Raw genomic sequence first — 144,179 nt, 5'->3', positions numbered from 1 at the left:
TAATCAAGGTAATCTTGTCTTCAGCCCCGACCTTAATCAGCCCTGATTATACTCAGGATTTCATATTGTTTTCTTTCGCTTCCGAGCATACACTAGCAGCAGTTTTGATGCAAAAAAGAGAGGGTGTTGAAAGGCCAATTGCATTTTTCAGCCGGATCATTAGAGATGGGGCATTAAACTATAACATCATTGAGAAACAAGCGCTGGCCCTGATTAAAGCATTGAAAGATTTCCGGGTTTATATTCTTCATTCTCATGTCTTAGCTTATGTTCCTAGTGCAGCGGTAAAGGATGTCTTGGTACAAACAGAGCCGGAAGGTAGGAGAGGCAAGTGGATTGCTGCTCTCTTGGAGTATGATGTTGAAATCAAGCCAACCAAGCTGGTTAAAGGACAAGGACTTGCTAAACTAATGGCTGAAACAAACCTACATGCGCTTGACATCAACTTGATTGCAGCCTTGTCCGATGGTGAAGGAGAAAATTCAGCGGTTCAGGTATCAGACATTTTCATTAATTCTCCTTGGTATACTGATATAGTATATGTACTTCAGAATGTGTCCGCGCCTCCTGGAATGTCAAAGAACAAAGCAAGGACTTTGAAATTGAAGGCCGCTAAATTTTGCATCATGAAATCAGCATTGTATTGGAAAGATCCCGGAGGCATCCTACTGAATTGTTTGGTTGAAGAAGAAGCGAAAACAACGGTAGAAGACTTCCATAAAGGTGATTGTGGAGGTCATTTATTTTGGAAAACTACAGCCAACAAGATTTTGAGAGCTGGTTTCTATTGGCCATCCCTTTTTTCTGATGTATACAAAGCGGTGAAGAGCTGCCATGAGTGCCAAATATTTCAAGGGAAACAAAGATTGCAGCCATTGCCACTCAAGCCGGTGGAAATTAGTGCGCCTTTTCAGCAGTGGGGCCTTGATTTCATTGGTGAAATACACCCAGCTTCATCCGGGCAGCATAGATGGATTTTGACTGCTACCGACTACTTCACCAAGTGGATAGAAGCAGTTCCTACTCGACAGGCCACAGACTCGGTAATTATCTCCTTTCTTGAAACTAATATCTTGTCCCGTTTTGGCTGTCCATTCAAATTGATCACGGATAATGCAGCTGCTTTCAAGTCAAATAAGATGGTGGATTTTTGTTATAAGTACAATATCAGTTTGGGTCACTCCACCGCTTATCATCCGCAAGGTAATGGGCTGGCCGAATCATCAAATAAATCACTAGTAAACATTATCAAAAAGATGCTGGAGATCAACAAGAAAAGTTGGCACAAGAAGTTGGTCAATGCACTGTGGGCTGATCGGGTGAGCCAAAAGAGATCAATAGGAATGTCGCCATTTGAGATTGTTTACGGGGTTGATGCAGTTTTTCCTACATCACTTAGTGTACCAGTCGCAAAGTTAATCCAAGAAACGGGAGAAGACATGGATCCAATGCAACGGAGAATCAGTCAAATGGTCCACCTACAGCAGACAAGGGAAGAAGTCCTCCAAAACTCTTTGAAGCTGCAAGAACGTATCAAGAAGATTTATGATAAGAAGGCAAAATCAGAAAATTTTCAACTAGAAGATGTTGTTTTGAGATGGGATGCTCGAAACGAGGACAAAGGTAAACACGGTAAGTTTGATAATCTGTGGAAAGGTCCTTTTAAGATTGCTGCATATCGTGGTCCTAATGCTTTCCTTTTTAAGGAGTTGAATGGCGATGAATGTCCCGGTGGGTCGGTGAATGGCCGGCTTCTCAAGAGATATCATGTTTGAACAATGCTGCTCTAAATCATCTTCATTGTACATATCATTTTACTTTACTACAGCAAGCGTGAACTGATCTTTCATTCTTGGTTTGGGGCCCGAAGTGAAGGCTATAATTCCAAGCATGAAGATTGGTTGGTGTGGGATTTCAGTTTGTTTATTTTCTGCAAAAAGTCAGTTTGTTTGAGTCATAGTCCTTTCAAAGTTTTCAGTTTATAGTCAAGTCAAATAAAGTCTTTTTGAGTTGGTTATTTTTTCTATTAGTTGACTCCATTGCCCAATGAATAAAGCACTGGTCTGCTCTCCCAAGAGGTCTGAGGTTCTTGGCACCTCCAAGGAGCTACCATCCCCATTGGAGCCAATGTTAGTGTCGGTCTTGAGCCCTCCATCAGTGATCAATAACTCTTTGCATATGCATTTATAGGTGTCTCATCAGTGTCAGTTTTGCATCCCGCTAGGCATGCCATAACACTGAATGGAGGAGCTGGTCTTTGTCTTCTTGGCTTTGCTGGATCAGGTCATACAACAATATAATTGAGTCAGGCTTGTTCTTGTTTTTGTCTTAAAGTCCCATGGTCTTAGGTTTAGGGTTTTGAGTCAAAATCATTTCAAGGTTATGAGTCATGGTCAGTAAGTGCCCAGCAAGCCGGAAGGAGTTTTGTACATATGTTTCATTGTCATCTTCTTCAGCTACAGCTCATTTTATGCCTTGGATTTAAAAACACTGTTTTTAATTACAAGGTCATGTGGATTTTGAAAAAACAAAGAAATTTTCAAAAATTTGTAAAAGTGCCGGCAACAACCCTGGTTCCTTCGCTACAGTCCATCAGGCGGTCAACCTGCAAGAAGAACGGAGTTAAACGCATCAAAAAGCTCATTCCAGGACAAAAAGACTCTAAAATAGTGTTAAAGAGAATACAAAGGTTTAAACATTATAAAGTGGGTTTTTAAAGTCAATTTTTTTTTTAAATATGAGCCTATAAAAGCAAATTCCCTCTTGAAAGGTCTTCATTGTGCATTTGGAGCAAGAAATTACAAGCAAAAGGCGATTAGAGGGCGGAATTGGGCAAATTGCAGAAGTTTCAGTCTTTTGGAGGCTGCGCGACCAAACGGAGGGGCGCGACCAAAAAAAGGCCAACGCGCTGTGTTAAATTACACAGGCGCGACCAAACGGAGGGGTGAGACCAAACTGGCAGCTTGCGCGACCAAAAAGTCTGCCCGCCCTAAAAACTCTCCCAAACGCTCAAATTCACTCAAATTCACTCCAATTTTTAAAGGTATGCCTCCTCCACGTTTTGTGTAATGGTGTTGGGGTTGCAAAAGAAGATTATGGTCATGATTTTATGCAAGGAAATCCATAGAAAATAGGTTAAAATGACTTGATGTTTTTGCATGCTAATGTTAGGTAGTATGTTTGTTTTTCAAGGCAATTTTTTCCTTAGTCCCTCCATTCATTTTCCCAATATAAAATCACAGGTGTTAGGATGTCATTTTTATTAATCTCATTTGCAAAGAAAATACTCAAAACCTACCCCAAATTCCATGAAACCCTAACCCCTCCTGAACCCTATTCCAAACCCTGTTTCTACCATGTATCATGCTCTAACCCTAAGCACTACTACACACAGCAATTCATGTATAAAAACACAGCAAAATGAAAAAGAAACATTATAAAAAAAAAAAAAAAAACAAATAAAAAGTGATGACAAGGCATGCACTCAAAAAATTGTAAAAACAGTGAAATATTCCATTTTGCATAGCCTCAAAAAAAAAATAAAAAAAAAAATAAAGAAAATGTCATCTTGTTGTATGATGTCAAGGACTTGAAAGCTGAATAAAGTCATGACAAAATTCATTTAAATGTACAGCTGCATAGTTATCAAAAGAAGCAGTCTTGCTGTGTTAGGGTTTTGTATTAGCATGGTTTTCATCCCCTTTCTCAAAACTCTGTTTTTCCCTACCTATTTCCCTATGTAAACCCCAATTCAATTGCTTGTCCCTTCAGTTAAACTCCCTAGGCAATTGAATGTCCCTCCCTATGATCAAAGCACACAGTCAAACCCTAATTCCCCATGGTAAAAGCATGATGAAGCTGCCACTGTCCTAAATGAATTGCTGTTACAAAAATTAGTTGGCAGTGATTATTAAAAGGGTTTCACTGTCCCCCCAAACCTAATTCCTAATATCCTCTCTTTTCCCTAATTCCCAAGTTATCAATTCCCTCTCCCTTCCATTGTAACATGATCACAGCAATCCCCTTCCCTTCTTCTTACAATCTAATACCCAAAATCCCTGTTTCATATTAGCATCAAATGGTCATTTCAAAATGTGGAAAAAACAGAGTATGCTCATGAAAGATATTTGAAGACAAAATATAAAAGCAGCAGCCTGTTAAATGTTTATGATTGATGCTACCCTATTCCCTTATACTTTCATTCCCTCCATGATGAAAATCTATATTGTGCTTTCCCTTGGTGATCATAAAACATATTTCCCTAATACAGTATTCATTTGCAAATGATGAAAGATGGAATGACATGTTTAGCATTATGTGATGTTTTCCTTCAGAATTCCCTGCTTATATATATATTTTTTCCCTTTCCTATATGTAAATTCCCTCCCCTAACATATCCCTCATGATGTTTCCCCTTGAAAACAGCATACTTCACAGCATTTTGCAGGCAGGGCAGCGGTCATTTTGACTTATTTATTCCACCTTGCTCAATAACACCATGTCAACCACTGAGACTAATGAGCAAGGTGATGACCGATCATCATCTACTGAGATTGAGATACAGCAGAGGCCTCGTAGGGGAGGCAAGGGTGGTCACCACAGGAGGGAAGAGCCCACATCATTGACAGAGTTGCAGGCTTGCCCATTGGCAGTGTCTTGTTTTCAGCATATGGCTTGTTTTCAGTTTTGTGAGAGGCTGTCACACATCCAGCATCACAGAGACTTGGCCCGGTTGTTTGTCCTCCATCTCCATGACAGGCAGGTCACCCTTGCAGGGGTGAATTTTGTGTTTTCTCCAGAGGCTATCACAGATGCTACCGGGATACCCAATGTGGGTGAGGTGTGGCCGAAGCGCAAGTGGGTGGACCTGGTATACTATGAGCCATATGTTAGGCCTGCCCATGTGCATCACTTGACAAGGAACTTTCCTATCAAGTTCCTCCGAGCAGAGTATATAGACACCATGAGACTCATTATGCACTACTTCACATGCGAGGGGAGATTCTCACGAGTATTTTCTTGTCATATCCGCATGATGATGCACTTCACCAGAGTGAGGATGATGAACATTTCGGCATTCTTATTTCATGACATTCAGAGGATAGCCACTACCTTTCGGAGACAGACTCCAGTACAGCAGCTCCGGAGCCTATGCCATCATGGTCTTATTCAGTTAATAGTTTCCCATCAGCTGAGCCAGCAGGGCATCCCTTGGGCGGATTTCATCTCCCGAGATGTTTTCACACAGCCACATTCAGGGCCTGAGGCAGTTCATGAGGAGGGAGGGCCATCACATCAGCCCGAGACCAGCATCCCGAGACACATGGCTTCTTCTCCTCGGGTCACATATCAGAGAGGTCACAGGACCTTATTTGCAGCAGCCCGACGAGTACTTTCTCTACAGCTAGTGGAAGAGGTCTCGTCTTCATCATCAGAGCAGCGAGTGTTATCTCCACACCAGGTGGAAGGGGCCTCGCTTTCTTCATCGGCACAGGCAGTACGAGAGGGCAAGCAGCCCATGGTTGAGGATGAGGCAGTTGGCGAGGCACATGATGATTTCACTGGTCGTGATGCTCATTCTCCTTCCTCTTCAGATTTCTATGAGCTCAAGGAAGAGAACCTTGTGTTGCAGCGGAAGCTTGAGATGGCTCAGTGGACTATCACTTATTTAGAGCAGCGGACCAAACAGCTGGAGACCGAGAAGGAGTTGGATGAGTTATGGAGGATGCGATTTGACCGAGTCATCAATCGCAGGAGGCCTGGGGACCCACTGCCCATGGATAGAGAGTTATTGCTCATCCGAGCAAATTGGCGCTTGGAGGGACTGTTAGACAAGGCAAACCGTGACAACAAGCTGCTCCGGAACATGAAGACACACTACTGGGCAAGATTACATGTTTGCAAGGCGAGAATGAAAATTCTCCAAAGAGAGCTGTCAGAGGCCCGGAAGAAGAAGAAAAGGACAAATCCACTCCGCATCTTGGCTGAGGCATCCCTCACTCATCATGGTACTGATCAGCCTTGATCTAGCATCAAAATCTGAAAATTTTGAGAATTTTGGAGCATTTTGCAAATTTTTGGTAAAATTACAGGTTTTGCCCACGGTTTGGTCTCACCCCGGGTGAGACCATTTTGAAGGGCTGCTCAGAATTTTGAAAACTTGGCATTTTTGGAAAGGGCATGCAAAAAGAAAAATTACCAGTACTTGGGGGCAGCCTAATTTTGAGTTTTGAGCCTCCAAAAGCTCAAAATACACCTTAAAAATGACTTTCTGCCCACTTTTTGAGTTGCAGAAAGTGACCTTGGGAGAAATGGTTTTTGAGGGGTCAAATCAACACCAAATCTAGAAATTCCACTTGGGATGGAAAGTAGACAGGCCAAGCTTTCCAATGAGCCATCTTGCACCTGATTTGGATCAGTGGAACCCACTCAAAAGTAGCTGCAAAGGGGCGCGACCAGAACTTCCAGGGGCGCGACCAAAACCTCCAGATTTGCCAATTTTTGACTAGTTCGGCCAGAAAAGCACTATTTTCACTTTGGTTGACTATTTGAGCATGTAAATGATGGATTATTGTGTAAATTTCATGGCATTAGATACTTTTACTCTTCTTTACCACTTCTAGAAGCTTCTTTGATGTAAATAGTGAATATTTAATGCATAGATAAGCTTCCTAAGTTTTAGAGGTAAGTTGTTGAGCTGGCCTATTATCTAGTGACTGATTTAGAATTAGTTGCAACAGCTCCTAGGAAGCTGAGCTCGACCCCTAGAGGTGGGGAAAGAGGTTTGACCTTCTATATTATGCCTTCTCTTTCTCATTTTGATGGTTGGACTCTAGAGGGAGAAGTGCTATTGTATTTTTGACTTGTATTTTCTGCAATTTGAGGAAAAGGAAGGCCAGGGTTTTGCAGACTTCATTGTGGATTCTTGTGGATTATTATGTTGATGGTGTGTCTCCTACTGTTATTGTAAGTGTGTTTATGTGTTCCATTTCTTGATCTCTTGCTGCTATTTAAACAAAAGAAGTGATAAAGTTTGAATTCATGCATGCCATGCTCAGCTTTCAATTTTGTTTAAAATTTATGTTTTCCACTGTCTAGAGAGGATTCGAATTCATTGTTTGCCCTCTTTAGCCTCTTTTCTTTCTTCCCTGATCATCTCTTTCAGTTAAAGGCATCAGCATAGACTCCTACCTTGCCCCAAAGACCCACCTGCAAAAACTGAGCTCAATCCCCGCACCCTAAATTGCACTCCCTCCAATTGCCACCAAAAACCCAAAAAATCTTTAAATCAACCCCCCTTATCAATTTACTAGCCTAATATCTTTGATCCTAATTGGTCAGCTTATTATATTATAAGATCTATCAAATCTGACCCGAGAGAGCCTTCTCATACCTCGTAGGGCTAGCTACGAGGTGAAATGGTTTGATGTAGCCTTGAGAGTTTGTCTATCTCAGCCTAGGTGAATTCTAAGCGCTAACACAACCAAAGGCAAAGCTTACTGGATATCCTCTTATTTTGGGAAGGCCTTGGTTAGCCACTGCAGATGCTTACATAAGTTGCCATGCAGGAAACATGACCATCAAAAATGGTCCTATGTCCAAGTAGCTAGTCCTATACCCTCCTTCCCAGCCCTCATTAGAGCATGACTTACCACTTTGGTTGGAGGAAGGAGAAGAGGATGAGGTGTACTCGGCACCTTTGTGCACCCTAGATACCACTAGAAGAGACCCCCCAACCAAGAATGACTTGATTGAGACCTTGATCTAGAATCCACCTCCCAGTGCACTATCCTTAGAGAAATTGGTGGAGGATGCCCAAGCCAGCACCTTAGTAGACCTTTGTGCAACTAACCCTGTCACTCCTAGAGTCAAGAATGTGGAGTTCGGCCCTGAGAGAATGTTAAAGATCATCTCCTCCCTATCTCCTTCGCAGGAAAAGGAGCTGTGTAGTCTGTTGACCAGTCATCTAGATGCTTTTGCTTGGAGCTATAAGGAGATGAAAGGAGTCCATCCTTCGGTCTGTACCCATCACATTTACATCAAGGAGGATTGTAAACCGGTTAGGCAACCCCAGAGGAGAATGAATCCAGCCCTTAAGGACATTGTCAAGGAAGAATTGCAAAAACTATTGGATGCCGAATTCATTTACCCCATCTCAGATAGCGAATGGGTGTCCCCTCTGGTGTTGGTTCCCAAGAAAAATGGGAAGTGGAGATTCTGTGTGGACTACCGAGAACTGAACAAAGCTACCAAGAAAGACCATTTCCCTCTACCTTTCATAGATCAAGTGTTGGATGGATTGGCAGGAAAGAAGTTCTTCTCTTTCCTAGATGGGTTTAGCAGGTACAACCAAATCCAAATCAGCCCGGAAGACCAAGATAAGACCACCTTCACTTGTCCTTGGGGTACCTTTGCCTACCGAGTTCTTCCCTTTGGGCTATGCAATGCTCCTGCTACCTTCCAAAGAGCTGTCTTGAGCATCTTCTCAGAGCTGGTCCATGATGCGGTGGAAATCTATATGGATGACTTCACTCCTTATGGGTCCAACTTCCAGGAAGCATTGTCCAATCTGGGAAAAGTCCTAACCAAATGCATTGAGATGAACCTGTCCCTTAGTCCTGAAAAATGTGAATTCCTGATGACTGAAGGGACCGTGCTAGGCCACACCATTTCTTGCCAAGGGTTACAGGTGGATCCTAACAAAATTGCTCTCATCAAGAGGGTTCCACCTCCCCAAAAGGTAAGGGATGTTCGGAGTTTCTTAGGATTAGCGGGGTATTACAGGAGATTCATTAAGGACTTCAGCAAGCTAGCCTCGCCATTGTTTGGTTTGTTGGCAAAAGATGTGGAGTTTAAATGGACTGATGATTGTCATAGGGCTTTGAATGAATTAAAGGACAAGTTGGTGTCTGCCCCAATCTTGAGAGGTCCCAACTGGGCCCTACCTTTCCACATCCACACTGATGCCTCGAACAAAGCCATAGGGGCAGCCTTAGGACAAGTAGAACAAAAACTTTCATATGCCATTTACTTTGTCAGCAAAAACTTATCCAAAGCAGAACTGAATTACACTGTAACCGAGAAAGAATTCTTGGTGGTGGTCCATGCACTGAACAAGTTCCGACACTATATCACTGGCTATCAAACATTTGTACATACTGATCATGCTGCAATTAAATATTTAATGAATAAACCAGATGTGAATGCTCGTATTATTAGATGGTTACTTTTGTTGCAGCAGTTTGATTTGACCATTGTTGACAAACGAGGTAAAGAAAATGTTGTTGCTGACTTTTTATCTAGATTGGATTTGTCTGCAGATGAGGATGGAACAGTGGATGACCAGATGCCCGATGAACATCTATTTGCTATCTCAGTACTCTCTCCGTGGTTTGCTGATATAGCAAACTACCTTGTTTCAGCACAGTTCCCTCCGCACCTATCTTCAAGAGAGAAGAGCAGAATCATCAGAAAAAGTGCCTCATTTACTTGGATCGGGGGCAACCTGTTCAAGCTTGGCCCTGATCAGATCTTAAGGCATTGTGTAAGGGAGGAGGAAGTCTTTGATATCCTCCTCACCTGTCATGATGGGCCTTGTGGAGGACATTTTGCAGCAAAGAGGACTGCCTTCAAAATCCTGCAGGCAGGCTACTATTGGCCCACACTTCATCAAGATGTCAGAAGGTATATCAGCCAATGTGACTGATGCCAAAGAATGGGGAAACCGACTCAAAGGGATGACATGCCTCTCTAACCTCAAGTGACCCTTAAGCCATTTGAGAAGTGGGGTATGGACTTTGTGGGTCCCATTAACCCTCCTTCAAGGCAAAGGTCTTACATCATTGTGTGCACTGACTACCTGACAAAGTGGGCAGAAACTAAGGCAATCAAAGCAGCAACAGAAGAAAAGGTGGCCGAGTTCTTAAGAGAAAACATCTTCTACAAGTTTGGCTACCCAAGAGAGCTAGTCACCGATCAAGGAAGCCAGTTCACATCCAACTTAATTGAAGACCTACTAGCTCATCACAAAATCAAGCATAGGACTTCCACCCCCTATCATCCACAGGCAAATGGGCAAGTGGAAGTCACCAATAGAGCATTGGAAGGGATTTTGACTAAGGTGGTGAGCAGCAGTAGGAAAGATTGGGCAGATCGCCTGGTTGAGGCCACATGGGCTTACAACACCACCTGGAAGACCACCACCGGCTTCACACCTTATGAGCTGGTCTATGGGAAGAAAGCTTTGCTGTCTATTGAATTTGAATACAACACTTTGAGGATGGCAGCTCAGCTGGACCTAGATCTCAGCCATGCACAACGAGAAAGGTTATTGCAGCTAAATGGACTGGACGAGCACCAAATGCAGGCCCTCCTTCACTTAGAAGTGGTTCAACTTCAGGGAAAGGTGTGGCATGACCAACACTTCAATGACAAGAAATTCCAGCCAGGAGATTGGGCACTGTTGTATGACTCCAGACACAAAGATTTCAAGGGGAAGCTAAGAACCAGATGGCTGGGACCATATGCAGTGGAAAAATGTCATGACAATGGATCTGTTCTTATTCGGACCATTGATGAGGAGTCCATCCCCATGCTTGTCAATGGGCATCGACTGAAGATCTACAGGAAACCTCTCTCCAGACAAGAGTTCATCAAAACTATGGAGAAATCAGTGTTGGTCATAGAGAAGGGTTCTGCCTCTGCTTTGGGCATACCCTGAAAGGTCTAAATATATATATATATATATATATATATATATATAATAAATATCCTTGGGTGAAAACCTTTTTGAGGCTCCCAAGGCAGGTGGTAGGGGTGAAAACCTCATTGAGGCGCCCCTATTGTCTTTCAAAAAAAAAAAAAGGAATTTGAAAAAGATCCTTAAGTGAAAACCTCTCTGAGGCGCTTAAGGCAGATGGCAAGGGTGAAAACCTCATTGAGGCGCCCCTGCTATCTTTCAAAAAAAAAAGAAAAAACAGTAAGCAAAAGAGAGGGACAACAAGTTTATAATGTGGAAATGCATGCAGGTTGTAGGTGTTCTATGAAGGAGAGGAGGTCTCTCAACTCAAAGTCAAGGATCTTTATCATGCTGCCAGGAGACCTCACCAGCACCTCCTCTAAGAATACTCATCCTTTCCAAGGTATGGGCACGATTTCATTACAGCTTAAGTCTTCTACAGGAAGATGCAGACTTTCTACAGGAAGGTGCAGACTTTCTACAGGAAGGTGCAGACTTTCTACAGGAAGTTCTATATTTCTACAGGAAACTTCCTGTAGAAGTTCGGGACGGCCCAGAATTCATTACATGAGGAGATCTAACGACCAAGGTTCGGTATGGATGCATGCAAGCTACTATTTTCACCCTCACACACTGCTGTCACCTCCTTCTACCACCTCTGTCGACATGCAATGAAGGTACCTGCACAATCAAGGCAGATCATTGAGATTCAAGAGAAAGCAATTTTTTTTAATGAAAAAACGCTGAGATGTCGTGCCATACCCATCCCAGCTATCTAAGAGCCCTGTGAGCATGATCGTGGGGCCACCGTCTTCACCGTGCATCATGCACCCGAGGAGGAAAAAAACTGCTACAGGACATCCTGCAGGAGTCCGTAGCAGTTAAGCCAACTAGAGTGCACACCTTTCCACCGCCTGCAACATGCAAAGATCACGCGAACGCATGCAGCCGAATCATCAAATTCATCGTCAGCGGCCTGTGAAGAACCTCCGGACCTGTGCAATCACGCAGCAGTAAACAAATCGACTCATCATCGTCCAAAAGCCTGAAGAATCGTGTCGTGGCTGCACAGGTAAGTGCCTCGCCCTTTCTTCCGTCGAATTGCATGAATTTTACTTTGAAATGTTTGCGAAGTGTGAAGTGAATGGGTTGAGTGGTCGTATGGCCATTCGAATGGCCACGTCGACCAGTCAGTGGTCTAGTTGGATGTTTGAACGGTGGTCGTGGCAAAAAGGAATGGGTAGTGCACACGTGAGAGCCATCCAGTCGGGAAAAACGAGTTTTAACAGAAGTGACGGCGGTGGATCTGCGGGGAATGATGCGGCAGTAAGGGAACTCGCAGACGAATGATGGAGTGACGTCATCCAACGGTCCGACAGGGACAGCTCACCCCCGCGCCACGGATTCCGCCGAATTCAAATCTAATCGGCTAGATTGCCACCCCACGCATTTATCATTCACCGCTTGAAAGTCGAGTGATCATCCGGATCTCTCTGCAGCTCGACACTCAAAGTCTTTGGCCGTTCGAACGCCTGTTAAGCAGCACAGAGAGCGCAGACCCACTGCAGTATCCTCCGGAATTCGTGCGCTGCTTCTACAGGAAAGTTGTTTCTACAGGAAATTGGGTTCCTCACGTCAAAAGGTGGCAGAGTAACAAGGTAAGCCTGAACCTTCCATGCAATTGGTTTCGAGGGTGGCATAGTCGACGTCCTACAGTCTAGTCGTGACAAAATTGCAAGTATTGTCTGTATTTGCATGAATTGTCGTCCTACAGGATGTGAGTTATAATTAAGCTGTGTTAAGGTCATCGGGATATAAGTTTTTGTGAATTGTATGCGTGGCAGAGGCGTAATTCTACGCTCTGTCACAGTAGGCCAATTTTCTTCCGCACCCGCCACCTCTAGTTAACGCGGTAGTTTTTCACCATGCCGGGTGGGTTCATCAGAAGGGAACCAACCGACTCCACAAAGCTAAGGGAAAATCCTGAGGTGGTTGAGCTGTTCACGCAAGCACAATGGATGTCATTCTGCGATAAATTGCAGGGCTATGACGACGAGGTGGCAGAGGAGTTTTTGCAAGCTCTGAGGCCGAAATCCAAAACATTGGCCATCGTCAACTTCAGGGGTTTGAGTCTCAGACTCACCCCACAATTTATCAGCCGAGTTACTGAGCTCCCAATGGGATTACCATGGGATAAAGAAGAAAGAAAATTGGGCCAACAGGCTAAGAAAGAATTCTTTCCACCAGAGGAGGAATTCCCAGAAGATAAAAATGGGGTTCGTAGAACCAGCTTACTGCCATCGTGGAGTGAAGTTAGCCTGCAGATTATGAAGTACATCACCTGCGAAGGTCGGTTTAGCATAGTATATGGGTACCATTTTCGGTTACTCATGGAATTAAGGCATCAGATGGGCCTACCTGTAGAAAACAAACTCAGTCTCCCCTACTTTCTACTACAGTCTCTGATTGAGTGTGCCACCAAGTTGAAATAAGGCACACCAGACCAGGTAGCCCACCATGGACTCATCAAACTCCTCGTGGAGGATGCGCTCCACACATACAAGGTTCCTCTCTCATGGGAAGCCTTCAGGAATTTGACCAAGGATGGTGATATAAAGATGCTGACCGAAGAGCTCGGTTCATCTAGCAGTGAGGAGAAAGAGTCAGTGCCCGCAGGGAAGGAAGAAAAAGGCCAGAAGACCACGACCACGGAGCAGAAGAAAAAGCAAGAGAAGAAACAAGAGAAAACGGGTGCCAAAGAGAAGGATGACACACCCATGTTGACAGCCAGAGAGAGAAGATTGCAAAGCAGAGTGGACAAGGCTGAGAAGGTCCACATCTGCAAAAGTGCCTCGACAGCAACCGCAACCAAGTCAAAAAGTAAAACTCATGCAGCAAAACAAACCAAAGCGATGACACCTGTTTCTACAGGAAAACCAAAACTGGCTTCTACAGGAAGCCCGAAATCAACTGAAAAAGGATCTTCTACAGGAAGCCCGAAATTAACTAAAACAGGGTCTTCTACAGGAAGCCCTGAAAAAGCGAAACCCAAGGAGAAGAAAGCTGACATTCTTGCAAGGGAGGCAGCAGCTGTGCTGGCCGCCCTCAGCACACCTCCTAAGCCAAAGGAGAAGAGAAAAAGGGAGACCCCTCTATATTTTAAGGCTCGAAGAAGTGTGAGAATAAAGACGGGCAAGCCACAGCCTCCGTCCAGCAACCCAATCATTATCGAAGATGCCCCTACTTCACCCAAGGAGAGGTCCCCCTCGAGTATATCAGTCACCTATGAGAGGGGGAGCCCGAAGAAAACTACTTGGAAAGAAAGGTTAGACCAATTGACTAGAAAAGCTCGGCTACAGGATGCTGAGGATGCTCTACAGGAAACCTTAGCCAGGCTTAAAGAAACTGAGAGAATGGAAGGAGAAGCACCCTCATCACCACCGAGGGAGGGCGAAGTAGAGCCACCAAAAGAGGTGGAGAAAGAGCATATACCAGAGCCCAGCCCTCAGCCAAGTCTGAGTTCATATTACAACTTTTTAGAGGCTGGCAAAATTATACCTCAGAAATTTACTGTGCCACTGTTTTTTGCATTGGAGGAAGAAAGAGTCCGTACGCACACGTGGATGAAGATAGCCAAGTCAAAGGGTGTGGCGGACATAGGTCCCTTGCAGGAGCAGCTCAAGGAGGCCAGAAGTGAATTTTCCATGGCTAAACACGTGGCAAATTTCCAACGAGTGTTCCTACAGGAAGAAAACCAAAAGCTGATATTGCAGCTACAGGAGCTGAGGACAGGGACAGCTACATCCTCCAAGGACACCACAGCAGAATAGCAAGGCAAAAAGGAACTGAACACCGGTCTTGGAGAGCCAACCACACATCTACAGGAAGCAGAGCAGCAAGCACAAATTGAGGTGCAAGCTCTCAGACAACAACTGCAGCAGAAAGAGGCACAATTGGCCTGCATGGCCAGTTGGGCCATGGATGCTATCCAATGCAGACAGCCGGCCAAATCCTATGGCCTGTACTTGAAAGATCAATGGCTGCAATTTCAAATCAATACCTTGGCGCAAAGAGGTATCTCTCAGCTCCAAGACCCGCAGCAATTCATTGAAGTATGCAGCACCAGCTCATCAAAGGATAAGGCCAAATTAGCGGAGTTCTACCTCCATAATTTGGCCCTGCCTAATGTAGTTTCATGGGATCCCAATACAGCCTTGGGAGATATGCAATTAATGGCATTTGCCTCATGGCTAAACCATGAGGACAAAAGAGCAGCAGAAGCCAAATCGGTCATGAACCGAGAGCTGAATGAGCCATTGCTCATCAGACCAGAACCAGGGGATCCAGTTGCACTAATCTCGGCACACCAACATTTGTCCACTGACCCTCAAGCTTCATTGAGATATATGGATCAACAGGCCCAAGCCATAGCTCATTTTGAAGACATGGAGAGACTGTTAGGAGACAACGCTCTCCAAGCATGCACCCGCAGATGGAATACATTGGCCCACAGTCTGAAAATCCGAGAGTATCATACCCCAACTCGGATGAGGGAAGCTCTAGTACGGGTAGCCCTCTATAAGAAATCCATGCAAAACCTCCAGGCCAGCTGGATTGGCCTCAAACTAAGCCCACCACTGCTGCTAGGATTAATGGAGGGCAGCACGGAGAAGGATGATAATGAATAGTGGGAAGAGGTGAACAGAAAGGCCGGGTTTCATATCAGCAAGGAGGACACTACTACAGAGGCCTGGGATGTCAGGGTGGCAGTAAAGGCAATGAAGGATGAAGAGTTGGACTAGTTTCTCAAGGATGAGAAAATATTTTAGCTGGGGGGTGATGATGAGCCCCAAATTTTGGTAACATTTTGGGCTCATTTGGCCTACTTACCTTGCTCAACCCTTCATTTTTTATCACTTATGCATCATTTCTTAGTATATTCATGTTATTTGTAGGAAGGAGGGCAGACATTATTCCTAGGTGGCTAATACATGACTGTTTCAGGTTTTTTGACATTAAATGGAGCAAAACCACGCAAATGGAGGCAAGGAGATAGCCAAGGTGGCATTGCGGTTTTGTAGGAAGGTTGTCCACAGCCTTGAATGACCTTCCTCGTGATCTCCACCCCAACTCCGAGCTCCAACAGCTATCACCACTGAGCTAGAAGGCAGCCAATGGATTCTAAAGGAACAACAGTTTACTTTTAGTTGGGCAGCCAAGCCCCACTAATTGAGGAGGCCAGCTTGGCCCTCATAATGTATAAATATTGAGGTTGTAGCCTTCGATGGAAACTTTTGAACCTTTGTTGCAGATTTTGAATCACGAGCTATAGCTCTATTTTTCTCTTTGTAAGCCATCTTTGGCATGTTGTTAGACTTATGATTATGATCTTTTAATAAAAGGCAGGCAGATTTGAGTTCAATTCTGAGTTCTTAGAGGAGCTATAGCTCTCAGGTTTGGGCCCAACCTGAGAGCAATAGGCCTCCTTTCTTTGTATTGTTACTTGTCTTTCCTTTCAGCATTTCATTTCTTTTCCTTTACATGCACTTGGAAAACACAGTTTGCTAATTCGAATTTCTTGATGTGATTAAGTAGGTTAGTTTTATGGATAAAGTGCTTTCAGTAGTTTAGATTAGAGTAAGGATTGGAGTTAATCAGAGTTCGAAAAAAGGTTGAATGCACACTCACTTTCACCTCTGTTTGGGGACCGGAAGTGCAGACCGTGCCAACTACCAAAAACACTGTTTTATATGTTCATGCAAGCTTTAACGCAATAATTTCAGTTGTAGGAGTGTCCATGCACTTAGATTTTGTGGAGTAGCTCTTCGTCTCAGCACCATGCACGATTCTCCCTTAACTTGCATTGCTGTTCTTTGGTTTTTAATAAAACAGTGAGAGTAGATTGATGACATTTCAGTGATACTCAAGACAGAGGAGATTTGTTCCATTCACACTGCGCAGCACCACTTTATCATTTCCTTCTCCTTCTCAGCCATGCCTAAGCCATCTCCTTACCTCCCAGCTAGATCATTTGCCCACCAACTCTTCTATTATCCATGTTGTTTTATCCTTTCGGCCTTCCATTGCCTCTAACCTCCTCTAGATCAACCAGCTTTACACACCCCCTCTCCATCTCATCTCTCTGTCCATAAGCCATCACAAGCTCCCCTCTCATCCTACCTATCCACCCATATAGCTCTTTCACTCCTCCATCACCCAAAACTCCGATTGCAGAACATCCTGTAGAAGTTAGCAGAATTCCTGTAGAAATCCCGAGCTTCCTGTAGGATCCCCTGTAGACATCCTGTAGAAGCTTGCAAACACGGCTTCCAGGCATCTGAACGTTGTGAACTTCTGTGGAATGATGTTAGGGATCCCCTGGAACCTCCCAGAGTCCTCCTGACCTTTTCCAAGCCTTCCTCCCCTTGAACTACCCCTGCACGGTCAAGACCCAGTAAGAAGCACAGTCATAATAACTCCAACCACTTGAGCAAAAATACAAAAACATGTTCTCTTCAGATGAAAGTAGTTTAGACTCATGCATCTCATCTCACTAGAAGTAATGGCATCATTTTTAGAAGTTGCATTCCCACCATTGCATCGTAGGGATTAAGCTGGTCAAATTAGGGTTTACTAGGGTTTCCATGTTTTGTTGGATTTCAGTTCATTCTTGCAAAGTAGGTTAATTTCCTTTGAGATAGCTTTCGTTCATCACTTAAAAAGCTTCTTCTGATAACATATAGAAGTTGGCTTGAGCCCTAGCGGACTTGTGCCAGCTGACCAAGTGACAGCTGCGACAAGAGCTAGTACTTGTGCATACAGCACCGTCGCTTCCAAGTTTGTTACGAACTACCGGGTTGATAAAACTAGAGAAGGAAGCTCCAGGAGTTGTAGCATTATTGCTACAATACTGGAGCCCACCATCTTTTTGGCACCGTTGTCGGGGAAGCGTCAGAGTATTAGTAATTGTTGCTTTTCTTCTATTTTCCCACTCTCGCTTTCTGCCAAGTAGTTTATTTCATTTCCATTCTGCAAAAGTAGCATAGACATTTCCTGCTTTCATAGATTAACATTTCAATTCCGCAATTTCAATATTGCAAGCATAGATTAGCATTTCAATTCTGCAAGCGTAGACTAGCATTTCCATTCCTGCAATTTCATTTGAGCAAAGTAGATTAGTTCTTTCCTGCTTTCATTTCAATTCTGCATTTTCATTTCAGCAAGATAGTTAGTTGTAGATCAATCTGTTTCAGTTTTTGCAGGTACCAAAGAAAAAACAAAAGCAATCAAAAAAGTCTTTCCATTTCATGCCTCGTAGGAATCGAGATAAAACAGGCAAATTCTTACCCAACACCCCCACCACATCACTGAGTCACCCTTCTCTCTTCTTTGGTGACAGTGATCCAGAAGAACCTATAGGTGAACCTCCTGAGATATACGAAGATCCTATAGCAGAAGAAGAATTAGAGACCATCCCATCTGAAGCTATGGCTGACAATAGAGGAGAAGATGAGAGAATAGAAGGTGCCTTCCCCATCCAAGAAACCAATGGAGACATGAAAATGAAGAACATTAGCCCCTCCGCTTTACCTCACTTCCATGGACTGACTACTGAAGATCCTGATACCTTCCTGTTTGAGTTTGTTGTCCTTTGTCGAACCTATGACTATACTGAAGATGAGAAGAAGCTGAAACTCTTCCCTTCAACTCTTAAGGATGCAGCATTACGCTGGTTCATGGGCTTACCTGGGAACAGTATCACCACTTGGGCTCAGATGCAGCAAGCTTTCAATACCAAGTACCGAGACTACTATAGGTCCAAGGAAACTAAGGGAGAAATCTTTCAAATGACCATGGGAAATTATGAGTCCTTAGAGGATTATGAGGAAAGGTTCCAACTTAGCTATAAACGGGCCAGGTGCACACTTGACCCTGAATCCCTCAAGTTGATCCTGCTCCGAGGAGTCCCTGAAGACCTCTTAGATACCCTTCACATGTTAGCTGGAGGAGATATTTAACAACTGCCTTATGAGGACATAAGGATTGTGTTTAGAAACCACTCTAGGGCAGCCCGGAAACGAGGTAGAGGAAACCTCCTCTCAGCTGGTATTCCTTTCTCCAAACATGAGTTTGCAAATCAATTAGAAGATCTCAAGAGTGAGGTGAGACAGACCATTGCCATGCAACTTGACACATTCAGGATCCAGCAGAAGAAGGAAGAAGCTGAGAGGGCCTTGGCTATCTTCTGCCCTAGATGTACAAGGAGACACCCTAAGAACGAATGCCCATTGCATTCGGTTGAAGTGTGTTTCGTGTGTGAGGAGGACCATCCCACAAATCAATGTCCAACCTTACCTGGGCTTAAAGCCATGTACCAAGGGACAGAAGCCCCCACTGAACCTCTCTATTTCCTGAACCAAAGGAGGCCACAAGGACCTAGACCTTACCAGCAGGGGATGCAAGGGGCACCTCAAGCTTATTACAGCCCCAACCAATCTACTCCTATGCCTTCCTGGGGTCCCCCTACTCATCCTTCCTGGTCTGTGCCTCCTCCATGGTCTTATCCACCTCAGTACCCTACTCAACCCACTACTCATTCCTATCACTCACATGCCCAGCCACAGCCTCAGTGGAATGCACCTCAGTCGGGGTGGAGGCCCCAGTACAACACTCCTCCCGCCATTTTGCCTCCACCACCAGTTCAACCTCAACCATTACCTCCTGCTCCTCCAAGGCAACCTCAAATGCCTGCTCAACCGAACTCGAACCCCAACAATAGACAGGCCCAGCAGGTATACACTGGGGAAACATCATGCCCTACCTATGCTGTGGAGATCCAGGAGATCAATCTTCGATCTGGAAAGACTCTTCCGGATCACCAACCTCCTCCCCCAGAGGACGAGGAAGACAAACAGGAAAGTGAACCAAAGGCTATTCCACCCTTTCCTGAGAGACTAACAACCACCACACAACCCAACCCAGAGGAGGATGAGCTTCTGGGAGAGCTCAAGCAGTTGTGTGTGAAAATACCACTTCTCCAAGCCATCAAGGATGTGCCAATATACAACAAACTGGTTAAGGAGAAGTGTTTCAAACACCCAGGCAGACGAAAGAGAGATGCTTCAACCATCAGTGTCTTAGGACAATTGTCTGACCTTATGTTAGGACAAGTCATCTGCCCAAAGTATCTAGATCTTGGGAGTCCTGTAGTAGATGTCCACATCAATGGCACCATCATACCGCACACCTTGATTGATCTCGGGGCTGCCATTAATGTGATGACCAGGGATACCATGCTCAAGCTCAATCTTCAGGGTTCCCTGAGGAAGACCTTGACAGTCCTGCAACTAGCAGATCGCTCCACCGTGACTCCCGAAGGGATTGTGGAGGATGTCTTGGTCTCTGTCGACTCTTGGGAATACCCTGTAGATTTCTTGGTTCTGCAACCAAAGGAAAAGCTTACTGGATATCCTCTTATTTTGGGAAGGCCTTGGTTAGCCACTACAGATGCTTACATAAATTGTCGTGCAGGAAACATGACCATCAAAAATGGTCCTATGTCCAAGCAGCTAGTCCTATACCCTCCTGCCCAGCCCTCATTAGAGCATGACTTACCACTTTGGTTGGAGGAAGGAGAAGAGGATGAGGTGTACTCGGCACCTTTGTGCACCCTAGACACCACTAGAAGAGACCCCCCAACCGAGGATGACTTGATTGAGACCTTGATCCAGAATCCACCTCCCAGTGCACTATCCTTAGAGAAATTGGTGGAGGATGCCCAAGCCAGCACCTTAGTGGACCTTTGTGCAACTAACCCTGTCACTCCCAGAGTCAAGAATGTGGAGTTCGGCCCTGAGAGAACGTTAAAGATCAGCTCCTCCCTATCTCCTTCCCAGGAAAAGGAGCTGTGTAGTCTGTTGGCCAGTCATCTAGATGCTTTTGCTTGGAGCTATAAGGAGATGAAAGGAGTCCATCCTTCGGTCTGTACCCATCACATTTACATCAAGGAGGATTGTGAATCGGTTAGGCAACCCCAGAGGAGAATGAATCCAGCCCTTAAGGACATTGTCAAGGAAGAATTGCAAAAACTGTTGGATGCCGGATTCATTTACCCCATGTCAGATAGCGAATGGGTGTCCCCTCTGGTGTTGGTTCCCAAGAAAAATGGGAAGTGGAGAATCTGTGTGGACTACTGAGAACTGAACAAAGCTACCAAGAAAGACCATTTCCCTCTACCTTTCATAGATCAAGTGTTGGATGGATTGGCAAGAAAGAAGTTCTTCTCTTTCCTAGATGGGTTTAGCGGGTACAACCAAATCCAAATCAGCACGGAAGACCAAGATAAGACCACCTTCACTTGTCCTTGGGGTACCTTCGCCTACCGAGTTCTTCCCTTTGGGCTATGCAATGCTCCTGCTACCTTCCAAAGAGCTGTCTTGAGCATCTTCTCGGAGCTGGTCCATGATGCGGTGGAAATCTATATGGATGACTTCACTCCTTATGGGTCCAACTTCCAGGAAGCATTGTCCAATCTAGGAAAAGTCCTAACCAAATGAATTGAGATGAACCTGTCCCTTAGTCCTGAAAAATGTGAATTCCTGATGACTGAAGGGACCGTGCTAGGCCACACCATTTCTTGTCAAGGGTTACAGGTGGATCCTAACAAAATTGCTCTCATCAAGAGGGTTCCACCTCCCCAAAAGTTAAGGGATGTTCGGAGTTTCTTAGGATTAGCGGGGTATTACAGGAGATTCATTAAAGACTTCAGCAAGCTAGCCTCGCCATTGTTTGGTTTGTTGGCAAAAGATGTGGAGTTTAAATGGACTGACGATTGTCAGAGGGCTTTGAATGAATTAAAGGACAAGTTGGTGTCTGCCCCAATCTTGAGAGGTCCCAACTGGGCCCTACCTTTCCACATCCACACTGATGCCTCGAACAAAGCCATAGGGGCAGCCTTAGGACAAGTAGAACAAAAACTTCCGTATGCCATTTACTTTGTCAGCAAAAACTTATCCAAAGCAGAACTGAATTACACTGTAACCGAGAAAGAATTCTTGGTGGTGGTCCATGCACTGAACAAGTTCCGACACTATATCACTGGCTATCAAACATTTGTACATACTGATCATGCTGCAATTAAATATTTAATGAATAAACCAGATGTGAATGCTCGTATTATTAGATGGTTACTTTTGTTGCAGCAGTTTGATTTGACCATTGTTGACAAACGAGGTAAAGAAAATGTTGTTGCTGACTTTTTATCTAGATTGGATTTGTCTGCAGATGAGGATGGAACAGTGGATGACCAGATGCCTGATGAACATCTGTTTGCTATCTCAGTACTCTCTCCGTGGTTTGTTGATATAGCAAACTACCTTGTTTCAGCACAGTTCCCTCCGCACCTATCTTCAAGAGAGAAGAGCAGAATCATCAGAAAAAGTGCCTAATTTACTTGGATCGGGGGCAACCTGTTCAAGCTTGGCCCTGATCAGATCTTAAGGCGTTGTGTAAGGGAGGAGGAAGTCTTTGATATCCTCCTCACCTGTCATGATGGGCCTTGTGGAGGACATTTTGCAGCAAAGAGGACTGCCTTCAAAATCCTGCAGGCAGGCTACTATTGGCCCACACTTCATCAAGATGTCAGAAGATATATCAGCCAATGTGACCGATGCCAAAGAATGGGGAAACCGACTCAAAGGGATGAGATGCCTCTCCAACCTCAAGTGACTCTTGAGCCATTTGAGAAGTGGGGTATGGACTTTGTGGTTCCCATTAACCCTCCTTCGAGGCAAAGGTCTTACATCATTGTGTGCACTGACTACCTGACAAAGTGGGCAGAAACTAAGGCAATCAAAGCAGCAACAGAAGAAAAGGTGGCCGAGTTCTTAAGAGAAAACATATTCTACAAGTTTGGCTACCCAAGAGAGCTAGTCACCGATCAAGGAAGCCAGTTCACATCCAACTTAATTGAAGACCTACTAGCTCATCACAAAATCAAGCATAGGACTTCCACCCCCTATCATCCACAGGCAAATGGGCAAGTGGAAGTCACCAACAGAGCATTGGAAGGGATTTTGACTAAGGTGGTGAGCAGCAGTAGGAAAGATTGGGCAGATCGCCTGGTTGAGGCCACATGGGCTTACAACACCACCTGGAAGACCACCACCGGCTTCACACCTTATGAGCTGGTCTATGGGAAGAAAGCTTTGTTGTCTATTGAATTTGAATACAACACTTTGAGGATGGCAGCTCAGCTGGACCTAGATCTCAGCCATGCACAACAAGAAAGGTTATTGCAGCTGAATGGACTGGACGAGCACCGAATGCAGGCCCTCCTTCACTCAGAAGTGGTTCAACTTCAGAGAAAGGTGTGGCATGACCAACACCTCAATGACAAGCAATTCCAGCCAGGAGATTGGGCACTGTTGTATGACTCCAGGCACAAAGATTTCAATGGGAAGCTGAGAACCAGATGGCTGGGACCATATGCAGTGGAAAAATTTCATGACAATGGATCTGTTCTTATTCGGACCATTGATGAGGAGTCCATCCCCATGCTTGTCAATGGGCATCGACTGAAGATCTACAGGAAACCTCTCTCCAGACAAGAGTTCATCAAAACTATGGAGAAATCAGTGTTGGTCATAGAGAAGGGTTCTGCCTCTGCTTTGGGCATACCCTGAAAGGTCTAAAAAATATATCTATATATATATATATATATATATATATATATATATATAAAATAAAGATCCTTGGGTGAAAACCTTTCTGAAGCTCCCAAGGCAGGTGGTAGGGGTGAAAACCTCATTGAGGCGCCCCTATTGTCTTTCAAAAAAAAAAAAAGGAATTTGAAAAAGATCCTTAAGTGAAAACCTATTTGAGGCGCTTAAGGCAGATGGCAAGGGTGAAAACCTCATTGAGGCGCCCCTGCTATCTTTCAAAAAAAAAAGGAAAAAAAAAGAAAAAACAGTAAGCAAAAGAGAGGGACAGCAAGTTTATAATGTGGAAATGCATGCAGGTTGCAGGTGTTCTATGAAGGAGAGGAGGTCTCTCAACTCAAATTCAAGGATCCTTATCATGCTGCCAGGAGACCTCACCAGCACCTCCTCCAAGAATACTCATCTTTTCCAAGGTATGGGCACGATTTCATTACAGCTTAAGTCTTCTACAGGAAGATGCAGACTTTCTACAGGAAGGTGCAGACTTTCTACAGGAAGGTGCAGACTTTCTACAAGAAGTTCTATATTTCTACAGGAAACTTCCTGTAGAAGTTCGGGACGGCCCAGAATTCATTACATGAGGAGATCTAACGACCAAGGTTCGGTATGGATGCATGCAAGCTACTATTTTCACCCTCACACACTACTGTCACCTCCTTCTACCACCTCTGTTGACATGCAATGAAGGTACCTGCACAATCAAGGCAGATCATTGAGATTCAAGAGAAAGCAATTTTTTTTAATGAAAAAACGCTGAGATGCCGTGCCATACCCATCCCAGCTATCTAAGATCCCTGTGAGCATGATCGTGGGGCCACCGTCTTCACCATGCATCATGCACCCGAGGAGGAAAAAAACTGCTACAGGACATCCTGCAGGAGTCCCATAGCAGTTAAGCCAACTAGAGTGCACACCTTTCCACCGCCTGCAACATGCAAAGATCACGCGGGCGCATGCAGCCGAATCATCAAATTCATCGTCAGCAGCCTGTGAAGAAGAACCTCCGGACCTGTGCAATCACGCAGCAGCAAACAAATCGACTCATCATCGTCCAAAAGCCTGAAGAATCGTGTCGTGGCCGCACAGGTAAGTGCCTCGCCCTTTCTTCCGTCGAATTGCATGAATTTTACTTTGAAATGTTTGCGAAGTGTGAAGTGAATGGGTTGAGCGGTCATATGGCCATTCGAATGGCCACGTCGACCAGTCAGTGGTCTAGTCGGATGTTTGAACGGTGGTCGTGGCAAAAAGGAACAGGCAGTGCACACGTGAGAGCCATCCAGTCGGGAAAAACGAGTTTTAACAGAAGTGACGGCGGCGGATCTGTGGGGAATGATGCGGCAGTAAGGGAACTCGCAGACGAATGATGGAGTGACGTCGTCCAACGGTCCGACAGGGACAGCTCACCCCCGCGCCATGGATTCCGCCGAATTCAAATCTAATCGGCTAGATTGCCACCCCACGCATTTATCATTCACCGCTTGAAAGTCGAGTGATCATCCGGATCTCTCTGCAGCTCGACACTCCAAGTCTTTGGCCGTTCGAACGCCTGTTAAGTGGCACAGAGAGTGCAGACCCACTGCAGTATCCTCCGGAATTCGCGCGCTGCTTCTACAGGAAAGCTGTTTCTACAGGAAATTGGGTTCCTCACGTCAAAAGGTGGCGGAGTAACAAGGTAAGCCTGAACCTTCCATGCAATTGGTTTCAAGGGTGGCATAATCGACGTCCTACAGTCTGGTCGTGACAAAATTGCAAGTATTGTCTGCGGTTGCATGAATTGTCGTCCTACAGGATGTGAGTTATAATTAAGCTGTGTTAAGGTCGTCGGGATATAAGTTTTTGTGAATTGTATGCGTGGCAGAGGCGTAATTCTACGCTCTATCACAGTAGGCCAATTTTCTTCCGCACCCGCCACCTCCAGTTAACGCGGCAGTTTTTCACCATGCCGGGTGGGTTCATGAGAAGGGAACCAACCGACTCCACAAAGCTAAGGGAAAATCCTGAGGTGGTGGAGCTGTTCACGCAAGCACAATGGATGTCATTCAGCGATAAATTGCAGGGCTATGACGACGAGGTGGTAGAGGAGTTTTTGCAAGCTCTGAGGCCGAAATCCAAAACATTGGCCATCGTCAACTTCAGGGGTTTGAGTCTCAGACTCACCCCACAATTTATCAGCCGAGTTACTGAGCTCCCAATGGGATTACCATGGGATAAAGAAGAAAGAAAATTGGGCCAACAGGCTAAGAAAGAATTCTTTCCACCAGAGGAGGAATTCTCAGAAGATACCGTCGCTTCCAAGTTTGTTACGAACTACCGGGTTGATAAAACTAGAGAAGGAAGCTCCAGGAGTTGTAGCATTATTGCTACAATACTGGAGCCCACCAAACGGTACAGTTGATAAAGTTAAATGGAGAACCCTTCCTAGAAAAGTGAATGGAAGTCGTTTAAAGCCATACACAAGTGGCCCGACCATTTGACTAGTCGACATAAGCACAATCTTAGTGCTCCAGAAAGCCGAAAGAAGGCGCAGCACTATAAACTACTCTGCCCAGGAACTGCGCGATGTCAAGACTGCGCACAGTAGCGAAGTGTCATAGGGTCCATGACAGTGCGAGGACAAATGCGTTGCCACGCAAGTCAGCTAAAAAGTGACCACTAAAGTCACTATTTCCGATGCGATGCTTGGTTTGAGACCAAATGGAGTGGGCGACAGGCATTTAAGGCGAACTTTATGGGCTAGATTCTTGAAAATCTGCTGCCAATCTACCATGGCGCCCCAGCGACCATTTTCATCATTAGGCAGCTGCTCTGCTTGGTGCATGATGGGTGCTTCTGGCTAGAGGAGCCCATCCCATCACAGACCATTTGATTCACAGGATTACATGGCTCCATTGTACAAGGGAGGACCCAGTGAACATCTCAGAAGGAAAGAGTGATGATTTGGCCATCGTGGAGGCCATGAAAAAGAAGTTTAAGTTTGAAAAGAAGAAGCGAGGGTACACTATTTCCAGCATCAGCAACCCTATTTTCAAGGTCACAACACAGATATTAGCAAGAAAGGTGATGTGAAAGTGCCACGCAGATGAGGTGCCCACGCCAGTGGTTTCACTAGCAGCGCAATGCATAGAAGGGGTCCAGTTCAACTGGGAAAACTATCTATGCAATGAGTTCCTTGAGAAGTGTCACAAGGCACAGGAGTAGGGTAAAACATTCCATTATGCATGGCTCCTATTATCAATAGTATTGGTTGCATGGGAGTTGCCCAAAGATAGCCAGTTCCTGTCGATCACATAGGACCTTCCAGAGGCAACGAAGTACACTTCGCTGTGGGCAACCAGAAACACATAGAGGATAAGGGATAGCAAGATATTTTGGGTGCTCATTGAGATGAACATCAGGATGGGGATTAATCGCAAGCTGTGGTTATCGCCCATGGTCTACAATAGTCTGTAGAGCTTTGCAGAGTTCAAAGTAGACTTCCACCATGTCTTCATCAGGGCGCGGAAGGACCCCATGAATATGTGGCATGAGTTACCCTACTTGGCGACCGACGATGTCATCTTCGCGGTCCTTAAGTCTTGGCCGTCGAAGTGGCGCACTCCAACTGGCTCCGCAGTGGAAGCAGAGAAGTCTGCTGTGCAACGGAAGAAGGAAGAGACAAAACTATAGATGGCGCAGTTGGTTGAAAACACAGGAAGGAAGAAGTAGCGGTTAAGGCCGAGGTGGCGCATGACACTGCGAAGTTGGCTGAGGAGCAGCAGAAGACAGCAGAAGAAGAGCATGAAGGATAGAAGTCGCCTTCACTTGAGCCAAAGACTAATACAGAACAAGGTGGCGTGAACCCATAGACAACATCCACCCAGCTAAAACATTCATGCCCATGAGAGTAGGTAGGTTTGTGCAAGAAGACAAAGGCCTCAAAAACTTCGTTCGACCCAATCACCCTCACTGAGGGGGATCTACATGATATTGGTGAAACGGTGCAAGATGTCACCACGGAGGCCCTCCAGCAGTTTGAGGAGCAACACTAGATGATATTGGGGGCTCTCCAAATATAGATATAGGAGTTGCAGGTGCGCACTCTGTAGGTCGGCACATCGGTGGCCGAGGAAATGTTGCGCGCCAGGATAACCAACACAATAGTGCTGCCAGATGGAGCACTTGTTAGAAAATGAGGCCGACAGGCGTATGGTCAACAACTTGAAAGGGATCGGATTAAACATGGCTACGCTCCTTAGGGAGACACTCTATATTTTGCAAGATGGAGTCATTGCAAAACTATGCACCAGGGAGAGTTGCGCGCTACAGGTAATGAGTGAGCAACGCATCAACATTGAGCAGTTGAGCCTACAATGCAACGAGGAAATGGCACAGAGCAGACAAATAGTGCAGGTGGTGGAGGAATCCTGCTAGATGGTCCTAGAGTTGGTCATCCAAGCAAAGGAATCAGTGGAGGCGCATGTCCGAAAGTTAGCAACAGGGGTGTGCGATGCAAGAGCTGAAATGGCCAAGGTTCAACTAGAGTTAAACCTTCAGATAGCAGAACTATAGTTGAAGGCGCAACCTTCAACTTCGCCAGAGGTTAAGGAACAACACACCACCGCGATCACAACAGCAATGGTGGTGGTTAACAGTGCAGTGATAGACTGCATGAAGCTGTTCGAGCAGTCATTTGAGGTCCTCACCACCCTACAAGAGGACCCGGACATAGAGCACCTAGAGACAGAGGCGCGCAGAGGTACGACAAGGTCAAAGGGACCACACAGACGGTTTCCCTTACGCAGAGGCTTGCCAGGATGTAGTAGGCAAAGGTGCTCAAGGAGCAAGTGGATGTTTCTCGGCATAAAGAGGCAATTTTGAAAGCACGCCTACAGTCGTGGATCGATGAGGCTTATACCATTATAGCCTCCGTTGAAGCAAATCTCATGCAGCTGCAAGTAACACAGGAGAGGATTCAGGGCAGCAGTTCAACTACAGCGGTCACTAAACATCGCGTAGGGGAAGTCCAGCAAGAAGTCGCTCAGTGCGCTACCGAACTTGCAGCGATCCAATTAGAGTTGGGAGGTCTTCGCACAAAGATCTTTGCACCGACAGAGTGACTTGAGGGTGAGTCATGATGTTTGTGTTGGGGAAATGTTGGGCACGAGATCCCCCAAGGGAAGTTTTGGGCTTAGAGCCAAGATTTTTGTCAATTTTGTAATCCCAATGTAAAGAATCCACATTTTGTGGGCGTGGAGCACATAGTTTGTTAAAGAGTCATAGGGTTGTCTGCCCTTATTTTGATAATGTAATGTTAGTTGTGGAGGATCTACCCATGGTCTGCAAACCATGGGATTGTATAAATAGAGCGAAGATCTAAGTAGTTAGAAGAAGAACACAATAAAATTGAAGAAGATGAAAATATGATGTATTTGAGATAGATCTAAAGTATAAGTCTAGTTTTGGGTCATAGAGTAGGAAGAGGCTCTATAGCAGAGTGCGCAGAGGCTTAGTAGTCTGCAACTAAGTGCACAGACCCCTGCAGCTAAGTGCGAAGGGCAAGTCGAGTCTATAAACAGTTGGAAGTATTAATAAAGAGAAGTTTATACCATTTCTGTGTATTTATTTCTTGTTTATGCATCTATTATCTTAGGTATAAATTTCACTTCTAATTCTTATATGATGCGTGAATGTGTATAATTGTATTGAATAAGTGAATGCAAGTAGGAAGATCTATTTACGTGAAGATATTTAAGACATGTCACTAAGATAATTAAGATACTTAGCCTAGTTTGGGAAATAGCACAGTTTGCTGCTGTAGCAGTGTGAAAGGACTTAAGCCCCTGGTTAGGGCTACACGAAAGTCGCTTTTAACAAATTTCGAAGGTACTGAAGGGTAGAACAGTGCGTGAAGTGACCTACACGAAGGTAGATCTAGTTGGAATAAACTGATATCAGAGACATCTCAAGGGTGTGGAAACTTGGCTCCAACATCCCCCCCATATTGCTTCGGGTGAGACTTCAGACCGCGCTCCGTGGGCTGATGCCAAAAGGGCCAGTAGTGTAGTGATTTGTTTGCCTAAATAATTTCGAACCTGGGTCAGGCCCCCATAAGCCAACTCATATTATCTAAGCAATTTATATCTTCTTGGTCTATCATCATATGTTGTCTTATATAGAATCATTAAAGGCGTGTGCAAGGATTAAGAAGAGTATTATTCTTGTGGATCTATTGTTTTACCCTCAATACTCTCTTCGTTCCTTATACATGTTTTTTTACACTCAATTCTCTCTTCAACACCTATACATGCCTTTAATGATTCTATATAAGACAATAAAAGATGATAGAGACAAATTTCTTCTATTGAGAAAATTTTGCTTCCACGTATTACATGCTCTAAAGGTGCTCCTATCTACTAGAGAAAAATTGAAATATCTTGGAGATAGGTTGTACCTAGTCATAGGATATGTATTTGGAATTTCCAACAAATGATAGGGAATAACCCATTTCTATTCTACAAACCAATGATCTTTCAGAGCCCGAGCATGGAAAATTAGCGTTCTCTACATGACAATCATAATGGCCACAATCATCACATTTGTTGCTCTCATGTCCATATTCATAGTTGGAAAGGTCCAATGGAGATTCCTCATAATGGGCACAATTATCACATTTTTTTCTCTCATCTCCATGTTCATAGTTGGAAAGGCCCGATGGAGATTCCTCGGAGGGTGGAATGTAAATAATCCCCTACAATTTTATTATTAACATATTGCTTATGTTGAAATTTGTGGAAGATAATAAGATTCCCATGGATTATGGTATTGGAATAATTCTTTTGGTATGCATTAGTACTACTACATATAAGTAGTTGTAGGTTCCACTCTCTTCGCTGGTATGTAGCAAAATTTCCCTGATTAAAACCAAAATTTGTTAGGAAAAGCCTCATGGTCTATATTAACCTATTTTTCACTACAATATTCATCTAGTCATTCATAGTGTTTCTTTATCATTTGGAGTGTGGAATCTTCCTTCCATTTGGAGGTTAGAGTTCTTGATGAGTGTCTTCATTTAATTTTTCCTACCGGAGATAGAAAATTCCCATTGAATATGAGGTTTGAGTTAGCCAAGCATTACATCTAGGAATGAGAATCAACCTTGCAAAGGGTATTAGGAAACTCAAAAGCTTTCCAAATTTAATACTTGGATGTCAAAGTAAAAGTGGATAAACTTTTATTTTGAGAAAGTAATTATATTATTTTTTAGTTGAAAAGATTTTCTCGATTATCATAAACGTATTTGCATTATCCTTTCTCTGTGAAATAAATAATGATGAATCTCCTAAATTAGAGGTGAAAGAGGTCATGAAAATGTGAATTTGTATCTCTAAATATACACAAGGAATTTTCAGGTTCAACTCAAGATGAATGGTTGTTGGCTTGTTGGGGCCTAACCTAGGTTCAAAGATGATTTATCCAAACAAATCTCGGTACTACTAGCCCTTTCGGCAATAGTCCGCAGAGCGCGGACTGAGGTCTCACCCAAAGTAGTATGGGAGGGTGCTAGAACAAGGTTTCTACACCTTGGAGATGTCTGATGAGTTCAAGTGGTCCGCGGATCAACTCTACACGTAAGTTGCTTCATGCACTTTCCCGTACCTCGCAGCTTGAGATACTGACTTCGCGCAGCCCTACTCAAGGGTTGACCACTGCGCTTCTGCATTATTACCCAAGACTTTACTGTTATTCCAATGCTAGTTGATTATCTTAGCCTACTCGCATGCTTTAAGTTATACTTAACAATATAAACCATTCATACAGGCGCGCATAGTAAATAAATAATATATTCACAAATTATATGAAACATGCAATAACCCAAGAATAGATACACAGAATTATGATAAGTCTTCTCTTTATTAATTCCTTCCTTGATTATAGACTCGACTCCACCCTGCACACTCAGCTGCAGGGGTCCATGCACTCAACTACAGACTACTAGGCCTCTGTGCATTCAGCTGTAGAGCCTTTTCCTACTCTACGACCCAAAGACACACTTCACTTAGCCAATTAGACTCTTTCTTCTCTCTACTACTTCGCTATCTTTTACACTTAGAGCCTTGCTCTATTTATACAATCCCATTGTCCACGGACCATGGGTAGGCCGACATTACATTACAAAACTAGGGCGGACAACCCTATGACTCTATCATACTCTTCATGCCCGTAATTCGCAGAGCTTTACAACCCAATTCAATCAAAACTTGGGCTTTGAGCCCCAAAACATGCCTTGGGGGGATTCCATGCCAAGCAATGGTTTTCTTAACAGTTCGAGATGTTGAACGATTGGAGAATCTATAATTCATTGGAGCTATGAGATATGCATGTGGGGATTGTTATCCAATAGTTTTAATGAGGCTCACAATATGGGGTTTAGTATCATACATTTATGAGGGTTATGAGACATTACAAGTGTTAATGGTGCCCAATGATGTTGTAAAATTTAAATTACAACAAGGAAGCTATACCTTTAGAGGAATAGGTGACAACTTAATAGACTTCATTGCCTACAAGATTCTACAATGGTCAAAGATGTTGTTGAATACCTTATCCAACAGAACTTGAGGCAACTAAGAGTTACTAATTGAAGATAGAAGCTAGAATTCAATAGGAGACATTGGCTTGATGGTTTTTTGTTACTAAACAATATATATATATATATATATATATATATATATATATATATAGAGAGAGAGAGAGAGAGAGAGAGAGAGAGAGAGAGAGAGCCACCACTTGATGCATTACTTTAATAATAAGAAAAACTATTTTTCAAGTCTATTAATCTAGTTAATTAGAATGACCAATGATAAAGGGGTGACTATGCATAATAGTTAAAGTTCAAGTTGATTTTAAAATCTATGATTAAGTTTAGGGACAATAAGAGTTTATTTTAAAAATAGTTATAATATAGAAGTTAAGTAAATTTTTCCTCGCCCCCTATTAGTTAAGTAAAGTGATCCCTTGTCCCCTATCATTTTTTACATTTACAATGAAAAATATGAAGCATGCTATTTTAACTGGGATAGTTATCACTCTCCTTTTTTACGTGGTGTCCCTCTCTATTGATAACATTGTCCTTATGGTGAGGTGTCCCTATCATCTCAATAAGTGACTACAATTCTCAAAGATTCATGTTCTAGCACTAATATGTTTGTAAACATTGATAAGACAAAATTATTCATAATTAAATCCAAAAATATCACTTACATTAATTTTATGTATAAAAATAACAATTTAATTGTAACATAATTTGATCTTGAGAACAAATTTCAATCATCATATTTGTGTTCTAGAAAAAAATAAGTTCCTCCTTGAAATACTTGTTACTCTATTTATCCTATATGGATGTGGAATTTGGGGTTGTTATGTCCTTTAAGAATTTTGAAGAAAAATCCAACAAATTCAAAATCATTTTTTATTTTACAATCTTAAAATGAAAACCAATGCGATCTATCTAAATATTTTCTCACAAACTATTATTTTACCCATTATAGCTTATGATTAGGTACCTAGTGCAAAAAGGCTAGATAATCAAAATAAAGGACAAAAGGTTTCCTAGGATAGCTTCAAATTCCACTCAAAATTCACTTGATGTTAATTCTTTGCTCAAACATTGGAAAATGAAAAAGGATGTCAATTTGCATAATATTAAAATAATGTCACATTTAAAGAAAAAAAATGTTGAGTTTTGGGGAAATAGAAAATAAGAGAAAATTAAGGTACTTTAAAAAGGTGATTAACTAAGCGCTATAAAACCAAAAATATCTTTTATTTAAATAAGAATGAACATAGATAAGTTCCAGACATTGGAATCCTTAAACAACATGGAATGAAAAAAACAGATAATTTTTATTATACTAAAAAATAGAGGATAAAAATAAATTTTACATAAAATCTTCTATATATCACATTAAATCTCAATTCCAAAATATTTATTAACACCATGTCATAACATGCTAATTCATCAAAACTATGTGATAACCGATTATTATTCAAAAATATGAAAATTTAAAAAAAAAACTTCTCAATAATATTTTCCATATATAAGAAAATTCTGAAAACAAAATAATATTTTCCATATATAAAAAAAAAATTATTCTGAAAACAAAAAAATTGTATCAATAAAGTAATGATATTATTAGCATAACAATATTATTTTAATTTTTTAATTCAAAGTGAAAAACCCTATTCTAAACCTATAAATACTCTATTCTAAACCTATAAATAAGAAATTCAAAAAATGTGCATTGTTTCCCATATATTTCAATCAAAGACTGCCTTTTTGGGATGGTGCCTTGTACCTTACCACCTCAAACTGCTAAAACTGACTATTGTTTGGTTTGGGTTATTTGGTGAAGTTGTTTAGGGAACGGCTGCTTGAAATAAGATTGCAGACACGAAAAGGTACGCCAGTTATTGACTTTAAATGTATGCATTCTAGGCTAGGCATTTTATTATTATTATTTTGGCAGAGGATACGGTGCCTTCATCACATGTTTACATAAAACATAAATTCATATACGTTGTAAAGTTGATAAAACCATTCAAAGATAGAAATTTATATGAACTCTTCTTTAGCTCTTCCATGCCCACACCAAGTTGTGGTTGGTAGATTTCTAATTTGGAAAATTAATATGATATTGCACTTCCTTTCATATGAAAATGATTGGAAAATTAGATAGCGACCTAATTACATTCCTGCTTATATCACTATCAAAAGTTATCAGAGTTACATGTAACGTTATACCAGATGGTAAGAAAAATATAACTAAAGAAGATAATCATTCATTAATTAATATACGGAGTTGCATGGCTCAAGTCCACCCTGCATATATCCCGTGAAATCCACAACGTACCATATTAGCATCTGACATTTGACGGAGCATGAAGGCAAAACAAAACAAAAAATATTATGTGTCACAGTGACTTGTAACAACATGTAGAGTACCTGAAAAACAGAACAAGCCAGTAGTTTGTCTTTCCTGAAAGTGTATCCCGTGAAATCCACAACGTACCATATTAACATCTGACATTTGACAGAACATGAAGGCAAAACAAAAAAAAAAATATTGTGTCACAGTGACTTGTAACAACATGTAGAGTACCTGAAAAACAGAACAAGCCAGTGGTTTGTCTTTTCTCAAACACAATTTCAAGATAAATAACAGCTTTATCTGGCACATTAAGGACTATCCAAAATTCTCTATTCATTTTCTCATAACTTCGGTAAAACAAAAAGTCAAAGTCCCACTTGAACAAAAACAGAAGTTCGATTTAAAAGACATCTAAATCCATGGAGAAATTATACCCTGAAACTCTAATACCTTATAACTAGAACACACACCGGAATTTCTACAGAATATAACCTGTTTTATTGGCCTTAAAAAAATGTGAGTTAGGATAATCCTTATCCTAAATCCTTTTATTTGATATCCAAGGAAAATCAATATCAAACGTTTACTGCATAGACTGATGAATAATTTCCAATTGTCACGATCCAGATTTACTTCCAAAACCTTCGATAGATAATATTCAGACAATCAAAACATAAAATCCACTTATACAACTTAGCCATAAATGCAGATGAAGATAAAATGTACTCGGAAAAACTCTGTTTCAACTCCTTGACCATCATTCACTTCTTTTGAATACAAATTGCAAGACCAAACACCAGGCAAACAATAATGTATCGAGCTGTCCAGACTTAATAATGTATCTAGTTGTCCAGACTTATAATATATTGCAACCAGACTAGAATGCTAAATTTCTCAAAATCATAATGCAGAACTTAGAAGTATGCCAATGATGTGTCTGCAACAGTCAGAATATAGCAACTTGCAAGTACGCTGGTCTACTTTGGAATGTAGGAACTGTGAAGTATGCCAGTTTGCTAGACCATCATGTTGGTCTTAGGTTTGTCCCATACCACCCTCCATGAAATCAAATTCCTTTTCTTTTCCTTTTCAAAATAAAATTGATATGGTGGTTACAATCCTTGGGAGATATAGTTGAAATCTATAACAGTTTTCCAATATTGATCTTGAACCCTGTCCATGATTGGGATTCATGTAGCTAGGGACTGGTGGGAAGTTTTTCTCTATTCCATTAGAAGTTGAACTACACCGCACTAGTGTTTTTTCACACACATTAACGAAATTTTATATAACATGTCCCATTAAACCATATTTAACCAATGCTTCGTTCTGTCACCATGATTCAGTTTATCAAAGGCACTCATTTTTTCACAATTCTTCTATACAGTGCTAATGGTAACACTCTAAATGGGCTTTACGGTAGAATCCTTGACGAGGCCTATGCACAAAAATATGGGTGTAGAGCAGTGAAATAAGACTACTCCACTGCTCAGAAGTATCCCCAAAGTTGGACTCAGCTCACTAACCTTGCAAGATAAATCCACTGTCTAACCGAACTTGGTCGTCCTCGATGGTGACTATGGACAATAATATGGTGTCTAAAGCAGTGAATTCAGACTCCTTCACCGCTCAGGAGTAAGTCCAAGTTGGACCCAGCTCACCAACCTTCAAGATAAATCCACTGTCTGACCGAAACTTGGTCAACTTCAAGCGATGCCTGCGCGAACCTTTCTGCCTTAAGCAGACTTGGGAGTACTTCCCATGTCTGCATTAGAATAAGGAGTCCGCAGGTTGAACCTCATGAGGTGTATTCTGGGTGGTTTTTTAGCGAAAAAGTCGTGATATTTTTTCTCATTTTGACTCCTTTTCGCTGCATTTTTTCCTGTTTGGGGACAGTTTTGCATCTGCCATAGCATTTAGACTGTGCCAGTCGTTAAGGTTTTCGCAATATTGATTATCAAAAAACACATTCTAAATCTTAAAATATCAAAATATCTAAGAAAAACAGATTTGGCGAAAGAATACTATAGTTATGATAGAGCTGCTCCAATACCAGTCAAGATATAAGTACAAAGCCTGATAAATAAAATAACACCATGAAATTCACACAAGAAAAAATATTGGTTCAAGCTTGCTGAGGCTGAGGTTTGAGGCAACATGAGAAGAATAGCGAAACTCGTACATAGAAAACAAGTGGCCCTAAACTGTTTAGAAATGACTAAAAAACAATGGAAGCAAACGCAAAGAGATGCAATCATGAATACAACTGGGTGAAAAATGCTAAAATCAATGCTAAAAATATAAGAGATGGTAATAGTAAATGTAAGGAGATAAACATTCACACAATAAAAATGTATAATTGTTGCAGTAACTGTCATAGTTATTTTATCGGGAATCAATTAAATAGACTAATTTGACTTTCCAATTAGTGAGTGTGATAATTACTTCGACCTGCCATTTAAACACAACTTTAAGAATGAGGGCTCAAGTACAATTCTCTTAATTACTATTGAGAGCACCTAGAAACATAATACTAACTTTAATGTTTTTTAGATCACATTATATGGTTCAAAACCTAAACCAACAACTAATGATGTGTAATTTTAAAATAATACTAACCACTCACTAAAAATTTGGAAATTTACTAGTGTAACAATGACCAATGTTACTCCTATTTGAACTAGATGCCCATTTATTATTTTACAGCGGATCGCTAGAACCGCTTGATCCGTTTATTTATTGAGAAAATAGTCAGATTCCGAACATGAAGATGGGAATGTCGGTACAAAGTTGAAGCTCAAAAATTAAAATCATATGAAGGACAAAAGCATAACGTAGCTGCAGTATGAAGTTGTTTTTTTATCCTGCATTCAGAACCCAGAACCCTCAGAGCAACATCTGGCCGAGACAATTTGTTAGCCCTATCACATGTTTCCTCCATTATATTGTATTTGGTGGGCATTTGCTAAGAAGATTTTAGACTACAAAAGTCATCAATTTCTTCATGAATTTGATTTGTTGCTTTATACATAGCATTTTCCCCATATATATAGAGAGACGACTGGAACACACATCTCAGAAATCCTTCATGAATTCGTATGCCTTTCTCCAAAACTCCAGCATTAGCCCGCATAGAGAGCATGCAGGAAAAATGATCTTTTAGTCAATATCTACCAATCTCAGAAATTCTAAACCATAACCAAAGAAACAAAACCAACTCATCTGGCAATCGACCAACACGGTGCTTCTGGTATCCAGTATAAGAAGCAGATGAGTAATAGTTTTGATGTTGGATTGGAGTGCAACTCTTTCGATATTTATTGAGGCAACCTCAAAATACATAAATCCTGATTTTTCTGGCCTTAATTAAATAAATGTGTCAGTGCAACCCTACAGATTGTCCCAATTTAGCAGCTCCATTATATAATCAATGGTTGTCATTGCCTAAGATACTACACTAATGGAGCCTCCATAGATATTCACCAAAATGGAAACTGTTATATTGTACCTTCGCCTACAGGATTATTTGTATTTATGCACTATGCAGAATACTCGGGATCATGAACTGATGTAACCAAATATTTACAAACTCCAATGAACAAAATATTCACTTTACTCCAAAATGGAAACTGTTATATTATACCTTCACCTACAGGATTATTTGTATTTATGCACTATGCAGAATACTATCATGAACTGATGTAACCAAATATTTACAAACTCCAATGAACAAAATATTCACTTGTACTCTGCTATGACAGGAAGGTGGTGTCAAGCAGAGGTACGGATTTCCACATTACAGTTGTCGTTAAAGCAGAGAAGTTTCCTTCTGCGGTTCACCTGCGTCAGAGTCGACAGCATGTGTGCTAATGCCCATTTCCCCGTATAGATTGCAACACTCGATCGTGCCTCCTACTCCATCTTGAAACTTGAAAGGCCAAAATATAAATATAAACACAATCTCATAGATAGAGAAATAAATTAAGATGCCCATTTTGAGGCTAGGGAATACATTCCTATGTTCAGTTGAGCACTCCAGGTTTTATGATAATAGGAGTGGGTTTAATAGTTAAGAATATGTTTTTTTAAGAGGTTACAGGTTCAAAATCAGAAAGGTAAAGTATATATGCTTTCTTAAATTTAATAGTCAAAATAAAAAATCTCATAAACTAAGATAGTATCTAACTTGAACACGACCTTAAAATTAAATAATAAAAATGTAAATTCCAACCTCTAAATACATAAATGTAAATGAATTTATTCTAGTGAACATGATTGTATAATTTAGTTGCCAATTTTGAAGCTATTTAACCAGCAGGGTTGTGTTGAGTTCTTTACATAAAGATTTGAATAACAAAAATGTGTCAACGGGGTAAAATAAATTTTATTAAATTAATCAAGTTTATTATTATATAAGTATTTTAATAAATAATTATTTTTTTTAATTTAATTGAGGTATTTAATATTTATTTTACAATAAAATGTTTTGTATTAAAATAATAAATATATATATTTTAAAAAATAACTAATATAAAAATAATATATATAATAGATTTATGCTATAATTTAGTTGTTAAGAGATTGTAATTTTATATATTGGTTTATTTTCATATTTTTTTTTGAGATAAATCAAAATTAGGGGATGCGGGAGAGCCGAAGTGACTAGGGTTTTAGAAAATTGCAGGGACTGTCTCTAATGGAGGGCGGCAGAGGGGGGAGCTCGGCTCCCTCCTACAAAGATGTTGTTGCCAGTAGAGAAAAAACACTGACGGGGAACAGCAAAGGTTTTGCGAACGAAGGGAACAGGGATAATGAAAAGGAGACAGATGGGACCAATACCAAGGAAAACAACAGCACAAAGGACAAAGAGGAAGAAGACAAAAGTCAAGGTTCAAGAGACAAAAAAAAACAAAAAGGACCTTGTAAACCAAAAGCAGAAATCACTCCTAGAGTAATATTAAATGATCCTACTCTGCAGGCGCACAGGGAACACATGGGGACCTACGCCATTATCTGTAAATTCATGGGACTATGGCCCACTGAAAAAGCTTTACATACATGGATCAAGTATCACTGGAAACCCAAAGGAAGTATTGAGTTGCATCTTGGGTCAAATGGATTCTTCATAGTGGTATTGTTATGCTCTTAACCTGCAAAAGATACCCAAATACAAAATATGCGAAGAAAGATACCTAGAACATAGAAATGTGAGAGACAACAGCAAATATTTTATTATTCAGAAATCAATGTTCACTGGCCTCTTCGAGGGGGCAACCTCCAATAGAGCAGAGCTCGATACAAAAATAAGACACAATGCTCCTCGCAGGAAGTCTCTATCCTTTATATATGACTCATACATGCAATACCATGGATCAATACCATGGGTTTTATTAATACCATCTATCTAATACCATGGTCCATTTGCAACTAACTGCGGTCCCGTCATTAATTGCGGGTTAACCACTTACAATTATTAATATGGGCTTTATTGACTCTTTACTATGACTCGATCCCACTACATAAATAAGGGGGTTAGGGTGGAACCTTAACATGCCCTCCCCCTTAAGAATATCCTTGTCCTCAAGGCTGAAGCTGTGGAAACTGCTGAAGAATAATGGCTAGTTCCCAAGTTGCATCTTCCGGAGATGTGTCTTTCCACTTGATGAGAACTTCCCTAATCATGCGACCACGCAGATGCCTTTCTCGTGTGTCTAGGACCTATTCAGGTTGGAGCCAGATTGACCCTTCCTCGTCCAATTTAGGTAGACTGGTTTGAATTCTGCAATTGTTCCCAATCACTTTCTTGAGGCATGAGACATGGAAAATTGGATGGATTTTTGCAATAGGCGGCAAAGCCAGCTTGTAGGCTACTTCTCCAATGCGCTGAAGTACTTGATATGGTCCATAGAATTTTGGAGATAGTTTCTGACAACCCTTGTCTTTGAGTGATGTTTGCTTATATGGTTGCAGCCTCAAAAAGACCTGATCCCCTTCTTGAAATTGGCGCTCTGAGCGATGTTGGTCTACCTATTGCTTCATGCGGTTTTGAGCTTGATGAAGATTCTCTCTAAGATGGGCGAGCATGGTTGCACAGTTTTGTAGGAGTTGATCCACTGCTTGTACCTTTGAGCCCCCCTTGATATAAGAAGTAGGGGAAGGAGGGAGTTGACCATTTACTGCTTCGTAGGGAGTCATTTTAGTGGTGGCATGATAGTTGGTGTTATACCACGATTCAGTGAGAGGTAACCATTGTACCCAAAGATGTTGCTTTTCTGAAGTGAAACACCTAAGGTAGGTTTCCAGACATTTGCTGACGGCTTCCGTTTGACCATCCGTTTGTGGATTATAAGAAGTACTGAGTTTTAGATGGGTGCCTTGTAGCCTGAAGAGTTCCTGCCAAAAATTACTGGTGAAGATCGGGTCGCGATCAGACACAATAGAAGTGGGCATGCCATGTAATTTGAAGATCTGATCCATGAAAGATTGAGCGACCAAAGTCGGTGTAAACGGGTGGGGTAGGGTGCAGAAATGAGCATACTTCGAAAGTCTGTCCACAACCACCATGATGACTGACTTATTTCTTGACTTTGGAAGACCTGTAATGAAATCCATAGAAACCTCCGTCCATATTGCTGCCGGGATTGGCAACGGTTGTAATGTGCCTAGTGCTTTGACAGTCTCCCCTTTGTGGCATTGACAGAAATCGCATTCTGCTACAAAAGTGAGGATGTCCTTTTTCATGCTTGTCCAAAAAAATGATCTTCTGGTGCGAGCATACGTCTTCTGAAAGCCTGAATGTTCTACAATGGGGGATGAGTGCAATTCTGCCAAAATGCAACTTTTGAGGGTGGATGTTGGTGACATTATGACTCTGTCCCTGTAGCTAAGAATCTCATCCTGCCACGAGTAGCCCTTGGTGGAATTTGGATCCGCCTGCAATTGAGAAATGAGTTGGGAGAGCCCGAGATGTGAAAACCATTCCCTGCGAGCTTCTTCAATCCATTCTGGAATGGGAAGAGAAATTGCTAGCAGGGTACTTCCCTCCTCAAATTGGCGAGATAATGCATCTGCTACACTATTTTCTTGCCCTTTCTTGTAAATAATCTCATAATCATATCCCAGCATTTTGGCGAGCCATTTATTTTGTTGTGGGGAGGATAGGCGTTGCTCCAAAAAATATTTAAGACTATGATGGTCTGTGCGGATTTGGAAACGTCGCCCCAATAAGTAAGGTCGCCAAGTCTCTACTGCATGTAAAATGGCCATCATTTCCTTCTCATAGGTAGATTGGCCCAGATTCTTCCCACTTAGTTGTTGGCTTGTGAAGGCCAAAGGTCGCCCTTCCTGCATTAAGACCACCCCAATACCCATACCCAAAGCATCACATTCAATGACAAAAGATTTGGTGAAGTCAGGTAGTGCTAAGACTGGAGTGGAACACATGGCATTTTCGAGAGCTGTAAATGCCTGTTGTGCGTCCTCATTCCAGAAGAATGAATTTTTCTTCAGGGGTTGAGTGAGGGGCTTCACTATGCGACCATAATTGTGGACAAATTTGCGATAATAGCCTGTGAGACCCAAAAATCCTCTCAGGCTCTTCAAGGTCTTAGGTTGAGGCCAATCCTGCATTGCCTGGATCTTTTTGGGGTCCACCTTAACACCTTCACACCCCACAATGTGGCCCAAATACTCAACTTCTTCCATGCCAAATGAACACTTGGACATCTTGACAAAAAATTTATGCTTGTGAAGCAGTTGCAAGAGTAGATCTACATGCTGAAGATGTGCGACCCAAGTGCAACTATAGATGAGGATGTCATCGAAGAAGACAAGGACAAATTTCCTGAGATATGGTTTGAGGTGGTTCATAAGGCTCTGAAAAGTAGATGGGGCATTACAAAGACCGAATGGCATGACCAAGAACTCATAATGGCCTTCATGAGTTCGGAAAGCAGTCTTTGGAATGTCAACTTCCTTCATGCGAATTTGGTGGTAGCCTGAGCGAAGATCCAGCTTAGTGAAGAATTGAGCCCCATTGAGTTCATCCAGCAAATCGTCAACCACCGGGATGGGAAATTTATCTTTGACTGTCAACATATTGAGGGCCCTGAAGTCTGGACACATCCGCCACTCCCCATCTTTCTTGAGCACCATGACCACCGGTGATGAATAAGGACTAATGCTCGGACGAATGACACCTGCTTCCAAAAGTTCCTTAATTATTTTTTCTATTTCATTCTTTTGGGTGAACGAATATCTGTATGGGCGCACATTTGGGGGTTGGGCCCCTGGAACCAAGGTGATGCTATGATGATGTTCCCCTCTCGAGGGTGGAAGCTCATGAGGCTTGTCAAAGACTGGCAGATGGTTATTTAAAATCTGTTGCATCTCAGGATGAATCGGCAGAGACTTGGTTTCGACTGCCTGGATGGAATTAAATTGATCTATAACTCCATGATGGCCCTTTTTTAGCAATTTTTCCATCCTATGCGAACTGATGATAGAGGGAGCTCCCGCCTGGAGTCCACGGAGGGTATGTGTGGAGTTGTTCTGCTTAAAACTCATATATAACTCCTAGAAATCCATTGTGATTGGCCCAAGAGTGCAAAGCCATTCAGCACCGAGGACAATGTCGCACCCTCCCATGTGTATGGCAAACATGTGGGTCTTCAACTGATAATCCCCCATTTGAAGTTTGACATTTTCACAGCGACCTTCACATTTCATTGTGCCCCCATCCGCAATTTGGACTTGGAAGTTAGAAACTACTCATACAAAACAATGCACTGCTTCCGTGACTTTTTGATGGATGAAATTATGTGTACTTCCACTATCAATCAAGACTACTACTGGGTGATGTTTAATAAAACCTATGATTTTGAGAGTTTGAGGTGAAGAAATCCCTGCCAAAGCATGCAATGAAATAACTGGTTCGTCAGGGACATTGTCCTTTTGGTTGTCCTCTTCTAATGCCTCATGTTCCTCCAGTGGTGGTTCTTCCTCCGATGAGCTGTAATCAGTCGCATCAATTTGAAAAAAATTGGGCTCCTTGCATTTATGACCTGGGGAGTATTTTTCATCACAGTAGTAACATAATCCTTTCTTTCTTCTTTCGGTCATTTTTGCAGGTGACACCTTTTGAACCTTAAGTGTTTAAGTCGTGCTGTGAGCCTGTGGGGGGCGACCCTTAGCAGTGAAATTTGGGCGACTGTACTGGGCTGCTAACGCACGTTCCATGTTACGAGCTACCTTACAAGCCTTCGTCCATGTGGGAGGGTGGTGCAGTAAGACGTGGGATTTTATGGCTTCTTTAAGGCCACTGATAAAACATTCCATGTAGAACACATCCGAGAGACCCCTAGTGCAGAAGGCTAAGGCTTCAAAGGCTGTAATATATTCATCCACTGTGCCAGTCTGTCGAAGCTTAGTAAGATGACCCAAAAAAGAAGATTCCAGGTCAAAGAATTCTGTAAGAGATTTTTTGAAGGAGGTCCAAGTCATAAAAGGTCCATTGCAATGTTGATCCCATTCCCACCATTGCCACCTTTCATTGTCCAAGTACATTCTCCCCACCATAAGCTGAGTCTCATTATCTAAGATGTTATTCAGATTGAAATACTGCTCCATTTGTGCTATCCATGCTGTCGGGTGAGAACCATCAAATTTATGCATATCCAACTTGGGAGGTCGTGGACGGGATTGTTGGTGGGGGCCCCCGAGGTGAAGAGAGTGGCTAGACTCACCCTCACTATGTCTATTGCCAATATACGCCTCCTCATGGGCTTCCTCCTTGCCCTTCGGGATTATGCTTGGGATTATGCTAGTTAGTCGGTCAAGCTGAATTTGGAGGGATTGCAAGGATTCTTCAAGTTTGTCCATCCTCTCATTGGCCATAGCTTGAGCTCTAGTTTCTACCATGCACCGACCTGATGTTCTTGAAAATTGGGACCACCCAAAAAAAAAAAATTCACTAAGAATTGAATGGTACCACCGTGCTCAGCTCGTCGTCTTGATTCTGATGGGCTAGATCACCAATAAGTGCCCCGGGAGATCTCAGACTTTAGGAATACTGTAGTAGCCAAATCCTCAAAATGTCAATGCTACCAAAAGTCCTGTGAAAATCATGCCCTGGTATAGGAACCCCACACAACTACTCAGATCAGGTGGATATGAGAGATCTGAATGGCAGATTGGATAGCTCTGAGCGGCGGAACAAATTTCTACTGTGGATCTGATGGATCTAATAGATCGGAATGGCTGGTCTGATAACTCGGAACTGCGGGACTGATGTCTACTGCTGCTGCACCCCTTTGTGCGAGCGGATCTGGCAGAGATGATGTGTGATCCCCAGATAGAAAAGGGAATTATGGTCACGAGGAGTGTCAGGTGCTACAGATCGCAATATACATAAGGGTCTGACAGTAGTACTCGGCCCAATGTTTCAGGGCTCTAACTAAGGAGGATCAACCGTACCCTTAGTCGTACAACCCAACTACCCTATCGTACGGGTGAGTAATCTCTTCGAGTGCTATTCTCAGTGTACTGTAGCAGTAAGATGGTCGACGGTTTATCTATGGCGAGGTTGCAGATGAGCTAAGGGGCTTCCGATATACCCAGAAGGTACTTGGAAGACAGTCTGTACGCAGTTCTGTCTAATGCACTACTATTCGAAGGGGTACCCACAGGGGTTACAAGGGAGTCCAACAAGTGTGACCACCTCTTGTATTTCCTACGTGCATGCCTCCCAAATCCATAGGTTTATGCGCTCAACGACAGAACACGTCTCTAGCCAAAAAAAAAAATTGCTAAGAAATGGAGATCCCACCGGCCCTGGAAAGTGCTCTGATACCACTTGTTATGCTCTTAACCTGCAAAAGATACCCAAATACAGAATATGCGAAGAAAGATACCTAGAACATAGAATAGTGAGAGACAACAACAAATATTTTATTATTCAAAAAGCAATGTTCACTGGTCTCTTTGAGGGGGCAACCTCCAATAGAGCAGAGCTCGATACAAAAATAAGACACGATGCTCCTCGCAGGGAATCTCTATCCTTTATATATGACTCATACATGCAATACCATGGATCAATACCATGGGTTTTATTAATACCATCTATCTAATACCATGGCCCATTTGCAACTAACTGTGGTCCCGTCATTAATTGCGGGTTAACCACTTACAATTATTAATATGGGCTTTATTGACTCTTTATTATGACTCGATCCCACTACATAAATAAGGGGGTTAGGGTGGGACCCTAACAGGTATTCTCAAATATCGAAGATAAAGACAGAATATTCGAAGGAGGACCCTACTTTTTTGCAACAGTTGGTCTCTATATGAGGCCATGGAGGATGAAATTTGTCCCAGAGCAGGAGACATTCTCTTCGGTTCTAGTTTGGGTAAGGCTCTATTCTCTACCTCTTGACTATTGGCAAACTGAATCACTAGCTACCATTGGCAATAAACTAGGATGTTTTGTCAAAGCTTCTGAAGCCACAAGAAGAGGAAAATACACCTCCTTTGCAAGGATTTGTGTGGAAATGGATCTATCAGGAGCGCTTTCGGATGAAGTTATCTTGGAAGTTTTCGATGAGGAGTGGGTGCAGACAATGGACTATGAGCATATCCCATTCAGATGCCGTAGATGCCATGAACATGGTCATCTGTTCAAAGACTGCCCTCTCAGTAAAGCAGACAACAAAAACAAACCTATTACAACGAAGGACTCTGAAAGCTTTCAGAAAGTAGCAAGTAGAGGAAAAGGAGGAAAAAAGGGGCTTAAGCAACAACATAACGAGGGGCAGAAAGTCAGTCAGAACAAGTTTCAAGTGCTAGAAGAGAATGAAGAAATCACAAGAGACAACCAATATCAGGAGGAGGGTCATAATGAAAAAAAGAAAGAAGAGGATAACAAACAATCTCAAGACATTAGTCCTCAAAAAGAGATGATGATAAGAGAAGCAAAAATGGAGATGGACTAGGAAATGACCCAAAGTGAAACAAACCTGGAAGACCATGAACTACAAGAAATTCTAGATAAGGAAAACCTAGATCTGGAAGGATTCTTGATGCAGGGAACCAAAGGAGGAATAGATTCACTACCTCAAGAAGAATGCAACAAAATACAACAGTTGTTTTTATGGAAAACTCAGGACAGAGGGCTGGATAAAGGTAAAAACATTCACAAACAGGAGCACAGAGGGGTGAAAACAATGAAATCAACTCCAGGATTAGCGACCAGAAACCCAAGAAAGAAGAGGGGCAGGAAAAAGAAAAACGAGCTCTTGATGGAGTGTGGAAAGCTAATGATAGATTTGGGTAAGATGAAAGATCTAACCAGTTACTCCTTTACAAATCTTTAATTATGAAATTCATATCTTGGAATATTAGAGGTCTAGGGAGTAAAAGAAAACAAAGGATGCTTAGTAACATAATGAAACTAGCAATGCTGGACATAATCTTCATTCAGGAAACAAAATGCTCCATTCAGAAATTAAAACAAATCCATAGAAAATGGCTTAACAAATTTGAGTTTCTAGAAGTTAAAGCAGAGAACACAGCTGGGGGCATTCTCACTCTATGGAATCCCCAAAAAGTTAGCATAATAGATGTGAAGGCTTCAAGAAATTATTTATCAATAATCATTCAACCAGTGGGGGTTTCAGACTCCTTCCTGGTTACTAATGTTTATGGTCCTCAACGAATAGATGAAAAACTCAGATTTCTTGACTCCCTAGTAGATCTTAGAAGCAGACATGAAGAAATACCTTGGGTCATGGGAGGAGATTTTAACATGATTAAATCTCTTTCGGAAAAAAAAAGGAGGTACTAGAATTCTAAGTAAAGATTTAGTAGCATTCCCCTCCTTCACAGAAGATATGAAACTGGTTGACTCTGAAACGCACAATGGTCTTTTTACTTGGAATAACAAAAGAGGAGGTGAGGCCCAAGTCACCTCCAAGTTAGAAAGATTTTTTATCTCAAAGGCATTGATGCTCACTAATAGAGAAATAACTGCTAGTGTTCTCCCCTTTGGAGGTTCTGATCACTAGTCGATTCATTTAGATATCAAGGGGATTGATTCTCCAAGGAATAGGCCCTTCAGATTTGAGAATATATGGCTCTCCCAGCCAGATTTCATCAACAATATTGACAAATGGTGGTCTGAAGATCTGCAGATCTAGGGCACTAAGATGTTCCTCCTCCACAAAAGACTAAAGCACATAAAACTTAGACTCAAAGAATGGAACAAGAAGGATTTTGGTAATATTTTTGCTAACAAAAGATCAGTGGAAATTAAACTACAGGAACTAAATCAAGCTTTGATTACAAATGGTTTTGACAAAGCCAAAAGTGAGAAAGTTGATAAACACAATCAAGAATGGGAGAATTTATGCAATCAAGAGGAAATCTTTTGGAGACAAAAATCGTGAGTTCAATGGCTCAAAGAAGGTGAATGAAATACCAAATTTTTCCATAGATCAACCATAGCCAATAGGGCACACAATAGAATTTCTTCGATATTGAATGAAAATGGGGAGCCCCAGACCTCTCATAAGAATATAGAAGCTGTGTTGGTTCAGCATTTCAGAAGCATCACTAAGGAAACTAATCTAGACAAAGAGCAATGCATTAAGAAAATTACAAAAAATATCCCTAAAATGGTGTCTAGAGAGGACAATTTTAACCTGAATAAACCAGTAACTGAAGAGGAAGTCAGTGAGGTTATCAAAGATATGCAGAATGGTAAAGCTCTAGGACCAGATGGTTTCAATGTAGACTTTTTTAAGGCCTGTTGGAATGTTGTCAAACAGGATATTTTGAATGTTGTAGAGGATTCCAGAAGAAACAGGACTATTCTGAAAGCTCTCAATACCTCCTTCATCTCCCTGATCACCAAGCAAGATTCTGCCCTGACTCTTGATAAGTTTAGACCCATTGCTTTATGCAATATGGTTTACAAAATCATTTCCAATATTTTGGCTAGCAGACTCAAACCTCTTCTTCCTTCTTTAATCTCAGGGGAACAATCTGGTTATGTGGACGGAAGACAAATCCTTAATAACATTATTCAATCCCATGAGGTAGTTCACACGCTAACCAACAAAAGGTAGGCTGGTATGATCATGCAATTAGACATTTCCAAAGCGTATGATAAGGTGAACTTGATTTACATCAAAAAGGACCTTCTTGCCTTTGGGTTCGATCACAATTGGGTCAGTTGAGTTATGGATCTTGTAACTTCGTCCAGATTTTCTATTTTGGTGAATGGCTCGCCCTCAGGAATCTTCACCCCTTCCAGAGGCCTCCAGCAGGGAGACCCACTCTCTCCCTTTCTCTTTATCCTCATGATGGAAGGACTGGTTAGATCCATTTCACATGCCAAAGCCTTGGGAAAGATTAAGGGCCTTCAATTAACAGAGAATGGTCAGGCAATGACTCACCAACAATTTGTGGATGATAACATGCTGCAAGGTATTCCCACAGTCAAAGAAGCTTCACCATACAACCAAATCCTAAATGACTTTGCCATGGCTACAGGTATGGAAGTTAAACTCTCCAAATCAAAAATCTTTTTCTTAAATATTAATTCATAGGAATATCTCCAAAATTCTAGGCTTTCAAAGGGATTCCCTTCCTTCAAAGTATTTGAGAATTCCACTTATAGCTAGACCATTGCACAAAAGTATTTGGGAACCAGTGATCAACAAGATGCAAGACAAAGTTAAAAAATGGACTTTTAGATCGTTGAACCTAGCTGGTAGGTTGATTCTGACAAAGGCAGTTCTGCAATCTATCCCTGTTTTCTTTTTATCAGCCCTCCCAGCTCCCAAAGGGGTCTTACAGTAATTCAAAAATATACAGAGAGACTTCCTTTGGGGCAAGGAGGAAACAAGGAAGAAATGGGCCCTTGTTTCTTGGGATAAAATCTGTAAACCCAAAAGTCACAGAGGTCTTGGCTTGGATGATCAGGAGATTCTAAGTAACGTTTTAGGAGCCAAGCTCTAGTGGAGATGGGTTAAAGAACCAGAGGCACAATGGGCTAAGACCTGGAAAGAAAAATATGCAAGCTCCTAGCAAACAAGTGATCTTATAAGAATGTCTGGAAACATAAAAGGCTCTTACATCTAGAATAAAGCCTGGGAAAACAAAAGTCTTGTAAAAAACTATAGTTTCTGGGAAATCAGAGTAGGAGATCTGGCTCTATTCTGAGAAGACAAATGGAAACAAGAACCAACATTGATAAGAGAGAATTTTATGAGCCTCAAGTAGGAAACAGATTCCCAAGGATTAATCAAAGTCAAAGATTTCTGGAATCCTCCACATGACTCTGGAAAGTGGAGAAACTGGAGAAGCATAGACTGCAGTGAGGATAGCCACATAAAGATAAGAGCAGAGGAACTCATGAGCATGTTAAAACAAAGGAAGATCTTGGTAACAAATGGGCAGGATCAGTTAAGATGGGGCCTCAATAAAGAAGGTACCTTTAATATTAAAGAAGCAAAAAGAATTATCCTAAACCTAGATCCCTGCGTTTTGACAAAATCCTGGCAACATCTTTGGAGCCACCAAGGGTGGATGAAAATCAAGCTTTTTATGTGGTTAGTTCACCACAAGAAAATCTTAACTTGGGACAATATTTGGAAAAGGGGTGTTATTGGGCCTTCCAAATGTCAGTTATGTGAAGCTCAAGAGGAGACAATGGAGCATATTCTCAACAGCTGCACCTACACCACTTGGTTGTGGGATTCTTTTGATACCATTTTTCAACAGACAGACAGAGATAAGGGAAGTATCATTAATACCCTGAACAAGTGGAGAAATTTTTTTTCGGAGAATGAGATCCTTAATTTGGCCTAGACCTTTACGCCAAGCTTCATTATCTGGAATGTTTGGAAAGAAAGGAATAAAAGAATTTTCAAGGAGGAAAAAACTACTCCTCTTCGCCTGATGAATCTGATCTTGAAACAGATTAAGGAGACAGTTTCCACCACTGTTCACAATTTTCCCAAGAATCCTCCCACAAAGAATGAATTGAGAACTCTCAGGCATCTGGGTATGCAAGAGATCATTCACCATGGACTAAGCAGAAAGGAAAGAGATTTGGAAATGGAAAAGGAGTTCTGGCATCCTCCACCGACAGGTTATCTGAAATGCAATATTGATGGTGCTTCAAAAAGTAACCCTGGAATAGCAGGTTATGGAGGGGTGTTAAGAGACGAAGAAGGAAATATAATCTTTATATTCCACTACCATTTAGGCACAGCCACCAACAATATGGCTGAATTAATGGCATTGGAACAATGTCTAGAGATTCTAAAACTAAATCACAGCTCTAATGTCATTATCGAAGCAGACTCAGAGATCTCTATAAACGCGGTTAAGAGAATCAGTTGTGGAACAGTGCCGGAGAGGGTCTCAAAACACTGGAGACTAATACAAGTGTACCAAAGAATTCAAAAACATCTCCTGAGTCTTCGAACTGTTAGCTTCAATCATGTTCATCGAAAAGCCAATAAACTAGCGGATATACTGGCCAACCAAGGAGTGATTAATTCAGAATGCAGGATTGAGATGAAGTGGCAGGAAATGCCTCAGAGCAGATTAAAAGCTCTCTGTAATGAACAAGCGGCAGAGGACAGAGAAATTTTTGGACATTTGGCCAGAGGGAAAGGCACAGAATGAAGCTTTCTAAGCAGGCTCAAACACAGTACTTTGGTTGGTACCTTGAAGAAGGGCAGACTCAGAGCGGTTTCAAAAGCCTTTGGTGTAAGTTTTTCAGTCTCCTTCTTACTTCGAATTGCAATACAAGGTTTCATTTACAGCCAGTGGATGTTCCCAAGGCAAGTTTCGTAGCAAGCTTTCGCGGGAAGGGTGGCTGGAACTTTCCAGCGGTGGATATTCTCCTGCTTTCCTCCTACGGAATGGAAAACTAGGCTTTAAGCGGTTTCCAGGCGATCGTGGGGCTTTTGAATGGTAAGTGGTTTGGGAATTTTGAGAGCGATTCCACTAGGCTCTCAACACGTGGCAAGGGTACGGTAAGGAATACCACCCTCCATCGCGCCTTAATGTTCGAGCATCTTGGCTATGCGATATTTCTCCAAACCGTTCATTTTTGTAAAGAGAATCGATGGTCAGATTTGGCCATGCTTTTTGGTGGGGCTGCTTGTCTTTTCAGGCTTTTCGTAATAGTGATGTGAGGGTTAGCAAAGTTTGACTTTGGGTTAAAAACCATAATGGTTAACCGAAGTTTGACAGGTCCGCTTTACTTCTTGTAGAATGGAGGGTCATATCTATGGCAGGATGCCCTTGATTTTTCCGGAGTCCAGGGTGAAGTCAAGTTTTTTTTTGTATATGTTGTAACATTACTTTTTGTTTATTGAAATAGAAGGATCGTCTCTTGCTTCAGCAAAAAAAAAGCTATGTAAGTGATAAGTTTTTTTATTCGAATCTACACCATCAAACTTGGTATCAAATGAGTAATGAGTACGAGCCCACTAAATAGTAAAAATAATATTTTACAAAATTTGGTATAAAATAATAATAATATTTAAATTATAATAATATTTTTTATTATTATTTATAATTAATGAATATAATTAGATAAACTTCCCCTAGATTCGAGTGTTGGGTGGCATATCCATGGCATTCACTGCCATTCTAAATAACACTTAAAGTTCACCCATCATGGGATTTAGTGGGACCACTAGCATGTCATCCATAGTTCTTTGGTTTTGAAACAAGGAGGCGATGGCAAGCCCACCCTCCCTCAGCACTTATGGTGCATGACGAGTTGGTACTCTCACATTTTCACCTGGCGAGAGGAACATTATGGTATAAGGTTCAGCTCCATGTGCATTAGAAGTCCATCAACACAACTACTCGTAGATAAACAAGTTTTTTAGGTGATAAGAATTGAGATAATTTCAAGCACACTCATGGTGCAAGAACATGGTCTCCTTCATAGAGGAGGATAGGGAAGGGGAAGGCCTCCCCTCCCACCTTGGCATGGATAGGGTGATGAGCAAGTTTCAACTCTAACATCCCTCATCACTATCACAGAATGGTGACTGAAGCAGAAGCTCAAGAGCTAAGGTTCACGAGCAACCACCTTTGGGCTCTACATAATCTCTTCGGTCATCACTTCAAGCACCATGAGGACGTCAATGCGTTGATGGAGGGCAATGTGTTCAACATGGAATTTCACTTTCCCAATGCCAAATATCCCTATCACCGAATTACCAACCTCTTAGGGATGCAGCTCCAACATTTTGTATTGCCTTCAATTGATACAGTGGATGAATCCCCCTCTCTCTCCTACTCAAAATATTGTCCAATAGGATAGGATTTGCAACCATTTTCCAAGGTCTTGGCAGTCTAATGGTGACTCAAAGACTCCTCCAGTTGGATTGGGCCCCTCCTATGGTAAGAGTGGCCAAGTCAACAACCACTACGCCTCGCCATGCCCACAACATTCTGAGCAACTAGCTTTGTCCAATCATTTGGCTTCTACGAGGCACCTCCTTCCTGATGACTCAAACTACTACAAGTCCTGCCCAGTGGTCCAAGAAGATCCTCTAGAGCGCTAATTAGGAATTTCTCGACTCTCAAGGTAGTTCTTTTTCGTCTCTCAAGGAAGCTCTTTTTGTGGCCACAATGTCTATGTGCTCTCATATCTCTCAATGTTTTCTTCTTTTTTGTTACTTCATACATGTCAGGAGGACTTTTGGTTTCTCCCCTATGGGAGAGCCTTCCTCCTGTTCATTTAAAATATTATGACCTTCAGTTGCATGCCTCTAAACATGGTTAGTTTCTATTAAGCATGAGTGTTCTAGTGCTCTGATGAATGCAATTTTTTTAACAAGTGTAACACAAAGACTTTTTACTTAAAAAAATAATTACATAAACCTAAATTATTTCAATAAAAATATAAAGTAAAAACTAAAAAATACTTCTTATAATAAATAAAACAACATACATACATTTTAATTTAAAACTTATTATAAATATTAAACATAAATGTTTGGGAATTTTGTTCTACACTATTTACAATATAAAATATAAAATAATAAAGATAAACTAAATAATAATTAAATTTATAAAATATTTGAAAAAAAATATTAAGCAAGACTGTGCTATTATGCTTAGGAAGGCTAAGCCTCCTAAAAGCAACATTAGCAGAAATGAGTTTCTTTCCCTTAAAGCCCTAAGGGGATAATTGTGACATTTTTATCCTAAAAGCGTATAAAGGTGCAGATGTTGTTATTTTAGATAAAGTTGACTATGTTAAGAAAATGATGGACCGTCTTTATAACAACGGTAGTTACATTAAGCTTAATAAGGATCCTATTAAAAACGTTTCTAAAGAAGTTGTGTTTGCCATAAAATTTATTAATGCTCTTAACCATCTTAGCAAAAATCTTATCGAAAGCAACCCTCTCGCCCCAAGAATTTATGGTCTTCTGAAGATTCATAAGGATGGGTTCCCCTTGAGATCTATTGTTAACATAATAGGTGAGCCCACTGATTTTCTTACTAAATTCCTAGCTCAAAAACTCAAACCTCTTGTTTGTCGCACTGATTCCTTTATTAATGACTCTGCTTCCTTTGTCAAAGATTTGAAGGAGATAAGGCTAGGACCCGGGGATCTATTAGTAAGCTCTAACATTGCTTCCCTATATATTAATATCCCTATACAAGAAGTCATTGATGTCATTAATCGAATTATTGATGATGACACGACCAAATTGGTTGGTCTATGCCTTACCTCTACCTTTTTCATCTTCCATGGTGAGTTTTATGAACAAACTTGTGGGATTGTGATGGGTTCTCCTCTTTCCCCTATAGTTGCCAACTTATTCATGGAATATTTTGAGACCAAAATTTTGGCCTCTACTCAAATCTGGCCAAAGAAATGGAAGATGTTTGTTAATGATACTTGCGTCGTTTAGCCTCATGGTTTGAAAAATTAAATTTGTTTCTCAACCATCTTAATTCCCAATCTGACTCCATCAAATTCACGATGCAAATCGAAGTAGATGGATGTCTTCCTTTTCTTGATATTCTCCTCTCTAGAATGAATGATGGTTTTGTTTCTCACCAAGTTTTTTCGCAAAAAAATATACATGAAACAATATCAACATGCTAGTTCTCATCATTTTTCGGCACAAAAACTCAGGGTTGTCAGCACCCTTGGCACCTGTGTTCTAAAATTTCTAATGAGAATCACTTAGAAGAGGAAAAATCTCATCTTCTGAAAGTTTTTGAAAATATTACCTATAGCAGGCACCATGGCCTCAGAGCTTTTCAAAGGGCTAGTAAAGAATCAAGGGTTAAACCTTCTCGAGGTGATATAAACTCTAGTATTCATCTTCCCTTTATCTAGGGGACAATCGATAAGATTTCTCATATAATTTCTCCAAAAAAAATGTTTTTTCTACCTTCAAACCCCTTAATACCATTAGAAAAACTCTTAGATCTGTCAAAGACCCTATAAACCCTAAATACATAAGAGGGGTCTACTTCATCTCATGTTCATGTGGGGTTCCTTAAATTGGGGAAAATGGTCACTCCATCAACCAAAGAATCCAAGAACATGCAACAGATATTAAGCAGAAGCATTCTTGTTCCTCAGCTTTAGTTGAACATGTAGTGAAATCCAAACACCATGTCTGCATTGAGGATTCTCGGGTCATCGTTAAGGTCAATCACTTCCATCATAGGAAGCTTAAAGAGGTCATTGAAATTGAAAAGCATGCTATTAATCTTAACAGAGACGATGGTTGGAAGTTAAGTAGAAGTTGGATCCCTACCCTCTCTTCGTAAAAAAAAATTATCCATTTATTAATTTTTTTTAAATAATTGATTTATTATTTTTCTTTTATATTGATGTATATATATCCTCTTTGACTTTCTTATTAAAATATTCTCTAATATTTTAATATAATAACATTTGAAACTAATTGTTGAATATTATTAATTTTATTTAAAAACTATTTGATAAAAATAGATTAAACTTATTTTTAATTATGATTATACATTTACAAATATTCATTTCTTATTATATTATTATTAATTTAATCTAACTTATTTGAATTCAATATTATTTTAATTAAAAAATATAATAATAAAACAAAACAAAATGATAATAAATATGTAAATTTATCCGACAACTATTTTTTAAGTGTAAATCCTTAATAGCTATTTCTTAACGGCTAACTCATCTCTGTTATTTAAAGATTTCTTAATGGCTAACTCATCTCTGTTATTTAAAGATTTCTTAATGGCTAACTCATCTCTGTTATTTAAAGATTCTGCCTGATTGATTTTTCCAACTTTGTCTTAAGAATATACCACATTAGATGCTTCAAAATGTCTACCAACATTTTATGATGTGATTAATCTGAAAAACATTATCAAAATCGATATAGATCACAAAAATCTAAAATCAAATAGTACTAAATTGATTTATTTTTATTATATTTTTATTAAAAAAAAATCTCAATTCTTTATTTCAAAATTTCAAAGTATATATTTTTTCATAATCATGCATAATAAAATAAGCATAGGTTAACCAATTTTAACTATCCTCTCTTTCTAATAAAAGTGTTATAATAATTATAAGTAATGACCATAACTTTGACTTTTATATCCATTATTTTGTATTTGGAATTTTTAGATGTTTATAACTTCAATGGCAATAACTGCGTGTTAGGTTAAGTAATAGATTGGAGAAAATTCAAATACGTAAAAAGCTCCATCCCGTAAATAAAAAGAACAAGATAACATAACATTCTTTGGAAACGAACATCACAAGAGGGAACATTTTAAATAAGAAATGTTGCTCCTGATGTCACTCTTGGGTCTTAAAATACGTACAGCGATGAAACAAGCAGACACAAATATTAAAAAGGCAAGCCCACAAACACAGTAAATAAAAGGTTCCTCAGAGTTGGAGTAAATGGATAAAAACTCGAATGGAGAAAACTGGAGCTTAGCTTAAAGAAATAGATTGGAGAAAAGTGTAAATAGGAAAAAACTCCATTGCGTACAAGTAGAGAGATATTGATAGTGCTCAATTCTCAAACATAGAGGAGGATCTGTGAAACACTTCAGTGTAACACCCTTAGTGTTAAAACATGCCAAAGCTCTAATATTCATATATTGAGTCTAAATTCTCATACAAAAGAGGAGGATCTGTATCATCAGCCTTACTCCATCAGTGTTAAGCTGTTAACACGCTATATAATACGCTAATGTTTTATTTGACACTCCCCATCAGGGTTAATTTCAAACCGGGACAGCATGTTAAATTTGCTGAAATTCTATTAAATATTGACAATCTTGGTTACTTACTTTTATTTAGATTTCAGTAGAATATTTTATGGAATATAGATTTCATCCTTATATTGGGTAATAAACAATTTTCCTATCAAATTTCATCTCTACTCTTAATAACCTTTCCTCAACCAAAATAAGTTATAGATTAACAATTAAACTTGCTCCTCATAAGCTCAAGACTATCGACTTCCTCATGCAGCACACATTACATTACATTCTTAACCCAAATAGAGGTTTACAATACCACAAACCAGTGTTACTTGGGAGCCGGAGCGAAAACGGGTGCGGGAGCGACATTTTCAGAAGCTCCCGGTTTGGGAGCGAATCCCAAAGCGTTTTTAATATAATATATATATATTTTATATTTTGATACATATATGTCAACAAAAACATGTAGAATGATGAATTAGATATTAGAAACATAAAAACACATAGATTGAACCATATAACAATAATCATCTAGAAGTTATAATCTTCATCAACCACGTCCAGAAGTTAGTAACATTGTAACATACAACATATTGAGTTTCATGATTCATTAATATTAAAGTTTCAAGCTTCCAAAATTCAATATATAACATTTATCGTCATTGATCACCAAAGTTGTACTTGTAAGCTAAGTGTAACCATTACAACAAATAATATTTAACATGAAATGAAATGTTATAAAATGAAATGAAATGAAACAACTTTCAACTTTCATGAAGCATCAAACTTAAATTGTCATATATTTTTTAAAAATATATCATAATAAATATGAAAGGGTCAATTGTTATAAAAACTACTAGAAACTAGAAAAGACAAGTAAATCTATTATCTATTGCTCATGCTTGGGGCTCTTGCCACCACGAGAAATGTCTAATTTTTTGGTCTTGTTGGAAAATTAGGATCTTTGTCATTAATATCACCCTCTAAGCATTAATATCCAGAGGTATCTTTGTCATTGTCTCTGATCTGTATAGGGATCTTTGTCATTAATATCACCCTCTAAGAATTAACATAAGATAGAAAAAGCATAGCATGTCAAGTCCAGATTTTGTTTGATTGATGTGTACATTTTTAGGAGGGTCATGATAGAGGAGTTCGACAACCAATGTCATTAACATCGAGGTACATAGAGGGATTGGTGCTCTTGATTAAATATGAGTTCTACACCCTAATACATGACAAAACTCAATGGAAACATTGCAATCCCCCAATCCTGAAATCCTGAAAAACTGATAAGTCTGCTGGATTTTGAATGAAATTTAAAATTCTACTTTCGCCATATGAAATCCAATGAGGTCGGAACCACTCTCAAACATCTTGAGTCATTTCATGGTAATGTTAAAAATTTAAGTAAAAGTGACATTCACATTACCATGAATCACATATCAATACTAGGGCCATAGGCTTTATCATTAAGCTGCCCCACTCAAAACTTATTTGTTTCTTTGAAAACAAATTGCATTTGGAACATTACTACAAAAGAAATTTTGCAAAAAAGGCTAAACGCTCCTGAAAAGGCAGGGAGCAGGTTTTTTTAGGGAGCGTGCTCCAGAGCCACTCCTGCTCAGAGCGCGAATTGGGAGAGGGAGTGAGAGGGAGGGGGCGAGGACGCTCCCCCGCAACCCTGCCACAACCCTACTTCCAATACACGGTCCTACTCTTGAGACAAGTCCGAAAGAAAGGTCTTAATTTTAAATCGAAAAACGATATACCTACTAATATGATGTTGCCATACAAATTCATTATGGGTAGCTCTGTTATGTATACCTACTAATAAGATTTTGCCATCCATCAAAATTAATTACGAGTAAATCTGTTATTTTGATATTTTTTAATTTTTAAACTTGATTTCTAAAATCCACAAAGGGATTGGAATATTTATATTAATCAAGGACAATTATTTTCCGATATAATTTATCTCTTTGACTGCAATATTTCAATATTCTTATATAACTATTTGATTAGTGAAACAAAATTTACTAACAAAAAAAATTACTTTTACACAAATTTTTATTTGTTGTAATTTTTAAGAATATCTACCTTTGACAACAATTTTCATAATCTCTTGCCTATTTTCCTAATCTCTTGTCTATGCTCATTCATCATTTTTTTCTACAAGACAAAAGAAGTCAAACACCACCACAGCTTCTCTACCAAAGCAGGTTTGATGAACATGTTTGCACAATTTTCCTGTGTGTGGACATTTTTGAGAGCTACTTCACCGCCATCAATTACCTTTCTTACAAAATGGTATTTCACATCAATATGTTTAGTCTTGATGTGATAAGGTGGATTAGTAGCCAAATGAATAGCACTTTGACTATCGCAAACACAATCACTTTGTCATGCATCCTTCCAAACTCACCCAATAGACCCTTCAACAAGATTTCCTCTTTAAGCATGTAAAGCAGCTATATACTATGTCTCAGAGTGGACAAAACAACTGTTTCCTGAAGCTTTTCCATCCAACTAATCACTCCACCTACAAGAGTAAAGACATTGAAGTAGATCTCCTCCTGTTCAAGTCACCTACAGAATTTGAATCAACATATCCACAGACTTAATCACTACAACCACTAAAGGTGATACAATGGTCACTTGTACCTCTCAAATACCGAAGCACCTATTTCACTACTCACCAATGTTCGCTTCTTAGATTTTCCATGAACCTACTCACAACTCCAACTTCATGTGAAATGTTAGGTCTTGTAGACACCATCGCATACATTAAGCTACCTACTACATTAACATACGATACACATGGCATATATTCCTTTTCTTCATCAATACTATGACATAAAATAGAAGAAATCTTAAAATGAGAATTCAAAGGAACATTAATAGGTTTCATATTGTCCATCCTGAACATTACAAATATTTTCTCCACATACTTCTGTTGTGATAACTAGAACATTCCATTTTTTTTTCATTCTGTATCTCCATACCCAAGATCTATTTTGCAGCTCCAAGATCATTCGTAACGAATGTCCTAGTAGTGAAGCCTTTAACTTGATGATCTCTTCCATGTTATTTCTTGCAACAAGCATATCATCAACGTACAAAAACAACATAATAAATATACCACTGACACTTTTGAAGTACACACGATGGTCATCTTCACTTCTAGTGAATTTTTGGCTCACCTTGAAGCAATCAAACTTCTTATACCATTGCCTAGGTGATTATCTCAAGACATACAATGATTTCCTAAGCTTACAAAATTATCTCCTACTGTGATCTTGTACAAAACCTTCTGGTTGTTCCATATAGATCTCCTCATCTAAATCTCCATGAAAAAAAATTGTTTTAACATCTAACTACTCCAACTCAAGGTCAAGTAATGCAATTAGTGTTAACACTATACGAATAGAAAAAAGTTTTACAACTGGCCAAAAAATCTCATGAAAGTCAATACCTTTTGTCTAAGAATACCCTTTTAATAGTAGTCTCTCTTTATATCTTTCAATATTTCTATCAACATCTCTTTTTAATTTGAAGACCCATTTACATCCAACACCACTTTTATATGTAGGAAGTTCTACAAGGTTCTAGGTTTTGTTCCTCGCTAAGGAATCCATTTCCTTTTCCATAGCCTTCTTCCATTTTTCATTATCCACATCATTCATTGCTTCTTGATAATAAGAAGGTTTGTCATCCTCATTAATAAAGAAAACAAATGAAGCAGAATCTTCATACCTCTTCAGACGTTTTCTTTCACTTTGCACTTGGTCAAATTTATATAGGAATCCCCCCTTTTCAACTTGACTTTGGGTTTTCCTTGACTAAATCCAACCAAACTAGCAAAGTTAGTCAACGTTGCTCACCTCCATACCCTAGCCCATTATTCCTAACTCGCATGCTTCCTCATATAACCACATGCTATCCTATATCACCTAGGTCTACATCGAGACTTTACAAGTGATTTATCAGAGTAAGCATGTCTTACAAGGTCTTACAATCATATGCCCATTTACATGAAAATTTTTCGTCTCCATTATTTTATTTTCTTCATTGTTATCCTAATCCATCCTCTCATTTTCATTTCTCCACACTCTGAGTCTTGCTCAACCTCACAGCTTCTTTCTCAATAGAATCTCACGTTGCTCAATGCAAGTGCTTGTACTATGGCCATTTATCCATAACTATTGTTCTGCACGATATAGGCTACCTCTGTTGTTAAAGGTAGCTAATTACTCCCGCATGCAGAGTTTTTTAAATTTAGAGATTCAATTAACTGAGTTAAGTTGAATCAAGAGTATGTGAAAGACAAGAGCCACAACTCTATGGATGGTTGTATGTGAGATTCATGTTTGTGTGATAAACAGAAAAAGAGCAGCAACTCATATTGTTTGTGTGTGAAATTTTTGTTTTCCTCCTCTCTGCCTTTTCATCAAATTGGTATCATAGTCGGATGACCTAAGGAAATAAAGTATCTGTAACCGCAACTTCTAGATCCACACTGTGTGAATGATAAGTCATGGTTGAGAGGAGTTGTGAGAATGCAAAGTTGCAACATTCTTCAAATTATCCACCTTTACCAGCAACATCTTTTTGTCCTCAACCATATCCATCACAAAGTGATATTGGACATCAATGTTATTTATCTTTGAATGATAAGCAGGGTCTTTTGCCAATAAAATTGTAGTTTGGCTATCATAGGCTATCCTTGTAGCTTGTTCTACCAACCCCATACTTGAACACAATCTGTGCAACCAAACTGTGTCCTTACTTGCATGAGCGGTTTCCATGTATTCTACCTCAATAGTTGAAAGTGCCACTACAGACTGTCTCTTGCTCATCCAACTGACCGCTCCTCCATATAAGTTAAATGCATCCCACTTGTAGATCTCCTCTAATCTAGATCTCCATCCCAATTTGCATCAACAAAGCCATGAATTTCCAAAACTACGTCCAATCCTGGTCTTCCTTGGTAGCAAAAGCTATAATCACTAGTGCCATGCAAATACCTAAAAACCCACTTCACTGTTGTCAAATGCTCCTTCCTTGGTTTTTACATAAACCTGCTCAATACTCCCACTGCATGTGCAATGTCTGGTCTAGTACAGACCATTGCATACATTAGGCTACCAATTGCACTCGCATATGGAACACAGGACATGTCCTCTTCCTCTTCTTGTGTACACAATTCAACAAATAACTTTACACCTACACGAATAGGAACCTTCATCAGTTTAGTATTCTACATATTAAACCTCTGCAATATTGTCTCGACATACTTCCTCTAGTTTAACTAGAGCTTCCTCCTTGAATGATCTCATTTCATTTCCATGCCCAAAATATAGTTTGTAGCACCAATATATTTCATATCTAATTTGGAGGACATTGGGTTTTCAAATCCTAGATAATTTCTTTGTCATTTCCAATTAGCAACATATAATCCACATTTAGACCAAATAAATAACATAGTCACCAATCAATTTAAAATACACACAATGATCTACTTTTATCTTTGTGAAGCCAAGTCCCTGTATATATGTATCAAATTTCTGATACCACATCCTTGGTGATTATTTTAACCCATACAGATACTTTTTAACCTGCATACAAGCTATTTCTTACCCTTCACCGCAAAGCCTTCAGGTTGTTTCATATAGGTCTCTTCTTACAAATCCCCGTGAAAAAATGTTATCTTTGCATCCATATGTTCTACCTTAAAATCAAATGCAACAACAACAAATAAAAGTAATCTAATAGAAGCTAACTCGGCAACGGGAGAAAAGATATCACCAAAATAAAGTCCTGGAACATGGGAATAACATTTTGCTTCCAACTGGGCTTTTTATTTCTCCACCTTACTTTATGCATTCATCTTCTTCTTAAACACCCATTTTCTTACAATGGGTTTCTTTCCAGCCGGAAACTCCACCAAATCCCAAGACTCATTTTTGTCCAAAGATGTCATTTAATCAGCCATGGCTCTTTCCAGAGTTTTCCATCCTCTCAATCTACTGCCTCCTTGACAGTTCTGGGATCATCATCAATAATAGATAAAGCAAAATTTGAACAGAAAATAGATGGACTATACCTTTCTGGTTGCCTTCTCTCTCGAACTAATCTTCTAAAAACTGGAGTTTGTGGCTCTTCCTCTTCTGATTCTTGTTCTCTTGTAGAGTCTAATTCTTCCTCCTTTAGTTCAAACTCTATCTTCTCAGGTTCCTTTGGTAGGAATTCATGTTTAATAACATATTTCACCTTTCTGAACACCACATCTCAGCTATACACAACCTTCCTTGTTTTTTGGTTCCAAATCTTATAACCTTTTAAAGCATCCTTATACCCAATAAAAATGCACCTTTCAGATTTACTATCCAACTTGGTTATTTTTCTCCTTTGGAACATGTACATATGCATCGCAACCAAATACCCTCACATGTGAAAGAGAGGTTTTCTTACCTGTCCATACCTCATGTGGAGTCTTATCCTCAAATGTTGATGAAGGTGATCTATTAACCAAGTAACATGTAGTCTCCATTTCTTCCGCCCAAAATTTTTGTCCTCACCTGGCACCACTGAGCATGCTTCTTACTTTTTCCATCAACGTCTTGTTCATTCTTTTTTCAACTCCATTTTGTTGTGGTGTGTATGGAGTAGTCTTCTTCTGTGCTATACCACACTTCTTCCAAAACTCTTCAAATTCCTTCTTGCAGAAATCTTCACCATTATCTATCCTCAACACCTTTATCTTCTTCTTTGTCTGATTTTCCACAAAAGCCTTAAATTATTTAAACTTGTCAAAGACTTTAGATTTCTTCCTAAGGAAATATATCCATGTATTCCTTGAGAAGTCATGTATAAATGAGACATGGTACACATACTTACCCAGTGATGGAACTGACATAGGTCCAAACACATCAATGTGCACAAGCTCTAATATCCCTTTCGCCCTCTTAGCATGAGAGGGAAAACTCACTCGATTATGCCTCCCATATACACAATGTTCATTGAAATCAAAATCTAAAGAGAAATTAGACATACCTTCTACCATACCATTACCATGCAGTATTCAAAGACCCTTCTCTCCAATATGTCCAAGACTTTGATGCCATAACATGGTATTTTCTCTGAAGACCACTAGGTTTTCTAATCCACTTTCACAAACCACAAAACTATTGCACCCATCAATAATAGTGCTACCTAGAAGCTTGTACAGAGTTCCAATACAAACTCCCTGCATCAATACTAGTGCTCCCTGAACCATCTTGCAGGTATATTTCTCGAACATTGTTTTTACACCTACAACATCCATCTTACTTATAGAAATTAGATTTCTGACCAATGCAGGAATATGTAGAACACCATGAAGTGCTCTCATCCTTCCATCTTGCAACCTCAGCTTGAATTTTCCATGTCTAATGATTCTGGCCTTCCTGTCATCCCCTAAGAAGACATCACCACCATCATATTTCTCATACTCACGGAACCAATCCGTATGGGGAGTGAATTGAAAGGATGCACTTGATTCAATCAAGCATGCCTCATGATCTACATGTTTAATTGAAGAAGAAGCCAAGTACACATCCCCACCTTCATCTGAGGTGGTTTTCACCTTTGTAGAAGGAACATAATAAAATCCCTTTCCTTTCTCATCAGCTTTAGATATATAATCCTTTTTGTATTTCCCTTCCTTTTCACATTTCCAGCACACCTTTACAGTTTTTCCGAGAGATTTAGATCTCCCTCAAGATTTAGATCTCCCACTCGATGACTTATTTTTATTTCAGGAGCATCTTCGTATAGACAAGGTATCTCCATTCTCGCTCTCCATATTTTTCTGTCTCATCTTCTCCGAGAACAACGATGAGACTATTTCATCAAACTTCATGGTAGTTGTATTGCTACCAATAGCAAAAACTAAACTATCCCATGAATTTGGTAAAGAACACAACAAGCTAATGCACTTATCTTCATCTAAAAAATTTATATCAGCGAATAACAATTAAATTACCACAATATTAAAGGTGTTAAGATGCTATGTTACCGAGTCTCAATCCTTCATCCTTAGGTTATACATCTTTTTCTGTAGGAACAATTTGTTCACTAGAGATTTAGATTGGTACAAAGTCGCTAACTTGTCCCTAAAAACATTTGTTGTAACTTCCCCTGATACATTCAACAATACTGAATATGTGATACACAACTGTATTGTGCTCTTTGCATTCTAATCCAACTTCGCCTAGTCTTCTGCTAACATTATAGTTGGTTTAGTACCCATATCTACTGTGATCCATTAATCTTTATCCACCAACAGATCCTCCATATTGAGCTTCCCCAACTCAAAACTTTGACCATTAAATTTCTCAGTCTTTATCTTTCAATTGTTCGCCATCTTCTTTCACCGCAAGAATCAATCCCGTAAATCTCCCACTAAACCGGGTCTATTAAAATCCCGAGAAAAACCCTTCAGTAGTAAAGGCATCCCCTTGAAGCCAAAACAACTTTGATACCAAATGTAGGTTTTAACCCTGAATAGAAATTACCTACAAACGAATTCTTAAAACAGAAAAATATACAATAGCAAGAACATAAAATAAATATACACAAAGATTTTCCCCTGGATCCCAAAACCGGGACTACCAGATTGATTTTTCATTATTTTCCTTTCAATGTTAGAATACATATATATACATGCCAACGAATTCATAAACCTTAATCCATTAACCCTAAATTAGAACATAACTGTAGTTCCTTTGGCCGGATCTACAAAAAACCATGGGTAGAAAACCATAATGCCCAAAGCCATGTGCAAAATCCAAGCACAAAACTATGGGTAGGTCTGCCCGCAATCTTTGGGTCCGCCTAACTGTTATTGGGTTTGCATAACACATTATTGGGTGAAGCTAGTCATGGAAAGAATATTGTAGGAATTTACAGGGTAAGTTCCTCAGACAGAACACCAAAGGACACCGCTCACAAACAGATCACAGATCAATACACCAATATTTTTGACGTGGTTAAAACCCTCAAAGAGGGAAACAGTCCATGACCTGAGCCAACGCGGCCACTTTAGGAAATTTATTAATAAAAGAATGAAAATTTACATAAGCTTCTCTCATGAACGGTTAACCTACAAATGACCCTCCATGCTCTTTAAATAGAGATCATGGACCAATCGGGTGTTTAGCCATGGATCAAGTGTCAGTAATACTGAGGAGAGAATGAACCATCAGATCACTACATATCGTGACCGCCGGATTGTAATTTACAAAAGTACATAGTAAAGAAACACTCTTTACCTAACTCTATACTAGACCAAGTTATACTTAACTATTTCCTATGTGTCAGAATATCCTAACATCCCCCCTTAAGAACAACTTGGGATAGGATTGAAGGATTTACAAATATGATACAATAGGAGAAGGAAGGAGGCACTAGAGCCTATCCCCCCTTAGTGACAACTTCCTGAACTCCAACCATAAATCAAAGTTTAGTAAACTTCGCTTCTATGAGAGCATTTGTAAAGATGTCTGCAACTTGATCATCCGTTGAACAATATTTCACTTCAAGAACATGGTCGTGAATGAGCTTTCTGATGAAGTGCATGTGCAGTTCAATGTGTTTGCTACGCTGATGTTGGACTGGATCTTTGCATAGTTGAATGGAACTTTGATTATCACACCAAAGTGTAGTCGAATGCTGCTACTGAAATCCAAACTCTGACAGGATCTGACGAAGCCACAAGGCTTCCTTACTAGCTTCTACGGCACCACGATACTCTTCTTCTGCTGAAGAAAGAGAAATGGCACCTTGTTTCTTGCAAGCCCATGTAATAGGTCCTGAACCAAGAGTGAACACATAACCTGCAGTAGATTTCCGATTATCAGGGTCACCAGCCCAATTGGAATCAGTGAAACCAACCAATAGAGGAGATGCTTCGGCACTATAATGAATCCCAAACTGAAATGTACCTCGAACATAACGAAGTATTCTTTTAGCTGCTTTCCAATGACTTTCATGTGGGTTTTGCATAAACCGAGCAACAAGGCCAACAGCAAAGGAAAGGTCAGGACGAGTATGGGTTAGATACAAAAGTTTTCCTACAAGTTGACGGTATAAGGTAGCATCAACTTTAGGAGAAGTACAAGTGACTGAAAGTTTGACTCCAGACTGAAAGGGAGAAGGGGCTGGCTTATAGTCTTCCATGTGAAAATGGCGTAGAATATCATAGGCATACTTGGACTGGGAAAGGGAAATACCTTCCTTGGATTGCAAGACTTGAAGACCAAGAAAATAATGTAAGTGTCCTAAGTCTGTCATTTCAAACTTCCTTTTGAGGCTGGACTTCACATGGTTTATAAGGTTGGGATCACTACCAGTAAGGATAAGATCATCAACATAAAGAACATGAATGATAAGGGACTTTCCCACTTTCTTGGTGTAGACAGTATTATCAGAATGACAGCTAGAAAAGCCAGTTTCTAAAAGAAAGCTATCCATTTTGGCATACCAAGCTCAAGGAGCTTGCTTGAGACCATAAAGGGATTTCTTAAGTGACATACAAGGCTGGAGTCTGTTTGTATAAAGCCAATAGGTTGTTCCATATAGATTTCTTCATGCAAGTCCCCATGCAAGAAGGCAGATTTAACATCCATCTAATGGACTTCCCATTTGAAAGAGGCAGCAAGGGAAAGAATAAGGCGGATAGAGTTCATTTTTGCAACAGGGGAGAAGGTTTCAGTGTATTCAATGCCTTCAACTTGTGAAAAACCCTTAGCGACAAGACGAGCTTTATGTTTATCAACTTTCCCATCTGGTCCATACTTGGTTCTGTAAACCCATTTGCATCTAACAAGTTTTCGTCCCTTTGGTAGAGGAACAAGATCCCATGTATCATTTGCCAATAATGAATGATATTCTTCATTCATAGCTGCTTCCCAATCTGGATGGCCTGAAGCTTCTGCAAAGGTGTCAGGATAATAATTCACTGAAGCTTGAGCCAGTAAAGAAGAGACTCTATCAAACTGAGAATGTGTACATCGCTGATCTGTAGGATCATCGGCAAGATCACCTGCTGCATCCCGAGTAGCATGGACCCATTTTGGAAGCTGAGGAGCTGAAGGAGGATCCTAAGAAGGTGGGGGAGGATTTCCATCCTCACTTTCATCATTTGAAGAAGAAATATTTTCAAAAGTAGAAGAGATAGGGAGAGGTGGCACATCCGCTGAACTAGGCTCATAGGCCGATATATTTTCAGCAAACTTTACATCTCTTCTAATGATAACGTTTTTGGACTTAAGTGGAATAAGTCTATATCCTTTGACATCTTCAGAATATCCAACAAAAAGACATTTTTCACTCTTAGGTTCTAAAGCTTTATGTTTCTCATCTGGAATATGGGCCCATGCTTCACTTCGAAAAACACGAAAGTGACTTACATCTGGTTTAATTGAGCTCCATGCTTCTTCTGAAGTGATATTCTTTAAAACCTTAGTAGGAGTGCGATTTATTATGTAATTTGCACAGTTAATTGCTTTTGCCCAAAAATTAAGACCAAGTCCTTTAGGTTGAAGCATACAATTAGACATTTCCTTTAAGGTGCGATTCTTCCTTTCAGCTACACCATTTTGTTGTGGAGTATATGGAACAGTATGTTGCATTTGAATTCCATTCTCAGTGCAAAAGTTGATGAATTTGTTGTTAACATATTCTCCGCCATTATCAGATCTTAGCTTAAGTATTTGATGTCCAGATTGTTTTTCAACAAAGGCCTTAAAGGCCAAGAACATGTTAAATACTTCACTCTTGAGTGTTAAGAAGTATACCCAAGTGCATCTAGAGAAATCATCAATGAAAGTTAAGAAATACTTGTAGCCAAAGAATGAAACAACTGGAAGTGGACCACATAAATCACTATGCACAAGTTGTAAAGGGGCTGAGGCGTGCCAAGAGGCACATTTTTCAAAACTATCCCGTTGATGTTTTCCGAGTACACATCCTGAACAAACACCATCTCTGCAAGATACCATTGGAAGACCTGTCACCATATTTTCTTTACATAGATTCTGAAGAGAGCTATAGTTTAAGTGACCAAATCGCTCATGCCAAAGTTTGCTCACTTCATCATTATGAGCAATAGATACTGAGGGAAGATTTGATGACCCAAAGTTGTGAAACTTATACAACCTTGTAGAATCATTAGCAATGCCAGTAGCTAAAATCTGTCTAGGATCTCTTAGGTCCTTAATTACAACATCGTGAGGTGAAAATTCAATGATTTTACCTTCACCTAAATGAGTTATCTGATATACATAATACATCATTAAATTGACCATTGTCTATATGAACAGTTCCAGTCCCTACAACACTAAGAGATCTATCATCACCAACATATATATTTTTGGTGTTACAATCATTTAAAGAAGAAAACATGGCTTTGTTTTTGGCCATGTGATAAGAAGCTCCAGAATCAATGAGCCATTCATGAGAATGAGAAGAAGAAGATACATTTAGTGCATAGCCAGACCGAGATGCTTGAAAACCACATGCAGAAAGTGTTATTCTTGAAGATGAAGTTGAAGTTGAAGAGTGCTCCAAATAGATGTTATGCTTCTTCATTGCTGCTTCCAAGGCTTCCATCTTCTTAAAGCATTTGGATTCTAAGTGGCCATCTCGATTACAAAAGTTGCAATGTCTATCAGTCTTCTTCCCTTTGTTTTTATTTGTCTTATCATTTTGTTGAAATGATTTTTCGTTTTGAGGCTGAAATTGCTTAGGACCCTTATTTGGTTTAGGACCATTCCTTTCAGGATACAACTTCTTAGGATTCTTTGAATTTGGTTGATGTTGGGTGGCTAACGCTTTCTTAGAAGAGTTTCCAAGATTAAGAAGACCAAGGTGTAAGAGTTTTTCTTGTTCTCTTATTAAAGAAACACAAAAGGAATCAAAGGAAGGGGACTTGTAGGCTTGTCCTTGAGAAATGAAGGCTTCTCTTGTAGAATGGAAGGTGGAAACAAACACAGAGTAGGCTGGTCCCAACTTTGTAAGAATGGAATAGATAAGGTTACTATCTTCTTTCTTAACCTTAACACCTTCCAAGAGAAGTCTAAGGGTCTTGAACTTGGACAAAAAATCTTCAATGCAAGAAAAATTATTGGGGTCCAATGTAAGCAACACATTTTCGAGTTGATGGGCTTTAAGTTCATTTTTAATTCCAAAAAATTTAGTAATCTGCTTCATTGCTTCATCAGGAGTATCAAGTTCTGCAATATCGAATCTAAGATCTGGAGAAATAGACATCCCTATCAACCCTCGTGCTTGATCTTGCCTATTTTCCCATTTAGCTACTTTATCTTCATCTTTCAGTTTGGTTTCTTAGCCTGAGGCTATTCTGTAGAGACCTTTACTTCTAAGTAAATCCACAATGTAGGACCACCATTGGAAGTAGTTGGTGTTGTCAAGAATAACTTGGCATGGACTTTCCATTTTAACAGAAACTAAAGATATATATGCTGAAACTAAGTTTTCCAATGGAAAGATCTCGAAAAATTAGGCTGGTTCAAAAAAAACGGCTCTGAAAACGTCTTTCAGATGAAGAAGTTATGGCTTTTTGAAGAAAAGTTGATGAAGATGCCGACGAAGTGCGGGAATGTGCGGAAATGAATGATAATGTTAAAAAAAATTCGCCCCCTTTCCAAACTTAATCTAATCATCTCAACAAAAAGAAGCCTTGAACTCAAGACCTCTACTCTCATAAAGTAGCTTTGGACCAAATGAGCTAAACTAAAAGTTTAGTAATTTTTTGGAAAAGAGGAAGAGGGTTTTTTTGTTTGTTTGTTTGTTTTTTTTTTTTTTTTTTTTAAATCGTTGAAGCTTTGGGCTGCGTGCTTACTTGAGAAAGCTATTTTCCCTACAAAACAAAAAACACAAAAAACCAACACGGACATACAAAAAAAAACAAACCTTACGGCTTGAAGTTAGCTTTAGCCGGAAACTAAATATTTTCCTCAATGTTTCTGATTTACCGAGATCACACTAAGGCACGGTGGAAATCCTTCCTTTCTGTTTCTAATTTGCTCAGATCGCACAGAGTTGAGGAGCAAAGAGCATACGCAGAAATGAAAGGTATAGATTCGATAATAAAAAACAAAAAAGTAAATAAACTGAAATCGAAATAAACAGAGAGAAAATAACTGTAAACTGCAAATAAATACTGTATACCTCCAGATCTTAAAAATGACGTATCTAGGGCTATCGGAAACCTTTTCGCATGAAACGAAAGGGGTTCCTCACTGGAACAGATGCTCCTAACACAATAGAGCAATCATGTCGGCCCGAAAGTAGTCAGAAACAGTAGATATAGGAAACGACAGTCGGATGTAGTTCTACCGGCTTCCGATTTGGATCACCAACGGACGTGGCCCTCAAATAGCTCTGATACCATGTAGGAATTTATAGGGTAAGTTCCTCAGACAGAACACCAAAGGACACCACTCACAAACAGATCACAGATCAATACACCAGTATTTTTGACGTGGTTAAAACCCTCAAAGAGGGAAATAGTCCATGGCCTGAGCCAACGCGACCACTTCAGGAAATTTATTAAAAAAGAATGAAAATTTACATAAGCTTCTCTCATGAACGGTTAACCTACAAATGACCCTCCATGCTCTTTAAATAGAGATCATGGACCAATCGGGTGTTTAGCCATGGATCAAGTGTCGGTAATACCAAGGAGAGAATGAACCGTCGGATCACTACATATCGTGACCGTCGGATTGTAAGTTACAAAAGTACATAGTAAAGAAACACACTTTACCTAACTTTATACTAGACCAAGTTATACTTAACTATTTCCTATGTGTCGGAATATCCTAACAAATATAACACACACCCAACAATTAGAGTGTTAGCTAACTGAGTCAAGTCAAGTTAAGTGTTATTTTGGGTAAAGTCGAATTGAGTGTGTGGTTGCATGTTAAGTTATTTTGGGCGAGTTGCTAGTCGGAAAAAGTTTAAATACCCTTCACGGAGTTCATTGTTATCATCGAGTTTTTTGTGATCAATTGAAAAGCCTCAGCTCTTGTTATTGTGTGTGTGTGTTCAATTATTTGTCTTTCCTCCTCTTCATTTCCAACAAATTGATATTAGAGCAAGGTTACAAAGACCCCAGGAGAGCGAATTAACAGCAATCCATGAGAGAGAAAAGAGAAATAATTTTTTTTTTCTCTTAGTTGAGCTATAATGCACCTTGCAGTGATATTGAGGGCATTATAATGCAAGGGGGTTTAGGGGTGAACTGCATAACAGGTCACAAAATTCCTCCACTTTGCAAGTATGCAGATTACTTTCGTTATTGAGGCATTAGAGCACTAACGCGACCATATATTTTTGAGGAAGTGTTACTACGCAACCTTCCTATATTCCATAGCGTGTTAGAGTGGAAAAGTCAAAAAATAAAAGAACAAAGTTGAAAGTTGGTTGGGTGTTGAGTCATGTTGATTTGGTTTGAGTTATTCATAAATACGAGACTGCTTTTTGAAAAGGCCTTCTAATATATAAAAGAATAAAAGTTTTTTTATTACAAAGGCTTGGTTATGAAGTTTTTTATGGGGTGCTTTATAAACAAAAAAGGCTTTAAAGTTTTTAATTACTAAAAGGTTTCTCCCATACATATTTGAAGTGATCCCTTAATAAAGTTGTTTTGAAAAGGTTTTTTATTTTATAAAAACAAAAAAAGGGTTTATTAAAAGAAGAATTTTGTTTAAGGGTTTTACTATTATTTGAAGAGAAGATTTGTTTAAATATGGCTTTAACAAATTTCTAGCCACATTTTCCTCCATTCACAGGGAAGGATTATGACGAGTGGGCCATTAAGATGGAGACCACGTTGAAAGGTTATGATGTTTGGGAATATGTCACAAATGGATTTCCAGAACCTAAAGATGAAGCAACTAAATGAGCCCTCAGTAATGCAGAGAGGGAAAAATGGAAGAAAGACAAAAAGAAGAATGCACGAGTGTTGCAGCTTATCCAGCAGAGAGTGGACCAAGAACTGTTCCAAAAATTATGATCGTGCCTTCAACAAAGACAACATGGGAGACCTTGGCGACAAGCTATAAAGATATGGCCAAAGTAAATATTGTTAAGTTGTAGAATACTAGAAGAGGTTTTGAAAGTCTGCAGATGAAGGAGACAAAGGACATCAATTCATTCATGAATCAGGTCATGATTGTCGTACATCAATTAAAAAATTTATGGTGATGATATTAAAAATCAAACGGTGGTTGAGAAGGTCCTCAAATCTTTGTCTACTAAATTTGACATTTTGGTAGCAGCCGTAGAAGAAGCCAAGGATTTGGAAACATTGACAGTTGATGAGTCGATGGGATCACTTCTATCCCATGAGGCAAGGATAGACAAAAAAATAAGGATTCCACTTCAGAAACTGTTTTCAAAAGTTAGGTTTCTATTTCAAGAGACAGAGGTTGAGGCGGATGTAGATCGAGAGGCCGAGGACGAGGCAGAAGGCATGGTGGTCAAAGAGATGGAGAAGAAGAGAAGGAACATGAAAGTGGAAGCAATAGCAGAAGCTTCAACATAATCAAAGAGTTTAAAAATAAAATGTGAGATGTTATTATTGCAATAAATTTGGTCACTATGTCATGATTGCAGGAAGAAGATAGTTGATCAAGGAAAGCAGAGAGCTAATATCACTACAAAAAATAGTGATTCCATGTTCCTAACTTTCCATACCATGCATGAACCTTCTAGTAATGTGTGGTTATCAGACATTGGTTGCAGTAACCACATGATAGGAAACAAGAATTTGGTTGCAAATTTGGATCAATCTGTGAAGAAAAAGGTAAATTTGGGCAGTGACAAAACTGTGGATGTAGATGGCAAAGGAGTGGTAAGCATTATGACCAAGCAGGGGGGAGAAAAAGACAATTTCATAGGTATATTATGTTCCTGGTCTCAAACATAATCTGATTAGTGTTGGTCAAACGATGCAGAAGGGATACATAATTATTTTTCAAGGACAAGAGTGTGTTATATATGACAAGCCTCAAAGAAAGCATCTGGTAGCAAAGGTGCAAATGACGAGGAACAAACTCTTTCCTCTAATCATGAATTATAGTGATCATGTCAGTTATTTTACAGTTGCATGTTCTAATGATTACTCATTATGGCATTTTTGGTTTGGACACTTACACTTCTTTAGCTTAATATTGTTGTAGAAAAAACATATGGTCAGAGGATTACCTCCCATCAAAGAACCTTATAGTACTTGTGAGTGTTTCATCTTGGGAAAACAACATCGTGAAAGTTTTCCAAATGGATTTGCATATAGATCAAAGAAGCCACTAGAGGTGGTTCATACAGACTTGTGTGGACCTAGGAGGACACAATTGATTGGTGGAAGTTGTTACTTCCTCACTTTCATTGATGATTGTAGCAGAAAGACTTGGGTTTACTTCCTAAAGAAGAAATCTAAAACTTTTGCAAAGTTCAAATAATTCAAAGCCTTAGCAGAGAGCCAATGTGATCATCATATCAAGGTATTGAGGTTAGATCGTGGAGGAGAATATGATTTGAAGGTATTCAATTATTATTGCAAAGAACATGGAATCAAAAGGAAATTTACAACTATATACACACCGCAACAGGATGGTGTAGCAGAGAGGAAGAACAAAACAATTATGAACATGGCAAGGAGGACGCTGAAAGGAAGAAACCTGTCTTATGAGTATTGGGCAAAAGAAGTTACATGTGTTGTTTATGTGATAAACAAGTCCCCTACAAAGAGTGTCATGGACAAAGTACTAGAAGAAGCATGGTCAAGTATGTTTTGCAATGTATCTCATCTCAGATTGTTTGGATGTGTAGACTATGCTCATGTGCCTAAGGAGCTAAGAGGTTAGTTGGATGATAATAGTGAAAAATGCATATTTACTAGTTATAGTGAGCAATCAAAAGCTTACAAATTGTATAACCCTATCACCAAGAAAGTTACTAGTCGGCAAATATGTTTTGTTCAAAGAACAAGAGTCATGAAATGGGACTGTAGATAAAACAATTGATGTACTAAGAGCGCCACTTATGGAAGAGGATGATGTATCAGAAAATGAGCAACAGGGATCATAAGAGCAGACACCAAATAGAGTCATGCCAGTAAGGACTCTAAGATTTTCTGAAAAACATGGATCTTCAAACAGTTCAACAATCAAAATTCTCCTAACAATCAATCAAATGATGGGTGCAAGTCATGGATGAAGAACTTAAAGCTATTGAAAAGAATGATACTTGGTATTTGGTAGATTTGCCAAAAGACAAAAATATCATTGGTGTAAAATGGGTGTACAATAAAAAGTTGAATGAGAAAGGAAAAATTGACATATTTAAAGCAAGACTTGTAGCAAAAGGGTTCTCGCAGCAACCGAGAATAGATTTTGGAGAAACATTTGCTCTAGTAGCTAGATTAGATACTAGAAGAGAAATCTTACCCACAACATCTCAAAACAAGTGGAAATTATATCATATGGATGTGAAATCAACCTTGAATGGAATTCTACGAGAGGAGATCTATGTGTAGCAGTCTCTAAGATATGAAGTTGAAGGACGAGAAGATAAAATTCACGGGTCGAAGAAAGCATTTTATGGACTCAAGCAAGCACCAAGAACCTGGTATAGAAGAATTCACAGCGACATGATCAAGAATGGATTTTGCAGAAGAAGCATTGAGCCTACTTCGTACACAAAGGTAAATGAGCATGGACATATTTTGATTGTTTTCTTATATGTTGATGACATGATTTATCCTGGTGATCTTGAGTTAGGTTAATTTGAAGCAGCCATGAAGAAATAATTTGAGATGATAGATCTTGGTCTCATGAAACATTTTCTTGGCATAGAAGTTGAGCAATGTGAAAAAGGAATTTTTATTTTTCAAGATGGAAAATTATAAACATGCCCCTACACTAGTTGCAATGGGTACAAAGTTAAGTAAGGATGATGAAGGATCATATGTCAATCCAACTCTATTCAAAAGATTAGTTGGCAACCTCATGTATCTCATAGCTACAAGACCAGATATTATGCAAGGAATTAATTTGAGTTCTAGGTTTATGGAGACTCCAAAAAACTCACATTAGAGAATAGGCAAAATAATTCTAAGATACATATCAGGAACTATAGATTATGACATAACGTATACAAGCACAAATAAGAAGGATTTGATTGGGTACACCGATAGTGATTTTGCAGGAAGTTTGGATGATCAGAGGAGAACTTTTGGTTATGTGTTCCATCTTGGTTTAGGTACAATTTCATGGGCATCTAGGAAGCAACCTATTGTGACACTTTCGTTAATAGAATAAGAATATGTAGCAGCAACATGCTAAGCAGTATGGTTACGAAGAGTTTTGGATGTACTCAAGTAGAAATAATAAGGGTCAACAACAATATATTGTGACAACATCTCAACCATTTCACTATCCAATAATAGTATGTTTCATCAAAATATCAAGCATATTGATACAAGATATCACTTTATTAGATAACTTGTGAGCAATGGAGAAGTTCACTTGAAGGCTTATAAATCGAGTGATCAACTGGTTGATATATTCACTAAGCCATTAGTGAAAGATGTATTTGAGTTTCACAGAGGAAACTTGGGCGTTGTAAACTTAGATGAGACATAGACCAACAAACATGTTTGAGTTGTCATGAGTCATGTCGTAGTTTAGCAGTCATAACTAAGGGGGATTGCTAAAGATAGCTAATTACTCCCATATGAAGAGTTGGCTAAAATTAGAGAGTCAGTTAATTGAGAAAAGCTGAGTCAATTCAAGTTAAGTCTCATTTTGGGTAAAGTCAAATTTAGTGTGTGGTCGCATGTTAAGTTATTTTGGGTGAGTTGCTAGTCAGAAAAAGTTTAAATACCCATCACCAAGTTCATTGTAATCATCAAGTTTTGTGTGATCAATTGAAGAGTTGCAGCTCGTGTTATTGTGTGTGTGTGTGTTAAATTTTGTGTCTTTCCTCCTCTACCTTTCCAACAATACTCGTGTGTGGGAGATGACAGAATGGTAGGATGGAGATCATCACCAACCATCACAGGAATCGAACCACTCCCTCCGTCGTCACCTTCACTAATAAAGAGCATCTTATTGGAGAGTCCACTAAGAACCAAGTTGACAAAAATACCAACAATACATTGTCTCCTCAATAATCGTCAATCAATATTTATTTGATTTTATGTTACATTCTTCCTATTTTCTTCAAATTTGAATATCTTTATGGGGCTCGTTGCTATATTCTGATTTTTAGGATAACTTGGATTGTAACTTATAGGAGATGCAAAGTGGTTGATCAGGAGGAACTTCCTTGATCCATCCATTTAGAGAAACGTGGGGATATGGTCTATCAAGATCATTCCAGGAGATAGTGTTAAGCCCATTATCTTTGTGACATACAAAGGAGAGGAGAATCGTTTTGCATCCAAGGAGATTTCTTCCATGGTTTTAACAAAGATGAAGGCAATTGTCAAAGCTCATATTAAGACCACGATGAGGAAGGTTGTCATAAGTGTTCCTGCATGTTTCAATGATTCTCAAAGGCAAGCAACCAAAGATGCTAGTGTCATTGTTGGATTGAATGTTACAAAATTATCAACGAGCCCACTACTATTGTTGTTTCTTATGTATTGGACCGAAAAGCTAATAATGTTGGTGAGATTAATTTTTTGAGTTTTGACTTGGGTGGAGGTACCTCTAATGTTTATGTTTTGACAATTGAATGCTATTTTTTTCTAGGTGAAGGCCACAACCAATAATAACGATGTGGGAGGTGAATATTTTGATAACAGATTGGTCAACTACTCTGTACGAGAAATTAAGAGAAAGTATAGAAAGGACATCAATGATAATTTCAGAGCTCTCATGAGGCTGAGAAAATTGTGTGTAAGGTTGAAGATAATTCTTTCAACAACTAACGAGATCACCATAGAGATTGATTCTCTGTTTGATGGTATTCACTTTATTTCCTCCATTACTCAGGCCATGTTCGAAGATGTTAACATAGATTTGTTCAAGAAGTGCATGGAGACTGTTGAAAAATGCCTACAAGACGTCAAGATAGATGTTAAGAGCTCGATAAATGATTTGATTCTTGCAAGAATTCTTTAATGGCAAGGAACTCTATAAGAATATTAATCCCGATGAGATTGTTGCATACGGAGCTGCGATGGAGACTACTATTTTGAGTAGAGAGGGTCATAAGAAAAATTGAGATATGCTAATGTAACTCCTCATTCACTAGGGATTGAAGATGTAGATAATTGTATGATAGTTCTTATCCCAAAAAACACTATCATCTCCACAAACCAGAACCAGAAGTGATTCTATTCTACCAAATAATCATAATGTATCATTATTTTCTTGTGAACTGAAACTCAAAAAAACAAAAAAAATTACATTAAATAAAATTCCATCAAATTCGTTCCAAATTAAACAAACTAAAACTATATACACAAAATTCATTATTAAAAATAACACAAAACAAAACAAAACAAATAACATGCAACCACTAACTTTGATTTAATTTATTTACTTTGTATTTTGTCCATAAAGTCAATAAACCAATTATTAACCGACTGATGATTAATTAATATTTGATATTTGTCTGCTACTTCCAACCTCGAAATGCTGAATGATGATTATTCAAACCTCGAAATGCTGAATGATGATTATATTTAATATTTGTCTACTTACAACCTCGAAATGCGAAATAGGAGAAGAAGGCCCGAACAGACTTTGACTGCTGAAATTCAGGCAAACTCAACGAAGCGTGGTGGCAATCTGGTCTTAACAGTACAGTAGATATGGGCCGGAACCCTAGCTTGGTAAACAGTCAAGCATGATATGGATAGTTACGACCCAATCACAAAGCTATGCATCTCTTGCTATTTGATGGTATTTGGTAAGGCTGCGTCTCATAACAACTGCGGCCGCTGATTGAAACTCTCGCATCTAATATCCTTCGCATCCAGAGTACAGATGCCCAATCGAGTGTTGTTATCAACCCTTCAAGAACTGTGTGAAATGGTACCTTGGTTTTGTTTTCTCCCAGTATTCTCGCCGTCATGCGAACAAACTCCATAGCTAGCGTGTGGAGGTAAATAAAACTAAATAGAGATCCGAGTTTCCTTAACGGCTCATATTCTTCTGTTGCCCTAGAGGCCGCACTGACAAACCCTAGAAGGAAGGGGACTCTAAAGATAACGCTCAGGATTTGTGATGGTGACATCAATTGGAAGATCAAGGAACGCAAGGCATCAGCTTTTCACAAGAATAGGAAGCCAGTGGTTTAAAAAACAGAGAAGTTTGATATGGGCCACTGGATTCGAATTTTCCGAAAACATGTGACAAAAAGGGATGGGCCTTGAGGACGTTTCCAATCTGCCGATTGCCAGTTTTGTTCGCTGGCGAATCTTCAAACTACAAAGCTATATATTAATTAATTCACCTCTATGCTATTCATAGCCAAATCTACCGAAGCTAATAGCAGATTCCAAAAATATTCTGGAAAATCTAATGGACAAGACTGAAGTTTTACCTATAATCTCTAATTAAGTTTATTATAACCTCACACACCATCAATTTTGAAGTTCTAACAATGTAAAAAATCTGGGTGTTTTTGCAGAATGTAGAATGCAGAGTTGTTTATGTACAGAAACAACAAATAATAATACTCAGAACTGATGAAATGCGTGGATATAGACTCACCATGTATTGTTGTAAATCATCCGGCGCGGAGAGACTCGTCTGAGACATTGATCCGCAACAGCCAGGACCCTTGCATAAATGCCAACTGCACACAAACAAAGCATATTCCTTGCAGTTCAAGCTCTTCTATCTGAATTGCGTCAGATAAATAAAATAAAATAAAATACTGCAGTTTTCAAGCACTTCGGAATTTATTCAATATTCTTCCCAGTCTTAAGATCCGATTTCCAATGTCTTCAAAGGTAAGATTTCACTTTTGATATACATAAATCTAGGTTACAAAAGGCACGTCTCACAGTGCTCGAGTATCAATCTGTCAGACCTAAAATCGTAGACAGGGTTCATAGCCAGAAAATTTTAATGCTGTGCAATAGGGAACATAATCTCAGGAATATCGGAGATAGGAATTCCTTGTCCTTACTTGATATAAAAAGCTTCACGGGCTCTGTAACTACAACAATCATATCATTTAAATACATTCATAAATCTATGGAACGACATCATACCACTATTTGCACATCTTTTAAGCTAACAGAAATTTATGTGTAATCCCGGGATTTGAGGTGTTGTGCATGTTTCATGCTTTTGGTGATTTCTCTGCCTGTGAATAATCAGCAAACTATGATATGATCTAATTAAATACTTTTAAGGGAAACGCTAGTCTAATTATATTGAATGGCATCCTGTTCATAAGAAAAAAAATACAAATTTAATACTCGATTTGGGGCGTTATCGCCAAGCCCGAGAAGTGTTATTTTCTGTCAAGATTCATCACACTGATCAAACGACATGATAGCCAAAATGTAAGAACTGGAATCAAATAGGAGACTATATTTTATGCTTCGGTCATTCATCATATAATATTGTAAAGCAGATTAGACATGAATTTCATTCATCATATAATATTAGAAAGCAGATTAGACATGAATTTCAACCAGGAAAATAGATTTACAACACTCACTCGATAGACCTCTGCAGCAAACCCAAAGATAGTGCCACTCTTCCCAGACATCAAGAGGTGATTTATAGACGCAGCTATTGCAAAATTTTCACATCAGCACCTGATAACATATTACGAAGCTTCCATCCAACTCGCACAATAGAAAACGGTCAGTATGAAAATGCATTATATCTACAGTAAAACCAATGGCATTTCGATGGAGAAATTTCACCATCTGATATCTAATAAAAAACTGTCCCCATACATGCAATTTAGGTCTCAGAAAAAGGCTACCACAAAACACTAAGGAGAAGACAAGTGTCAAAAACTGCCTCCGCTGCTGCCGCTGCCGCCGTCGCTGGCAGGCCTGGCTGAAGGAGAAGACAAGTGTCAAAAACTGCCTCCGCTGCTGCCGCTGCCGCCGTCGCTGGCAGGCCTGGCTGAAGAATACAGTGCATAGGCATGATTTGTCATACCCAGTGCAGCGAGGCCAGCTTCGTAGGAACCGCCGATTAATTCTAGAAGCTGCTCTTTATTGAGTTGTAGCTCCTCTCTAGAATTAGGGAATTCCACTAAATTTTGCTGCTGTTGTTCCCTAGCTGCGGCATGAATCATGTGAACCCTGGAATAAGCTGGCAGCGTGGAGCCAGGACTATGTGGATTAAGAACAGGCTCCGCTGTAGGGGTGTATTGAAGAAGGTCCGCATGGGCAGCCGCCAGTTCCTTCTGTAGCTGTTGCACCTGTCTCTGCAGAATGGAGATCGCTCCAACGCACCCATAAACGGGATCGTTCAAACGAGCTTCCGCTTCATATGCCAGAGAATTCACCGCGTCCTCCCGCTGATGAGCCTCCAAATCGTTGAGAATTTTGGCCACGTTGCTCGCTCCGAAGATCTTGTGAACATTGGCAAATTTTTGAGGTTCTTCCGGAGGAAAATACGGCGCAAATACACACTCTGAAGTACACTTTCTTCTCAGTAATTTGCAGGCAGCGCAGGGTGAGTTCGACGAATTCGAAGCCATCTCTGCCATGGAAGATAAACCATCATGCTTTACTATGGCGGAAGAGAAATCAGTACCTGACACATGAATATGACTAATTACAAGGTAAATAATTATTTGAATCAGTACAGAAAATAACCATAGAACGCACCTTTTCTTGATATACAGATTGCTATGGTTTGTATAATCCTCTATTTTTTTAATTCCCAACGGGCAGACTAGCTGCAAGAACGAAATCGTCCGGGTAAGTACCCGAATGGGGTTGCTGAAATTTCGCAGGCACACGCAACTGAGCAAATCTTCGTTTATTTGAGTGCCACACGGCGGCCGTTGATGACGAATTTTGCAGTCAAGTACCAACCCTAGTGGCGATCTGGGCTCAACTTATGAGTGGAAATTGGCCGGAACCCTAACTTGTGCTCAAGCAAGCACTATATGAACAGTTAACCCTGAATCAAAACACTGTGCTTTGAGTGTCATATAGTACGTCTGTATCTCATAGGAATCGCCACAGCTGTTCGAAATTCAAAGATCTTTCGTTCTCGTGTACAGATGCCCAATCGCGTACAGATCAACCCTCAAAGAACTGTTTCTCAGAAATAAGCCATTTGCTTCTGGAAACAGGAGTATCAATATCGTAACCTAATTTTGATTTCCTGATCCTGCGCCGATCGATCTCCGTGACTAGCGTCTGCAAATAAATATGACTAAATCGAGATCTCAGTTTCCTCAAGCGCTCAACTTCCGCCGTTGATATAAACAACGAGGAAGGAGGCACTGTAAATAAGTTAACGGATAGATTTGGTAATGTTGGCATCACAGCCTGGATGAATTGGAAGATGGAGATGGTACTCCAAGTACCTATCAGCTTTTCCCAAACAATAAAAGGCTATGATATGAAAGGAAGGCAAACAGAAAGAGGGAGGTGAGTATGGACCACACGATTGAATACAATCTGCCCAAAGTGGAGGACCAAGAAGGATGGGCATTTCTGCAAAGGAAGAGAGTAGAAATACAAAAATTAGAACATAAATTGTTGCTCCTCTGTTGATTAGAGGAGTTGTTGCTCTTCTCTGTTGATCAGATGATCAGACAAACTTGATTATTACAAGAAATTTGATGAAGGGTATTTAAATTTTTGGATTAGTTATTAACCTAAAATAATTTAACATGTACACATTCTAAATTCTGTCTTTTCCCAAAATAAAATTAAGCTTAACTCGAACTCACTTCACTTTACTTTAGTAATATAACTTAACTCAACTCACTCAACTTAACTCAATTCACTGACTCTCCTAAATTTAATGAACTCTAATACACTAAAATAATTATAATTTCTAACATTAAAATGCCTTTCCAATATTATTTTTACTTTTGTGTGAAACTTCATATTAATCAATTAATAAACCTACCTTAAATCTTTGATTATATATGATAAAAAAAGTATTTTCAATCTCACTAAGAATAGCCGAGTCCAAAGGTAAAAGTGTGGTTGCTAAATTATTTATATAAGTCAATTTAATTAATAATTATCAAAGCATAAAAAACTAATCATCATATCTATGAAAAAAAATTGAAATATTAAAAAAACAATAATAATCATTTCGTTCAGTTAGTCAAGATAATTCCTTTATCTTATACTATCCATCGTGCATTATCCTCCTCCTATGTTACCGTGCGACTCTCAATCTCGATGGAATTTACCAACATAATTAATACATTCATGAACCTTGCATTATTGATATCAAAGTCAAAACGAAAAGCACAATATTGTTGAAAAGCAGCGAATCAAAGCCGGTTAAAAACCCCGAGTTGTTGGATAACACGGAATACGTAACTGTTCTTATGTATATATAAACATGAACAAGCCAGTATAGCGCGGCCATAGATCATGTATATCCTATGCATATCTACTCATTTCTCAACCAATGACTGTAAATAATCTGGCAGCAGATAGCCTCGTGTGTGTCGCATATTTACCGGAAACTGCCACTAACCTCTCACAAATCTGAGCACCACAACACCAAGAATATTTCTTGCACTATTTGATTAATTTCCAACTATGCCATGATATCTTATTTCTAATTGCATCAAATGGAAAGTTCCTGTAGCAGGTTCTTAATTAGCATAATTCATTGATCGAGATTGATCATATAGTTGATGAATTTCAAAAATAGTAGAGTCCCATAAACATCGAGAGAACCGCAGATTTATATATATATATAGTACCTGATTTTACTGTGTGCCAGGATTTTTGAGATCAGTGCCGTATATATCCACTCAGGGCTCGAGAACTTCAATAATTTATATAATGCTCAGAAGATGCCGCAATCTAATGTAAAGAAGATTTTCAGAGAAAGTCGGCATGGTAGGAGGAGAGGTATGGAGAGACGGTGGCACGCGCACAGTCACCCAAACATAATCTATGATATGAAAATAAGAATGCAAATTTGCAACCTTTTTCTTTACGTATATATATATTATATGTATTGAGGCCCTGTTCCAATAATTCCAACAACAACAAATCAATACATATACCAATAAAATGGAGCACTATTCATGGGATTACTTCAGGACATATGGCAATAAAATGGGGCACAATTCATTGGTTTGCTTTACTCGGTTTCCTTAACCACTATTATATTTTTTTCAGCCTATTTAAATCTCTGAGCCAACCCTATTTTTATTCAAATCTCTGAGCCAACCATATTTTTATTTAAATCTCAAATCTCTGACCCAAGCACAGAAATGAGTGACTGGTGGATTTTCTCCTATTATTTGGGGTTTTTAAAAATATCTGTGATGATTGCATAAATGCACGGGGACATTTACTATATAGGGAGACATAAGGATTATACACAGGACCTATATTTGCATAAGTGGAAACTGCTAAAAATTTTAAAAATTCCAAGATAGATGTGGTATGCATGTGCATAATACGGCCCTACATTTAAAAGTACTCTTCCTCTTCAATTATAAAGATTCCTTATTAGCTTGTAGGTCAAAGTCCATTGTATATAGTCTCATAGAATTAGGCACAATGCTTTCTGTGGCTCGTATTTAGTTTTTTTTTTTTTAAATGGGGAAAGCAGTGATGATATAGCTCTTTCCTTTATATACATCTATGATCGTGATGGAGGTACCATTATCACTGCACGTGAAACACCAATTTCGACTTTTCATTAGGAATGCATCCCCCTTCCTACAAAGGGCTTAGAAATCAAACACATGTGAACTAATTGTAAGTATGGTTGGTAGTACTTTTCAAAGTACTGGGAAAATAGCGTTGTTTGTCTTCCTATCCTCTAAGGAGTGTCTTTTTTTTTTTTATAGACTAGATTATAGCATAATATAATATTATAATGATGAGAGGGTGATAAAGATATTGGTGCAAGTTGTTATAGCATAATGATGAGAGGATGATAGAGATATTGGTGCAAGTTGTTATAGCATAATCATAATAGCATAATGATGAGAGGGCGATAGAGATATTGGTGCAAGTTGTATGGTCATAACATGGTGTAGTTTTAAAAAAATGATTTTTTGGATTTTTTTTCTTGGAATTGGTAACATAATTTTTTCTAAGATCTTAATGTTTTGTCAATTAAATTGTATTTTTTTTAATGTAAAAATGCATTTGGCTTTTTGGAAATCTTTTGGCACATTCATGTTGTGCAAAATCAACAACTTAAACCACAAATTTCTTAATTTTTGGCCAAAGTTGGAGCAAAATCAATCAAAAAATATAGAGATGATAAATTGAGATGTACATTGCATTTACAGTGTGGGATGTCGTTCCTAAAGCATTGACCAAGATTTTTATGACTTAGATTAATTTTATGCCCCCAAGTGAAGATTGGTTTCCATTAGGGTGCATTGTTAAGGCACTCGTTACGACATCAATGGTTCAAACATCAACTAACTTATGTACCATGTGTGGGGCCATATGTATACACCTATAGGTTATAGCGATAGCAGTCAAAATAGACCTTGTAGCGCATCAGTACAAGCTCTGTCGGGTTGATAATTCCTCTGATCATAGAAAAAGAAAAAGAAAATATGGTAGAAAATGTACAAAAAGTCACCTTGTTGGACTACATTTTCATGATAGTGTTCTTACAAACATGGTGTACCATCTTACTAAGTACAATCTTAATCTCAATGCTTAAATCATGTGTTACTTCAATGTGTTGTCCATCATATTTATATTTCTAGGAGGCTTCTTAATAATTAATAATGTAATTATCATTCTTCTTTATGCTAACAATGTTATTCTTATGGTGAGAGTCCCTATGATCTCGATAAGAAACTAAAAACTATCAACTATTTATGTGCTACTGTGGGTATGATTGTTAATATTGACCAACCTAAATCCATCTTAACCTCGGATTTATCAAGCACCAAGAGGAATCAAATCTCTTGAGGTGCAAACCTTTCCTCAAGTTTTGCACTCAAAAAAGAGGTTTGCAGCTCGAGGGATTTGATCCCTCTTGATGCTTGATAGATCTAGGGTTAAGATGGATCTATGTTGGTTTCAATCATGCACATTCACACAAAATTTATTGATCACTTAAGTATTCTAATCATTTTAAATATGCTAAATATGTCTACAATTAATTGGGCCGTTTTAATTTTAAATTTACTCCACTACCTCAATTTGTTGAGATAATAGAGACTGATAATAACTTGAATGATGAAAAATGATTAAATAAATTGTTTAAATGCAAAGTGACAATGTAGTGGTGCATGAGAGAAAATGTGAATAATAAGAATGTAGCTAATTACAAATAGCCTTCACTTTGATCAATCTCAAACTAATTTCTTCTATGTTCTTATTGTCATACATGTTAGTTTTTCCATCTTGTCATTTTGATCATATGAAAAAGATAGTTGAAATCGTAGGATCATTCAAATCTTTAACTCTATCTATTGTTGTAAATGGCATACCTTGTCTCTCTTGCTCTCCAATATTAATAATAACTTTCTCCAATGTTAGTCATTATGATTTATGGAGTGTTAAGCCCTAAGTAAGTGTCAATGGTATTAGTAGTTTTTTTCTATTACCTCATTTGTTTGCAAAGTGACTAACAATGTTGAATAGTGGAGAATGGGAATAATAAGAACGTAGTTAATTACAAATAGTTTATTATTTCAAGAAGCAAACATTTCACGTTGGTGAACACTTTCTTTAAGATGAAAATTCAAGTATTATATTTATGGTTGTGTTGTAGCGGCTACAACCATCCTCCAAAATTTTGTCGTAGCTTCGTTTTGGAGCCTCCCTACTAGCCATCCTTAGCAGCATGTCTTGCATTGTCGAGGTACATATGCGTCCGTGAGTTTCTTTGTCTTATCACCTTATGTTCGCTAACTTGTTTGACTTTCACTCGCAAGCTAGCATCCCGTGACTTGGTCCTGAACTAGCTCTTATGCTCACTTGCAGAATTGCACAGAACTAGAGGGCAACCAGCCTTGCTCTCTAGAATTGCGCAGAGCATCAAGGTAGCCTACTGCTCTCCAGAAATGCGTAGAGCAAGAATATTGTCTTCCCCCTAAAAATTGCGCAGAGCAGCCCATCACTAAGCTTGCTCTCAGAATTTGCGCAGTTCTGGCTGACAGCCTTGGCTTCAGTCCAGAAATTGCGCAGAGCTTGAGGGGCAGCCAGATCCACTCAGCCCAGAAACTGTGTAGAAGTCACTCCAGGGCTTGCAGTCCATTGCATGTGCTCCCAAGTTGATTGGTTCCCTCCAGGATTGAGCAATCGTGCTTTGCATGCATGGGCGGCTTTTTCTCGAAAAAGGAAAAACGTAAAAAAGCAAAAAGCTTCCTTAGATTTTAGGGATCTATTTTTAGCAGCTAGGGGTTACAAGAAAAAGTTGTTTTAGAAACCTCCCACCAAGTGTTGTTTTTTCCTAGATTTGTGGCATGCATGTCTTAAGCCTCGATCTTGTCAAAACTATTTATTTGATGCTTCAGAGCTCATTCTTCACTTCGATCTTGGAGTTCTTGCATTCCTCATCGCATCTAGGAACCTTCGGCACACTCATCACATCTTTTTTCGGGTAAGTTTTATTTTCATGTATTTTGTTACTTTTCTGTCACTTTTTGTATTTCGTCTTGTGCGAGTGTTGTTTTCTTGGTTTCATTGAATGGCTGCTGTCGTTTTAATGCATGTTAGATTATGAAAGCATTGTTTCAAGTTTTCCATTACATCTCCATGTTGTCACATGCATGACACTATTTTTGCACTCACAGTCGTCGTTGTGGTGACTCGCTTCACACACTTAGTTTTTTTTCCCGTTTTACTAAATCCTGCACTTACTGATTGCATGCATGTTCATTCACTCATGTCTGCACCTAGTTTTGCACATGCAGTTAGTCCTTACTGTTTTCAGTCACCCGTTGGCGGGTTTGGGTTGCCTTGGTCGAGACCTTGCCTTGCTTAGCTTGCACTACACATTTCTGAGAGTGAAGGCCTCGCCTTGCTCCAAAAAATTGCGTAGAGCTTTCCTCAAACTAGCCTCCCAAGCTTTCTCTACACAATTCTAAGAGGCAGCACCCCATTGGCCCCCGAAATCATGTAATGAAGTTTTACCGGGTTGCAGTCAAGCTGACTAAACCTACGCACTACACAGTTTCATTCCTCAATAGGCCAAGCTGGATTGTGCTCTGTGTAGTTTTAGAAGTCAGTCAGCTCACTGATAGTCCAGACTGTGTTTTGCACAGTTCTGGAAATCAGTCTCCCAGCCTCCTGATGAAAATTGCGCAAATCTTCGAGTTAGTCACTGAGGTGTGCTGCATGTCAGTCCTCAAGTTGCTTTTGGTTTTCAACTAACAGTTTGCTTTCCATGAGTGTTGCTCTATCTCCAGGGATCACAGGTGTTCATCAGTCTTTCAATAGTATAGGTATAATGGCTTCCAAGAGAGCAGGGTCAAAGGACACCATTGAGAGTGCAACTGGAGATGTGGTCGAGAAAATGTCTGTGAGCTTGCCCATCTACGAAGACACTAAGTTGTTCATATACAAGGATATCAAGATGAAATGGCAGGACATCAATGACATATTTTCAGGCACATTTTAGGAGAATTTGGATGACCACAGAGTCTATGTCAACATACACAAGTTTGGCTTGTACTGGATTGCATGCAGGTATCCTTCATTTCCATGCGCGGACATGATCCACTAGATTGTCTCGCATACTGATCCAGAGACAATGGTTTTGAGTAGTGTCAGTGGAATAGAACTTGATATCTTCATGGAAAAGGACTTTCAGGCTATGTATCACTTGCCGCAGTAGGTGATCACAATAGATGAACCCTTCACTAGGCCCAACAACAGTGCAAACTCAAGAGACATCTTAAAGAGTTGGGTGAAAGAGCCATCTAAGTTTAGGACAACAACCAACTAAGTTTACAAGACAAGGATACTGCAGAAGGCATATCAACTCTTGATCATCTTTGCATGCCACTTATACAGCCAAAAGATCACAGAAACCTTCTCGCGAAGTTGGTTCATTGTGTTGGATCAGTTGGCGAACGAAGGAAGACCTTTCAATTGGTCTAACATGTTGGCTCTCAAGATGAAGGGACAAGTAACAAAAGCTCAACATCCAGCCAAGGGTCAGCAAGCAAAGATTTTCATGTCTGCTTATATACTTGATGCAATATGTGCGCATCAGTAGTTCCCTGGCTTGGGTTGGGCATGGACACCTTTAGAAACCTCTGTGCTCACCTATTGCAAGTTGTTCTGTGAGTACAGCTTCCGTGGAGTTATAATATAGCTATCAAACCACTTCGTCACCCTGGTGTATAGGATGATATTTGAGTAGGATCCACCTTGCATGTCACAAGCAGCGATGGAGGCATTAGTTAACATAGCAGATTGGTATTCCTCACCCCTTGGCACCTTCATCTAGATGTATAATGTGGAGAAGGCTCTGCATGTTTTACCGAAGTTTTCCATGGACAAGTTGGTCATGTAAGAGGTTGCATGCCACATCTCGATAGGGTTGTCAGCAATACTGCACAGGAAGAAGAAGGAACCTTGACCCACTCTTCCTTTGTGGATCGGGTTGTATGAGATCCAGAATCTCAAGCATGCTAACGCTGAAATAGAAGAATTCAATAGATTCATCTTCAGCACCATAAGTTTCAATCCATATGACCCACATCACTTAGTAGAAGACCAATGTATGAGAGTGTATCATCCTTGGATCCATGAGGTGTTTCATTGGCCTGAGGAAGACCCATGGAGATACTGCTATAACTTCTCAAGGCTCAATGAACTGATCAGAATGGTTGTAGAATGGTTAACAATGCAGAAGGAAACAACATCTCGGAGAGCAGCAACATCATCACTAGCAAAGGGAAGCAAACTTGTGCTTGACAAAGGCAAGAGTAAGGTTTTTGACAGCGCAGAGGCGGAGCAAAGTTGCAAGCTCAAAGCAGATCCACTTGTGTTAAGAGAAGCTTTGGAGATTGAGGTAAAGAGGTGACAACACGGCAGAAGGATTGCACAAAGGCAGAGGGAGAAGCAGACGCTGGAGGACGTAGAAACGGAGTTGTAAAAGTTGAAGCGACAACTAAGGAAATAAGGGGAGTTGCGCAGAAGATAGAGGGAAGAGCAGCAGGAACAAGAACAACAAGAGGCACAACATGCACACATTGATGAAATTGCACCTGTACAAGATATTGATTCATCAGAACAGCTGGAAGATAGTAAACAGGGTGAGTAGTCGCAGGAGCAGGAATTTTCTTAGGAGATTGAACAGATGTTGGAACAAATGGACACAGATGTGGTTTAGCCCGAGCTCGATTAGGACATTGACCTCATGCCTAAGAACCAAGAGGTCACTCCATTGGCTTCACTAGATCCAGAAATAGAGCAAGTCCCAAGCAATCAAGGAGACACTAAAATCCTTGAGGACAATTTGGAAGCAGATGTGCACAACATATCTTTCGATGAGTCACAACATAGAGTTGTGCAGGTGCATAGAGTGCCCACTCTAGATCTCCATGTATCTCCTACGTAGTTTGAAGAATGAGTGATCATGTCCAATGTGTGTAGACAACCAGCTGCATTGGTCGATGTTGTAAGGGAATATGTTCAAGCCACCAGCTCAAGTGTTAGATTCTTGATAGCTGAGAATAAGCACATGGCTAAGGAGCTACAAGTGGCCAAGCATGGAGAAGAGCAAGCTACAATATCCGCTAGAGTAGAGTTGAAGAAAGCGATACCTGATGAAGTATCATCTCTCGAGACATTTGTGTGGAAGTTTTACTTCATGTTCGTCACTGTGCATAAGTCAGTCATCCATCTCAACGATTGGTAGTAGTGTTGTGCTAGGAGAGCACACATCTTGTTAGACATACACACTGTTGTCAATCACATGAAGATCTGAGCAATGAGATACAAGGGAGCCTTGTTTCACTTACCAAATATGGTGAAGCCAAAGGTAGTGGAGTTGAAGGCATGCATCCTGAGTCAGATCTGGAACTATGAGAAGCTCTCATAGCTCATCACCAGCTTACAGGCTTCACATGCACAAGTGTTCAAGAGCATGGATGTCATTGTGTGCATGCATGCAATCCCATCCATTGGCACACTCATTGAGGTGAAAGAAAAGAACCTAGTCCAACTATAATTGGACATGCACTTCGATTAGTTGATGTGCATATCCACCAGCATATACTTGCAAATGAGCGCAGACACTATACATCAGTATGTCGTTGGTCCGGCTGCTCTCAAGACCATGATGCACATGTTATCGGATGAGTTGGACATAGGTGTCAAATCAGTGTACCTGGATGCAACAGAGGCAAGAGTTCACTTTCAAAAGGATGTCACCACAGAGTACACGGACACCATAACAGACTACCAAGCTTGGCATTAGTTCGCCACCATCAACCACCGAGAGGATGTCGACAAGTTAGTCTTCCCACCATTGTTTGAGTCTTAGTGATGTCTTGTATGGCTTACTCAAGCCCATTTTTGTCTCACATGAGTACATGTACATATTGTATTGTAAATATGTTGTAAAGTGAAATACCATGTGTCAATAGTAGAATGTAAACAGGCATGTGTAAGTTGAAGAGTCATTAGGGTAGTTGAAGTGTCACAAAGGGGAATGTTAAGGGTCATCCCACCCTTTGCTATACATAGAACCTCATAACTCATTGTACAGGATTTTGGGGAGCCAATCTTCCGATAGGTGTAACTTAGAGAAATCTTGGAGTGTATTGTAACGAGGCTTGGCTTCTCTATGGTGCAAAGCTCGTACATCTCTTTAGAGGAGTAGGCGGCAATGACTGTAATGTTCTGCTATCAAGGCTAGTGGTTGGGGTTGTACATATGATTGGATCTTTCACTCTTTTAATATAACATAGCCATCACGTTTCATGCATTTATTCTTATTGTAGTTTGACTATCCTGGTTAGTCTAATGATGTATGTAGATGTAGTTTATGCATGTATGTATGGACTATTCCATATGTGTTTGTATGAATCTTATCGAAGCATGTTGTTGGTATAATTCATCACTTTGGATCGTCAGCTATCTTGATTTCCATCTTGTGATGTCTTTCAACTCGTGTGTTCCCTTTCAAGTTGCGTGCTATCACAGGCTTCTAAGGGGCGCACTCTTCCCCCCTTTCATGTGTTAGAGCCTTTTGTGCACCTTCCTTGACTTGTTGCTAGGTCACACCCTTGCTTCCAACAACGACATCTTACTTACCTCTACGCGCGACCACAGTCAAGGCAATATTGTACTACCCACTGTTGGGACTCCTACTCCAAATGGTTTGAGGTCTAGTTGGGACTTCTTACCGAGGAGATCCCCTGATATGTTGACGGGTCCAACACCATCAACAAGTTGAATCACTGTAACACAAAAATATTTGCACATCATCAATAATTTGATTGTGCTTACATTGAAATCAATGTACACTATTAATCTAATTATTTTGAAAATAATGTACATAATACATCTAATTACATCAAAGTAGAAATCAACATATACATGGAAATCAATGCATCTAGTGCAAGAAATCAAATAGGATTAAAATTCAACATCTATATTGAAATCAATGCCTCTAGTGCAGGAAATCAATTAGGATTAGAAATCAACATCTACATTAAAATCAATGCATCTAGTGAAAACAATAAAATAGGATTAGAAATCAACATCTACACTTAAATAATTACATCCAGTGTAATAATCAAATATGATTAGAAATCAACATCTACATTGAAATCAATGCATCTATTTTAGTGAAAGGCCAAAATATTCATGGCTTTCTAAATCCAACTTCTTTTACATTTTTTAAAAGCCTTACTTCTTCTTCATCTATGGTTAATAATGTTAAACATTATATAATATTAGTATTTGTCTCTATGTATCTCTTTCTTCTTCCCTCTCTCTCTCTCTCCCCTTCACATTTGTGTCTATATCCCTCCCTCCTCTCTCTCCCCTCAACATATCTCTCTCTCTCCCTCCACCATCTATATCTATATCTTCCTCCATTCTCCTTCTTTCTCTCTCTATATCACCGCCCCCAAATACACACACACACTCTCTCCCCCCTCTATATCTATCTCTATCTCCTTCCATATCTCCTTCTTTGTCTCTCTATCTCACCCCCTAGAACATATAAACTCTCTCTCAATGTCTATTTGTATCTCTCTATCCATCTTCCTTTCCCTCTCTCTCTTCCCTCCTCTCTCTCTCTTCCCGTTCTCTTCCTCTCTCTCTTTCACTGTGTCTCTCTCTTCCCTCCTGCTCTCCTATCCCCCTCACTCTCGCTCCATCTCTCCCTTACCGTTATCTCTCTCTCTCTCTCCACCTCTCTCTCTATATTTCTTTCTTCTTCCCCCCTCTCTCCCCCTCCTTGTCTCCACTCTCTCAATTCCTCTCTCCCTCTCTCTGATTTCCAACTCTGCTACTATCTCCCTCTCTCTCTCTCTCTCTCTAGATATATATATATATGTATGTATATGTATATGTATATGTATATGTATATGTATATGTATATGTATATGTAGATGTATATGTATATGTATATGTATATATATATATATATATATAGATATATATATATATATATATATATATATATATAGATATAGATATATGTTTATATATATATATATATATATATATATATATATATATATATATATATATATATATATATATCCTTCTCTCCTTCTCTCTCTTGCTTCCCTCCTTCTCTCCTCTCACCCCCACTCTCTCTCCATCTCTCCCTTGTCAGTTCATCCCTCTCTCCATCTCTATCTCTCTATGTCTCTTTTCTCCCCTCCCTCACTCTCTCCCTCCCTCTCTCCTTCTCTTTATCCTTCTCTCTCCCCTTCTCTCTCTATTCCTTCCTCTCTCCATCTGTGTGTGTCCCCCTCTCTTTGTCTCTCTTTTTTTCCCTCTCCTCCCCCCTCCATCCATATGATCAAGAATTGTCATTATGTGCAATCAATAATATATGTAAGGTCTAATACAATAATAATAATAATAATAATGGAGATGATTATTATTATAATAGAATAGAATAATAATAATCAATATTATTGATTATTATACCAATAGCAATATATGAAGAAATAACTTGTTAAACAATAGTATGTTAACTTTACATTATATACAAATTAATTTCTTCTTTTCAAATTGATAACTTTGTGTCTTACATTTTACATTTCACATTACATTATATTTTACAATTAATTTTTTACTGTGAGATGATTTATGGTTTTGGACATATGGTATTGATAAGCCATCATATTGGACAAATGATATTGTAACAAAAGCTATTTACAGGTTAATAATATCCAGTGTAAAGTGAGGGTGGATGTCCATGGTTAAGAATCTTGTTATATTGTAAGCTTATTGTAAGTATTTAGTTTTTATGTGCTTATTAATTACATTTAAATATGGTTATAGAATCATTATTAGTCCCTAGAAAGACAAGAATCTAGCAATTGACCTTTGTACAATATAATGCCATGTGAATAATTGCCTTACATATTTTATGTCATAGTTTATGGATATGGTTGCAATATTCATTCATTATTTTTAGATATTTGTGTAGCAAATGTGTATTCTTAATATTTACAGGAAAACCATCCAAAAAGGAAATCCTTGAAAATAGCTCCTACACAGGTAAATAACATATTTACCCTCAATTACTTCTCACCTTAATTTAAGAAAGTATTTTCATAAAAAATGGATATGAATAATATGTAAATAAATATACTTACCAAGAGTTACTTCCCACCATTATTTATGTTTTTCTCAGCACTTATGTAGGAGGAAAACTATAAATATGTACACATACTAGTGGTTACTACCTACCAAAGCAAGATTATAAGTTATAATTTTTATGCAATTGTTACCAAAGCATAATTTCTAAATTGGGTTGGAGGGACTAAACTACCCTACAAAAAAAATTACAATATAACAAATTGAATTTTATTAGTTTTATAACTTTTAACTTTTTATTATTAATTGAGTCAACATTTTAATGTTTAAACTCATTTACACACACTACAACATCCCCCCAGTGTTAAGCTCCATACCAACCTAGATCCATCTTAACCTTGGATCTATCAAGCTCTAAGAGGGATCGAATAGAGATTTGATCTGTCATAGACAGTTAATAACTTAATGATGAAAAATGTTTTAATAAAAAATTTGAATGCAAAGCCACAATGTAACAGCATTGAATGATGGAAGATGACATAGACAGTTAATAACTTAATGATGAAAAATGTTTAAATAAAAAATTTGAATGCAAATCCACAATGTAATAGTGTTGAATGATGGAAAATATGAATAATAAGACTATAGCCAATTACAAATAGTCTTCATTGTGATAAATCTCAAACTATTTTCTTCTATTGTTCTTATTGTCACACATATTATTTTTTCCATTTTTTCATATTAATCATACAAAAAGGGTGGTTGAAATCACAGACCTTCAAATCTTGAACTTGATCTATTGTAGTAAATGTGAAACCTTGTCTCCTTGGCTCTCCAATATTAATCGTAGTTTTTTTGAAAGTCAATCATGTAACTTATGGAGGATTAAACCTTAAGTGTGTTTTATGGTAAAGTGGGGATGTATACCCATGGTTAAGAATCTTGTTATATTGTAAGCTTATTTATGTACTTATTAATTATATTTAAATATAGTTATGGAATCATTATTAGTCCCTGCGAGGTAGGACTCTAGCAATTGACCTTTGCATAATATAATGCCATGTGAATAATTGCTTTACATATTTTATGCCATAATTTATGGATATGATTGCAATATTTATGCATGATTTTTAAATATTTGTGTAGTAATTTTTTATTCTTAAGATTGAAAACTATCCAAAAATAAAATCATTAAAAATAGTTCATACTCATGTAAATAACATATTTACCATTAATTACTTCCCACCATAATTTAAACAAGTTTTTCATAAAAAATGGGTAGGAATAAAATGTAAATAAATATACTTACCATGAATTACTTCCCACGATTACTTATATTTTCCTTGGCACTTATGTAGGAGTAAAATTGTAAATGTGTAGACTTACTAGTGGTTACTACTTAATTATGTTCTTCACATCTGAATTTAATAGTTCTTTCCAAAGCAAGAATATATGATGATTCTCCTATCAACTACTATTAATTTAGCATTGACCAATGCAAGTTATTTATGTAATTGTTGCCAGAGCCTACAAAAGAAAATTGAATTTTATTATTTTTATACTCTTAACTTTTTATTATTAATTGAGCCAACATTTAAATGTTTACACTCATTTACAAAGAGTATAACATCTCCGCCATACTGGGCTCTATATCACTTTTAACCTTTTATTATTTTTTAATTGAGTTGACATTTAAATGTTAAATGCCAAATGTTAAATGTGTATGTTTACAAACATTTATGCCTACACATCTCCCCCTATACTAGGTTGTAGAGCGTCTCTCAATGCAATTACTTTTAAGCTTTTATTATTTTTTAATTGAACTAACATATAAATGTTAAATGTTAAATGTTTATGTTTACAAACATTTATGCCTACACATCACGCCTTATATTGGGTTGAAGAGTGTCTCTTGGTGCAATAAAAGAAAAATTATGGAAATCAATCCAAAAATATCATTTAATGTTAATTTCATGTATGATAATAATAGCTTGGAAGAAGTGGCTTCATACAATTATCTTGTAATCAATCTTCATCACAAACTTGATTGGAACTACAACATTGAGAAAAGGATAAATGGAGGGTGGAAAACTCAACATGGACTTGGAAGTAATTATAAGTTAATGAACCTTTAGCTTTGGAATAAGAAGAAACTCCTATTTGAGACTCTTGTCACTCCTATCACTTAATATGATTATGAGGTTTTGGGTCGCATATCTCTAGAGAATCATGGAAAAAGATAAATCAAATCCAAAAACATTTTATAACTTATAATCTTAAAATTAAAGGTGATACACCCTATCATATCCTCCTCATAGAGATGAATATTTACCCCATTGAGAGTCATTGTGAATGGGTACTTAATGTACAAGAACAAGATAAATAACTTGGAAGAAAAGAGGCTTCTTAAGGTTTCTTTTAACTCAAATTGGATCCTTGTCAAAATATTTTGAAAACTTTGTAATGGGCATTTATTTTTTTTAGGTGAATTCCAAAAAATGTCTAAAATTTACTTAGAAGTTAAAACAAACCATTATGATAGTTGGTCTTCCAAGGTAGCTCATTAAAAGTAATTTTTGTGGTGAAAAATAACATCAATAGGGAAGATGTAAAGAGAATTGGGGAAGTTTGAAAGGAAATGGAAAAAATGAGAGCTTGAAGAGTGTGACCTTCTTCATGAATATCAGAGGATGAAGGAATCAAGGAGCCTATACATGATGAGTAATGTGTCTTTGAGCCATGTCATATACAATTTTTTTCTATTGAGAAAATATGCATGAGATTTATCACGGGGGCTTCACTAGGTGAGAAATACCATACAACGTGCATTCGTATTGGGGGGTATATATTGAGGGAAAAATGACATAATATATTGAGCATATAATAGGGAGTAAAGGGTTTTTATATTGGTAGGTATAAAAAATGTAGTTCAAAGTTAATGAAAAAAATATAAAGGGGTATAAAAAATATTAATGAAAAAATGGATACCTATACTATCTAGTGAAAGTAGGGTTTTTTTAAATTGGGAATGTGTATTGGGTTCATATTGGTAGGGGGTTAAATAATATGATTTTTAGAGGTATTTTCCAATATGCAGTCAAATTAAGGATATTGTTTAGTATGCCACGAATACATGTGATACGTCAGAGGTTCATTGAGTGAAGTCCCCATGAGATTTATAAGCATGCATATCTCAAATTTAGTAATAAATTTCTAGAGCATAATAAATCCCCACAGGAACTAGTTTTCCTAGTTGATTTTTGAAGGTAAAATCTATGTATTTATGAAATTCACAGTTGTGTGATAAAGTTTTTATGCATGTTTTCTTTGTTCATTGGTTTATTGGTTTAAAGGATTGCTTGAATAATGAAATTGTGGGATGATATTGTGTCAAAAAGTAGCTTGAATGTTGTTTCTTATCATAACACAATTCATTTTCTTGGATCGCTAGTTGGTACTCACAAGTTGATATTAAATTCACTATAATGCCAAGATGTAGTACTAATTCCATGGTTTTCACTTCAAATTAAATCCAATTATCCTTTCATTGAACCATTACGTGATCAATTAATGAGTCAACCTCATGGTATAACAATGTAATTGCATTACATACTTTGCTTTGGTTGTAGAATTTCCCACTATAGGTCAGCAGATTATGCAATATACTAAAGCAAAATACAAGATCTACTTCTACAACAATCTTTGCAAAAGCTTAATCGAATATGAGCAAGATCAATTTGAACACATATAACTGAGAATGAGAAATCAATCACACATGAACAAAGAAGAATAACACGGGGAAAGCCTCAGCCTAAAACCCCAATCTCTGTATTATCATACAAGTGGAAATATGTTCAGTATTACAAAAAGAATCAGCTCACAAGCTATCCGGCTCTCTCTGCAATCCAACTGCTACTCATAGATAGTCCAAGGCTTCTCACAAACCTTCTCTTCTACACTCCAAGCCTCCTATTTCCTTGCGCAGTTTCTCTTGGGGTCTAGTGCTTCCACTTGTGTGAATTCCCACCTCACACAGCTCACTTGGCTCAAAAATGACTGCACAAACCTGAAGGAGATAATCCCTTCTGCATGGATGACTTTCCTATATAGGAAAATTCCTCCAACTGATAGTAATTTCCCTTCCTCTGATCTCAACTGGGTCTCTGACTGAACTGACATGCATGAGTTATTTATGAGAGAATATTCAGTTATCTAAAGTGAGTAGTTACATGCATGCATGCATTAACTAACTGAACTCACAATTAATTCCACAAACTATTGGAACTAATCTAACTGGACTTAACTCAGTTAACTGAGCTAACTAATTACAACTCATCCTTATCTCTTTAACTAAGGGATAAATTCCTTAGTCAATGGGATAACTGTTACATGTCCTCACATAGACTTCATGTTTGATTTTCTCCAACTAATTAACTTAAGATGAATTAATTAATTATTAATCAAACAACTGCTAAGGAAAAATTCAAATTTTACTTCTCTATTTTAGTTTAGGGACTAACTAAAATAGGAATCCATCCCGAAATTCTATTTATAGCAATGCTATTTTAGCACTTCCATTTTTTATTCCTTGTTGCTATGTCCAACACTGGTCCCTGAAATTCTATTTATAGCAATGCTATTTTTATCATTTCTTGTTGCTATTTCCAACACTCCCTCTCAACAAGAAAGGCATTCAACTCGAACCCAATCCTGAACCTTTGGAATGTTATGCATGCAACACTTCTCCCTAGTGTTGTTACTCCAGCAACTCAAGAAACAAAAAAAAAACTCCCAACTAACCTCCCTATTGGGCTAGAAACATCCTCTGATGTTGAAGCTCCATCTGCTGTTGACAAGTGCTCCCTCTCTGACCTCTGAGCTGCTGCAACACTCCATGGATCTCGCATCGTTGCACACCTCTCTGTGCCATCTTGCACTGATACAACACTCTTGTGCCCCTCGCATTATTGCAGTCTGTTACCTCTGCACTGTCTTGGGATTCCTGCATTATAGCTCTCTCTGCCACTCCATCTGCATCTGTCTCTACCCACTCATCCAGTGCTGCTACTCCCTGTCGGGGCTCCCGTAGCAAGGTCTAATCAAAGTGGTTAGGTACCTCAATGATCCTGCCCCTATTCCAGCCTTCTTGGATTATCACTCCACATCGCCCCACCTCCTACCTGGAGGTATGGATGCATGTGCTCCCTCTGCCCACTTGGCTTGAAATTTCTCCCTACTAGAGGTCTTTGCATGAGTGGATGCCTCTACTCGATCTCCTCTCGGCTTCTCCATTTGTGGTTGCTCCACAACCTCTTGAAGTTGCTTCACAAATTGTGGCTCCTCCACAATTGTCTAAGACTTCTTCTGGCGCTACATGTTGAGAGGTAATGTACTCTCCCTCTCAACCACCAAGTCTCCAATAGTTGCCTTGCTCCTCAAGGCTTTGCATGCATCTTGAACCTCAAGAGCATACAGGTTCTTGACTCGTGAACCGATCTACTTCACCTATCTAGTGGTGATGTGTCGAAGGAAAACCTTTCCCTTAATAAAGACTACATCATAGCCTTTGTCTTCCAGCATTGCAATCGACACCAAATTTTTCCTCAGTCTTGGTACATAATTGACATCGGTCAAGGTAATGCGAGCTCCATGCTCCCTCTGAAAAGCAATTGTGCCTACACCTGAGACACTATACTTTTCATCATTACCCATCGCTATGAGTATCTGGAGATCTTTCTCCTCCAAGGTACTGAACAAACTCTTGTCGTCGGTCATGTGGAAAGAAGCTCCACTGTCAAGAAACCAACCACATCCCACCATGGATGAAACCATGCATGCGAAGAGGGTGAAATCCAACTTGAACTGTGAGGCCAATGCCTCACCTTCAGATCCTTCCTTGGATCCCATCTTGGATTTCTTCAGTGGACAATTTGTAGCAAAATGGCCCACCTCATGACAATGAAAGCATCACACTTTCGATTTGTCAAACTTCTTCCCACCATGGGAAGAACTCGATTTGGGATGAGAAACCTTCTCCTTCCCTTTCTTTACCTTACTCGCTAAGGCACAATTTTCTTCATCCTCCTTGGATGAAGAACCATCTCTGGTGCTTCTTATCTCCTCCTGCATCAGATCTGACCAAAGTCATTCCCAATCTAGTAGTTTCTCTCTTCCATTTGTTGAGTCTTGGTAGCTATGCCAGCTCTTAAGAAGACCGAGGAGAGCAAGACTCACTATTTCATCATCGACTGTCGTGATACCTACACTTCCAAGCTCATCCCTGTAGGTGGTGAGCTTGTTCAGATATGTAGAGATCGTGTCACCCTTTTCAAACTTGATTTTCCGAAGCTTGTCTTTCAGCGCCAGCTTCCTCTGATCGTTGCTATTCTGATAAAGATCTTTCAATGTTTTCCACATCAAAAATGGTGTCTCCTTCCCATGGAGACTCGAGACTATGTGGTCTCGAACTCCCTCCAGAAAGATTCTCCTTGCTCTAGCCACACATTTCTTCCATTCTGCCAATTCAGTAGCATTAGCCACTGCGGGCTTGGGGACTTCTTGATCAATGAATTCCTTTATACCGTTATCCTCTAATACTACTTCCATGTGATCCTTCCACGCTATATAATTCGAACTACCATCAAGAGCATATTCGAGTCTTAAACCGTTGAACGCCATTGGTGAAAATGAGATGTGATAAGAACTCGATTTCTATATTTAGGAACCACAAAATTCGAAATTCTCCCTTCTTGTATACTTTTCTCTCCTTTGATCACCTTTGCTCTGATACCATGTATAATTTCCCACTATATATCAACAGATTATGCAATATACTAAAGCAAAATACAAGATCTACTTCTACAACAAACTTTGCGGAGGCTTAATCGAATATGAGCAAGATCAATTTGAGCACATATAAATGAGAACGAGAAATCAATCACGCATGAACACAGAATAATAACCCGAAGAAAGCCTCAGCCTAAAACCCCAATCTCTGTATTATCATACAAATGGAAATATGTTCAATATCATAAAAAGAATCAGCTCACAAGCTATCCTACTCTCTCTGCAATCCAACTGCTTCTCATAGACAGTCAAAGGTGTAGGTTTTAACCTCATACAGAAATTACCTGCATACAAATTCTAAAACACATAAAATAAAAAATGCGAGAGCATAACACATAAAACACATATACACAGAGATTTTCCCCTGGATCCCAAAACCGGGACTACTAGCTTGATTTTTCATTATATTCCTTTCAATGTTACAATACATATTTATACATGCCGAAGCATCCAATACCATGGACTGAAAACCATCGCGTCCAAAAAACATGTGTGAAAATCATGCACAAAACCATAGGTGGGTTTGCCCAACCTAACATAGGGTCCGAAACCAAAATTTTCTGGAGCACTACCCCGGACCCCATAAAGTGGGGTTACGGGTGTCCTTCAAACCACCTGTTAACTATGTGGAAAGAATATAATACAACCCAACATTCTCCCACTTGTTGTTTTCTTTCCACAGGAGGCCACAAGAGAGCTTAGTCATTTTTCCAGCCCTGAAATGCCCATTGTCTCTCTACACCAAGAGAACTTCTCAAAGCTCACAGATTTTGTTAATGCATCTGTAGTATTCTTCAAAGTGTCCACCTTTACCAGCAACACCTTTTTGTCTTCTATCATATCCCTCACAAAGTGATACTGAAGAACAATGTGCTTTGTCTTTGAATGATATGCAGGGTTCTTTTCCAAGAAAATTGCACTTTGGCTGTCATAGTCTATCCTTATAGCTTCCTATACTAACCCCATACTTGAACACAATCTCTGCAACCAAACTACTTCCTTGCTTGCATGAGTGGCTGCCATGTATTTTGCCTCTGTAGTTGATAGTGCCACTACAAATTGTTTCTTACTCATCTAACTGACTACACCTCTAAATAAGTTAAACATATACCCACTTGTAGATCTTCTCTGATCTAGATCTCCAGCCCAGTCTGCATCAACAAAGCCATGAATATCTAATACTCTATCCAATTCTGGTCTTCCTTAGTAGCACAAACCATAATCACTAGTGCCACTCAAATACCTGAAAACCAGCTTCATTGCTGTCCAATGCTCCTTTCCTAGTTTTGATATAAACCTGCTCAATACTCCCACTGCATGTGCAATGTTTGGTTTGGTATAGACCATTGCATACATTAGGCTACCAACTGCACTTGCATATGGAACACGGGACATTTCCTCTTCCTCTTCTTGTGTCTTGGGACACTGTTCAACAGATAACCTCACACCTACAGGAATAGGAACCTTCACTAGTTTACTATCCTGCATATTAAACCTCTGCAGTATTGTCTTGACATACTTCCTCTAGTTTAACTAGAGCTTCCTCTTTGCTCGATCTCTTTTAATTTCCATGCCCAAAATATAGTTTGCAACACCAATATCTTTCATGTCGAATCTGGAGGACAATTGGGTCTTCAAATCCTGGATAATTTCTTTGTCATTTCCAACTAGCAACATATCATCCACATACAAGACCAAATAAATAACACCGTCACCAATTAATTTAAAATACACACAGTGATTTGCTTTGCTTCTAGTGAAGCCAGTCCCCGTATAAATGTATCAAATTTCTGATACCACATCCATGGTGACTGTTTTAATCCATATAGAGACTTATTTAACTTGCATACCAATTCTTTCTTACCCTTCATTGAAAAGTCTTCAGGTTGCTTCATGTATATTTCCTCTTCGAAATCCCCGTGAAGAAATGTTGTCTTCACATCCATCTGTTCTACCTAAAAATCAAAAGTAGTAGCAACAGATAAAAGTAATCTAATAGAAGTTACCTTGGCAACAGGAGAACAAATATCACGAAAATCAATTCCCAACACCTGGGAATAACCTTTTTCTACCAACCGAGCTTTGTATTTCTCCACCCCTCCTTCTGCATTTGTCTTCTTCTTGAACACCCATTTGCTGCCTATGGGTTTCCTTCCAGCCGGCAACTCCACCAAATCCCAAGCATCATTTTTGTGCAAAGATGCCATTTCATCAACCATGGCCTCTTTCAAGAGTTTTCCATCCTCTAAATCCACTACTTCTTTCACAATTCTGGGATCATCATCAGTAACAAAATAAACAAAATTTGAACAGAAAGCAGATGGACTATACCTTTCTGGTTGCCTTCTTTCTCGAACTGATCTTCTCACAGCCAGAGTTTGTGGCTCTTCATCTTCTGATTCCTCCTCTGTTGTAGAGTCTGATTCTTCCTCCTTTAGCTCAAACTCTATCTTCTCAAGTTCCTTTGGTTGGATTTCATGTTTAATAACATCTTTTACCTCTCTGAACACCACATCTCGACTGTGCAAAACCTTCCGTGTGACTAGGTTCCAAAGCTTATAACCTTTTAAACTATCCTTATACCCAATAAATATGCACTTTTCAGATTTACTATCCAACTTGGTTCGTTTCTCCTTTGGAACATGTACATATGCATCACATCCAAATACCCTCAGATGTGAAAGAGGGTTTCTTACTAGTACATACCTCTTGTGGAGTCTTATCCTCCAATGCTGATGAAGGTGACCTGTTGACCAGGTAACATGCAATATCCACTACCTCTGCCCAGAATTCCTGTCCTAACTCGGCACCACTGAGCATACTTCTTGCCCTTTCCATCAATGTCTTATTCATTCTTTCTACAACTCCATTTTGCTGAGGTGTATATGGAGTAGTCTTCTGTCGTGCTATACCACACTTCTTACAGAATTCTTCAAATTCCTTGCTGCAAAACCCTCCACCACTATCTTTCCTCAGCACCTTTATGTTCTTCTCTGTCTGATTTTCCACAAGAGCCTTAAATTCTTTAAACTTGTCAAAGGCTTTAGATTTCTTCTTAAGGAAATATATCCATGTATTCCTTGAGAAGTCATCTATAAATGATACATAGTACACAGACTTACCCAGTGATGGAACCTTCATAGTTCCAAACACATCATTGTGCACAAGTTCTAATATTTGTTTTTCCCTCTTACTACCAGAGGGGAAACTCACCCAATTTTGCTTCCCATATACACAATTTTCACAGAAATCAAAATCCAGAGAGCTATTACTCATACCTTCTACCATACCTTTACCATGAAGTATTCAAAGGCCCTTCTCTCTAATATGTCCAAGCCTTTGATGCCACAGCATGGTCTTCTCTCCAGAGACCACTAGATCTTCTGCTCCACTTTCAGGAACCACAGAACTATTGCACCCATTTGTACAGAGTTCCAATCCGAACTCCCTGCATCAATACTAGTGCTCCCCAAACCATCTTGCAAGTATCCTTCTCGAACACTGTTTTTACACCTGCATCATCCAGCTTGCTTATAGAAATCAGATTTTTGGCCAATGCAGGAATATGCAGAACACCTGGAAGTGTTCTAACTCTTCCACCTTGCAATTTCAACTTTACTTTTCCGCGACCAATGATTCTAGCCTTCCTATCATCCCCTAAGAAGACATCACCACCATCATATTTCTCATACTCGAAGAACCACTCTCTGTGGGGAGTGAAGTGAAAGGATGCACCTGAGTCAATCAACCATGCCTCATGATCTACATGTGTACTTGAAGAAGCCAAGTACACATCCACACCTTCATCTGAGGTGGTTTTTGCCTCTGCAAAAGGGGCATCATCAAATCCCTTTTATTTGTCAGGAGCTTTAGATTTACAGTCCCTTTTGAAGTGCCCTTCCTTTCCACATTTCCAGCACACCACCTTTATAGGTTTTCCTGGAGATTTAGATCTCCCACTCAATGACTTATTTTTGTTTCTGTTCTGGGACTGCCCTCATACAGACAAGGCATCACCATTCTGGATCTCCATATTTCTCCATCTCATCTCCTCCATCAGCAAGGCTGGGACTATTTCATCAAACTGCAAGGCAGTTTCATTGCTACCTATTGCAATAACTAGACTATCCCACGAATCTAGTAGAGAACACAACAAACTGATGCACTTATCTTCATCTGAAATTTTAATATCAACAGATGTTAACTGACTTACCACAATATTAAATGCGTTCAGATGCTCTGTCACCAAGTCTCCATCTTTCATCCTCAGGTTATACAGCTTTTTTTGCAGGAACAGTTTATTCACCAGAGACTTAGATTGGTTCAAAGTACCCAACTTTTCCCACAAAGCCTTCACCGTAGCTTCCCCGGATACATTCAACAATACTGAATCTGAGACACACAATCATATTGTGCTTTTTTCCTTCTAATCCAACTTTTTCCATTCTTCATCGGACACTCCCGTTGGTTTAGTACCTGGATCTATCATGATCCACTGATCTTTATCCACCAACAGATCCTCCATCTTGAGTTTCCACAACTCAAAACTCTGACCATTAAATTTCTCGATCTATATCTTTCCACTGCTCACCATCTTCTTTCACCACCATAATCGATCTCGCAGATCTCCCATTGAACAGGGTCCACCACAGGCCTGAGAAAAACCCCTCAGCAACAAAGGCATCCCCTTGAAGCCAAAACTGCTATGATACCAAATGTAGGTTTTAACCCCATACATAAAATACCTACATACGAATTCTAAAACACATAAAATAAACAATGCGAGAGCATAACACATAAAACACATATACACAGAGATTTTCCCCTGGATCCCAATACCGAGACTACTAGCTTGATTTTTCATTATATTCCTTTCAATGTTACAATACATATTTATACATGCCGAAGCATCCAATACCATGGACTGAAAACCATCGCGTCCAAAAAACATGTGCAAAAATCATGCACAAAACCATAGGTGGGTCTGCCCAACCTAACATAGGGTCCAAAACCAAAATTTTCTAGGGCGCTGCCTTGGACCCCATAAAGTGGGGTTACGGGTGCCCTTCAAACCCCCTGTTAACTACATGGAAAGAATAGAACACAACCCAACAAAAGGCTTCTCACAAACCTTCTCTTCTACCCTCCAAGCCTCCTATTTCCTTGCGCAGTTTCTCCTGAGATATAGTGCTTCCACTTGTGTGAATTCCCACCTCACACAGCTCACTTGGCTCAGAAATAACTGCACAAACCTGAAGGAGATAATTCCTTCTACATGGATGAGTTTTCTATATAGGAAAATTCCTCCAACTAATAGTACAATATCCCTTCCTTTGATCTCAACAGGGTCTCTGACTGAACTGACATGCATGAGTTATTTATGAGAGAATATTCAAATATCTAAAGTGCAACAGTTACATGCATGCATGCATTAACTAACTGAACTCACAATTAATTCCACAAACTGTTGGAACTAATCTAACTGGACTTAACTCAGTTAACTGAACTAACTAATTACAACTCATCCTTATCTCTTTAACTAAGGGATAAATTCCTCAATCAATGGGATAACTGTTGCATGTCAGCACATAGACTTCATGTTTGATTTTCTCCAACTAATTAACTCAAGATGAATTAATTAATTATTAATCAAACAGCTGCTAAGAACAAATTCGAATTTTACTTCTCTATTTTAGTTCAAGGACTAACTAAAATAGGAATCCATCCCGAAATGCTATTTATAGCAATACTATTTTTAGCACTTCCATTTTTTATTCCTTGTTGCTATGTCCAACACTGGTACCTGAAATGTTATTTATAGAAATGCTATTTTTAGCATGTCTATTTTTAGCATTTCTTGTTGCTATTTCCAACATTGGTCATTGAGATACCACCTGCAACTATCTCATTCCCCATTCAAGTTACAAACAATTATCCTAAATGTGGTCATTATTTCTTTAGGATTGTGTGTTTAGTTAAGCATCTATAATGATCACATGGAAAATCTCCCCTAATGTTTGAAGAAGTATAATGTGCATTTTGTCTATTACATGTAGCCATATATTTTTCAAGATGTGTATGGTCATATTTGTGACCATGATATACACATTCACATTATACATAAATGAATGGTCAAAGGATTGGTTATCAAGTGTTGTGTGTTGAAAATAGCAACAAGAAAATCCTAAATCAATTTCCCCTCGAATTAAATTAGCAGAAAATTATAATTCCACATCATAAGACAACAAGAATGAGTTAACTAAGTTAGTTTCACTTAGTCGGATCAATTAATTTATGTTGACAGCCTAACTTAAGTCATGTAGAGTGGTTCCTAAATTTTAGGATCCTAGGTTGAGTTTAATTTGAGTTGTAATAGTTTAATTCAGTTAAACTGAGTTAATGTCTATTAAACTAGTTTGAACTGTTGGAGGAACAAATAAGAGGTCTAGCAGTGGGGTGGATCTTTAGTGTTCAACTAGCTAACTAATAAATCATCCATAATTAACTCATGCATGCAAGAAATTTGATTTACCCAGTTGATATTGGAGTTTAAGGGCAGTGTACTATTACTTGTATAATTTTATGAGTTGTACATATGGTGTATGCAATCAGAGGATTGACCTAAAGGAATTGTGCAATCTAGGTGAAGAAAATCCTATTAAATAGGGGCTAATTCCTTGAGAAATAGCACAAGGAAATAGGAGCTTAGCAAACAACAAAATTGGCTAAGTATTGGTTAGAGTTAGCTTGTGAGGTAGTGAGATAGAATATACTCATGTAGATATTGTTCAAGCTTGAAAAAACATTGTATTTTCTTCTCTATTTTTCTAATCTAATGCAATATATAGATAGGAAGGGGTTTTGAACAGCAAGCTTTCCTGTTAGATAAATCTCTAAGCATATGTGATTGAATCTTGTTTCATGTTTATGTTGTTATTTCTTGATCGATTAATTGTTTTCCCCTAATGAGTATCATAGATTGAAGTATTTTGCTTTAGCACATTACATAAGCAATTTGAATCTACATGGAATTTCTACATGGTATCAAAGTTAGAACAACAGTAGACAAGAGAATTCAAAGTTTGTGGAGGAGGTTTAAATTACAAGATCAGTGTTGCACTTTTTCTCCAGGACTGAGAAGATGACTTCCACCGGACTTAGGCTCGAGTATGTTTTGGAAGAAACCACAAAATTTGTGGCGTGGAAGATTAGTATGGAGGTAGTATTAGGTGATACAATCTACTAGATTACATCAAGAAACCCCCAGCAGATGATGCCTAGGATCTCACTCAATTGAAGAAGGATGTGACTAAAATGAGGAGGATCATATTGGAGGGAGTTCGAGATCATATTGTCTTGAATCTCCACTAGAAATAAAATCCATTTGTGATGTGGAAAACACTTACCGACTTGTTTGAGGAAAATAGTGACCACAAGAAGCTAGCACTCAAGGACAAGCTTCAGAGTATCAAGATGCAAAAGAATGACACAATTCCATAGTATCTGAGCAAGTTTACATAGTGTTGTGATGAACTTGGTGGGGTCAGTGTGATTGTCCCTAAAGAAGATTTGGTATCTCTAGCTCTGTTGGGTCTTCCCAAGGGTTGGCAAGTTATCAAGATTCTGTTAATGAGAGATAAACTACTGAGTTTGGAGTAGTTATGGTCTGATCTAGTATAGGAAGAAATAAGGCAGGACAACTGAGATGGGACCTCATCCAAAGAAGACGAAGAGGACCTTGAATTAGTCAAAAAAGGAAAGAAAGTCAAGGGAAATAAGTCCCAAGGTGAGGAGGGAAAGAAGAAAGACTTTTTCAATATCAAGTGCTTTCACTGTCATGAATTTGGGCACTATGCCATGAAATGTCCACAGAAGAAGGCAAGTAAGGAGTCTGTAGTAGTAGTAGCACATGAAGCTCTAGCTTCATAATTTGAGATTGATTTGACTCTCATTGTGTGCATGGAAAGAATAATATTGTGAAGAATGTGGTATCTAGATAGTGGTGCCTCATTCCATATGACGGGGAATAAAGATCTCTTCAGTGACTTGGAGGAGAAATACCTCAAGTATAACATTGAGTTTGGAGATGACGAGAGGTATAACGTGACAGGTATCGGTACAATTGATTTTCATAGGGAGTCAAACTCCCCTCTCATACTCAAGGATGTGATGTTTGTTTACAGGTCTAAAGAAGAATCTTGTTTCCATTGTGGTATTGGAAGATCATGGCTACATTGTGATATTTAGCAAAGGAAAGGTTTTCCTTAGACACATTGTCGCGAGACAGATGAAGTAGATCAATGTGTGATTCAAGAACCTATATTCACTTAAGGTCGAAGATGTATGAAAATCCTTGAGGAGCATGGCAAAGGTTAGAGACTTGGTGGTTGAGAGGGAGCATAATTTACCTCTAAAAATGGAGCCTCAAAAGTAGCCACAACAAGTTACGAAGCAACCACAATTGGAGAACTAGAGAGGAGACAAAGTGGAAACATCCACTCAAGTAGAGACCTCCAGTAGGGGGGAATTTTGAGTTAAGTCAGCAAAGGTAGCACATGCAGTCATACCTCCAAGTGTGAGGTGGGGAAATGTGAAGCAATAGTCCCAAGAGTTACAAAAATTTGGGCAAGGTCCAATGAGGTGTTTTTGTCTCATGGACCATTACCTTTCTATAGGGGCCCACAATATTCAATAGCAGGAGGATCAATGTGAGTCAGATATTGATGAGTGGAGAGTAGTGTTGACAACAACACCATTTTCCCAGTAGACAATTGTAGATTGATTCAGTGATTATTTTTTATTTATTTTTTATTCTCAGTTGCAAATGTTGCAGTAGAAACAACAACGATGAGAGGTATTACATGCAATACATTCCAAAGGTGTTGGATCAGGGTAGGTGTGAATCCATTTCTTGTTGAGACGGAGTGTTGAAAATAGCAACAAGAAAATCGTGATTTAATTTTCCCTTGAATTAAATTAGGAAAATTTTGTAATTCCACATCACAAGATAACAAGAATGAGTTAAATAAGTTATTTTCACTGAGTTGGCTTAGTTAATTCAAGTTTAGGGCCTAACTTGAGTCATGTAGAGTGGTTCCTAAGTTTTAAGAGCCTAGGTTGAGTTTAATTTGAGTTGTAATAGTTTAATTTAGTTCAACTAAGTTAAGTGCAGTTAAACTAGTTCCAACTATTGGAGGAACTAGTAGGAGGTCTAGAAGTGGGGTGTGACTTCAGTTTTCAACCAGTTAACTAATAAATCAAACATAATTAAGTCATGCATGCATGGCATTCAAGCTAACCAATTGAGATTGGAGTTCAAGAGCAGTGTACTATCAGTTGTATAATTTTCCGAGTTGTACAAATGGTGCATGTAGTTAGAGGATTTACCTAAAGGAATTGTGCAATCAAGGTAAGGAAAAATCCCATTAAATAGGGGCTAATTACTTGAGAAACAACGCAATAAAATAGGATCTTGGTAGGCAACAGAATTGGTTAAGTATTGGCTAGAGTTAGCTTGTGAGGTAATGAGATAGATTATACTTGTACCGAGATTGTTCAAGCATGAACAAGCATTGTATTTTCTTCTATATTTTTATGATCTAATGCAATATATAGATAGGAAGGGGTTTTGAGCAACAAGCTTTCCCCTTAGATAAATATCTGAGCATATGTTATTGAATCTTGTCTCATGTTTATGTTGGGATTTCTCAATCAATTTCCGCTAATGAGTAGAGTATATTCAAGTCTTTTGTTTTAGCACATTACATAAGTAGTTTGAATCTGAAAGGTATTTATACATTATGTGTTGTCATAATAGTGTTATAAAGGCAATTCTTGTGAATAAACTAAGTTTTCATTCCAACTGATGAACTATGCATAAAGAAGATTGATGTCATAACATATTTATGATTGCAAATGTGCAGAGAGATGAGTGTCTTATCTGTTGTGTATGTATATCTAAAAAGAAACATACTTGTAATTGAGTACTTGTCAAGACTTGAAGAAAATAATAAAAAGTTGCATACCAATTAAATAATAGGATATGAAAAAGCTTGAACTTTGAATTACATAGACATTGAATTCAAATTCCAACATAGAATCTATGTGGATGAAATATATGGGCTATAGACCTACCATTTATGGATCATCAGGTATTAGAGAATGTTCCAAAAACTTGAACAAGACTTGCATGAAAACACCCATAGAAAGTACCAAAACATTGGAGAAGTAATGTTGTTAAGACTATTGTGGAGCAAAAACCTCAGGGTGAGCAGATTACCTCATAAGAACATGACAGGGAGGATCTAGACATTAGGTTTTCTTGTTTGGAGAAAAGAATTTCTATATTGACAAAATTGGTAATGTAGATGTTGGTGAAGAAAGATAAGACAACAAACTTAAAAGAGGCTAAGCATGAAGAATACATCACTCGCAAAGAATATCCCACAAGCAATAATTTAGGTAAAAAACTTGTTTTCCTCATCTTCTAATGTTCCTTTCAAAGTTGAAGATAAATTGGAAATACCCATGTTTAATGTACAATTTAATGCTAAAGTATTGAATATTTAGTTGAAGCAAATGGAAGCTTATTTTTGTTGTCATTGAATCTAAGAAACACATCAAATTATTTTTCACTTTTGAAGATATTTGTAGTGGGAGAGCTATGTGGATGCATTGAATATAGGCAAGAAACCCATGGCTACAAAATGGGAGGACTTCAAGGCATTTTTGAGTCATAATTTTATCCCATATGCTATAAAGAGGAATATCTCATGAAGTTCCAATACCTTAAAAAAGAACATAGACAAGGGGTGAAATAACACAATTGAATTCATTAGGAAATCCATCAAGTTGGGTGTCACTTTGAAGACCAAGAGTGGTGGTGAAGTACCTTGGAGGACATTTTGATCATATTCAACGACAATTGTAACGTCTTAGTGTGAAAATCATAGATGAGGCAAGAAATAAGATTATTTATATTGAGTTGGATGCCAATAAGGGGTAGAAAGATATGGGCCAAGAAGAAGTTAGCAAGAGAAGAGACAAGAAGGTGATGGATAGAACTAAAAAAAAGAGGTATCATAACATGCATTATAAACATTTTGATGTGGATATGCACATAAAAGACAAGTTACAAAAGCTTCATTTGGAAGTGTGTCCAAATTGGCTAAATTCCAAGGGGAAGGTAAAGGTCGCTACTGATACAAAAAAAGAAGTGGTAAAAAACACCTTTCATCTAAATGAAGCCATAGTTTGCACCACATTGCAGCATCCAAAGGCAAGTGGAGATAAACATGCAATGTTATGAATCAAAGTTAAAGTAAAGAACTTGAAGGTAAATGCTTTTGTTAATAGTGGTTCTCAATGTACTCTAATTTATGAAACATTAGTTGATGGGATTTGCTTAGAAACTCATGATATGGTGCATCCAAGTTTAATAACATGGTTGAAAGGGGATTTTTTAAGAAAATCACCCAAAGATATAAATTCAAGTTTTCCAATAATGGTAGTTATGTTGATGAAGTATAATATGAAGTTGTGCCATTAATTTTCTATGGAGTGGTTTTTAGTGGGCCATACCTATGGGATAAGTATGCCACCTTCTATAAGAGAGAAAAAAATATCACTTGGTTAAGGGTGAACAAGCATACTTCATCAAAGAAAATAAAGAGGGAGACAAAATAACCCATATAGTAGCAAAAATGAGCAAAAATCAAGAAACAAGAAACATTTATCAATAATGGAATGGTGGACATGGAGAAGAAAATTGAGGCCATATGCTTCCATCTCCTTATTATTCCAGTTCTTGCGGACCTCTTGGGGACCTCTTGAAAAATGGGAGGTGTGTCCAAATTGGACCCTCACTAAAAAATTGTAAACGTTGCAATAAGTATTTAGTTGTTTTTTGGAAAAGTTGAAAAAGTGTCAAAATTTTACTTGGAAGTTGAAAACAACCATTGTGATAGTCGGTGTTATGAGGTAGCGCACTAAAAATATAGGATGTGATGAAGAAGGACATCGATGAGGGATATGCAAAGAGAATTGAGGAAGCTTGAAGGAAAATAGAAAAGATTAGAGTTGGAAGAGTGTAACCAACTTGAAAATTGAAGGATGAAGGAGTCAAGGACCTTGACCATGATGATTGAAGTGTCTCTAAGCCATGGCCATTTATAAAAATTTTACTAGTGAGTGAAAATGCATGAGATTTTTTTTTAGCATTCATAGGTCACCCTTTGTAATGAATTTCCAATGCATAATAAACCCCCATTGGTTTTAATTTTCCTAGTCTTTGAGATTCATGGCTATGTGATAAAGTGTTTATGTATGCTTACTATGGTCATTAGTTTATTGGATTACTTAATTACTTAAACATTGAATTCATTGGATGATATTATATTGACAAGTGGTTTGAATGCTAATTTGTACTTGGATTGTTATTCGGTACCCACGACCTAATGATGGATTCACTATGAGTTCATACGCATTTATAATTCCACGGTTTGTACTCCAAAATTAGAGTTTATTATCCTTTGATCAATTCACTGTGTGATCAATTGTCAAGTCATTGTCCTACTACAACAATGTAATTGCACTAGGTGATTTTCTTTAGTATTTTGGATACCATCTACATCTATCTCCTTCCCTTATTCAGGCAACAAACTAATATAATCAAACATAACCATACCATCATTAAGCATATGCATTTAACTAAGAAATTGCACTCATTGTGTGAACAATCTCCTATAGCATTTGAAGAAGTAGAATGTGCATTTTTTCTATTGTATGTAGCCATATATTTATCCAGATGTGTGTTGTCATAGTTGTCACTATGTTAGATGCTTGCACATTACTTAAACATATGGAAATGAATGGGTAGAGGATTGTTTATTGAGTGGTGTCCATTGTCATAACAGTGTTAAAGAAGTTGGTCTTGTGACTAAACCAAGTTTTCATTTTGGGTGATTAACTGTGCATAAAGAAACTTGATCTCAGAGCATGTTTGTGATTGCAATTGTGTAGAGAGACAATTATTGTATAAGTGCTATGTAAGTAGATTTAAAAAGAAACATCCTTTATTGAAAAATTGTCAAGCCTTGAAGAAAATAATACCTAGCTACAACATGAGTAAAGAAAAAGAAATGAAGAAGCATGAACTATGAGTTATTCAAAAGTTGAATTAGAATTTCGACAAAGGATCTGTGTTGGCAAAATGCCAATAGGTCTATCATTTATGGATCAACTTCAAACTCTTGTTGAATCCACTTACGATTCGAGTGGGTTTTGCATAAAGATATGTTAAGCCTTCATTGAATCATTGGGGTATAGAGGAATAGGTCACTTTCCAAAATAATGATAATAATAAAAATAATATTACATCTAAATTTAAGAAAAAACTATGATATGATAAAGAATTATAAAATAAAAGAAAATTAAAATACTACAATGAGGTGATTAATCTTAATATAAAAGATCAAGAGTATCTCTGTGTAACTAGAATAAAGAAAAAAATCAAAATCAATAAAATAAAAACAAACTCCCCTAATAAGATCCTAAAATAAATTTGAAAAAGAAAAGTTAATACAATCTTGCATTTTATTTTTATTAAAAACAAATTTAAAATTAAATACATATTAATGAAAAATAATAATTAATTATGAAAACGATATCGAGTAAATATTACATCATTGTAAAAATAAAAGAAAGGAAAACGATGTCCAGTAAATATTACATAGTCCGTTGTAAAAAGAAATAGTCCATTGTAAAAAGAAAAGAAAAATGTAACCCGTGTTTATTACATTAGGATTTTACGATGTGGAATAAATATTTCCGGTAAATAACTCAATACACGAAGGCTTTACAATAGGGGTAAATATTTTGTTGTACTTAGTTATTCGTGCTATTTTTTTCGATAATGAGTCTTTTGAATGTTTAGATATAACCTTGAAAACTCAATTTTAAATCATTTTTTTTTCCAGAAGAAAAAGTTTTGTATTCATTCATGAGTTTAATTTTTATATCTATTTCAAAACTGTATTCAGAGATATACAGCTGAAAATTTATCTAAGGATGTAGTGAGTCTTTTAACACTGCACAAATTTAGTTTGAGTGCAAAATGGTTTAATTTTAATGGAGCACAGGATATACCATCATGAAGACCATTGTGGTTAAGGCCATTTCATTTTACTCAAAAAAAACAAAAAGGATGTTACAAAAATGATTTGTGCACTGTGTTCTAAGCAATGTTACCAAAAAATGGTGAGAGAGGATCATCCTGGAATTTGCATAATCTCGACCTCATGCCAGGTTTCACCCATTTTGATTTGCACATGAAGTCCATCCATCTCCTTTTTGATGCCTCGCTTGGATAGTCGATCCGCTTCCATGTTGTATTCCCTGCAAATGTGTTGAATGGAGGATTGGGTTGAATGGAGGATTGTAGTAGAGGGCTCGAGAGTGCCCTAATCTGTTGTAGCTATCCTTGTATAGAGGATTTATGGATTTTAGCTATGTCTCCAACATAATCAATAATGACCTTGGAGTCGCCATAGATGTGTACAGTTTGCATATCCAAGAAATGTATAAACCACAGTAATCCCCATAGAGCCATAGCTTCAGCCTTAGTGTTGGTGCCCTTTCCTGCCCCTAGTGAACATAATATGATAACTCTAGGTCAATGTGTAATAAGAAGCCACAACCACATATGCAGTCTTGTGATACACCATCAAAGAACCCCATTGGGTATTTTATCTCAGGAGCAAAGTTGTTTCGAGGACAAGGCTTTTATGTGGAAGCCTCTTGTAATGCAGCCGCAATTTTTTCCTTAATTCGATCCAGCACAAGCGTTACCTGTTCCCTTTGACTGTTAAAGATGATATTGTTTCTCCATTTCCAAATTTCCCAAATGAAAATGGGTGGAAATAGGCGTCGTTTACCATGTAGGGAGCTCCACCATTTCAACCAGTCTATTATGTCATTGAATTGCAGGATAGAAAAATCGTAAGTGGTGATCATATCTTTCCATAAGATCGAAACCTCAGGACATTTTATGAACAAGTGTACATTCTCCTCTGCTGCACGCATGCAAAGTACACGAAAGCCGGGTCCTATCCAATTTCGCTTCTGAAGATTTTCCCAAGTCAAATTCTTATTTCTCCAGACTAGCCAGAGCAAAATGGTGATTTTAATGGGAATATGAGGGTTCCAGAATTTTGTAAACCAATCAGCCCCCAATTGATTTTCTTGTAGACTGCAAAGTCTATTGTATGCATCTGCCACCATGATGTTACCTTCCTGCATCTTTCCCCTCCATGTAATCAAATCCCAAGCCTCATCTCTGTGGATACCAGAGAGGCGCAGTTGTGTGCAAATGTTTTCCCATTCCATCGCATTTGTGCCACATAGATGCATATCCGACGAACGTTTCCAAACATGGCAACAATTGTCCCAAGACGCGATGAGTTGTTGCCAAAAGAAAATGCCTAGGTTATTTACGCCCTGAGTGAGAGAAATCGGGAAGGAGTCTAAATCCTCCAATCCCCAAATACTGTAGCAGCCAATGGTGATGTGGTGTCATGTGCCCAATTTCCACGTGAGTAAATTTAGAAATATGTGACTAATCTTATTGAAACTGCACTATATTACCGAGCCAGGATTTTGTCCTATGCCACCCTTACGCATCCAAACTTTGAAATCGATTCCTTTCAGATATTTCTGTTTAATTATTTGACACCATGTGCCGATGCCAAAAATCCCATGCCAAATGGATTTGAGAAGAAGGGCGTGTCCGAATAGCCGCTAGTGTAGAATGCGCCATCCACCCAGCTTCTTTGGCAATGTAACGTGTTCTAGTTTTATAAGGTGTTATTTTATGTTTGTGCCTCATTCCAAACCAGATAAACTATGTTGTGATCCCATTTAACTTCTTTATGATCGATGTAGGTAGTTGAAATAAATGTGCCCAGTACACGCTTAATTGCATTATCACCGCTTGGGCAAGAGTGAATTTCCCTCCCATTGAGAGACATCTGAACTCCCAACCGGAAATTTTTCGATAGAATCTTTCAACCAACCATTGCTAGCCCAAAATTCTGTAGTTGCAAGGCTTTAAATGGAAACCAATATATTTAAATCCAGCAGATATACATTCAAATACAATACCAAATAAATTTGCAATATAGTGAGTGATCTTAGGATCACCTTGTCCATGAATAATAGCCGATTTGCTTTGCTTCATAATTAATCCAGTAGCATTCCCAAATCTAATGAAAATGTGAAAAAGTTGGAACCATGCAAACCTGTTGAGGAGTCCCATGTTAAGCACATCGTCCACAAAGAAATTTTGTGAAATCCAGATATTTCTCTTGATTTTGAGAGGTAGAAAATATCCTGCAGCAACATCCGAGATATGTAGACTCAGACCATCCAATGGCAGAATGAATAGGAGAGGTGATAGTGAACAACCTTGTCTCAGACCCCTACCGGCCTTGAAATATGTTGTGGGGTATCCGTTGATGAGCACAACAAATTGAACAGTTGTAACACAAGCCATGATCCATTTGGTAGCTGAGGACTGTATACCAACCTTATGGAGGACTAGTCTCAAATAACCCTAGTCCAGGTAGTTGAAAGCTTTTTTGAGGTCCACCTTCATAATCGTTGCTCCTATTTTCTTTAAGTAGATGGAATGTAGACATTTCTAGGCAATAGCAATTGCATCATGGATCTGACGATTCTTAAGGAAGTCAAATTGCTGAGGGGAGATAAGGGATGAGAGAATGCGTTTTAGGCGGTTTTCAATGGTCTTTGAGATGATTTTATAGACAAGGTTACACAGGGAAATGGGGCGGAAATCTGTGAAGGATTGTGTAATAGTGTTTTTAGGGATCAGAGCTATATAGGTGGAGTTTAGAAGGGGGTGTACCATACCCAATGCCTGGGATTACTGAACTAAGTTAACCAGATCACCCTGAAAATAAGTCAAAAAAGTGTGTGAACAGCTCAACAATCCATCTACCAGGTCCAGGGATTTTATCTCCTTGAAATGACTATACTACCCCATGAATCTCCTCCGTGGTTACCAGTTTATAAAGGCCATGATTTGCTTCCTCATCAAATATATTAGAGTAGTGTTTTATCCCCCATAGTTGGTCCTCCGAGCAATCTGTGGTTCTCTGATCGTAGGAATTTTGGAAGAAAGTAGTAGCTGCCCTACTAATATCCTTTTGGGTTTGGCACTTATTTCCATCAGAGTCATATATCTCCCAAATAGAGTTTCTTTGTCGCTTGATATTTGTAAATTGATGAAAAAAAATTGTATTACAGTTGCCCTCCATGACCTAGATGGCTCTCCTTTTTAATTTCCAAGTCTTCTCCTTTTTTAGCAGTAGTGTCAATCTTCTTTTCTCTAGTGCCTATATGCAGGTTTGGATATCAGGCGAAAGCATGTGACCAGCCAGGAGTGGGCTAATGTCCTTCAGTTCCATATTAATATCACCAAGTTCTCTGTGCATTTGTCTCTTTTTATTAACCTCCCACTTCTTGGTCGCCTGTCTTAGGATCCTCAATTTGTCTATAAAGGATCGCATATGTGAGGGGTATTAATTTTTCACACTACACCAAATATCCTTAACAAAATCAGAGTAAGAAGGATCTTCCAGCCAAATCCAGTTGAACTTGAAAGGCATTCCCCCATAGATATCCTCCCGACACTAGTGTAGTATGATAGGGTGATGGTCTAAAATATGGCAGCTTATAATTTTAGATGAGACTAGCCCAAGACGCTCAATGAGCAGATCATGCATGAGAAAGAGATCAAGTCGCTTTGCAATATAACTCTCTCTCGACCGACCATTATCCCAAGTGGGTGAGATAGAGGAGGGGCAGTTTGTCGGCCATAGCATCCATTCTACTAGAACAACCCCAGCTCTCATGTGCTCCAAGTGTACAGTTGAGGTCCCCCACCAATACCAGGGAAGTTAAATCAAGAATCTTGGATGCAACCAAACGTTGCCAAAATAGGTCACGATCACAGTATGGTGCATATATATTTAGAATGTGAATGTGACCCAAGAGGCCACGTAAACGTCCAACAAGTAATATTCCAACAAAACAGGAATAGGCCCATAGCCTGACCCATCTGGGGTCCCAGATAGGAATAAAACCCCGCGAGAGACCATTGTCATCGGTGGCAGCGATGTGCCAATCTAGAAACATTCTTCGAAAATACCCAATCACCTGAGGTGCAGGATGCATGGTTTCTTGCAGTAGAATAATGTAGGGATGGTTAAGCGTGCTTGAGCCAGAGGAGTTCTGGGATGGGTGACCTCCTGGGAAGTCCTGGTTACCGGGTGCAAGCCCCGGAAGTGATGATTGATGCTATGTGATTCGTTCTCCACATTTCACTAGTTTCAATCCCACTTCTTCACCCCTGTGAGCATCACTCGATGCAATGAGTGCTAAGTGAACTATTCAAAAATCATGAGAAATTAGTCAGTTACGACTACCTCTCATGGAAATGGTCATACGTTTGAATGACTTACTTAACGCAGTTGAATCCCAAAAATGATATCTAATGTAGGGATGGTTAAAAGAGAAGAGTTCCTTCAAGGCCAGAAATTTAGGGGTGGCCCCAAGTCCCCACATATTTAGGGAGAGAATAAAGGTCATGTTTTTTCCACAACGGGAAATTGTGCTCCAAGGGCCCGAGGAATAGAGTGAGCAATGGGGACGTCAATGAGGTTATGTGAATCCTCAGTACTGAAGGTGGGTGGGTTACATGGACGTCCATGAAAGTGTCTACTGTCACGAGGGTTTTTTTCAAGACAGTGATGTTACCAACAGATGTCGGGCTAATGCAAGGGGATGGAGGACCCAATGGTTTGTGGATAGTGAGGGACCGAAGGTCCAATGTTTTTCTCAAGAGAAGGAAATTGAGGTCACTTTCCACAGAATTTGTGGGGGAGTCAATTGGTGAATGTGGTAATGAGGGAGTTGATTTGATAGGCTGGTCAGGTGTCGAGGTGGGGGAAAAGGCACGAGAGGAGGTTTTTGCCTGGACGTAGCAAATATGAGAGGCAGATAGTGGGTCGCTGTGAGTAGGATGAGGTGAGATTTTTGGTGGCAGAGAAGGGAAAGATATGGCATCGATGGGAGGGGGGCCAGAGCTTGTAGAAGGTGAGGAGGATGGGATGTGAATAGGTGTGGATTGTAACATATTTTCAACAGACTGATATGGACGAATGCTAGGTGGGAGGCATGGAGAAGTACCTAAAAACATAGGAGTATCGCATCCGCGCGAAGGAGTCTCTCAGCCACCAAGTGAAGAGTTGTCATCACATAGAACATTTTACTGATGCCATTTACCATGTCGAGGCCCGCGAGTTGCCTTAGGTCTGGCTCTCCATTGACGAGGACAATGGGCCAGAAGGTGTCTGATGCAATCGCAATTAGGACATCAAAAAGGGACACCCCAATAGTCCTGTCACTAAATGATATTTGTGTCACTCCAACTTATAGTGATATGGTCTGTAAATCAGCCCCTGTAATTTTTTTCAATGAGAATCCAGGCCACTCTTTTGTCCGATGCCCCTAGGCATCGAGGATCAACGTATATGAACTTCCCAATTGCATCACCAATTTCAAAAAACCCACTGCGACCAGAATTCGATGGGAAGTCTTGGCAATTTAACCCAAATTAAATTATTTTGTGAAGTATCTCTAAGAGGTTTGAAGTCAATATACCAAGAGTATAAAGCAAGAAAACTACGACCCTTAACCTAGGGAATTGATTTGATCTTCTCCAGGTCCTCCTGACAGAGAAAATGGAAGTTGTATCAGCCGTTGAGCAAGTGAACCACCATCGGCATATAATCAAGCAGAATGTGCCATTTTGAATGTAACCAGCTATGCATGTCTGAATCCTCCATATCAGCAAAGTGCCATTTCCCTACCAATGCCCATTTCTGGAGGCTAATAACTCTATCTGATGTCATGGTTTTTATAAAGTTGATAAATAATTTGTTACATTGAATTATTCACTATTGTTTTGAGGTTTGAATGAAAATTCATATATATTGAGTGAGACAGGATTCTTTTTTTCCATCGATGTGATGGACACGATATGAATTAGAAAATTATTGTACTTGTATTGGTGCACACTAAATACTCCAAAACGTGATGAATTACGCATAATTTAAAATTCAATAAAATTTAAAAGCAATACATAAAATAAAAGATCAAAGGAAAAACATGCACATGGTAAAACATTGTAATATTTTTCTTACTTCTAGTCTTGTGCAGTATCAATATGAACATAATTTTCCCCTTTGTTTTCCATAGGCATTGAATCAATAGACATGTTAGTATTCAAGGCCACTAAATAAGGTCCCATATCTCGATTTATGATTTTCGTCATATGCAGGGAGTCTATTCATGATTGATAAGATAGAAGTATTATTATCGATGATTATGTCCTCTTTATGTCCCTTTTTCCTATAAAGATTTTTTAATTTTTGTAATCTTACAATTTAGGGGTAGTAGCCAAAATGGTTATATTTCTCCATATAGCCAAAAGGCCAAATTTTTAAAAAACAAGTTGGTTGATAAAACACTAATGTCCCTTCTATAAGCTTTACTGAAATTTCTTCAATGGTCCAATGAGTTACAACAACCTAAATGCTAGAGTTATCAATTCAACAAACATATATAGAGATATACCTCTTACTTCACCTAAGAGAATGAGGTGATCAGACAAATTTGTCTTCAAATTCCACACAAATCCAAGAGATAGGCATGCCTCGAAGCCCATTGAAATTTTGTTTATAACCTTGATAGAATGGGAACAAAGTCATCTACCCAAATGCAAAGCTAGCTCTCCAAATACAAAGATCAAAACCAAAACACTAACATCATTATCTACTGCCCCACCTGAGGTGATAAATAAGGGCTTTTAGATGGTTTGACCCTCCATAAAGAATCCAATGTGAAAAGGAATGGAGAAGATAATGTTGAATGATGATCACACTAATGACTAGACTTCCATTTGTCACTTGCCTTGAATTGAGAATTCCATGCAAAAATTATGTGCATTCATATTTCAAAAAAATAGTTAAGAAATTGAGGAAAAGGAAATAACCCATTTTACACTTAGAGAGCCCATTTCTAATTTAGAAGTGTCATTGGCTAGGTGCTTAACTTAGTGATTTGGCATTTCGAGAATACGATAACAGTCAATGCTTTCATAACAATTGATTTCCTTTTCAATTCTATAAATAACATAATAGAGTATGTCATTGAATTAAAAATAAAGATACAAACATATCTTATAGTGAATGCTAAATCTCTTAAAATAATCTTAATTTTCTTAAAATTCAAAATCTCAAGACCTTTATAAAAATCTTATACTTATATTTAGTTGTTAATAGCTATGTCTAAAACCCATTCAAAATTTAATTATAAACTTCCTTTGAAATCAAAACTAAATTATGGACTTCCTTTTAGATGAAAACTAGCCTTCGGGATTTACTCCTTAGAATAACAATTATTAAAATAAAGTTTTGAAATATTAAAATTTAAATTATGGACTTCCTTTGAGATGATAACTAACCTTCCGGATTTACTCCTTAAAATACCCATTATTAAAATAAAGTTTTGAAATATTAAAATTTAAATTAAATTTCTATATAATTTATGTGATAAAAAAACTTGCAGTTTTCTATATAATTTATGTGCTAAAAAAATTCAAATGAAATTATAATTATATATATATATATATATATATATATATATATATAAATGCAATTTTGTATAAAATGTTCAAAATTTATTCCATACACTAAAAAGTTTAAATAATTTAAAGTTTTTGAAATTCTGTGGTTTATTTTCATATTATTTATTATAAAATTATAAAAATTAATTCAAATTAATAAAATTTTAATGATATTTGAATTAATGTTTAGTAATTTTTTTATATTTTAAAATCAATTTATCAAAATAATACAAATTAATAACATGTTTTTTATATTTCTCTTTCAAATTTCATAAAAAAAAATGTAATTTATTTTTTAAGAAGTATATATTTTGTATTTCTTAAAAATAAACAATGATTCTCATTCTCTGAATTTTGATTTGATCAACCATTGAGAAGACTTGACTAGACACAAAATTTCAGTCTCTTTAAAAGTGCAGAAGATAAGATATTTTCCATAGTTCTTAAGACCAAAATACCTATACGAGTTGCTCAACCTCCTAGGCCATTTTTAAACTGAAGGCTACAAAACTAAAACATAAAAAAGTATAAGACAAAGAGACTAAAAGACAATTAAGTTGATTTATTTGAATCAAGGGCTTCAACTAGAATGAGCTCCTTGTTACTTCCTAGGGAGCAACCTAGACTGGCAGAGATGCATATCTATTTCTCGATACTTCCATTTTACGATCCACAATTTCCATTTGTTGCTACATTTAATCCACAAATAGAAAAATGTCCTCTCTACTCTCATTTTTGTCCACCAAAATTCTACCAAGGAGGAACTTGAGGTGCCAATAAATATCCAATATGTACATGTACTAATTAATAATGTCCTCTAGTATTCCCTACATCTAGAACCAAATCATCTACTTTTGCCAACACTTCAACGTTCACGAGGATGTGACTCTCATCCCCCAATTATCTCTCTACCTAAGTAACTTCCTCTTGGACTGGTTGTGGAGTAAGCTCTCTAAAACATGATGTTGAACTTCAAGCTCACAATCGAGCTTGAGTGCACCCCCTTTCCTAATAATATGTTTCCCCGCGGCACACTCAAACTCTTTGACATGGCATGCCAACCTCCCTAACCCTGCAATTTGGGCCCATTGGAATATAGAGTTTCCCCTTGACCTAGAGTTAATCTCCAAAGAAATGTTTAACTTTCGAGTACTGCTGCAAATGAGGAGGGCCTCTTCCACTGGAGGAATCCATGGACACTTGACTCAAAATAATATGTCTGTGACATCACAATAGTGGCGAAACCCACTCTTAGAAGTCATTAAGAGATTTTTGAAGTCTAAACTGGACCTCCTAAGAAAAATGTACAACGAAAATAAACTTTATAAGAACCAATATGATTCAAGAGGATAATGTCAACCATGGGGGATGATTCACCATTTTTGGAGTAAAAAGGTAAAAATATTAAAAAATAATAAAATAATAAAACAACTTTTTCAACTCATATTTTCAACTTATCTCCATAAGGCTTTACTCAAATTTCAAGTGGAAGTACTTGTTGGATGCAAAATCTAATTCCTCATCCAAGGAGTATCCATGTTGCATACTTTCCATGGACCCCTGCTATAAGAAAAATGAAAAGTACATGATTGCAATCACATTTTTCATGTATTTCTCATTTTTTGTGTAGCAGGGTCCATTGAAATTATGCAACATGGGTACTCCTTGGATGAGGAATCAAATTCTACATCCAACAAGTGTTTCTTCTCGAAATTTGAGTAAACCCATAGGGAGATAAGTTTAAAATATGAGTTGGAAAAATAGTTTTTCTTTTCTTCCCTCTAAAATTTGATGATGTAATCTAATCTTATTTTATTCTTCCCACTATTATTTTATAATTTCCCTAGGAGGCCCATTTTGGACCTCAAAACTCCCCTAATGGAACTTGTTTCCTTCACCTGTTCCTTGAATAACAGATAATAACAAACCTATAATAATAAGAAATTAAAAAAAAATAGTAGGGATGGAATCGAACTTAACTGGGCTGTCTCTAAAACCTCCTATGGGATGTATGGCTAGAAAGTTGTAAAATTCCTAGATGTGTTGTGGCTGGCTAGGTTGTTTCCTACTTGAGCCTGACTAAAGCTCTGGAAAGATCCGCAGAGGTTTGTTAAAGAGATGGATCACCAGGGTGATAGAAACATCACATTCTTACTTTATGTTCCTACGTGACCCCTTGAGAGAGATTCCTGTGAAGATCAAAACCAAAAATAGAAACTATGAAATTTCCTTGAAATGCAGCAACTAGAAATATTTCTTCTAACTGTAAATTTAATTATGTAGTTTATTTTATTTACAATGAAATAACAAATTATTCACACTACAATTTCTTCACCAAATAAAATATTGTGGAAGTAAAAATAGGAATTGAGAAATGCTAGCACACGCACATAAAAATTGACATGCTTACTTTTGGACAAATGTCCTTGGAAAAGCTTAATGTGGGAATACCAGTTCAACAACTCAGGGTTTTATTATCATGCAGTAGTGAATTCTGAGTACAATAAATTTGGATGCCCAATTGGCTATCCAATCTAAGAGAAATAATGGAAAAATCACTTGAGGGAATTTATCCTTGTCTCCAAGAAATCCCGACACAAAACTAACAAGCCCAAACAAGTACTCCAAACCCTCTGCATAGGCTCTGCAACACCTTTGTGCAACTTGTCACATGCTCAACCTGGAATAACTACTACTCAAGTCATCTTGCCTACTGATAACTGGGGAAATGTCTCTCCTTCCCACTAGAAAATCCTTCCAGCCTCTAGAAACGGAAATGACCTCCTCTCTAGCTAAATCGAAATTTCTCTTTGAGACTCTACATAGGCCCTACATTGCCTCATGGAGAAAATAGTTGAGCCTCCTCTCTTTTCTCTTCAGAACTATAAAATATTCCTTTGAATCACTGTCCCTACCCTTATCTAGCCATACATCCTCTCTCTAGCTCAAACTCTATTGTTGGATAGCTCGAACTACCTAAGGAACTCACATTATTGGCTCTCACTCATTGTGATGTGTGTTTTCCATCTACCCATCGACCTCTTCTTATAATCTCTAGTTGGGAATCCAACAACCAACATTAAAACGTAATCGATGATTGAGATCATATCCAAGTCAATCTGTGTGAGTTTCTAGAGAATCCTCACCTTTCTCAATTAATTACTATTAATTAACAAGTTTTCGTAAGTTATACTAAGGAAAAAATTAACTGATTGTAAATTGATTTAATTGAGTTATCTCTGGGTGGGATTTCCAAAAACAATTTTTGGGTTTTGGATAACTCTTGTGTTTTAGCCTCTCCACAAAGTCTCGATACTAGAACACCATGCAATGCTACAAAAACTAACACTTCCCCTTAGCGAGGAAGGTGTTCTCCAACTTTGTCTCCATAAATCTTCCAATGTTGCTGATGTCTGACAATTGTAGTTGCCTGCTACTTTCCACCAAGCACTGCGCTAACATTGATACATTTGCCACTGACTGTAGTTGAACCATGTTGCATCTGTGTTGCTACTAACACTACATTGTACAACTTGTACTACTGCCAACTCTACATTTTCATTGCAACCCAGCTAACATCCTTCTCATTATTGATGTTGCTATTATAACTACTACAACTAAGAATCATCCAAAATACTCTATCCCTAGTACTGAAACATGTTCTCCACTATACCCATATGTTTTCTGAAGTAGACGAACTTGGCTCTCCCTAGAGCTTTCGTGAATATATCTGCAACCTACTCTTTGGTTGGAACCTATTGTAGCTAGACTGCTCCACACTACACATAATCTCTGATGAAATGACATTGAATATCTATTTGTTTCGACCTGTCATGAAACACTAGACTTTTATCGAGCTTGATGCAACTTTGAGTATCGTAGTAGACATTGGTCGCCTCCATCCTCTGCCTAAACAAGATCAGCAGTAGCTTGCAAAGCCATATAGATTCGCACGTAATTTTGTTAGTTGCCATATACTCTACTTCTATAGAGCTTAGTGCTATTGACTTCTGCTTCTTGTTGCACCAAGAAATCATCCTTGATCCAACACTGAAGCAGTACCTAGAGGTAATTTTCCTGTCCACAGAATTGTCTGCCCAATTTGCATTTGTGAATCAACATAGTCTAACATCATACCCTTTGGTATATTGCAACCCATACTCTATTATGTCGCACAAATACCTCAAAATGTGCCTACCTTTTGTCTAATGCACTCTCTTTGGTTCCACCATAAACTAATTAAGAGTGTTGACTGTGAAGCAAATATATGGCCTATTGTTGATGAGATAAATGAGATAACCGATGAGCTATCTATACAAGGTGGCATCAACATCCTTGTCATCTGATGCATATATCTTCTTCTAGTTGTTGATCATGGGAATAGACATGGATCTACACTCTCGCATTCTAAATCTCTATAGAATATTTGTAGCATATCTCCCTTAACCAAGGAATTTCTCCCTGTCATTCTGCCACACTTCCAATCCTAGGAAATAGTGCAGCAACCCCAAGTCCTTCATATCAAAATTTGTTGCTTGGTTCCTATTATAGTCTTCTATGAGCCCTGATGACCCTTTCAAGAAGAGTTTATCCACATACCAAACTAGGATGAGTGGCTCATCCTCTACCATCAAGTAGTAAAGGTTGGAATCTATGTCACTCTTGATGAATCCCATATGTTGCAAGTAGTTGTCAATCTGACCATACCATGCCCTGGGAGATTGCTTGAGCCTGTATAGGTATTTATTCAGCCTGCACACATGTGTGCACCTCTCATGAGTCTCTAATTCCTCTGGTTGTTCAATGTACACCTCTTCCTATATCACCATGTTCAAGAATTTTGTCTTGACGTCCATCTGGTGAATCTGCCACCTCATCTGTGTTGCTAGGAATATAACTAACTTGTTATAACTGTATCTAGAAACTAGGGTGAAGGTCTCCTCATAATCTATGCCTTCCTTCTTCTCATACCCCTTTTCCATGAACCTAGCCTTGTACTTCTCCATATTTTCATCCACGGCGTACTTGATCTTGTAGATCCATCAAGAACCTACAACTGACCTATCCTCAAGCCTTTGCACTACCTCCCAAACATCATTCATCATAATAGAATTCTACTCCTCTACCATGGCATATATCCACACCTGATGTTGTGTGGCCTCCTGATAGTTGGAAGGTTCTTCAATCTGTGCTACCATTTCTTGGTATCTGTCAGGATATATTCACTCTCTTTTGTTCATCTTAGGAGCTCCAATGAACTCCTTTGCATCTCTCAATGTATGTTCAAATTCCCTGCTAGTTTGACCACTAGTGGTGGGAGGTTCGACCATCTCCTCATCCTGCCTATGTTGTTCCATATGTTTTGAACTCACTGGATCCCTTGCACCTGAGGAAATCGATGTATTGGTAATTTCACTATATCCCTATGACTATCCTACTGTCAATCCCATTAATTTCACCTATGGTTGCCCCTATTGCTAGACAAAGGGAGCTTCTGATGGCTCATTCTAACCACCTTCTGGCATCTCACGAGACTTCTTGATGGCTCTATCCTCCATAAAATTTACATCCTGTCTCACTACGATCTTCCTATTGCTAGGAATATATATCTTATATGCCTTTGAGGTTTCTTTATACCCAACAAGGAACCCCTTCTTTCCAGTTTGATTGAATTTGGTGTGCTTCTCATCTGGCACATGGCAGTAAGCTATGCTGGTAAAGATCCTGAAGTGACTTACATCGGGATTCTTTCCTAAGAATACCTCTTCCAGTGTTATCTTCCCCAATGCCTTGTGAGGAATATTGTTCTCAATATACATCGTTGCATTACATGCCTTTTCCCATAGAAACCTGGGAAAATCCTAGTCATATAACATCACTTTTGTAGCCCCAACTATAGATTTGTTCTTCTTCTCCACTACCCCATTCTGTTGGGTATTGTATGGAGGTGTCCACTCTCTTTTGATGCCTTCCTTCACAAAAAAATCTGTGAAGTCTTTTTCTGTGTACTTTCCACCATTATCAGAGTAAAGCACCTTGATCTTCTTCCCTGTCACATTCTCTACCATAGCCTTAAACTCCTTGAAGTGATCGAAGACCTCGTCCTTGGTCTTAAAGAAGTAGATCTAGGTTTTCCTGGAATGGTCATCAATAAAGCTGACAAAATAATCAACCCCACTAAGAGCTCTAGTGGAATTAGGGCCACAAATGTCTAAATGTGTTAGTCTCAACATGTCATCTGCTCTATTGTCACTTCTTGGGAATGTTACCTTAGCATATTTCCCAAGCACACACCTTCTGCACACATCATCTTGTTTTGTGTGAAGTTATGAGACACCTCTCACTGTCTCCTTAATAATTCTAAGTGATCTATTATGTAAATGTCCCATTCTCCTATGCCATAGCTCATTTAGGTATTTCCCTATGGTATTGCCACTACTTATCAGTTTTATTAGATAATCGAGTTGCAACCTATACAACTTGTTGCTTTGAAATTCAATCTGTTTCACCCTCTTCTGGATTGGATGTTTAACAAACACCTTCTTCCCTATGAAGTGGAAATTAAATCCCTTATCCTATTACTAGGATACTGAAATCAGGTTCATACACAATCCTATCACATGCATCACATCAGTAGCATTGGTACTTGCTCTTGAATCCCTCTGAAAATAAATGATACCTCTCCCTACTAGAGTTCACTTGGTCATGTTTCCCATCGTAATCTGGAATTATATTTTCTATTATTTGTAGCTAGATAAATATTCTATAACATCTGTCATGTGAGTTAACGCTCCATTGTTGATGTACCAAACACCCTGTGAAGCTGAGCTATTTAAGTAAGCAAATTCGTCCTCCGACCTGGAAGAAAATTTGGAGCCCCCCTGAATATCAAATTTGTCTATGGCCATATTAAATATTTATGGAGAATTTATTGAAGACATCCTAGTATAAATATTTGTGCTATTTCTCTTCCACCCGACATTGAATCTACTCTAGAAATTTGTTGCAAACCCTCTGTGCCTAAACAAGAAATTTCTTTGCAAAAATATGAGTTTCTACTCCCTCTACCTTCTAGAATTACTTAACCGGATAAAATGAATTTTCGTACAACCTACAATTGGAAAATCAAACCTTGTCCAACAATTCTCACTACCTAGCTAGGCACTGCACAACCCTAAAAAAAATTGTCCTAGTGCTCCTTCTTAACAACGAAAATTTCTTCTTCTGACTCTGAGCCTTCTGTCTTTCAAATATTCTTTCATACGATCTGTATAATGAATTATTCGCACTGCAATTTATTCACCAAATAAAATGTTGTGGAAGAAAAAAATGGAACTAAGAAATGCTAGCACACACATGTAAAAATGACACGCTTATTTTTAGACAAATGTCCCTAGAAAAACCTAATGTGGAAAAACCAGCGCAACATCTGAGGGTTTTATTATTATGCAGCAGTGAATTTTGAGTACAATAAATTTGGATGCCCAACTAGCTATCCAATATGAGAGAAATACTGGAAAAATCACCTGAGGAAGTTCACCCTTGTCTCTAAGCAATTCCTACTCAAAACTGATAAGCCCAGGCAAGCTTTCCAAACCCTCTATTCGGGCTCTACGTCACCTCTGCACAATCTATCTTACGCTCAACTTGAAATAGTTGCTACTCAAGTCATCCTTCCTGCTGGTGACTAGGGAAATGTCTCTCCTTCCTACTAGAAAATCCTTCCGGCCTCTGGAAACTGAAATGACCTCCTCCCCATCTAATTTGAGCTACCTCTTTGATACTCTGCATAGGCTCCATGCTACCTCCTAGAGAAAATAATTCGGCCTCCTCTCTTACCTCTTAAAAACTAGAAAATTATTCCTCTGAATCACTGTCCTTGCCCCTCTCTAGCCCTATGTCCTCTCTTTGGCTTGAACTCTACTACTAGCTAGCTTGAACTACCCAAGGAAATCACATTATTGATTCTCACTCACTGTGGTGTGTGTTTTCCATCTACCCATCGACCTCTTCTTATAATCTCTAATTGGGACTCTAACGACCAAGATTTAAACTTAATAGATGGTTGAGATCATCTCCAAGTTGATCTGTGTGAGTTTCTAGAGATTTCTCACCTTTCTAAATTAATTAGTACTATTTAACCAGTTTTCCTAAGTTAGACTTAGGAAAAAAATTAAATGATAGTCAATTAATTTGATTGGGCTATCTCTAGGTGGAATTTTCATAAACACTTTTTGGGTTTTGGAGAAATCTTGTGTTTTAGCCTCTCCACAAAGGATAGAGACTATAACACCATATGATGCTACAAAAACTAACATAAACTAGTTGGAGTGCTAGAGAGGTATTGTCAATATCCGAAAATAATGAATAAATAATAAGATCTTACCACAGGTGAGTTGAGGAAGCCCTTTCCCAATTCTAATGCCATGTGGATCGACTTTGGGCAAAGAACTACTATGGGAATGATGTGAGATAGTTCCATTGATCTGAGAATTGAGACATCTCCTCGCCACTTGACAACCATTGAATATAAACCTAATGAGCCAACATCAAGTGAGAGGCTCATTGGGCAAGAAAATATCCTCATGGGATTTGTTTACTACCGTGGCTATATGAAATTCCATCTATCAATGTTTGCAAGCTAAAGAGGTATGTCATGTAGATCATTGGGAGGTGGCTTGGGAGGCTCCCCTAGGCCCTTTGCATGTGCTTGCATAAACCATTAACAAGGCATGTTGCCACATCTCACTGCCATGTGTCTTAGTGAGATGGTCACAACCTGCCCCCCACCATCTCGTAATTCAAACACCCCATTCTAGAATAAAAGAAATGTAAAATTTATTTACAAGAAAATTTTAAAAACACCAATCTATGGTGCAAGCTTGTTAGACTCTGTAATAACAAGGAGTATAGAAATCAATTTTCAGTCAAAATGCTTTGACTTTTATTTCTGATAAAAAAAATTGTCTAATTTTTTCAAATGTTTTGTAATATTTTTTATTGAAGTTATTTTTTTGAAATTCAGAAGTATTTTTTTAGTTTTTTTAAAATAACTTCAGTAAAAAATATTAAAAAACATTTGAAAAAATTAGACAATTTTTTTATCAGAAATAAAAGTCAAATCATTTTGACTGAAAATTGATATTTCTGTACTCCCTGTTATTGTAGAGTCTAACAAGCTTGCACCATAGATTAGTGTTTTTAAATTTTTCTTGTAAATAAAGTTTACATTTCTTTTATTCTCGAATGGGGTGTTTGAATTACGAGATGGTGGGGGCCAGGTTGTGACCATCTCACTAAGACACATGGCAATGAGATGTGGCAACATGCCCCGATAATGGTAGTTAAAATGATTTGTCTTTTATTTCTGATAAAAAAATTGTCTAATTTTTTCAAATGTTTTGTAATATTTTTTTATTGAAGTTATTTTTTTGAAATTCAAAAGTATTTTTTTAATTTTTTGAAAATTAACAAACCATTTTTTGATTGATTACAAAGTTTGATTGAACTAATTACCTATGGTTGGATGTGTAATTAAAAAAAAAAAATTGAAATAAAACTTTAACAGAACACATAATCCCTAGACTAAAAATAATGCTTAATTGCATTAGTTGATGGCATTTAATATTGATTGTGCACGCATCAAAACATTAAGAGAAATTAGAGTTTCATCATTTCAGTTTAAGAGTTTTTGTTAAGCAATTGTGTAAAGTCTTGACAATTTAAAGTTCTTCGTGCTATTTGGATTTTTAATAAATGACTTTTCGTTGTGGCATATATGAATGCGTGGGAGGGCTCACTATTACCAGTAAGATGTCACTTTCTCAACTTTTTCTAGTGTGCATTTATCAAATCTGATTTCAATTAGAGTTTCTAGGATTTTCAATTGTGTCTCTATTTCTAGGATGTTATTGATGTTCGTATATGTTTTATGTAGCAAAAATTTAATTATCTCTAAGCTATTAGTGTTTTCGGGCTAGCGTTTATCATATCTTGTAACTCTTTGTTTGATGCATGTTTTTCTATTAAAAGACTTATCTTACCTTTTTGAAGGTTTTATGTTCCTAGAAGTTGTCGGGCGTTGTCTGTATTTGAGCCATGAGTTTTAAATATCATGTAGGGTAGAGAGGGGTTTTCATTTTCTAGTGGAATTATGTATTGTCGATTTCTTTATGTTGTAAATTATCTTAGCTTTTATATGATGTCTCTATTGTTCTTGCTAGTGTGTGCTTTGAAAACTATATTGTGCTACGAAGATTTTTATGTATATCTGAGAGGTGCATAGAGTTGCAAGAGAAGAGAAATATATTCAGTTACCATGGTTATGAAGTAAGTTTCTTGTTATCATACTTTTATGTGACAGGAGAACATTATTCCTAGAGTTTAATTGTCAGAAATGTTGATTTATGAAGGTTTTATTAGGGTTTTGCTAATGATTTCTCTTATTGTTTCTAAAGAATTTATGTGGTGTGTGTTTTCGCAATATTTTCATGCAGTTTAAGGTACTATATTTCAGAATTTTTAGTATATTGTGTATTTTCTATGGTTTTTTCCCTTTGTTTATTTTTTTCTAGTTTAGATATTTTTTCCATGCTTTTCAAGAGATGCCTTTGGAATTCCTACATTGCCATTGTTGATTGATTAATTGTTTTGAGTTATATCAGTTAATTTTGTCATTTGTGGAAATTCAGAGAATTTTTTCCCTTCTTCCATTCTTTCTATCATTTTTATAGATAAATGATGTCATGTGCTCCTAGATATCATGTTTATTTGATACTTTTTCTCTATCCTGTCTCTTTCCAATATTTGTAGTACAGGAATTTCCCGCTTCAATGATGCCAATATATATCTTAGCAAGGGTATTAGGTTTATCGGATCTAATTCTTAGGTTGGTAGATATTCTGAACCTGCATGTGGTTTTTTTAAGACTTAAGAGTGTATCGCTGAGAAAATGTTTCATTTTCATATAAGAGATTTGAGGTTCTTTGCAAACTGTGTATAGTGGATTAGGTATTGATCTAGGTGGATATTGGTGTCCACCCACCTATTCCACTTAAACCTCGATTCAGTTCCATTTGTTTCCTTGTTTATTTCAACATTTACAATTTTTAGCAGTTTTTCGGGTCCTAAACTTTCAGAGTAGTTTTGACCCCCTAAACGACATATTTTTGAGGTTCGTTGTAGACCCATATCCATGGGCAAGAGCCTATAGCAAATCTTGTAGTACTCAGAGAGACATTTCCAAAAAAGTATTGTACACGCCAAACAGAGATAATATGACCGAGTTATGACCCCGGGAAGTTGGCTGCCCAACTAACCCCAATGGGGCCCACAAACTCTTGGCGTTACATCTCCTGGGGTTAGGGTTTTTGTTATTTAGGGTTTTATCATGTTTTTCAATAATAAATAGGCCCTTGAGCCTCATTATAACAAAGTTCAGAGGCATGTAGCCACTACATCACTTCTCAAAGATAAGCTACCATCGCCTGAGCTAGTCATGTTTCCATTTTTTTGTAAGCATATTTCAATATTTGAAATTAATGAAATGAAGTGTTGTTTTTGTTGCATCTCTTTATTTATGGTTATATCTATAATTTGTTTCATTCCTATCTAAGTTTGTATCAGTGGTATCAGAGCGGTCTGCTCTTTCTCTATTTTTCTTTGCATGTCCCCAACGAGGTCAAGATATAAGGAGTTAGTGCTCGAACTGGTCGAACATTTGCAAGAGCAACCTCACAAATCCCGACGACCTCCCATGGCGGAAGATAAGAAAGATGAGGGGGCAGGATATCCTTTCAAAATCTTGCTAAAAGAAGCCCTCAAGGGACAAAGGAACGTGATGATGGACAACATTTACCAGATCCTTCAACAGCTACCCAAAGGTGATGCATCTACTTCTAGTAGCTACTCTAAAAGTGCCACACCGTTTAAGATACAAGTTAACTTTGAAATCCCCATGTTTCAAGGTCAAATATATGCAAACGCCATTTATAAATGGTTAAATCTGCTAGAAGAATATTTTTCTCTTCATGATTTTTCCAATTGGGAAAAAATTACTTTTGTACTTCTTAAAGCCACCCCCCACATCAAGGGCTGGTGGGAAACCTACTATAAGAATAAATATGAAAGTACACCCTCACTGTTTTCAGCCACACCCACTTGGAATTCGTTCAGGGATTCCATCAAGGAGAAGTACTACCCTATCGGGAGCTATGAGGATAAATACATAAAGTGGACCACGTTGCGGTAGCGAAGACTAGGATGTGTTGGAGTTTACCAATGTTTTCCATATCCTTCACACAAAGTTGGGTATCAAGGATTCTGAGAAACATTTGGTACTCAAGTACTGCAGCTCCATACACAAGTACATCCAGGATGAGATGGAGTTCTTGGACATCTCCTTGCTTGGTACAACATACAATATGCTGTCAAGATTGAGCATAAGTTTAAACAGAAAAAGTGAGACTTTGGATCTCCAAATCTGAAGCAAGGGAAAGGCGCCCCCAAACCACAAAACAAAGGGCAAAGCCAAGGTGGGGTGACCCAGGATAACTTGTCGAAGTTGTAAGAAAAGAACAACACCACGAAGACAAAGAAGGACACGAGAAAGTGGTGTGAGTTCCATAAGAGCTCCACTCACAACGCAAGTGAGTGTAAGGACAAGCACTCATGAGTGACTGAGCTGAAGGCTTCCGATTCAAATGCATGTTCCAACTCTAGGTCAAAACCCGACAAGGGGAATGAAAAAGGGAAGAAGATCGTTGATGCGAAGCCCAGTGCCACTGTGGCCACCACCAAGATCTAGAAGATTGGGCCTAAAAATCTAGAAGAGAGGGAACACCTATTCCACTCATAGATGTGGGTGAAGGGTTCTCCATTCCAGTTCATTGTCGACAGTGGGAGCCAAAAGAATCTCATTTCAGCATAGGTCATGAAGTGGCTAGGCCTATCGACTACATCACATCCCCAACCATACACTATCGGGTGGCTTCACCAAGGAAAAGACCTCTACATCATCCAACAGTGTCTCCTTCCCTAGAGCATCAAGCCCTTAACGGATGAGGTATTGTGTGATGTTTATCCTCTTGAAGTTTGTGATGTATTATTAGGAAAACCATACTTATGGAAGCGACATGTTGTATATGAGTCTAAACCTTTCTCTTTTATTTTTTCTTTGGGTATTAAGTTATAAAGGATATCGAATGTAGCCCCACATACCATCATCTCCTTGATCTCTACCATGCAATGCAGTAAGGTCATCTTCCAGACTGGGAATTTTGTTTTCTTTCTAATTCGTTCTCAAATTAAGGGGAAGGTCGTAGCCACATCCATGGCCCCCTGGAAGGGTTCCTCCAAGCAGAAGAAGCAGGTGGATACAGTCATGGAAGAATACAGGGACATCTTCTCCTCACCGAGAGGGGTGCCCTTGCATTGTTAGGTCAAGAATTTGATCGATCTAATTCCTGAATCACCTCCACCCAAAAAATCGATATATCGCTACTCCATTCTAGAAAATGAAGAGATCAAGCGGAAAATCCAGGAGTTTATGAAAAATGGCACATTTGACCAAGCTCCTTGCCTTGTGGGAGCCCGATTGTAATTGTACAGAAGGATGGGACCTGGAGGCTCTGCATCGATTATCAGGCATTAAACAAAATCACTGTCAGGAATAGGTATCCAATCCCATGGATTGATGACCCGTTGGCCCAACTCAAAGGGGCCAAGTATTTTAGCAATATCGATCTGAAGTCTCATTATCACCAGGTTCCGATAGAGACCACAGATGTATGGAAGACTACCTTTAAATCCATGTAAGGCCTTTTTGAATGGTTGGTTATGCCCTTCAGGTTGACAAATGCCCCTACTACTTTTATGAGGTTGAAACTTGCAACACATTCATCAATTCCTTCAAACCCTTCGGCAACACAAACTATGTGCCAAATTAGATAAATGCACCTTTGGCATGAGCCAAGTCCAATACTTGGGTTACATCATAGATGTGAGTGGCATGCATGTGGACCTGACTAAGGTATAATTCATTCGAGATTGGCCAACCTCGACCACTCTAATGGAGCTTCGCAACTTTTTGTGCCTTGCAAATTTTTATTGGAGGTTCGTGTTGGGATTCTCTCATATTACTTGGCCTTTGAGTCAGATTACTTAGGGTGGGGCGAAGGAAACGTTTTCTTGATCTGAGTCCCAATGGAAGGCGTGTAGAAATTTTGAATAATATGACACATATTCACAGATATTATCCTGATTATACACTTATAAGCGGAACATGCATAATACATAACCTCCTCTATGTTGATCATCAATTTACAGAAGCAGAAACATTCACAGGCGCACATAGAAGCATCAATCACACATATCAACACAATATTTTCCCGGGGAAAGCATCTCACTAAAAACCCAAACTATCTGTATATTATATTGATTGAATCATGTAACAATACATAGTACAATACTCCTAACAAGTACTCAGTACTATCTCCACATGTTACACACAATACAGCTCAGATTTGATCTCCAAATCTCCCCCGCTGCTTGCCTGCCTCCACTGCACAATACCTGCAAGAGAATGAATCAATTCAAACTCGTTCCAAGTTCTTATTTACCTTGGAAAAGTCACTCACACTGGAAATCACGTGAGGATAGGCTATCTACTGGGCATATCTCATGGGCATACTCAATCTTGTGCAAATCTCATGCACAACTAACAGCTACAACTCACCCTTTCACTTATCTCTACCACCTGTCTTCACTGAACTGTCCATGCACTGAGTTAACTGATGTATTCTTCAGTTGCATTATGAGTTAATAATTATGAATTGATTAATAACTAATTCACCCAATTCATCTCTAGTCTATTGGCCAGTTAGACTAAATACAACTAGTTTAACCAAGTCAAACTGAACACAACTCCATCAACTACTCCTCCAACTCCACAGAACTCAATCACTGAAGTTCTAACTGAGGTCCTGCATACAATAGATCAGTCATCCCATAGGTTACCACGTGATTCCTTCTGGGATCTGGATGTGCCACATCCGTAGCTCATCCTGAAGTGCTCCAAGAGAATAAGATAATGTTTAGAGTCCAAATATTATTAAGGGCTAATGATATTCGACTGTTCTATATTTAGACTTATAGTCACTTCGCTGTGATCTAAAAATAGAATTCCATCTATTTTTACCAACATGACCAATCATTCATAGAAAGCATCCTGCAACTCATAGACATGATCCATATGTCTAAAAATAGACATAGTCTAAAAATAGACTTTGCGCCAAAAATAGCCTGCGGGCCCACTTAGTGAAGGCGACTCCTTTCCACTAAGCTCCATCATCTTGTTGCATCTTCAACAAGCATTTCTTGTTGCACACTTTTCAACAATCCCTCTCAATAAGAAAGGCTTCCTCTCAAACCCGATCCTGTAACTCTGGAATGTTCTGCATGCAACACATTTGGCCGGTCCACTTGCTCTGTCATCAAGGTCTCTGACTGTTATTGCCTATGTCGACTGAAAACTCTGCATCTCTGTGCTCTTCAGTATCTGACTGCTCTAGCCTTTGTCACTTTGATCTCTGACTGCATCCATACTGCTACTGGTTCTATCTCCCAGCATTGCATCTGCACTGCACCTCCCAACTGACCTCCCTGTTGGGCTAGAAACACCCTCTGATGCTGAAGCTCTACCTGCTACTGACAAGTGCTCCCTCTCTAACATCTGCGCTACTGCAACATCTCCATGCATCTCGCACCATTGCACACCTCTCTGTGCCACCTAGCACTGTGCAAAACACTTGTGCCTCTCGCATTGTTGTAGCCTGCATGCTATGCGCTGTCCTGGGATTCCCTACATTGTTGCTCTCTCTACCGCTCCATCTGCATCTGCCTCTACCCAATCAGTCAGTTCCTGCTACTCCACATCGGGGCTCCTATAGCAAGGTATCATCCAAGAGTTTGGGTACCTCAAGGATCCTACCCCTCCTCCTTGGGATGATCACTCTATATCGCCCCACCTCCTACCTGGAGGTATGGATACACGTGATCCCTCAGCCCACCTGGCTCTAGGTTTCCCCCTACTGGAGGTCTCTGGATGAGTAGATGTCTCTACTCGATCTCCTCTCAGCTTCCCCTGTTGTGGATCCTCCACAACCTCCTGAAGCTACTACACCAATCGTGGCTCCTCCACAATCGTCTGAGACTTCTTCTGGCTCTGCATGTTGAGAGGTAATATACGCTCCCTCTCAACCACCAAGTCTCTGTCAATTTCCTCGCTACTCAAGGCTTCACATGCATCTTGAAGCTCAAGAGCATACAGGTTCTTGACCCATGAACCAATCTCATGACAATGAAAGCATCTCACCTTCGACTTGTCAACCTTCTTCCCATCATTGGAAGAACTGGATTTAGAAAGAGAAACCTTCTCCTTCCTCTTATTTTCCTTACTCACTAAGGCACAGTTCTCCTCATCATGCATAGATGAAGAACTGTCTCTGGTGTGCCGTCTAATCTCCTCTTACACAAGATCCGACCAAAGTCTCTCCCATCCTGGCAATTTCTCCCTTCCATTCACCGAGTCCTCGTAGCTATGCCAACTCTTAGGAAGGCCAAGGAGTGCTAGACTCACCATATCCTCATCCTCAACAGTTACCCCCACACTTCCCAGCTCATCCCGGCATTGGGTGAACTTCATGAGATACTGGGGCATACTGTCTCCATTCTCACACCTAATGTTTCTGAGTTTATCCTTGAGCGCCATTCCACCAGCTCAAAACTCAACCGCTTCTGATCTAAAATTCGTGAGAACAAAGTATTTCTTGTATAGAGATCGACTGTATGGGCATTCACCGGATATCTCACCTTCCAAAAGAAGGATGAATCCAGAGGCTACCTGGCCCGATTACAAACTCTGCCTGAAGAAATAAAATGTAAACACTTTCTGAATAATAGATCTGATGATCAATCCTCACTTTGATATCCTGTAGAATTTTTTCTATAAATCAAAGTGCTCCGATACCATGTAGAAATTTTGAGTAATATGACACATATTCACAGAGATTATCCTGATTATACACTTATAAGCGGAACATGCATAATACATAACCTCCTCTACGTTGATCATCAATTTATAGAAGTAGAAACATTCACAGGTGAACATAGAAGCATCAATCACACATATCAACACAGTATTTTCCTGGGGAAAGCATCTCGCTAAAAACCCCAACTATCTGTATATTATATTGATTGAATCATGTAACCATACATAGTACAATACTCCTCACAAGTACTCAGTACTATCTCCACATGTTACACACAATACAGCTCAAATCTGATCTCCAAATCTCCCCTGCTGCTTGCTTGCCTCCACTGCACAATACCTGCAAGAGAATGAATCAATTCAAACTCGTTCCAAGTTCTTATTTACCTTGGAAAAGTCACTCACACTGGAAATCACGTGAGCATAGGCTATCTACTGGGCATATCTCATGGGCATACTCAATCTTGTGCAAATCTCATGCACAACTGATAGCTACAACTCACCCTTTCACTTATCTCTACCACCTGTCTTCACTGAACTGTCCATGCACTGAGTTAACTGATGTATTCTTCAGTTGCATTATGAGTTAATAATTATGAATTAATTAATAACTAATTCACCCAACTCATCTCTAGTCTATTGATCAGTTAGACTAAATACAACTAGTTTAACCAAGTCAAACTGAACACAACTCCATCAACTGCTCCTCCAACTCCACAGAACTCAATCACTGAAGTTCTAACTGAGGTCCTGCATACAATAGATCAGTCATCCCATAGGTTACCACGTGATTCCTTCTGGGATCTGCATGTGCCACATCCGTAGCTCATCCTGAAGTGCTCCAAGAGAATAAGATAATGTTTAGAGTCCAAATATTATTAAGGGCTAATAATATTCGACTGTTCTATATTTAGACTTATAGTCACTCCGCTGTGATCTAAAAATAGAATTCCATCTATTTTTACCAACATGACCAATCATCCATAAAAAGCATCTTGCAACTCATAGACATGATCCATATGTCTAAAAATAGACTTTGCGCCAAAAATAGCCTACGGGCCCACTTAGTGAAGGCGACTCCTTTCCACTAAGCTCCATCATCTTGTTGCATCTTCAACAAGCATTTCTTGTTGCACACTTCTCAACACTTGTGCCTTGCAATTTTTTATTGGAGGTTCGTGTTGGGATTCTCTCATATTGCTTGGCCTTTGAGTCAGATTACTTAGGGTGGGGCGAAAGAAAAGTTTTCTTGATCTGAGTTCCAATGGAAGGCGTTTGTTGAGTTGAAGCATCGCCTTTTCTCTACATTGGTACTCACATTACCAAACCTGCAATAGCCATTTGAAATCGAGACAGACACCTTAGACTATGCTATTGGTGCAGTCCTCTGTAACAGCCTTGGTAAAAATTCCATGTAAAAATATATAAAAACCACGGTCGATGGGACATGTATTCCAAGCTGAATGGTTGGAAGGACATCGTAGTGGGTGTTCATTTGGTTGTTTATGGCTAAGTAAATTGGCAAAGGAAATGGCTAAGTCATTAAAGAGGAAAAAAGGTATTTTGGAACATTTATTTATGAAAATAATGGAAATTAGGATAAAAATAAGGTGAAAGGTCGTAGGTTGCATGTGAGGAGGAAATTGAAGGAAAATAATGGAAAATGAGGAAAATAGAGGCCTCATTGATAAAAAGGCTTCTGAGGATCAGTTGGAAAGCTTGGTTAGGGTAACCTTTTTTTAATTTAGATTTGGAGCACTTTCATTATTCTCTCTCTCTCATACTCTTGGACACTTAGATTTCTTGGAACACTTTGGCATTGGAGCAAGAAAGGTAAAGAAGGCAAGAGGAAGCAAAGATCAAGCAGGGAAAGGCAGGATCAAGCAGCTACAACAAGCTTCATTGCAGGTATCGACTTGCATGTGCATTTTCCTTGATATATTTGGCATGTTAGGATTGCATGTGTTTCTTTTCTACCATGGCATAGGTTTTTCCAGGTGTGTCAGTATTTTCAGGCTAGCCTTGCCATTTCCTGATAGCTTTGATGAGATGGGTTCTCTCATTCAGTTTATGTGGGATGGCCAGATTGGATTCAAAGCTAATTGGGGTGGATCTCTGAATTGACAAACACATGGTGTAGTGGTCCCTGAACCAGACTAAGGATTCACAAAGCCATTGGCCTAGTAACCCCTGAACTAGATTGTGGGTTGTGGTAAAGCTAGATTGTGTGCCTCGGTGGGATAGGAATCCTTGTCGCTGAATGGCGAGATATACAATAAATCCAAGAGGCGGATTTTCTCTCCATTCGGCCTAGTGATTCTGGGATGGAATGCATGGTAATTCTGAAGAGTATGTCTCGATGTAGGGCCTAGTGATCCCTGGATCAAATTGTGGATGAACAGTAAATACTAAGAGACTAGGAGGCACTCATATTCCTCACGATGTAGGCGAATAACTCCAGTGGCATCTACATTTATTGGTGTTTTTGATGTGTTCTATGAGTCCCACATTCATGCTTGGAATATGGCACAGGGGTGATTGGTTGAAGAGAGACTTGGATCAACCAATCTATGGTTGGGTGGAATGTGGTAGTCCCATCATCGGTTAGTTTATTGCATTGATTAATGAGAAATTCATTCCATTGATTTTCATGTGTAAATGTATTGATATCTATATGGATTTTGATGGTTGATGTGTTTATTGTATTTCTATCCCTATTATGCTGGTTATATTCACATTTTATGACAATAGTTATATATGGCTCTCAACATGTTTTTACTTGTATATGAATGGATAATGTGTCTATGAGCTAATAAATGAATATGAAGCAAATGACATGAGGGAAAAATGGTTTATAGCGATTCTCAGATAAGTATGAGATCCCTACACTTAATTCTAATTTTTACGCCTGTAGGTTACATTTCAATGATGTGTTTGATGAAATGCTTGTCATGGCTAGTAGGGGTCTGGTTAAGGTCTTGTTGATTTTATTTCTTTTGCTTCATTGTTTCCTTGTAATTTTCTTGATTTCAAGCTTTCATTCCATTTTGGGCAGTGGCCTGGGCTTTGGGCCTGAAAAAGTGGCTTAAATCTCGGGGTCGCTGGCACAGAACTGGCAAGTTTGGTCCACAATCATTGGCATGTAGGCCTATGAGAGTGACTTTAGGTCTCTGGTTACTTCCTTGCTCATAACATGAGAGTGACTGTGGCCTCAGAGGTCTAGAACAGTAGTGGGACCCAGGGACAGGCTGTCTGAGTGGTTGACTTGTCTCCTAAGGGGTTTGTTGATGATGTTGGATGACTGTGTGTGATGTTCCATCAATTCCACTTCCTTAAGGTCACATAGGAGGTCGAATCTGATCATAGTAGCCTCTCATCTCATGTTTACCCTAGTTGGCATGGTTACTTGGGTGGATGTGGGAGGAGGGTGTTATAAAGTGGTATCATAGTGTGGTTGTGCTCTCCTTGGGCTGTGTGTTGATCATGTTTTCATGTTGGTTGCATATGTGTTCCTTATGCATGTATTCAATGTGCTAGTTTCATTTTCATGTTGTTGATCTTTGTTGTAGTGATGTCACCATGTGAACGTTGAAGTTGTTGTCATGGAGTATGTCTTCATGTGTGTATGGTTGATTATGCATTGTTATTCACGTCAATGTTCACAAGTTATTAAGTGCATGTGATGTGGTCATTTTTTTCATGCATCATGTCATGGTTTGTGTAGTTGATATGGTCAAGCATTGATGACTGTACTCTAGATCGAATGGTGTGTATATGGTTTTTCACTCATGTATTATATGTCTATATGTACTTGTTATGCATGCATAGTCTTGGTTATATCTATGTGTGAATAGTAGTTCAAACATGCCTTGTGAAGTCATTGTTTGCAATTTATGTCATCATGGTGATATTGCTTGTTATGATGCTAAT

The 144,179-nt window shown here is 38.8% G+C and overlaps 1 protein-coding gene and 1 pseudogene across 5 annotated transcripts; one reads left to right on the top strand and one right to left on the bottom strand.

Annotated features, from left to right (window-relative positions):
* Nucleotides 1–34,493: 34,493 nt before the first annotated feature.
* LOC149249305 (LOB domain-containing protein 25-like) lies at nt 34,494–82,443 on the bottom strand. 5 transcript variants are annotated; one of them, XR_016266752.1, is made up of 5 exons: nt 81,538–82,443; nt 80,821–81,463; nt 80,406–80,751; nt 79,445–79,529; nt 38,255–38,285 (listed from the first exon to the last, which is right to left on the bottom strand). XR_016266752.1 is itself a non-coding variant. In XM_089458670.1 (2 exons), exon 2 carries the CDS (start codon nt 81,414–81,416, stop codon nt 80,775–80,777), a length of 642 nt encoding a protein of 213 aa, XP_089314796.1. In that variant the 5' UTR covers nt 81,417–81,463; nt 81,538–82,442; the 3' UTR covers nt 80,318–80,774. The 5 variants fall into 5 exon arrangements, 1 of the variants encoding a protein (XP_089314796.1); XR_016266751.1 differs by lacking the exon at nt 38,255–38,285 and adding an exon at nt 34,494–34,595 and having other exon boundaries at nt 80,406–81,463; nt 81,538–82,442; XR_016266753.1 differs by having other exon boundaries at nt 38,255–38,292; nt 80,406–81,463; nt 81,538–82,442.
* Nucleotides 76,753–78,058, top strand: LOC149249306 (heat shock cognate 70 kDa protein pseudogene; annotated as a pseudogene).
* Nucleotides 82,444–144,179: the final 61,736 nt, after the last annotated feature.

Source organism: Pinus tabuliformis, chromosome 7 (genome assembly GCF_031772625.1).
Source record: "Pinus tabuliformis cultivar Carrire ecotype Pingquan chromosome 7, CPIR1, whole genome shotgun sequence".
Classification (NCBI taxonomy): Eukaryota; Viridiplantae; Streptophyta; class Pinopsida; order Pinales; family Pinaceae; genus Pinus; species Pinus tabuliformis.
This window is presented reverse-complemented; position numbering and strand designations above follow the sequence as displayed.

Coding starts and splice junctions, on each gene's coding strand:
- LOC149249305 (XM_089458670.1), bottom strand. CDS start 81,416: ATGGCAGAGATGGCTTCGAATTCGTCGAACTCACCCTGCGCTGCCTGC.